The sequence below is a fragment of the Abramis brama genome, assembly GCF_963993115.1.
Source record: "Abramis brama genome assembly, chromosome: 2".
In the NCBI taxonomy this organism is placed as follows: domain Eukaryota; kingdom Metazoa; phylum Chordata; class Actinopteri; order Cypriniformes; family Leuciscidae; genus Abramis; species Abramis brama.
The window spans coordinates 54,151,213-54,291,453 of NC_139964.1; the positions used below are offsets into that span (position 1 = coordinate 54,151,213).

General features: G+C 36.9%; 4 protein-coding genes across 10 annotated transcripts; 3 read left to right on the forward strand and 1 right to left on the reverse strand.

Moving 5' to 3' along the window:
- The first annotated feature begins 1,833 nt into the window (after positions 1-1,833).
- pgm2 (phosphoglucomutase 2) lies at positions 1,834-23,361 on the forward strand. Its single transcript, XM_084107302.1, has 13 exons — positions 1,834-2,102; positions 6,465-6,632; positions 10,554-10,745; positions 14,550-14,633; positions 14,755-14,948; positions 15,694-15,883; positions 15,989-16,086; positions 16,163-16,346; positions 17,730-17,823; positions 18,687-18,816; positions 18,902-19,091; positions 19,194-19,327; positions 22,202-23,361. Exons 1-13 carry the CDS (start codon positions 2,028-2,030, stop codon positions 22,302-22,304), a joined length of 1,836 nt encoding a protein of 611 aa, XP_083963428.1. The 5' UTR covers positions 1,834-2,027; the 3' UTR covers positions 22,305-23,361.
- Positions 23,362-24,020: 659 nt separating this feature from the next.
- On the forward strand, positions 24,021-102,650 carry tbc1d1 (TBC1 (tre-2/USP6, BUB2, cdc16) domain family, member 1). 4 transcript variants are annotated; one of them, XM_084106707.1, is made up of 23 exons: positions 24,119-24,182; positions 24,655-24,945; positions 26,313-26,592; positions 27,445-27,681; positions 51,095-51,391; positions 51,936-52,130; positions 64,129-64,218; positions 64,881-64,985; positions 70,095-70,227; positions 71,330-71,421; positions 72,031-72,141; positions 72,302-72,412; positions 72,629-72,715; positions 74,625-74,905; positions 78,412-78,548; positions 87,200-87,376; positions 90,422-90,583; positions 91,530-91,691; positions 95,094-95,338; positions 96,458-96,617; positions 99,259-99,428; positions 100,617-100,793; positions 101,066-102,650. In XM_084106707.1, the coding sequence occupies exons 3-23, from the start codon at positions 26,317-26,319 to the stop codon at positions 101,276-101,278; spliced, it is 3,618 nt and encodes a 1,205-aa protein (XP_083962833.1). In that variant the 5' UTR covers positions 24,119-24,182; positions 24,655-24,945; positions 26,313-26,316; the 3' UTR covers positions 101,279-102,650. The 4 variants fall into 4 exon arrangements, with proteins under 4 accessions (XP_083962834.1, XP_083962833.1, XP_083962835.1 ...); XM_084106708.1 differs by lacking the exon at positions 24,655-24,945 and having other exon boundaries at positions 24,021-24,182; XM_084106709.1 differs by lacking the exons at positions 24,119-24,182; positions 24,655-24,945; positions 26,313-26,592; positions 27,445-27,681 and adding an exon at positions 37,359-37,510.
- A 15,369-nt stretch (positions 102,651-118,019) lies between these two features.
- Positions 118,020-127,645, forward strand: LOC311074150 (uncharacterized protein). Of its 4 annotated transcripts, XM_084100517.1 has the most exons (11): positions 118,020-118,226; positions 119,480-119,713; positions 120,181-120,197; positions 120,310-120,527; positions 120,645-120,813; positions 121,363-121,662; positions 124,293-124,352; positions 124,835-124,894; positions 125,274-125,347; positions 125,485-125,528; positions 125,723-127,645. In XM_084100517.1, the coding sequence occupies exons 4-11, from the start codon at positions 120,312-120,314 to the stop codon at positions 125,769-125,771; spliced, it is 972 nt and encodes a 323-aa protein (XP_083956643.1). In that variant the 5' UTR covers positions 118,020-118,226; positions 119,480-119,713; positions 120,181-120,197; positions 120,310-120,311; the 3' UTR covers positions 125,772-127,645. The 4 variants fall into 4 exon arrangements, with proteins under 4 accessions (XP_083956643.1, XP_083956642.1, XP_083956644.1 ...); XM_084100516.1 differs by lacking the exon at positions 118,020-118,226 and having other exon boundaries at positions 118,673-119,713; XM_084100515.1 differs by lacking the exons at positions 118,020-118,226; positions 119,480-119,713; positions 120,181-120,197 and having other exon boundaries at positions 120,227-120,527.
- A 2,170-nt stretch (positions 127,646-129,815) lies between these two features.
- On the reverse strand, positions 129,816-136,440 carry LOC311078342 (uncharacterized protein). The gene is made up of 17 exons (XM_084107109.1): positions 136,358-136,440; positions 136,122-136,211; positions 135,837-135,975; positions 135,185-135,280; positions 134,715-135,098; positions 134,488-134,589; positions 134,181-134,413; positions 133,909-134,087; positions 133,665-133,755; positions 132,787-133,134; positions 132,564-132,681; positions 132,222-132,313; positions 132,009-132,126; positions 131,661-131,765; positions 131,191-131,376; positions 130,370-130,546; positions 129,816-130,164 (listed from the first exon to the last, which is right to left on the reverse strand). The coding sequence occupies exons 2-17, from the start codon at positions 136,194-136,196 to the stop codon at positions 129,947-129,949; spliced, it is 2,661 nt and encodes an 886-aa protein (XP_083963235.1). The 5' UTR covers positions 136,197-136,211; positions 136,358-136,440; the 3' UTR covers positions 129,816-129,946.
- Between the last annotated feature and the right edge of the window lie 3,801 nt (positions 136,441-140,241).

Consider the following 140,241-nt stretch of genomic DNA (forward strand, 5'->3'; position numbering starts at 1 on the left):
TTTTCATTAAATCATTGTTTAGTATGTTTAAGAAGCCATTTTCCATCCTTTCCATTCTCAGGTCCATGCGCTCTATCTGATATGAAATGGTATTCCATTAAAAAAAGAGCAACTATAGCAGAGCTGAGCTTTCTGATGAACAAACAAACATCCCTTGCTAAGCTAAACTTGACATGAACAATGCATGACCTCACAATCAGTGGAAAGAATGCAATTTAGAATGCAGTTAGAATGCATTTATAGTTGTTGGTTTTCAGTTGAAAACGGTGTCGTGTAAGCAGCCCATAAGTCAGTAACTAGACTAATGATTTTTACAACAGAAATGAATCAATCAAAAACTTAAGCAATGACTTTCTTCTGCTGCACAGCCAAAACAATCTTTGTTGCATTAATTTCCTATTATCAATGTAAAGAATTCACTGCTTTGAAACAGTCTGTAGGCCTATTGTAAAAAGCGCTATATAAATGAAGGTGACTTGACTTGCATTTGATCCAATATTGACCTTAACCTGTGTATATATCTTCATTCTTTGCATTCTTCACAAAGTCTTAATATTCCACACTTTTTTACAGTTTCCAATGAAACTGGCACAGTAATACCACTAAACTATTCCTCATATAAAGCAGAGATTAATAAGAAGTTAGTGGCTACCAACTGAGTCTCTAAGTGTTAGCTGGTGTCCAGTAGTCTGGACATTAAATGTTTTATAATAGATATATATGTAGTTAACTACAAACATTCGTATTTCACACACTGAATGTTGCTTGTGAAATTATCAAATTTATTGTGAGAAAACTTCTTGTCATGATTTTGATACTTCGTATTCAGTCATACGTAATCTACCGTCTGAAATCTGAAATTCTATTCATGTTTCTAACAAATACCAATTTTATACAGATACATTTAGCTTTATTACTTGCAGCACATCACTTTGATGGTGTTTCTCATATTGAAACGACTTCAGTGTTAGTGTCACTAATAGCAGTAGTTTGGAGTTTTTAGAAATAATATCCAGGTAGGCTACAGCTTTGGATCCTCATGGATAATAACATGACAAGCTTTTAACATGAACGAACACTTTCATTATTTCACCATTAAATGTGACCCTGGATCACAAAACCTTCTTATGTTGCACGGGTATATTTGTGGCAATAGCCAACAAAACATTGTATGGGTCAAAATTATAGATTTTTCTTTTATGACAAAAATCATTAGGATATTAAATAAAGATCATGTTCCATGAAGAGATTTTGTAAATTTCCCACCTTAAATATATAAAACATTTATTTTTGTGAATGGATGCAGCACTATCGCCAATAGAAATGGACAACTTTAAAGGCGATTTTCTCAATATTTCGATTTTTCTGCACCCTCAGATTCCAGATTTTCAATAGTTGTATCTCGGCCAAATATTGTCCTATCCTAACAAACCACACATCAATGGAAAGATTATGTATTCAGCTTGCAGATGATGTATAAATCTCAATTTAAAAAAAATTACACATAAGTTTTGTGGTCCAGGGTCACAAATGTGGAACTGTCTTCGATAATAGGCTGCATTTATTGATATTTTTTTGCATACGCCTTGTTGATTTTTTGAAGGAAATGGTAAGCAGAGTAGTTGCAGGGATCTCCTTCAATAAGTAGCGTATCTAATAACACTATTTTTGTTCCTAAAAGTAATTACAACAACGGGTCACTGAAGGAGTTTCCTGAAACTGCCAAACTTGTGGGACAGGTTCATGTTAACCACGAGTGCTCCACCAATGAGCGGATAGGCTACGCAATGGCATGCGCGAATCACGTGTCCCGCCCCTTCGAAAACCCCGCCCACTTCGTTTCATTCACACAGCAATACGGATATAACGTTACTACACATTATTTATAATCCGACAGCAACAGTCACTGGTCACACTGTCGTTAAATTCACCCAGAGCGACCGACAGCATTCATATGCCAGTGTAATAGAGCAGAAGCTGAATCTCTTAATTGTTTGAATTACAATTTAGTTCCGAAGTAGATCAACATGGAGAACGACCTGGATAGCACAGGAGACAGTCGCCTGGACCAGGCTATCACGCAATGGTTACAGTATGACAAGGTAAGACCAAACACATGCTGTTATGTAGCTTTAAGTATGTGAGATCTGACATCTTTAGTGCTGAAACTGAAGTTCAGTATTGCCAAAACCCCTTTTGAGTGGCGCAATAACAGCTCAGCTAGGAAACAGCGAAGAGGAACATCCATAATGTGGCAGTTATTTACTAACTGAGTGTCACTTTTCAGTAGTAGCCTAGCCTAAAAATGCTCTTTACATCTGAATTGTTATTCGGCCAGTTTCTTATTGATATGACATGAATATGGATTCTATTAAAATACTTTGCTCAGAGGTTGTTCAGGAGACTTTGAGAGAGATTTTACCCCTACTGGACTTTGATCAGCTTTTGTCCAAGACGTTTATCCTAAAATTCCTTTGGAGAAATTAAAAGACAAATCAGAGTATAGAGCCAACTATAAAATTAATATACATTACACTACTGTTCAAAGGTTTGATACATTTTTTACTATTTTTGAAATAAGTCTCTTATGTTCACCAAGCCTAAATTTGACCAAAAATAACTTTAATAACGATTTGAATATTTGTTAAAATGTCATTTATTCCTGTGATGGCAATGCTGAATTTTCAGCATCATTACTCCAGTCTTCAGTGTCACATGATCAGAATTGATTCTAATATGCTAATTTGATGCTCAAGAAACTTTTCTTATTATTATCTATGCTGAAAACAGTTGTGCTGCTTAATATTTTTGTGAAAACCATGATATGTTTTGATAAATAGAAAGCCAGATGGAAATCTTTTGTAAAATTATAAATGTCTTTACTGTCACTTTTCATGCATCAATTTAATGCACCCTTGCTAAATAAAAATGTATATATATATATATTTAATTACCACCCCAAACCTTTGAATGGTGGTATAGATTTTAATTTTCATATTGAAATCATATTCATATTTTGATTGCAAACCTTGGTATCTTAGCAAATCTGAGCAGTTTACAGATTGCTCTGACAGTCTGAAGGAGACACAAGCGATCACTGGGGTCTAGCCTATTTCTCAGGAGAAAAATCAGAAAAAGAGAAACATTTTGAGATAATAAAGATCTAATCTGTAATTTCTCATCAGGAATGTTTTGGAATTGGGCAAATGTGTCTGATGCATTTAATACAAAAACACATGACCTGCCTGAACTGAAAGCATATGAGCACTATGCTTCAAAAACTGACAGACGCAAATTTTTTCTAGATTATTCGGTTACCCTGAAAAAGTCAGAGTATTCTCTAATATACTAATATTCTGTATGTAAACTAATATGAAAACAAGTGCACACATCATATTGTTAATGTGTTATTAAATAGAACGTAAATCATTGTCAATGGACAGTTCCATAAAATGCAGTTTAATGTCATTACAGTAATTGGAGTCGTGTGCTTAACTAGGTCACATGAAACGTAGTTAAAGGTTTTACTTAGAAGTTTATGGTCATGGATTAGGTCAAATTGGATGTTCAGATTTCATCCTCTTTTTCAGTGCAAAAAAAATGTAATGGAGCTTTTTGAATCTATATTAGGTATCACTATATGATTAATTTGAAGTATATTGGTAGTGTAGTCACCAAAATGATTCTAATGGCCTGTGTGCTGCTCAGAGAGGTCATCATAAGTGTAAGTGCATCATAAGAGCATCCTCACATGGTCTCACTTATCAGAGCATGATTGTCCCTCACACACACACACACACACACTAGGGATGGGACGATTAACGGTTTTACTATAAACCACGATAAAATGTACTGACGGTTAGTAATATCGTTTAAAATTTAATTATCATTAAAACCGTGTTTGATTATCGCGATTTTAGATCCTGTTCAGCCAGCAACAGTCTGATGCAGGCACAGCGCGCAAAGTTTTTTATTATTATTATTCAAGAAGGAATTGCGGAAGGCAGTGAGCGTGCTCGGGAGATTTTTCAGCCTTTTAAGAGAACCAGTTCTGAGGTGTGGTCATATTTTGGCTTTAACAAAAGTCCTGAGGGAAACTTAATCGAGGATGGTCAGCAGAACATGCACGAAACTTCAGATCTGCCGAGTCGTCTTGTGTGACCACCACTGTTGTATAGCGAACGCAAGGCAAGTTAACTTTGACCTCAATACCAAAAACGTCTGGGAAATAATTGGGCATAAAATGTTTTAAGTTTAACTATTTTATTATATCAATCACTTGAAATAAACGTGAAGCTCCCGTAAAGAAAAGTTCGCAGCAAGTGGCTTTGAGCCAAGAACGAACAAGTTCAAGTTCCATTTAATTGATACTAATTTATATTCATTATACACTTATTACACCGATTTTGTTTTACCACATAATTACGGGGACATTGAATTGAGATTAATGTTTTTATAAATCCATTATGTTCAGTGTACAAAACAATCGTTCAGACAAGATGATCACAACAATATTATCAAACTCTGTAAACAATAAATCAACTCTGATTTAATTTCCAATACAATTAAAAACGGAGACGCAAGACGGCAAGTTGTAGGCTATTTGAATGAAACGAGAGATCGCGTCCGTTGTGATACATGTTGTAACGTCTGTCAGAGAGTTTGAAGTCTGCCCAGATGAAGAACACAAGACAGTGCAAATGAACTGGTAGTTCCACAAGACTTTTATAGATGTTTTCTCTCAGTTAAGCACACTCTTCACATACTTGTCGAAGAGCGAATGTTAAAAGGGAAAAGAAAACACTCTAAAACACGCTACAAATCAAAGTGGAAGTAAACACATTATAATAAAACAACGGTCAGCAAGTAGAGCGGTCATCTTCCTCTTTGCGCGAGCATTCTCACTCTCAAGCCTCTGTTATACTCCAGTTTGGACGCGTACACGACAGCTGCGCACAGCTCGGACGCGGACTACTTGTATTTATACTTTCTGCTGAGGTCCGCTCGGTAAACGCGTTCAACGCATGCGCAGTAGATCGGTCTGGCCAGTATAATCGATAATATTTTAAATATTTATAGTTTATATTTGCATTTATGTCAAAACCTAGACACTTTCAAACATCAAAATGACATATGAATATGTATTCGTGTCAAAATGACATATAAACATCTTTTCCTGTTGTACTATTCTTTGAAACGACAGGGGGCGACTCGAGTAATTGTCCTCTAAACCATCAGGAATCAGCGGTGAGAAGAAGAAAGCTATACACACGTGACAATGTTTATTTTACACCACTACCAATACCACACTACAAAAAGAATCGTGTAAAACCCAGTAAACCCTGAGATTATTACTTGTGACAATAAAACAAAATATATGGATATGAGAACTAAATGAACAATCTCTTACATATTTTCTAATTTCACTAAACATTTCATTAAGTTTCGTGAACATTTTTATTAAACATGGACCTTTATGTTCATTAAAAATACTTTTTATGCTATTGTATGCTCATTTTTTAAATGTAATCAACTCATTTAGACGTGCAAACTGGGTGCCGGTGTGGTGAGAAGTTCGAGCTCGGCCAGATTCGGCTCGAAGTCGTTCATCTTCGGATGCGCGCCGCGCGCGTTGTTACAAAAAATATCGCGCACACCGCCAGGCGAAATTGGGTCTTGCGAACCCAACGCGCACGACCGCCCACACCGCAATGACGTCATTTTTGCCGCGCGCACCTTCGCGCTCGTGTGGACGCGTCGAGTATAAACCAGGCTTAACAGAGGCTTCACTGTGCGTGCGCGCTCACATAAAAACAGCATGCATACAATAACGTACGCCATAGAATAAGTTATCTTAAAGGCACATCAACATTCATGTCATGAACACTACTTAACACTAGGCGGCCGTTACAATGGATGTGCGCGGTGTTATAATGCGTTGCTATTGACGACCGTCATTATAAGGAAGAAAAAGCCACATGATAGAATCTTGCTTTAAAAAGTGCATAGAGCTGCTTAATTGTTTTATTTGTTGTTTGTTGATTTTCAAATATAAAACTTGTTGAAATGTCTTCAGTGTGATCATCAACTCTTTTTGAACACTTTCATCTCGTTTTAACAAAACCGTGATAATATTGATAATTGCGATAATTTTGGTCACTATAATTGTGATATAAAATTTTCATACCGTCCCATCCCTAACACACACACACACACACACACACACACACACACACACACACTAATCATCAGGACGAAGTGCCTAGAGACAAAGCCGCTCCTTTCTTCCCCCCATTCCTTTTTTTATTGTCACTCCTATACAATATGCAAAGTTGACATAAAACCCCAAATTGACCTTATTTACTTTCTCAATACACCATCCTGCTCTTACTAGAATGATTTCATGAGTGCACATTATTTGAACGAATTTTTAAAATGATTATATTTTTTGTGTGTGTTTACAGAATCCAAAGACGGCTGCTGCCGTGCAGTCTATGGTTAAAGATAAAGCCATGTCAGAGCTGCAGAGGTGTTTCGGGGCCCGAATGGAGTTCGGCACAGCGGGACTGAGAGCCGCCATGGGACCTGGAGTGTCCTGCATGAATGACCTCACCATCATACAGACCACTCAGGTGACGTAGCTTCTAATGTCATCTTTCCACCTATTATCTTATCACTCGGAATCATTAAAACTACACAGGAGATCCTAAGCCCGGGCTATTCAATTGGCGGCCCGCGGGCCAAATGCGGCCCGCCAATCATCTCCATCCGGCCCGACGGCACCAACCTCCCTCCTCCTCTTTTCCTGGCGGTGCGGCTAATTTAGTTTGATACTCGCGCCGATTGACCTGAGAAACGTTTTACGTGCGAATATTTCTGCAGTTATTATTATGTGTCCCGAATTTATGTCGACTGAACCAGCGATACCAATCATTCGTGAATGAATCATTCTTTTGGTTCGATTCTTTCTAAACGCACTTTCATAACGGTCTAAAAATATTAGGATTCATTCGGACCGCTCCGTCACTGAATCATCTGAAGCGGTTTCTCAGTCAGTACAGTAACAACAAATAGCGCTGTTTTCAGTTGTTTCACTAGTTGTTTCAACACGGCCCAGCACAGAGTTGCGTTCACTCCCGGTCCCGGACACTATTATTAAACAGCGTTGCGACAACCAGTGGGAAGCGGAACCAGTTCAGTTCGACAGAAACCTCTCTGTTAAAAACCACAAATCACTTGACGATTTAACTAGTATTAAATCGGATGAAACAGCCTCAACATTCCTAACAAGGCTGATGAGGAAAGCAGGAGAAACATTGTGGCATGAACGAAATTAGAAGACTTTAAATCCCCTAATCCCTTTAAATCACCCTTATAAACATTTATCATGAATGTACTGTAGTAATTTACCATGGGTTGGGCAGAAATGTGCAATGTTTATATTGAATACTATGTAGTAATAAATAAATATAGTAAATATAGTATATATATATATATATATATATATATGTACAGTGAGGAAAATAAGTATTTGAACACCCTGCTATTTTGCAAGTTCTCCCACTTGGAAATCATGGAGGGGTCTGAAATTGTCATCGTAGGTGCATGTCCACTGTGAGAGACATAATCTAAAAAAAAAAATCCAGAAATCACAATATATGATTTTTTAACTATTTATTTGTATGATACAGCTGCAAATAAGTATTTGAACACCTGTCTATCAGCTAGAATTCTGACCCTCAAAGACCTGTTAGTCTGCCTTTAAAATGTCTACCTCCACTCCATTTATTATCCTAAATTAGATGCACCTGTTTGAGGTCGTTAGCTGCATAAAGACACCTGTCCACCCCATACAATCAGTAAGAATCCAACTACTAACATGGCCAAGACCAAAGAGCTGTCCAAAGACACTAGAGACAAAATTGTACACCTCCACAAGGCTGGAAAGGGCTACGGGGAAATTGCCAAGCAGCTTGGTGAAAAAAGGTCCACTGTTGGAGCAATCATTAGAAAATGGAAGAAGCTAAACATGACTGTCAATCTCCCTCGGACTGGGGCTCCATGCAAGATCTCACCTCGTGGGGTCTCAATGATCCTAAGAAAGGTGAGAAATCAGCCCAGAACTACACGGGAGGAGCTGGTCAATGACCTGAAAAGAGCTGGGACCACCGTTTCCAAGGTTACTGTTGGTAATACACTAAGACGTCATGGTTTGAAATCATGCATGGCACGGAAGGTTCCCCTGCTTAAACCAGCACATGTCAAGGCCCGTCTTAAGTTTGCCAATGACCATTTGGATGATCCAGAGGAGTCATGGGAGAAAGTCATGTGGTCAGATGAGACCAAAATAGAACTTTTTGGTCATAATTCCACTAAACGTGTTTGGAGGAAGAAGAATGATGAGTACCATCCCAAGAACACCATCCCTACTGTGAAGCATGGGGGTGGTAGCATCATGCTTTGGGGGTGTTTTTCTGCACATGGGACAGGGCGACTGCACTGTATTAAGGAGAGGATGACCGGGGCCATGTATTGCGAGATTTTGGGGAACAACCTCCTTCCCTCAGTTAGAGCATTGAAGATGGGTCGAGGCTGGGTCTTCCAACATGACAATGACCCGAAGCACACAGCCAGGATAACCAAGGAGTGGCTCTGTAAGAAGCATATCAAGGTTCTGGCGTGGCCTAGCCAGTCTCCAGACCTAAACCCAATAGAGAATCTTTGGAGGGAGCTCAAACTCCGTGTTTCTCAGCGACAGCCCAGAAACCTGACTGATCTAGAGAAGATCTGTGTGGAGGAGTGGGCCAAAATCCCTCCTGCAGTGTGTGCAAACCTGATGAAAAACTACAGGAAACGTTTGACCTCTGTAATTGCAAACAAAGGCTACTGTACCAAATATTAACATTGATTTTCTCAGGTGTTCAAATACTTATTTGCAGCTGTATCACACAAATAAATAGTTAAAAAATCATACATTGTGATTTCTGGATTTTTTTATTTTTAGATTATGTCTCTCACAGTGGACATGCACCTACGATGACAATTTCAGACCCCTCCATGATTTCTAAGTGGGAGAACTTGCAAAATAGCAGGGTGTTCAAATTCTTATTTTCCTCACTGTATATAGTGATTTATATTGCATTAGATTTATTAGGTGGGTAGAGGAATATATAATTAATGTTTGTTATGAAATTATGTCAGTTTCTTTGTAAAGGTGCGTATAGTTTTTAACTTGTGTTTAGGCATTTTTTATACAGTGGGAGTGAGTAGCCTGTGGTTATCAAGTCTCACTGTCAGAATATTTTCATTTAAGCATAACAATTATAAATAAAATAATTATTATTTCTCACCAACAGCTACGAGTTTGTATAATTAATTTATTTGTTCCAAGGAAAAATAGTTGTACACAGCTGTAAATTATCAAGTTTTTATTTATTATGGTTTTATATATCTGCATACTGTTGGGTACCACATTTCCAAGTAAATACCATACTTTTTTAGGGGTTACTTTAACTTATTTATTGAAATTATGTTTCAATAAATAAGCTAAACCCCCAAACCAACCCACCGGCCCACCTCAACTTTTCGATTTGATAATCTGGCCCTACATTTCTTTTCAATAAACCGTAAAACTCTGATGTACGTCAAAATATGGAAGAAAAGATTGGTCATTACTTCAGTTTCATTATGACCTTAAGGTGTGAAATTATGTGAAATTTTGCATGAAGAACATCTGACACCGAAGTCACTTTCAAACCAAGTATCTTCCTGTTGGTCAATGTGGTGAATCCCCATGGCCCAATTTAACCCATTGCGAGATCTGTGCAGATTTGTTTTTCTTACAATTGCAAAATATAACCGAGAAATAATTCAGAATTGTGAGAAAAAAGTCGATAAAAGTCGCAATTACCTTTTTTATTTTTTATTCTTTGGCGGAAACCAGCTTCCATAAATAACAGTAATGTGCTTTATGAAAATGCAGATTCATTCTCTGACAGAGTGGCGCTAAAAAAAAAACAGAAGTACAGCAGTACACAAGGGCATCTGTGCCCACTTGTCACATAGAAGAAATTCATTCAGACATTTGTATTCACTTTGCTATTCTCTGTCGCATAACAAAACAGTCTGTTTGTGAGTGCAACCAAGTCATATTTTTATGTATTGGCTCTGTAGAATGTGACAAAGAGTGTGAATTTCATTGGTTGGCCAGTTTTCTTTGCAGTATGATGGAAAAGAGATTAGAGAACCTCTTCTGGCTTTCCATAAAAAATCTGTCGCATTGTCAGTATGCAAATGTTATTTCAGGCAAATTGAAAATGTTTATTGCACCAAATTTTTGCACCGATCACTCGTCTTGGTGTGAACAGGACTTAAACTTCTATTTTGATCAGTGGAACAAAGTACTTGTACAGTATACAGTCCAATTTATTAAGAAGTTTTTCTTATTTTCACATAAATTTAAACACTTTCAGAACGCTGGTAAATGTTCTGCAAAGCATAATCAAGGTAATGGACCAATATTAATATTAATTCCACTCTTTTGCTTCTGGTAGGGTTTCTGTGCGTACCTGGAGCAGTGTTTTACAGATCTGAAGCAGAGGGGGGTGGTGATTGGGTTCGATGCTCGCGCTCACCCCCCTAGTGGCGGCAGCAGTAAAAGATTCGCCTGCCTTGCTGCTTCTGTCTTCATCAGTCGAGGGGTCCCAGTCTACCTCTTCAGTGACATCACACCCACTCCATACGTGGTATGTATGAACCTGCTACTCTGACTTACACTGTGGTATAGCATGACACATTAGCACCCATGAGCCTTAGCACATACTCACTTTTAAAGAAATTAATACCTTTGATTAACATGGTGCTCTGCAGTGTGCCTTTTAGGGGTGCAACGGTTTGTCATTGGGGCAGTACCCTTAAAAGGACATCTTTGTACCCTTTTTTCCCCTTAAAAGTAGCATATTATTACCTTAGAGTAGCAATATTTACCTTAAAGCAACACTAAGTAGGATTTTTTACCTTCAAATAATGTTTCCAAAATCGTTTCAGTGGTTCATCAAGTCGTGACAGGGTGAAAGGCACTTATGCCACTGCTTTGCGGTCCTTTATCTGGTATATCCACGCTATGTAAGATTGCCAGATCGGGTCGCGTTTCTGTAGTTCTAATGAGACATAAGAAAAGTACAAATTTGACTTGCTTTACGGCAAGCGTTACAATTGCCGATAGGTGGAGCGTACTCGAAAGTAGATAAACAGCGAGCATGCGCGTGCGACAGTAGGATGCGGTAGGCTAAATTATTTACGACAGCGGTAATGGACAATTCCGCTTCCAACCTGTAGGGTGACCGTAGAGGAAAAGTTCCTTGGTGTTGCTTTAAGGTATTACTATGAACCTTTATAGAGGTTGATAAGGTATAAAGTTGTCCTTTTAAGGGTACTGCCCCAATGAAAAGCTGTTGTACCCTTAAAGATAAATTTTTTGCGCTTTTTTTCTGAGAGTGAGCAATACCCCTTAGGTGTTCTAAAATCACTGTAAACCACAGCTTCTTGGGGTTTATTGCTTTAATCAAGCAGCACAACTATTTTTAACATTGGTAATAAGAAGAAATGTTTCTTGAGGACCAAATCAGCATAATGGCATATTGACTGCAACATGTTCCACTACCATTTACCACAGTAAAAAAGGCATAAAAAAATAGAAAAATCTACTACTTTCCTTTACTTTCTGGTGCCATGGTACAGTAATGGTATCACCGTGGTACGTATGCCATGGTACTGAATGATTACCATACTAATTTGCATGCTACTCCAAGATGCTTCTATGGAACATATTCAAAAATATGAAGTAGTAACACTGTAACTTTGTTTTTTCCCCCCCATTATTTAGAAGTGTTGTCAATTGTAATTTGTGTTTATGTTCAAATATCTTTTTGAAAATTTTCTACATCCGGCTACAAACAACTAATTACAAATCAAAATCCAAATGCATGAGAAAGAAGACCGATACACACAATTGCACGTGAAAACACTGTGAGATTGTTGCACAAGAGACTGGAAGGGTTCATGAAGATTCTTCACCAATCATCAACTTTTCTGTTCCCATGAGCACACGGACACACTCTCACTCATTCTCTTATCACTCTCTCAACCTTTCACTTTGAGCACTCTGTGTCCTCTAGCCCAAAAACATTTCGGTCCCTGTTATGTAAAATGGAGTATTAGTCCACAAAACACTGATTTAAAAAAATCAAATATGTCATATTGCTTAAACTCAAGAGGGAAACGGTTATGTCATCCACTGTAATTTGACATATTCTTCATCTTTTGGTGGCCACGTGGGAATCTAAATGTCATATTCTCAATTATCATCCTAGCGTGGGTCTGTGTACAAATTTTGGCACAGTCAGAGATCTGCCACACCATGATCATGTGAGCCTTGCATGCTCAGAGCACATGTTTGTTCTAACTACTTGTTCATAACTACTTTTTAAGGTAGTGTTACTTTTAAAAGTTGCATGATACATAGTTGTGTTACTCTAGAAATTACAAATAAGAAATGAAGCCCCTCAAAGACCCCCTGTGGTGAAAATCAAGTTTTTAAATGTTATTTACACTCACCTAAAGGATTATTAGGAACACCTGTTCAATTTCTCATTAATGCAATTATCTAATCAACCAATCACATGGCAGTTGCTTCAATGCATTTAGGGGTGTGGTCCTGGTCAAGACAATCTCCTGAACTCCAAACTGAATGTCAGAATGGGAAAGAAAGGTGATTTAAGCAATTTTGAGCGTGGCATGGTTGTTGGTGCCAGACGGGCCGGTCTGAGTATTTCACAATTACTGGGATTTTCACGCACAACCATTTCTAGGGTTTACAAAGAATGGTGTGAAAAGGGAAAAACATCCAGTATGTGGCAGTCCTGTGGGCGAAAATGCCTTGTTGATGCTAGAGGTCAGAGGAGAATGGGCCGACTGATTCAAGCTGATAGAAGAGCAACTTTGACTGAAATAACCACTCGTTACAACTGAGGTATGCAGCAAAGCATTTGTGAAGCCACAACACACACACAACCTTGAGGCGGATGGGCTACAACAGCAGAAGACCCCACCGGGTACCACTCATCTCCACTACAAATAGGAAAAAGAGGATACATTTTGCACAAGCTCACCAAAATTGGACAGTTGAAGAAAAATGTTGCCTGGTCTGATGAGTCTCGATTTCAGTTGAGACATTCAGATGGTAGAGTCAGAATTTGGCGTAAACAGAATGAGAACATGGATCCATCATGCCTTGTTACCACTGTGCAGGCTGGTGGTGGTGGTGTAATGGTGTGGGGGATGTTTTCTTGGCACACTTTAGGCCCCTTAGTGCCAATTGGGCATCGTTTAAATGCCACGGCCTACCTGAGCATTGTTTCTGACCATGTCCATCCCTTTATGACCACCATGTACCCATCCTCTGATGGCTACTTCCAGCAGGATAATGCACCATGTCACAAAGCTCGAATCATTTCAAACTGGTTTCTTGAATATGACAATGAGTTCACTGTACTAAAATGGCCCCCACATTCACCAGATCTCAACCCAATAGAGCATCTTTGGGATTTGGTGGAACGGGAGCTTCGTGCCCTGGATGTGCATCCCACAAATCTCCATCAACTGCAAGATGCTATCCTATCAATATGGGCCAACATTTCTAAAGAATGCTTTCAGCACCTTGTTGAATCAATGCCACGTAGAATTAAGGCAGTTCTGAAGGCGAAAGGGGGTCAAACACAGTATTAGTATGGTGTTCCTAATAATCCTTTAGGTGAGTGTATATGTCTATGTGGTGTTTTTAATATACTATATACCTTTCTCGATTGACGTTCTGAGTTGTTCAAAGCGTTTCAAAGGATATTGATTTTTAGAAGGCAGATGTCTGACTCTCATTATTAGCTGTTTGATAACGTAGTCAAGCCAAACGTGAATCATATTAATTACCGTTATGTGTCCGACGCTGTAGAGAGCGATACATAAAACGCATTACCATTCTGATACATCGACTTGTAAACGAGTTGACCGAGTGGATCTCTGAGCTGCTGTGAGTGGATGCGGGGCTAATTTGCATATTCATGGATCCGTGTATTAAATGGAGAAAGGGTGTAGAGTTACATTTAAGCCATTTTAAGGCATTTTGGTGTTCAAAGATGAGTTTTAAGGGATAAAATTATTGACTACAGGGGGAATTTAACTGTTCTAAAATCATTGTAATCCACAGCTTCTTGGGGGCGTATTGCTTTAATCAAGCAGCACAACTGGTTTTAACTTTGATTATAAAAAGAAATTATGAATAAATTACATTTTATTCCAAAATATTAAAATAGAAAACAGCTATTTTAAATTGTATTAATATTTCACAACATTACTCATTTTACTGTATTTTTTAATCAAATAAATGCAGGCTTGGTGAGCATAAGAGACTTCTTTCAAAGACATTAATGAATCTTTTGAACGGTTGTGTAAAGTTAAAAAAAATTAACACCTCTTTTCTTCCTTTTACTTTTCAGCCTTTTACTGTGTCACATCTAAAACTGTGTGCTGGTGTCATGGTAACAGCCTCCCACAATCCCAAACAAGATAATGGATACAAGGTATCATATATCCCTTCAGCTAAATATGCCAGATGTTTGATTTAGAAGAATATATTTTGAGCATGTTTTGATTAGACTTCTAGGTATGATCCATTTTTCAATGTGTGTGTGTGTGTTTAAGGTGTACTGGGCAAATGGAGCTCAGATCATTCCTCCCCATGATAAGGGCATTGCTGCAGCTATAGAACAAAACCTTGAGCCGTGGCCTGAATCATGGGACACAGATGGAGCTCTTCAGAGTTCCCTTCTCAATGACCCATACCAGGACATACACAGAGAATACTGCCAAACCATACAGCAGCACTGCTATCACAGGTACACTCACAAAGACATGTCTGAAGAATTAGGACTGGGTCAAAAAGTTGATTTATTCAATTTCATTTGAACCATCTGATTTTATTTTTCATAAATTCCAAAATTAATGCTTTCATCAATGAATGGGTAAAGTAAACTGTATTTATGATTATGAAATGATGCCTTTAAACATTACCTATTAAACATATATATATATTTTTCTTTCTGAAAAATGAAAGTCATGTGCAAAGATCAAATATCAATCATTACAACTCTCTGAGTAGTTTTAGCATGTTATTGAATATGGCTATGTTAATGTATTTGGTCTTGGCGGACAAGATCTGCTGCGCTACTGCTTCTGCAGAGCAAGTATGGACTTGCTACTGCTAATAGATGCACAGACACGCTGCTGTGAGCATGTAAGATATCCTGCTGCTGCTGCATAAGTAGACATGCATAAATCCCATAGCAGATCTAGGCAGGTGGAGCTGGAGGAGGTGGAGGGTGTCAGATTAACTCTGATACGCTGCAGGACTAGCTTACAGCAAACAATGAACCAGGCTATTTAAATATTGAGCAAGCAATCTCATTGGCTGCAGGATCAGCAGAGGCCAATCAGCTTGTGCCATGCGGTAATGATGTGATTGCTTGCAAATTGCATGTAAAGGACTAATCAGCCTGCGCCCTCTACAGTATCATCAGTGCCAGTACCCAGCCCTAATAATTAATCAGTCTGATTTTTTTTACACCTCTCTTGTCCTCACAGGGAGCTGAATAAGAATACAGAAGTGAAGATTGTCCATACATCAGTTCATGGAGTGGGCCATTTTTTTGTCCAGGCTGCTTTTAAGGCCTTTGACCTTCAACCTCCATATGCTGTGGAAGAGCAGAAAGATCCTGACCCGGAGTTCCCCACTGTCAAATACCCCAACCCTGAGGAGGGAGAGGGAGTCCTGGTACAATACACACACATACACGCACAGCACACTTATGCTGTGGAAAATGTGCTCTTGACATGCAATGCCAGATGGACAGTAATCTGTATGTGTTTGTGTATGTAGACGCTGTCCTTCGCACTTGCAGATAAAGAGGGAGCAACTGTTATTCTGGCAAATGACCCTGATGCTGACCGACTAGCTATTGCAGAGAAACAGAAGAGGTCCGTGTTATTTGACATTTCGCGTTGATTTTCATTTTGTGTGTCATTTTATGAACCACAATCATTCTTTTTGTAGTGGGCAGTGGAGGGTATTCTCTGGTAATGAGTTGGGTGCTTTGCTCGGCTGGTGGATTTTCCAATGCTGGAAGCAGCAGAAAGGAGAGGGAAAAGCCTCCATTAAGGATGTATACATGCTATCCAGCACTGTCTCCTCAAAAATCCTCCGTGCCATTGCCGTGAAAGAGGGCTTCCACTTTGAGGTACCTCTGCTTTTTACCCATATAATGTGTAATATAATGAGTGATTCCTTAGTTCCGTGGTGCCTCAATCACAGTGGTTCTAAACCTTTTAAGACCAAGACAATTTTTTCCTAACTAAGCTGATGCATACCTCTGCTACTTCTATTGTGATAAAAATAAATATACTCAAAAATGTGATTGCAGTTTAATGTTTTTTACATTTTAATTAAGGTTATGTGTATATAACTAACTACGTTTAAAGAATTTGAAGACTTTTTGGGGCCCCCCTGGAAGTTTACAGCGGCCCCCTAGTGGGCCCCGGACCCTCGGTTGAGAACCACTACTCTATCCCATGAAAGATGTTCTTTTCTGATAGCAGCGAATATTAGTTATGTTGCTAAATTATAAACTGAATTTAGTTGCAAATTGACAAATTGATTGTTCTATGGGTCAATAAGAGTGTGTTGCCAACTTGCCACAGCCCTGGAAATCTTGGAAATATCAGGGAATTTCAAAAGTGTGATTTTCAGGCCTGGAAAAGTAACATAGTCAAGAACATTTCTATAATCAATATACATTTTCAGAGTGTGTATTTACACTAAGTGCAAATAGCCCGCCTTATTAGGAGAGGCTATTTACACTATCTCTGCCCACTGATGTCTGGTTGGGCCAAACAAAACTATGGAAGACGCTGACTTGTCAACAGTAGCAATAGTGTAGGGGTAAGGTAATATCACTCTACTCCCTTTTTCCATTACATATCAGACCGGAAAAGCATTTATTTTCAATAAAAATGAATAAAATATTCAAAAAGTGTAAATAAAGTGTCTAACGTGTGTTTAATAATAAAGTGTTTATCGGTTAGGGGTAGGGGTAGGTGTAGGAAGGGCTTTATTTTCCCAATAAGGTGGTATCCATTTAATAATATTAATAAATATAATAATTTACTCTGTTATTATTGCATATCATTTAATGTACAACAACACTGAGGTGCAAATAGTATCTGCCACTATTTATAAATAGCATCTAACTACTATTTACACTTATTGCAAAGAAAATACTGCTATTTTTATAGTGTAAATAGAATCTATCACTATTGTCACTTAGTGTAAATAGCATATCACTAAGAAAATACTGCTATTTTCACTTAGCGCAAATAGAATCTAGTAGTTATTTGCACCATAAATCTTTCTTGTAGCCTAATGCTCACTTCTAAAGTATTTCTTTGGCTCTTCTTTGTGAATGTGATCTCACATAAAATGTTTTTTAGAATAGCTAGAAAAGTTGTTAAAATCATGGAAATTATTTTCTCAGAAAATTCTGCATTGTACAATATGTTTGAAAAAATGTTTATCTTTTACGTTTTTTGTTTGTTTGCTGAATCTCTGCCTGTCTCTTACACAGGAGACTCTAACAGGCTTTAAATGGATGGGAAACAGAGCCAGAGATCTCATGGACCAGGGAAAAACTGTTCTGTTTGCCTTTGAAGAAGCTATTGGTACGCTCACATCCACACACCGCGAGTCACTAAAAACATGCAAATTTATGTGCATTTGTGAAGTTCTGGGAACATTCTGGCTTTAGTAACCCAGTGATCAAAAGTTCAAGACACTAGAGCTCTCTTAAAGCTGCAGTCCGTAACTTTTTTTTGTTCAAAATTTACAGAATTGATATAAGCTAGTACCATGAGTACTGAGTATCATGAATCCTTTTTCCAAACCATGTTTTTGTCTTATCCTGAATCACTACGGTACACCTATAATAAGTGTTTATATTTTGACTACTTTAGACTGGTTAGGGTCGTACCGCTGTGGAGTAGCCCAGTACCTTTGTGACTCGTCATAGACATAAACAGAGAGAAGTAGCTCCACCTACAATGTTCATCCACAAGACGCATGCAGTTCTGTTTATTAACCGCTAGAGCGCCAAAAGTTACGGATTGCAGTTTTAATAACAGAAATCATGGAGGCCCTTGCGTAAGACACCTAACCTTACATTGATCCTTTGTTCCTTTTTGTATGTGTACTGTTAAGTTGTACTGTTAATTTTGGATGAAAAATTTTCTGCTATATAACACTTAACCTAAATCTTTATCAGTTTCACCTTGTCCTAGCTAGTGCTGTGTATCATAATATAATACATATCACAATATGTATCGTTATGATTCAGTTAATTTTTATGCATCACAATATCATAATATTATTAAGAACCCCTTATGTTTTAAACAAGCATAAAACTAACTATCCTCTACATGAGATGGTTCTCCGTCAGTCTTAGTTGGAATATTTTTTTTAAATACACGGTGGTGCATTACCTCAAAAGCCTTTTAACATTTTTTCTTTGGTTGCATTGTTGTTGTAGGTTACATGTGTTCTACTGCAGTTTTGGACAAAGATGGTGTGAGTGCGGCTGCCATTGCTGGCGAGTTTGTCTCTTACCTGGCTTCTAAAAATATAACTCTGTCCCATCAACTCAGATCCATTTATGAGGAGTATGTAACAAAAACTTTAGCATTGACATCTCTAATACATTTTCTTGTATTATTTTGTTAATCCTTATCGTCTCACTGATTTCAGGTACGGTTACCACATTACCAATAATTCCTACTTTATCTGCCACAACCAAGACACCATAAAGCGGTTGTTTGAGCGTCTTCGGAACTACGACGGGGAGAATTCGTACCCTAAAGAGTGCGGGGGCTTTGCCATCACAGCAGTGAGAGACCTCACGACCGGCTATGACAGCCACCAGCCCGACGACAAGGCTGTGCGTAGCCCATAATGATTAGAATTATTTTGATAGCTGATCTTATTTAAATGTTTCTTATCTTATATCTTCTATTTGTGTGTCTCTTACTATTACTCACAGGTTCTGCCCACCAGTAAAAGCAGTCAGATGATTACCTTCACTTTTGCTAACGGGGGTGTGGCTACAATGAGGACCAGCGGCACGGAGCCGAAAATCAAATATTACACTGAGCTCTGTGCTGCACCAGGAAACAGGTTTAGTGTTACCATTTCACACTATATATAGGTCAAATTTTATTATTATTAATAAATAAATAAATAAATGTATGGTACAGTACAATATCATTATTGCAATAGTAATATTTTTCTTTGATTTAATTTTTAGAAAATTATGAATAATAATAAATTATATTACTTTAGTTATATATAATTACTATTATGTATTATTTATTTTAATATATTATTAGAATAATTATTATTCTGCCAGTATATAATACTACTATTATTATGCAATATGACTATACAATAATAATAATAATAATAATAATAACAACAGTAATATATTACATATAGTTACAGTGAGGAAAATAAGTATTTGGACACCCTGCTATTTTGCAAGTTCTCCCACTTAGAAATCATGGAGGGGTCTGAAATTGTCATCGTAGGTGCATGTCCACTGTGAGTGACATAATCTAAAAAAAAAAATCCATAAATCACAATATATGATTTATTAACTATTTATTTGTATGATACAGCTGCAAATAAGTATTTGAACACCTGTCTATCAGCTAGAATTCTGACCCTCAAAGACCTGTTAGTCTGCCTTTAAAATGTCCACCTCCACTCCATTTATTATCCTAAATTAGATGCACCTGTTTGAGGTCGTTAGCTGCATAAAGACACCTGTCCACCCCATACGATCAGTAAGAATCCAACTACTAACATGGCCAAGACCAAAGAGCTGTCCAAAGACACTAGAGACAAAATTGTACACCTCCACAAGGCTGGAAAGGGCTACGGGGAAATTGCCAAGCAGCTTGGTGAAAAAAGGTCCACTGTTGGAGCAATCATTAGAAAATGGAAGAAGCTAAACATGACTGTCAATCTCCCTCGGACTGGGGCTCCATGCAAGATCTCACCTCGTGGGGTCTCAATGATCCTAAGAAAGGTGAGAAATCAGCCCAGAACTACACGGGAGGAGCTGGTCAATGACCTGAAAAGAGCTGGGACCACCGTTTCCAAGGTTACTGTTGGTAATACACTAAGACGTCATGGTTTGAAATCATGCATGGCACGGAAGGTTCCCCTGCTTAAACCAGCACATGTCAAGGCCCGTCTTAAGTTTGCCAATGACCATTTGGATGATCCAGAGGAGTCATGGGAGAAAGTCATGTGGTCAGATGAGACCAAAATAGAACTTTTTGGTCATAATTCCACTAAACGTGTTTGGAGGAAGAAGAATGATGAGTACCATCCCAAGAACACCATCCCTACTGTGAAGCATGGGGGTGGTAGCATCATGCTTTGGGGGTGTTTTTCTGCACATGGGACAGGGCGACTGCACTGTATTAAGGAGAGGATGACCGGGGCCATGTATTGCGAGATTTTGGGGAACAACCTCCTTCCCTCAGTTAGAGCATTGAAGATGGGTCGAGGCTGGGTCTTCCAACATGACAATGACCCGAAGCACACAGCCAGGATAACCAAGGAGTGGCTCTGTAAGAAGCATATCAAGGTTCTGGCGTGGCCTAGCCAGTCTCCAGACCTAAACCCAATAGAGAATCTTTGGAGGGAGCTCAAACTCCGTGTTTCTCAGTGACAGCCCAGAAACCTGACTGATCTAGAGAAGATCTGTGTGGAGGAGTGGGCCAAAATCCCTCCTGCAGTGTGTGCAAACCTGGTGAAAAACTACAGGAAACGTTTGACCTCTGTAATTGCAAACAAAGGCTACTGTACCAAATATTAACATTGATTTTCTCAGGTGTTCAAATACTTATTTGCAGCTGTATCACACAAATAAATAGTTAAAAAATCATACATTGTGATTTCTGGATTTTTTTTTTTTAGATTATGTCTCTCACAGTGGACATGCACCTACGATGACAATTTCAGACCCCTCCATGATTTCTAAGTGGGAGAACTTGCAAAATAGCAGGGTGTTCAAATACTTATTTTCCTCACTGTATTACTTCAGTTATAAAAAATAAGTATTATTAAATAATCAAATCAAATCAAATCAAGTATATTTGTATAGCGCTTTTCACAATACAGATTGTATCAAAGCAGCTTCACAGTATTAAATTAAAATAAAATAATACAACAAGGTTTGTTTCTAGTGGAATTTATTGATTGATAGAATAAAATTAAATATCCCCAAAATATCCCCAACTGAGCAAGCCAAAGGCAACTATTTATTGTATATCATTTATTTTTATTAAATACAGTTTTAATTTTACAATACAGTATGGCAATAGTAATATTCTTTAATTTGTTTAATTTTTATACATTAATAAAAATATTTTATAAAAAATAAAACAATAATAATGTAATACATATAATTATCAATTAATTTAGTAATAGAATAGTATAATTATTATAATGTATTGTATAAAATTTATTGTTAGAATTATTATTATTACTCTATACAGTTGTTATTATTATTATTATTCCAAATGACTGCATAATAATAATAATAATAATAATAATAATAATAATAATAATAATAATTACATATTATTATGTATTAAAATATGCTAATATTTTTTAACATTACGATGTGATAAACATTTCCAACAGTAGTTTTCTATGTTGTAACATACAGCATATTTTATTAAGGTATGTTGTTAGGTAGTAGTTGGTCATCATTGTATTATATGAATCGAGAAAATATATGCATATATATATATATATATATATATATATATATATATATATATATATATATATATATATATATATATAATATGCATATTTGCACATTATATGCACTGTACTCTGCAAGAATAGTAAGCTCAGTATGGTAGACATAATCATAGTCTAGGCACTTGCTAAATAATTTAGTAGCGGCACGTGCCACTTGAATAACTCATAATCATGTATAAACAGGTTTTCTGTGTTTCTTTTCTCTAGTGATCTTAACCAGTTGAAAACTGAATTGGATAACTTGGTTGATGCCATTGTGGAACACTTCTACCAACCTGAGAAAAACAGCCTGACTCCTCGACCACAGTGAGAGATAGTCACACAGGATTACAAAGATATTCATATCTTATCGAATTCTGCTGTTAGTCTTAACCTACCACATATAAACACTATTATTAAAGCTTACATATTCTGAGTCTTAATCTAAGGAGGTTTTCTCATTATGTAGATCAAAGAAGGTGCCACATGAACATAACAATTGCCTTTTTCATTTACACTTTTTCCACCTCTCAGTTTTCTAATCTACAATGTTATGGGATAAAATAATATGATATTATTTTTAATTTGCCTTTTTTGACTTACAGTAGTGAACTATGAATGTACTAATGCAAATAAAGTGTGCTTGAATTAATATTTATCTCAGCAGATATAGGCTATTAGTTGAGTTGATTGACAGAAATGATTCCATATTGCTGGAGCAGTGGACAATATCTAGTTACTGTTAAATTCAGTCATTCAGCTGATGTCATTTAATACCAGCATTACTCAAATCTAGAATAGTTTTACCAAAAATCACTTAAAAGAAGAAAGAGGGACCTAAAAACCTTACTTTGAAAGAGAAGAGTTTACCACTTTTACATGATTCCATTACATTCTCATTCCATCATCTACATTATGTGGCCTGTAATAGTTTGATGTATTAAATGTAATTTTTTTTTTTTGTAAATGTTTATTACCATAACTCAACCAGTTTGATAGTACATTCAGAACTGTTAACTGTGAGGTTGAGAATGGGAACCTATTTGGAAAGTTTTACATTTGAACAGATGGACATTTTTTATGTGATATGATCAACCAGATTTCTTGTGATAAAGCAAATCTGATCTCATTTTTGCAATGGTTATGACTGAGATTTAACAGAAAATGCCTTAATACTAACTTAATTGTTGACTATCCATCCATGTCATCCAATGCCATCTAATGTAAGGCTGACTAGTCAAACCACCACATAAAAATACCTGTTGATTTCTTTTTCATGTACAGTGATTTCATACATTTCAGGTGCTTATCAGTTTGATACTTTTAAACTCAATATACTGTTTTTTCCCCCTCCATTTTGAATCAATAAACAGCAAGTGGTAACCACAGAGTGGTCTTTTATCTGTGTGTGAGTGTGTGTTAAAGATGTAGGAATAAATCAAATGGATCTATTATGTCAAATGACACAAATAATAAAAACTTAATGCTGTGGTTGAATGTGTTAATCCAACAATCATTGTCCTTATTTTGAAAGTCAGTCAAAATTTTACTTTTCCTGTCGAGGTGTGTGAAATAAACTGCAAAAAAGGGGAAATTGCATGTATTATCTGTTTAAGGCCAGCAGATGGTATTGTTTATCTCAAAACATTTATTTTATTTTTAACATTTGATAGATTTGTTTTTTGACACATCTTTATATTTATTCCTTATATTTGTATTCCTATATTTGTTGTTGTTTATTATTTGTATTGCCTTTTTACAGCCACTTTAGTTGTTTTCTTAATTTCTGATTTCTTGTATTAGAAATTATGGTTAGAAAATGTCAGCATTACTTTTATAGGCTATATTTGGCATAATATGATATTTCTTTTGTTCATGAAGTCTGTATTTGGCTAAGTTTATATTTTAGAATTGTGTCATTTTTTATTTTATTTTAAACTTTTCAGTCATAGGCAATCTTGGTCACTCTACACCTCTTTATTTATAGTCTTGCCCAGTTGACAGTAGTGTGTGTGCGCGTGTGTGTATGTAGCTCGTAGTGGTCTTTACTTTCGGTTTGTGTAAAACAAACCTGAAGAGAGTACTTGTGTCTTAAATGAAGAGCAAGAGCTGTCTGTGAGCACGCGCACAAACACAGAGCGCGCGCACCGGGATATCAATCCGGGCAGTGGACGCGGCAGGTGCGTCGCTGGATAAAGGCACATTTTTGGTAACTTTTTGCTTTACCGCCTACATGTATTACAAAAATCGCATGCTGATAATATTAGGTACAATAATACTTATCAAGAATAGACTATAACACAATTATGCCAACATTTTAGTTGTTCAGTACTTTGACAGTGCATACGTAAACAGAACGTGGACACTGACTTCTTTGGACATCAAAGGTCACCATTCACTTTTATCGTGGTATAAGTGAAAAACGTACGTAAATAGAATGGTGGCTGAGGCTGTCAGTCACAAAATCTAACGTCTCCTTTTGAGTTCCTCAGAAGAAACAAAGTCATACGGGAAACAGCACGAGGATGAGTAATAGGCTAATGACAGATTTTTTTTTTTTAACCTACGGAAAAGCAAAAACTATAAACAAAAACTCCGCAGCTTTATTAAAACCAACGTGGATTTCAAAGCACAACCGGATTGAAAAAGATTTGTTTTTATTTATTTATGTTTTATTTTAGTGCTGGCAGGACCTTCTCTCACCGTGATCTGCGCAGTCAGAAGTTCATTCAAACGTCAGAAGAGAAGACTTCCTCAATCACACTCACACTAGGGCTACTCACACTAGGCTACTCCGTGTCGCGTTATTGCTATGGCGAGAGAATGATACAGTGATTAATCGACTACTTTGGAGAAAGTTCAACCTGAAAATCAGTTGCCGATGGGACATTATAGTCTGTATTGTCAAAAACTAACGGGACCGTTATTTAAGAACTTCCTCAAACAGGCGGTGCATCGTGTGTAGCCTAAAGGTAAGCGAAAGTTAAAACTTTTGTAAAGCTCATTATTTGCATATAAAAGTATAGCAAAGTAACTTATAGTAAAATATTGCTCTGCGACAAACCTATGACCTTGCAAAATGTCCTCAAAACCTTTTTTTTTTTTTTTGAGGTGACTTGCCTCTCTCCTACGATTTTGAAGGCTACTTGTTCATGACCGGTCCTGTATTTTTTGTTGTGACATTTTGCTATTTCTTGTTTGTTATCATCAGAGTAACTTTCTGTTGACCTCTCTGTAAATAGCAGTTGTGTCTCATTAGACATGCTTGGCTATTTATACTCGCTGTTGGCTTCATTGCATGAGGACCCCGTCTCAGAACCGTGCAGGAGGACACTCTATTCCATTGCCTCATACACTTCTGTTCAGATGTACAATATGACCTTTACATAATCTTATTTTATAACACTTAATTCTATTTGTAGAGGATGAGGTTTCTTGTTGTTGTCATTATCACTACAAACTATTCTGAATGGCGCATCCCTTGACACACTGTACAGAATTTGCAGTGAATTTTGTTGGTGTAACATAATGCAAAAATTACTTTTGTCAGTGTAACATAATGCAGTCAGATGATTCTAGGGTATATTAAATAATATTCTAGACTTAATTAAACCAGTTAATTTAATTAAAGCACATTTTTAGGTTTTAGCCAGTGTAAAAAAAAAAAAACTGAAATAATGAAATAAAATAAAATTACATATTAGATGAAAAACTTCAAATAAAAAAAAAACTGAAAGGGAAATTATAAATGTTGCTTCGGTAACTATAAGAGAAATAAGTTAAATTTTTTAAAATAATCAAAAATAATATAAAAACTAATACAAATGACAAAAGCACAAAAAAATGACTAAAACTTTAATTAAAATGAAACCTGAAAATAAAAAAGACAAATTCAAAATATTAATAAATAATAATAGTATTTATAAAATACTAAAATAACAGTTTTTATCCTTCCTGACTTTTTTTCAGTGATAAACTTTGTTTATTTATTGTTTTAAATATGTTTGACTATCATTTCTAATGCAAATTTAAAGAGCAAAAAAATAAATAAAAATAAAAATAGTATTATTATGAAATTGTATTAATATTTTATCATTTTTAGACAACTTTGCTTAAAGCTGAAAGGGGGCAGGAATTCTTTGCCTGTATTCCTTTCCTAGGGCTTTCAGAGTAAGCTGTTTTATTCCCCTGCAAATGGCAGAGTTGAGGTTGTAAATGTTGTAGAAGTTGTATCAAACACCTTCACTGTATCTTATCACAGAACCACCTGCTTCATTTATATTGGTATTTTTTTTATGTTCTTGACAAGGTCATTCCTAGTTCCTCATTTTTTGATTAGGAGCATGGAGGGAATTTGTTTCGAGGTCAAACCCAGAGATGACCCAATCAAAGATCATCCTCTCTCTGCCCTTACACAAACACTTCCTGGATCAGTGGATAAGAGGAAGAAAGAGGAAGGGGAAGAGGAGATTAAATACAGGCTAACTCTGGTTGGATCTTTGGCCGTCCATCCACAGACCACCATGGCCATGCTCCCCTGGGTGGTGGCTGAGATACGGAGGCCCCGGCCAGGGAAGAAGAACGGAAACCATGAATTTAATGGCACTTACTCTCCAGAGGTCAGTTTATTTATACATGTTGGGAAAAAAATACATGTTACAGAAAAACACAGCAATGCAAAGCCTAATTGTAAATGTATTGTAAATATATATACACTACTGTTTAAACGTTGGTGTCAGTAGTTTCTTATGCTCACTATAAAAACACAGTAAAATAATTTCAAATATTAAAATGTCTTCAGTTTCACATGATCCTTCAGAAGTCATTTTAATATGCTGATTTGGTGCTAAAGAAACATTTCTTATTATCAGTGTTGAAAATAGTTGTAGGCTACTGCTTAATATTTTTATGTAAACCATAATATATGTTTTGTGATGAATGTCTTTCAAAAAAATCTTACTGACCCCAAACTTTTGAACAGTTGTGTATATGAAACATCTTGAACAGTAGAGTACAATTATTGAAGACGGTTTGTACAATCAGGGACACAAAAGTGTTTTTTTATTATTTAGATGAATACTATGGCACAGTATTCACTGTATATAACAGTATTCATGTACATATAGTGTCACAGTGGGTTGCAGGAAGAAGACGATCATTTCAAATACAAAGTTTTGATTACAATCTAGAAGACATGCAAACAGGTTGATCCACACACACTTAACATAATAGTGATCGGATAGAGAATGGATGTAGGGACCAACTTATATAGCAAACACAAATGAGGATGATTAATCAAACACAGCTGAACCAAATGAACCCATAATGGTGGTGACCATGGAAACAAAGGAGTGGCGGGAAAACTGATCAAAGGAAAACATGTGACTAATGAAAACAAACTGTGACACATAGAAGAATACCATGGTAGCACCATAGCACTATTTTTTTCTTTTTCTCTCTGATGGTCCAAGGTTGGAGATCAGCCTGTGGTACTGCAGATTTCAGCCAATTCAGTGAGCTGCATTCTGGACACGGCAGGACCGGGGAAGCCATGGGACCCATTGCAACATATGGTTCTGTTTGATCACAGGCCTCATCGTATCACCAAACTCATTCACAACAGCCAGGAGCCCAGCTATTTTGGCTGTCTGCTCAGAGAGGAGAAAAAAGCTGCCTGCTATGTATTCCGCTGCCAGGACCAGCTGAAGGTAAGGGGACATTTTTGGATTAGCTGCATTTGAACTCTGGATTGATTGATTAATATGGACTGATTAATATGAACTTCAAATTCAGTTAAGCTAAATTGAAATGTAATGGACTCCCAGTGTCACACAATTCTGTGTGGTCTATGACAATAAATTAGTGTTGGTAGTTTTGAGATTGTTGCGTTTGTGGCTCTTAGAACTGTTAGAGGGTTTGCCGTAGGTGTTTTTCTCACACATGACTTTGAAGTGAATCTCTTTTGATGAGGGAAAGCTCAGAGGTTTAAATGTCAATCCTCCCTCCTAATAGGTGTGTGCATTTGTGCAAGTTTGACTTTTGTGTAAATAAGATAATAAGATAGTACCATAACATCACAATGACAATCAGAGAGAACAACCAGTTTTTGTTTTTTTACCAGAGTGGTGCCCATGCATTGCTATTGATATGCGGTTGCTAAGGTGTTTTAGTGGTTGCTAGTTGACTTCTTATTGGCCCACCCCAATCTTAAAGGGATAATCCACCAAAAAATGAAAACTCTTCCATCATTTACTCACCCTTATGTGGTTTCGGACCTGAATGACTCTCTAACTTATGTGGAACACAAAATAAAGATATCTTGAAGAACGTTTTGATCTATTGAATTCCATTTTATGGATAAACAGAATTTTTTTTTTCAACAGACTTTTATGTCTTTTTAAGTCTTAAGCCCAATTCACACCGCACAGACAAACACCAACAAAAAAGTTGGTCGTTGCATTTAGAATTTTATGAAAAATAACTCTCATGTTCACACTGCCCCAGACAACAGACACTGACAAACGCTGATTGAACATCCTTTTAAGTCTTAAAAATGTAATGGCTCATATCTGAGGTTTAACATTAACTCAAAGTATAAGCAATAATAATTGTGATTCTTGCCTTAACAAGCAACCTTAATCATAAAGGTAAATGAAAAGGTACAAATTTCAGAAAAGGAAAATGGAAGACAGAGAAAGTACTGTATTCTTCACATAAAGTTTAGTACATGTGGCTAGCCACTGCCATAAAAAGCGTTTTATGTGCTTGTATGTGCGTTTACGAGAGAGACTGATTTGGCATCTTTTACTTTCATCTTTTGATGTCACACTGATGGCAGATTGACACAACTTGTTCCAAATGTGTTGGTTATCATTGGGTAACATGATGGCCAGTAGCACAGATTCATTCAGCTGTCTGTAATAAAGTTAAAACCCAGTACAAATCAAAACAGGTTTGTGAAATAAGAGTAGCATATAAGTAGTGATAAACAATGGTGGTTTATTACAATGGACTGATTGTTTTTGAATATTGACTCGTAATGATGGATTGTCTGAGATCTAGATTGTGAAGCTTCCTTCATAAACCTGCATTTAAGCAGGATGTAGATCTGAGTTGTCATAGTAACCATTTCCTGTGTCAGTGAGCAAACCGCAATGTGGCTACGGACTCCTGCGACTGTCTATTGACTTGATAAACAAGACAGCGAGATAGAAAGAGAGATAGACGGGTGTTCATGTCACTGTCTTCTGACCACCTGTCACTCATGGGCTTCCACTCCCCAAAATATGTGTGTGAGTGCATGTCTGAATGACTGAGATTCAGATCATAGTGATGTTCCCTCAACTTCACATGCTCCATGTTCTTTTTTTAAACTGAAAAACAACTACTAAATGACCTCTTCAACCATAACTTATTAAGACATGTTTTCTATCAGCTTTCATGTCACCAGACAATTTAAGATCACTTAATTCCATTTACTCTGTCTTTCATGTGAGACCCTACAGCTGTGCTTAAGCTCAACAGCTTAGCATATAGCAAATACCTTTGTATCGTTTCTTGTTGTTCATTATGTCTTTGTAATATGGTGACAGCTGTGAAAAGTCACATTTAAGCTGTGAAAGTTTGTGAAAGTCACATTGTAGTTATGGGTAACTTAAAGTCGTGATGAAACAGAAGAAGCGACAGATATATTTTTCTGTGTTGTGACGTACATCCGAGTGTAATGGATTACAGGGTGGGGACCAATTGGTTGTTAATGGTACACGACAACGATGTACTAAAAATTGAAACGTTTTTTCCTTTGCGTTTTTTTTGTGTACAGACGACAACGTTGTCAAAATGTTCCACGCTCACGCGGATCCACAAAAGTGACTAAAAACACTGTATTATTCATGCCTGGCCAGTAGTTGGTGATATCACTTTGTAAAGAAACACCATGCACCGACGAAACACATAATACGCATGTGTACGATGTCACCGCTTTCACTAATTTGCATTATTGTTGTTTATACAGAGACAATTGCAGTATCGTTTTCAAAAACTTGCCCTTTGAACAGTGGTGGAAAGTAACTAATTACAAATACTTTCGTTACAGTACTTGAGTAGATTTTTAGATTTTTTCTACTTTCTTGAGTATAATTAAATTGTGGTACTTTTACTTGAGTAGAATTAAAATAAAGTATTCAACTTCGCTACATTTATTTTTCACCAAAAGTACAGAGTACTTTGACAAAGGTGCCGACGGAGCAACAGAGCGAGCTTACATTTCACAAACACTTTTCAAACGACTGCGTGCGGTGGAGGCTGAGCCCTCAGCCCTGCGCTTCAGCCAATAACAGACAGTTCTGAAGCGCTGCCTTCAGCCAATAACAGACAGTTCTGAAGCGCTGCCTTCAGCCAATAACAGACAGTTCTGAAGCGCTGCCTTCAGCCAATAACAGACAGGTCTGACTCGGGTGCAAAACCAATCAAAACTTCCAGTTCAGCTGGGGGGCGGGTGTTCAAACCTGGCTTTGACATTCAATCACTGGCGCTCGTGTTTAGAATTCGTATTGCCAGGGCCGGAGTGGGGCCACTTTTCAGCCCGGGAGTTTCAGGCCCAAGACCGGCCCTCTTTTTCCATGGTGGAATTCCAAATTAGCACTTTTTCCAAATTGGATAAATGAAGCAACAGTTCAACTCTTACCATTGTGTAGTTTTTATTAATAACATGGTTCAACAAATAATGTAAAGGTTAAATAATAATTCACTTAAGCTGAGAAGTTAACAAAAATGTATTCCACAAGGATAGGTTGATAAATTAACAAAAGCAGAAAGAAAGAAAGCATTTGAAATGTATCCCACTCTTCCACAAAGAGGCATATTGAACTAATGTTTACAGATTTATTTGTATTCAAAAATATTCAAAAATAATGCTTTTTTAATCAAAAAACGTGATACCTAATGACATTTGAGGTTATTAAAACAGTAAGTCCCGCCCATCGACTGCCGAGGGGAGGGGAGGGGAGAACTCCCTCACATGATACAACCCATGCAGAGGCTGCACGCTGCGGTGTCAGAATGTGGAACGTGTGTAGCCTAATGTAACTAACGTGACAAATGTAAAAAAATAAAAAAACCTCGACCGGCCCAAAAGTGAAGCGGCCCACCGGGAATTCTCCCGATTCTCCCGATTACCCACCCCGGGCCTGCGTATTGCTAACGTTTCAATATTTTACTGAATATAAGTGAGCTATGCTCATATTCTGATTTTAATAACATATTCAAACTTTGTACAAAGCTGAAAAACCCTCAACAACAGTGAAATAAGATTGCATGATTTGTCTGTCAATCAGATGCATGTAAAAGCAATAGTAGGCTCCCAGCACATTTTCAGTAGAACGAAAAAGAAGAGCATTTAATTTAACGTTAACCATACTCCACTTAATTAGGGCCCTTAACATGCTCAAAAACTCTTGAAACTTTGCACACAGGTCAGAACCTGCGGCCATCAGGGCCGGACTTAAGCTGGTACCCGGGCGTGGCAGGGGGGCTCGACAGCGCCCCCTGGAATGGGGTCCGAAATCTTGGTCCATATATCAAACACGCTTGCATGTAATAATATGAAACTCAGTACACATATAGATCTCATCGGGCCGAACAACTTTCATGCTCTAAGTTTTACAAAAGCCCAACAAGAAGTCTGTTATTATACGTTGTTTGGAAAATGCATACAATGGAATGTGAAATACTCCTCCTAGGGAATTCATCCGATCGCCGCCAAACTCGGTGTGAATGAAGTCAAGACATTGAGGATGAATTCTTGCGAACAGATTTTTGATATCTCGAACGGTTTGGCCGTGGCGAGGAAACAAATTTATGGCGAATAATGGGACACAGGAAGTGTGTTATAACTTCTGCATGCATTATCTGATCTTGCTGAAACTTCAGCAGTGTGTTCGTTGTAAGAGGCCGATCACATGGATGTGACCTTTGTGAGTCAAAGTTATAGCGCCACCAACTGGCAACATGAAGTGTCACTTTCAAAATGCTTTGAAATCACTCTCTTATTTTTACCCGATTTGCTTAAAACTTTGTGTATAATGTAGACACACGGCAGATGTAGACCTGTGAAAGGATTATTGATATCTTAGATACTGTTGCCGTGGCAACGCATCAAACGTTAATATTCTTTTCGGATGCTTTTGAGACTCTTCACATGCTTGAAAATGCATGAAACTCGACAGACACATCACATTTATTATCCAGTAGACATGTGCAAAGTTTCAGAAACGGGCGTGGTGGAATGGCTCAGTAGCGCCACCTTTAGTCAAAAATGGGGGCTTAGTTTTTCCTAGAATCACAAAACTTGGTAGGTGTATTGTTCTCATCAAGCAGGACAACTTTCTAATTTACAGTCATTACCTCAGACCCACAGGAAGTCAGATATTTTGGTTTGAATGTGGATTTTCTGGAGAATTTTCTCTCTCTCTCTCTGTGTGTCTGTCTGTGTGTGGGGGGGGGGATTTGTCTATTCCATTTAATCTTTGTTTTTCAAGGTTTCAGGGGCTTTTGGGGCCCTTAACGTGCTCAAAAACTCTTGAAACTTTCCACACAGGTCAGAACCCACGGTCATCAGAGCCGGGCTGAAGCTGGTACCCGGGCGTGGCAGGGGGGCTCAACAGCGCCCCCTTGGACACGGTCTGAAAACTTGGTCCATATATCAAACACGCTTGCATGAATTAATATGAAACTCGGTACACATATAGATCTCATCGGGCCGAACAACTTCCGCACTCTAAGTTATTAGCTCTGCCCAACAGGAAGTCGGCTATTATGGGTTGTTTGAAAAACGCATGCTGTGGAATTTGATGTACTCATCCTAGAGAATTCATCCAATCGCCTCCAAACTCGGTCAGCATGAAGTCAAGACATTGAGGATGATAAATTCCGGACGGATTTTTGATATCTCGAACGGTTTGGCCGTGGCGAGGAAACAATGGCGAGAAAAGAGAAACACGAAGTTATATAACTTCTGCATACATTAACTGATCTTGATGAAACTTCAGCAGTGTGTTCGTGGTAAGAGGCCGATCAGATGGATGTAACTATTGTGAGTCAAAGTTATAGCGCCACCAACTGGCTATATATATAGCTGCGAGCAGCGATGGAGGGCCCAAGCCGGTGACACCGCCACCCTTTAGTGTAACTAAATTTTTATTTTATTTTTTTACTGCCACTTTTTTATTCATACTACATCTCTCTTTTTTATCGGACCTTTCACTTAACCTTCTTTGCTTTCAATTATGAAATTATTCAAATAAAAACATTCAAATGATCTTACCTGGACTTACTTTTAAAGATTAGTAATAAAACATTTTCTCTTGACAACAGGGAAAGCTAGTATGTTTGCTTAGCATACCGTCAAAAACTACAATTTATGAGTTTAATATCATGTTTTGCTTCAAAAATCAAAATGACTTGAAATTACTTCTGTGGTTTCATGTGTGAGAATATATTATTTTATCAAATTCTATAATACAGGCTATGTTGATTAGTATTGCATTAATGGGTTAGTTCAACCAAAAATGAAAATTAGCCCATGATTTACTCACACATAATTCATATAAATGTCCTGGCTCCAAGTTTTATGATGGCAGTGAATGGCTGGAAAAAATTTAAAACCCAAAAAAGTGCATCCATTCATGATATAAAAAAAATACTCCACATTGCTCCAGTGGGTTAATAAAGGCCTTCGGAAGCGAAGCCATGGGTTTTTGAAAAATACCCATATTTAAAACTTTATAATCTAAAATAACTAGCTTCCGCCAGACAATCGTACGCATACTAAGCAAATTGACTTGCGCCACAAGTAACCTGTGACACATGTATGATGTAGAATGTAGGAGTATCGTAAGTTTAGACGCCTCTCGTGGTTTAAACAAATAGGGCTGTGCAACAAACTGAAGCTCCTCTTCTATAATATATATACGTTGTGCGTCGAGTCAGGGGTTAGTCTTCCACCGTAAATCGATGCGTATGGTCGGTCGTCTGGCTGAAGCTAGTTATTTTAGATTATAAAGTTATAAATATGGGTATTTTCCTTACACAAACACATGGCTTCACTTCAGAAGGCCTTTATTAACCCCCTGGAGTAAAAGTGGAGCACTTTTATCATGGATGGGTGCACTTTTTTGGGCTTCAAATTTTCTCTAGCCATTCACTGCCATTATAAAGCTTGGAAGAGCCAGGACATTTTTTAATATAACTCTGATTGTATTCATCTGAAAGAAGAATGTCATATACACCTAGGATGGCTTGAGGGTGAATAAATCAGGGGCTAATTTTCCTTTTTTGGTGAACTATCCCTTTATAGACATGCATCATTCTTATGAAAATACCTAAGATATCGCTATCATGTGTTTGTCTTCATGTTTCTTCAGTCAAATGTCTCTATTTGCATGTTATTATATCCATATTGGCATTTCCTGAAACGTCATAAGTGAATCACTTCTATGAATCTCACTTGTGGACTTTCTGCGCGAGGTATGAATCAGTGTGTACTGGGCTTCCAGTATGAATGAAACAGAATTGACATGAGAGTGTTTAGCGCTCCATATCGCTATCATCTCCCCATTTTGGGTAAAAATAGAAAAATAATACTAAAGTGCTCTTGTAACATAGTTACTTGAGTAGTTTTTAAGCAAACTACTTATTTACTCTTACTTGAGTCATATTATTTTTCAGTACTTCTACTTGTACTCAAGTAAATTATTACTTAAGTAGCAATACTTTTACTTAAGTACAATTATTTAGTACTCTTTCCACCACTGCCTTTGAATCCCGTTTTGAAAAGTTTGCATTTTCAGGCCCCTAAAACACAGTTGTCATGTAAATGAACGACCAAAACGCTTAAAAAGTTTTTAGTTGAAAACGGTGTCGTTTAAACGGCCCCTAATTCGTATGAGTTCGTCTGATCTCATTGGCACGTTTTCATACGATCTGCTTACGCCACAGTCGCGGTAAGTTTTAGGGTTGGGGTTAGGGAAGGACCTCGGTGCTTTTTTCTAAAAATCTTACATATCCGTATGATTCACATTGTACGAATTTATGCGTATACTTAAAAAGCATCCTTTTTTCACCTCAGAAATATAGCAAGATTGCGCCCTATGCTAAATTTCTCTATGGCTGAAAAGCTGATAAACTCATTTGTTGTCTCTTGGATAGATTGCTGTAATGCCCTTTTAGCCAGAGTTTCTAAATCCACACTTAATAAGCTCCAATATGTACAAAACTCTGCCGCCAGGATCCCAACCGGGACCAGGACATGCATGCAATTATATTACTCCTGTTTTGGAGTCCTTGCACTGGCTGCCGGTCGGGTTCTGTGTTGATTTTAAAATTATGATGCTGAGCTGACATTCAAAGCATTACATGGCTTGGCTCCTCATTATTTGCATTGTAAATCCCTTACACCCCAAATCGCAGACTGCGCTCCTCACAGTCTAATTTGTTGACTGTTTCACAAACCTGCTTAAGATCTATGGGTGACAGGGCTTTTTCTGTCTATGCTCCTACCCTTCCTCTTGAACTCAGGAAGCTCAGACCTATGACATCTCAACTCAAGACATATTTTATTTAAACTAGCATTTGCTTGTTGATGTTTACTTCTTTTTTATTTTTTATTGTGCCATGTACTGTTTATTTTGTGCACAGCGATTTGAAGCTGCTTTTAAAGGCTCTCTATGAAATAAAATGTATTATTATTAGTAGTAATTGCCACCTTGATAAAAATTTGTTTGTCCATGAGATTACGTAGGAAATTACAAGGTTTTTAAAAATAGAATCATACTCATGGATGAATCGCCAATTCATATAAACTTTTACTATAGGAAATCTTTTTGATATACAAAACCAAAACCAAAAATACAGTTAGTAATGCACTTACATTTGAGAAATTTTGTAGCACTCAAGTAAGCTTGCATTTTTGTTAAAGCACTTAAATTAATGTCTCCATTATTTGAGCTGTAAAGTTGTCTTAATGGGTTATAATTGGAAAATTGGATGTAACTTTATACAAAAAAAAGTTAGTGATTTTGTCAAACTAGTTGCATGCCAACATGTATAATGTTTAAGTCTTGTGGCTATACTTTCAAAACTGTATTTTAACATTTCATTATTTAACATGATTCCAGATAATACTAACTATTTTGAGCAGCCTATATTGCTCATGTATCATATTTATAATACTTTACTTTAAGTATAAATAATGAGGGAGATGTGTTTGCTGTTTCTTGTAATGGAAAAAGATTAGATGGATATCCGTTACAGTGTCAAGGGACTGGATCAATTTAAGTAGGACAGAGGTGTGTGTGTGTGTGTGTGTGTGGGTGGGACAGAATGTTGAATAAAATGTGCTACAAAACAATTTGATCAGATTTAGATTAAACAAGAAGACATACTAATGACGTACAGTTGTAAAAAAAATCTAAATTTATATTTAATGTTATAAAAGAGTCCCTTCATTTGTTTAACTTGTGGGGTCCAAAAGCCTGATCCTTGCCTGAAACTTTTTTTTTTTTTTTCTTCATTTAAACCTGTAAATAATTTCATTTAAACCAAAGTTATGATGTAAAATGATGAAATATTTAGAATGGGTCACTATTTCTTGATAACTAAGCAAAAAATAAGCATGCGAAATCCTTTAAGTCTAAAGTATTGTTTTTATTTGTATTTTATTTAAGCACAAGATGCTCTTTGAACCATTCTCAAATTATGCTGGATAACATGTTAGCTTCTGCCATTAAAGCAAATTATATGTTAAATTCTAAGATATTCTAAAAATGTATATTTAATATTCAATTAAACTTATCACTTAAATTATTAAGCTTATAATATAATAGCTATGTGATGAAAAATATTTTACTAAATAGGAGAAAAATGCTAAATGTTTCTACAGTTTGTCAGATTATACGGTGTTATAATTTATGCTGAAATGTATTTTATTAGGCTATTTAGAGCTATATCTGTCAGTGTATGTTCATGTTGTGACTGTAAAATCCTATCTGCCACCAGGTGGTGGTCAAATCCTGAACATGGGAAATATACATGGAGAGTAAATTATTATTTCTGTCAACACCTTTTAATATTTAATATTTATAAATAATCTTAAACCCAGTCTAAACTAAACTAGCCTACATTGTTTTATTTATATTGCAACTAGTAATTTCATCTCCCTTCCCATAGGATCTAAACGAAAATTATTTTTCAAGCTTACAAATTAACATTTACCACTAAACACAAGATGGTCTACTTGACAAGCCGTTTGTATTCCCATGGATGTGATATGATCTGCTATCCCAGTGTAGTTTTCTCTCAACATCATGTGAATGTTACCGTCACATCCCACTGAACGCCGCTCAAACGGTCACACTCACACACACTACTAACTCCCTCTAGTTTCACTTTCTCCATGAGATCTGGATGGCCGAAGCGATGAAAGCGCGCTTTCACATCTTTCATTTACTGCGGAGGGATGTGAAAAGCGAGCAGGAGACAGTGAGTACCTTTATAAAGTTTCTTTGGAATTTGTTTAGTTGGAAAGTGTATGTGTGTGTTAGCATACTTAGCTAGTCGGTTAGCCACTAATGAGAGATTTTAGTGAACGTTAGCCCATTGCAGCATAATTTATTTCCTTTTTATTTAATTAAATTATATAGTTTTCTCTCTCGTGAAGAGGGAATAACGAGTTGTTTATGTAAAGCATTAAAGTACATCTAGATAATTAACTTTTTCTTTGTAAAGTTGTCTTAATGGCTGTGTTTCAAAACCTACCGAGCTGCCTATCAAGACAGCATTTGTGGGCATTGATTCAAATGTTCATGAAGATAGTGATTCCCACAATGCTGTCAAGGTAGCCCACAATGCTGCCAGTTTGTTAATAAAATACTATTCAAATATTAGGCTATATTCAAAAAGTTTATTTGTACGATTAAATGGTCTAAATGGGCTACTGGTCTAAATCTAGGTAAACAGACCGTATGGCGGTTATTTGATAGGTCAACTGTAACAGTAACGCTAGCTGTATATCATTTATCTCTATGTAGAAAGGGATTTGCTGAGATTGTTTAAAGTAGTTTTGCAATGTACTAAATTTAACATTGTATCAAACATGCTGAAAAATGACTCAAACTGAGATAGTTACTGTTGAGAATAAAAGGGTGGTGCAGTTTGTTCAGTTCAGTAAGTGTTCTCATTCAAGCAGCAGTCTGTTCCTATAGACTAATGACACTCAAGGCATTGTGGAGTAAGATTGATGGTGTGTGTGTCAGAACTCAGAAGGAACATCAAGAACAAAATGGGGAAGTGTGCATGAGAAATGTCAATCATTTACATAGACTTAAAGCTGTTTTTGTTCATGAATGATAGAGGGCAATGAATATAATTTGTCATTTTTCTCCCAGCCTGCCATAATGTATTGTGTGTTCACTTTTGTGGAGTTAATTTGATTGTCCGGCTCTTTTAACTTTTTAGATGTGTGTTGCTCAGTGTAGTTTCATTAGGTTTTCCTTTGTGTTTTTGTGCTGCCAATAATTCTTCAGTAGTAGCCTAAATGGAACCACCTCATTTTTAGGTGTGTGTGTCACAGTCACATGTCCCGCACTCTGTTCCACCTCATGTGACCGGTGCTCCTTCCTTCTTTCAAAGAGTTACTTTACCTATGTGTCTGTGTATGCATACTTTTTTATTTTAATTTTTAACACTGAACTTGAAACCCTATAGTGTTGTGCATGTGTGGTGTTCTTGCTGTGGAGAAGGGCTGGGTGATATAGAGGACAGTAGCAACAAATATTATAATTTTCAGCTTTGTGACAATAGATATACTTTTCAAAATGTGAGCAAATACAGCCGTTGTTGCCAAAAAATTAGTCATTTTCATGACTTAGTCAATTCATAAATGAATCAGTAGTCTAGTCCAGGTTTTACATCTACATTTATGCATTTGGCAGACGCTTTTATCCAAAGCGACTTGCATTGCATTTCAAGGTACACATTTACATTCTTATGAATTCTTGCTTTCCCTGGGAATCAAACCCATGATGACAGACATTGGCGTTGCAAGCACCAACGCTCTACTGTTTGAGCCACAGTCAAATCTTAATGGAAGATTCTCCATCCATCCATCCATCCATCCATCCATCCATCCATCCATCCATCCATCCATCCATCCATCCATCCATCCATCCATCCATCCATCCATCCATCCATCCATCCATCCATCCATCCATCCATCCATCCATCCATCCATCCATCCATCCATCCATCCATCCATCCATCCATCCATCCATCCATCCATCCATCCATCCATCCATCCATTTTCCTGCTTATCCTCTCTAGGGTTGTTGGTTTTAATGGAACTATTCTAATGGTTTTAATTTATTATTATTTTGTTTTATTAAAATATTTTATTAAATTATTCACATAAAAGAATCAAACTTTTGCACTAACTTTTAGTAGCCTATAGTTTTGATGTTAATGACACTATTCAAATGATTCTATTTAATTTTATTCTAACATTTGATTAGGCTAAATTATTCACATAAAATAATCAAACCTTTGAACTTTTAAACTATTAAAACTATTAGTCTGTCATTATTTTATTTACGTTGTTTATTATTTTGATAGCCTAAATGTTATTATTGACTTTTAAACAAAAAAAACTATTTGTAGGTCATAAAAGTGCACATATACTAGTAATTATACAGTAATGATGTTTAAAATTCTTCTATAAATAAATAAATATAGCATTTAGCACAACTATCCGGAAATTATCTCATTATCATATGACTAATTACGCTGTTTTAGTGGTGGTTGTGGAGATTAGATTTCCATCATCATTGTCTAGTATTTCCCTTCTTTTCCGGTGACTCGACCTCAAAAACCTGAACTTTGAGATTGTGGTCTTGTGAGTGGGTGTGCGCTGTGAGTGTGGAGTAATGGGCAGTGTATGCTGAAAATCATGTTCTCACACAGTTGTTTTAAGTCTATAACAAAGTAAATATGACAGATACATTCATTTAACTATTTGTAAAATGTCACAGATTTAAAGAATGTTAAAGTAAATTATCTTTGACGTTTGTTTGTCCCTCTTTTCCTAAAGTTTTCCACCATTGTGTGTGTATAGGTGTGTGTGTCTGGACAAAGTCAAAGCTGTTTTTTTCTCCGGGTTGGAGCTGTGTGGCATTTCCCAGACTCCCTTGTGTTCGGTCTATCTCTCTCCCCCTCACTTGTTTAGATGTTAATGGGTTTGGCGTGTCATCAAAGTGCTGAGACAAGCTATTTTTTATTTTAATGATCATGCCAACAGTAAAGACGTTTAAGCTGTTTGTGACTCACCCAAGTTTTTCATCAACTTGACTGTCTAGGTATATTTAGTTAAAAAGGTTGACTGTTAGTTGGCTGGTTTAAGTTGTTGTATGAGTCCAGATCTCTGTGCTTTCTGTGCTGATAATGACCTGAGCTTCACCAAAGCTGCTCGCCACTTTCACTCTTCCATCGCGGGACAGGAGCTGTTTGTTAGGGTGTTTTCTGCTCTTCGGTGTTCATGCCAAGCTGAAAGGGTACTGACTTCTCTTTATTTTTGGATTACTCACTGTTCCAGCCCTCCTGACTTCCTCTATGCGAGTGAGTGTGTGTGTTACTAAGTAAGAACAGACCATGTGTTTGTCTGTCTTAAGTGTTCTTGGGCACAGAAAACCATGGCTGGTTGTTCACGACAGAGAGGGACGCATAGCACAAGTCATACTACGTCAAACAGTGAAATATATTAAAGGTGGCTAACTTTGAAAAAGTGCATTTCATGTCATGAACATGTCTAGAGAAATGATATTTTGATTGAATTTGTCTAGACATGTTTATTACTGTAAGTGAGAATTGAATTAAGAATAATGGGAATTACAAAAAAAACTCAAGTATCCAGATGCATGCATTACAGTAATGAGAATTTTGAGGGAAAATGTGCTTAACTGTCTTGAAAATATCTTAGTATAATGTCACAATGCAAAAAATAATCATAATTATCATCCATTTTCTTTTGGTTTATATGACCTAGACATGTTTTCGTGAGATTCACCCATGGGACACATGCCAGTATTTCCAGTCTTTGGCAGGCTTGTATCTCTAAGCTGTAAGCAAACCTCCACACAATCAAACACTGTTACCCGAGATAAAGCCATCCCAGAGAGAGAAGAGAAAGGAGGAGGAGGGTATGAGAGATTGTAACTTTGCTGTGTTTCTGAAGGTGATATTCCTTGAAAGATGTCATGGTGTGGCGCTTTGACTGAACCACATTGTTCTGAATCAGCATGGGAGGCGGAGCCAGAGTCGGCTCTAGGTCCCAAAACAGAGGAGCAGTAAGAGAGGGAGTAACAGAAGAGAACAGAGAAAGCTTTGAGGGACTTACGCTTAGCATTTGAAGGTACAGAAAAGTGAAGGTGAGGACGCAGGAAAGTGAAGAAAAGAGAAATAGCTGAGATTGAGGGATGAGGGAGAACACAGGAAGGTGATGATCAGGTTTGGACATGCCTTCTCTGCGTAGATGGCTGAGTCAGGTGAGTTATGAGTGTGATTGTGAGTGTGTCAAGGTCATTTTGTCCATTGTTGTCATTTATGATCACAACATTTCCAAAGTAAAGTAAATATCCGTATCATTTTATTTGTTATTAAGAGTCTTTAAAGCTTTGCTGTTTGCTGGTCATATGCTTGACCGCATGGTTCCCATTGGTGTCGTCTTCAACGATTAGGCTGAGAGCAAAACTTTGACCCTTGACGCATCTGAAGTTCTGAACTGTGTTGTGTGGTTAGTTAGATGTTTTATTTTTGCCTTTTAAACAGACATTATAGTCTACTTATGCATAGTTTTAGCTAGCAGCCAATTATTTTCTGATATTCCTGTTTGCAACAGGCTGTTATGCAAGACAAGTCTTGTTGATACTTGAATATAGGCCTACAAGTTCATCTTTGGCACAAACGCTTGCAACCTCGATTTATGAGATTATTAACAAAAAGAAGTGTCGTCTTTGAAGCGGATTGAAAGTCTAGCCTTTTTCAGGTCCAGTAAATATCATTAGACCATTAATGATCTTCTGCTTTTTCCATTGCAGAACATCATTAACTAGAGTTCTGTCATTTTCACCGTTAATCCAGCATTGCAGCCAGACTGATCTGAGAGAATTAAGTTGTTGGTCACATTTATTCCCTTTCATTTGTTTTCTTCTTGTCATCCTCTTCTCATAAAAGATGGCCAATGAAATTACTCTCACACTGTGGTAGCCAATCAAATTATAACGCTGCACTAAATGGATTAAACCAATTTTTGGGTGAACTAACCCTTTAAGCAAGGTAAAAGCAGACCTTAAATTTAGATGAGACATTACTACTGTAGCTTTATGAAATGCAATTATACAGATAAAGGCTATTCGGGTTATTTTGACTGGTTACAATTGGTAAAAGCTTACGAATCCAAGTTCCGATTTACTCAATGGGCAATGACAGATATAAGTGTTAAACTGTAGGCCTGCTCTGGTTTCAGACTGGATCTGGATGGCGTTTGAAGTCAACATGAAGTAAAACTTGGGCTGCGTTCAGCCCCGACAAAACGTTGCACAACGTTTTTTAAACAGAAACGGTGATGCGTTGAACACACTGTTCTGATGACGCAAGAGTTGCAACTATGGCAGCTGAGAAGGCCATTCTTTGTGAAGAATTTTCGGAGCCTGATGAAGTTGGTATAAATATGCGTTTAATACTACAAAATATGCCAGATGTTACAGTTACTGCACTTGCCGCCCAGAACAAAAGAGAACATCCCAATCGAGTGAAGGGATTGCTGAAACTGAAATGGAAGCACACATCTTACCTAATTCAGACTAAAACACATCTATTTAGCCTCACATACTGACTTTATTTGTTGTTCATACTGTTTTAATACCCTGTATTTTCTTTCTCATTTTTAGGAAAAGCACTTAATTACCATTGTTTATTTCTATACCAAATGTCATACACTTGCAATGAAGCTAAAAATATAAACAACTACATCATTATATTGATATCCTATATTTTTACAATAAAACGTACGACAAACATGTCTTCTAATATCCTCAGTTGTTGTGTATACCGAGCTTCATCGAACACATTTGTAAATTACTTTCCTTGAACCCATTGTGCGAGTTCACTTTAATACCGCCTGCTTTTGCTGCTGATTGGACTGCAGTTCTGACACACCCACCAAACAAGAGAAAACGTATCTCAAACCCCGTTGCACACCGGTGCACGCCGTTTCCAGGAAACATGACGTTCAACCCGGAAACCGTAGCAAAACGTTGCGCACCGTTTTGAACTTGAACGTGCCCTTGGTAATTTTTTACCTACTTATAGTTCATCCAAAAATGAAAATTCTTTCATCAATGACTTGAGGGTCCCCCCCCCCCAAGTAAAAGGAAATGAAACGCCCACTTATCTAATTATCAAATTATTATCATGAATTGATGGATAAAATCATGATTTTTACCTTGCATTGAATGTTTTATTTAAATATGAAATTTGTGAAAGTTAAATTGGTAATAAGATCTTATATTTTGGATCTGAAAGCATTAGACAATGGTTGATTGTACTTTTGGATTCACAGTAAGACTTGAAATGTGTTGATCATGATGAGTCAGTATCCATCACAGTATCCTGTTCTCGTATCCTGAAATTCTGATGATCAGGCTTAACCGTCTTTACATAAACATGCACACACTTTGACTCACACATTAGAATCAGACCCAGGCACATAAAAAAGAAAATGCTTTGATATCTACACTTAAGGTACCACATACACTGGATTGGTTTCTGACCAGTGCTCTAATGAAAAGCACTCATTTAGAAACATTCAGCTGTGTGATTTGCTTTGATTAGCCAAAGGGTTTGTACTGGACTGCCCACATAGAGGCCTTTTGAAGAGTTCTTTAGCTGATCGCATGACTGGGCAACATCTCCACATCTACATCAGATAGCTGACCAACTTCTGTTCAAACCAGCACTTTCTTTTCTAATTGACTAGTCACCCTCTCTCCTTTGGTATATATAATATATAATATAGAGATGGATGGAGAGATGGATGGAGAGATGGATGGAGAGAGATATAGATGGATAGAGATATACACACATTAGTGTTGTCACGATACCAAAATTATTGTTTCGATACCGATACCAAGTCAAGTATTGCGATTTCGATACTTTTTCGATACTTTTCCTGAAAAGGGAGAAACACTCTCAAATATCATTGCTGTGCTTTATTTTAAAACCGGGACAACATTCTAATCATATAACACACTAATAAATGAACATGAACAGCAGATATATTAAACATTTGAACAAAATATGAAATATCAAAATATAAAAAATAAATTGGAGCAATGACATTCAAGGTAAAAAAATTATAAATTTAGCAGCATTATCTCATTTATCATAAGAAACATAAGAGCTTTATCTTGATTCTGAACTTTGAATAAAAATATGAACAGCGATTATATTAAACAATGTTTAATATTGGTAACATATGATAAGCCTCATTGGTGATATATTTGGCATGTGGGGAGAGAGTTGTGGAAGGCCTATACTTCATGTTAAACATAAATATATAGCAGCAAAGACAACGTCGGCAGTGTTGACGGCAAAATAGGCTACAGAATAATTCGTTCTGTATTGAGAGGTGCAATATTTGAAAATCGATAATATTTTTTTTAATTACATTTATATTGTATTTATGTCAAAACTTTCAAACATCAAAATGTCATTTATTAATATGTATTCGTGTCAAAATGACATAGAAACATCTTTTCCTATTCTATTTTGCCTGGAAACGCTTCCAACACGCTTGCGTGTCACGTGAAAAATAGGCGTCGGTTCTATTTCTAGCATGCACGCGTTTTCCGCGCGTCTCTCGAGCTGCACCTAGACGCGTGTGTCACGCAGGCAGTTAACATGGGAGCCGAAATAAAAACGGACACGACACGCAGCCAGTGTGTCACCGGCCTTACAAATCTGGAACGCGGTCATTCTTAGAAGTATCGATACTAATAAATTAAGGAATCGTGACGTTTTTAATTTCCGATTTACTTTTACTTAAGTATCGGTGCACCGTGCAACAGAGCAAGGTAGGCAACGTACTTCCATATGTCACTCCTCGCGTCATCTTTTTCTACGAGTCGTGGACCACTTGTGCTCGCACATGCAGCCATCTCGCTGTAGTGTTTTGTCACATGACACTGACAGCAGCAGGTTCTTTGCTGCGTGCGTCAGGAAAAAAAGACATGTCCATAGGGAGGCGTTGTTTTTTTTATTTTTATTTTTTTAAGTATCGATACTGATAAATTTAGGTATCGTGACGTTTTTAATTTCCGAGTATCGCGATACTTTTGAAGTATCGGTACACCGTGCAACACACACACACACACACACACACACACACACACACACACACACACACACACACACACACACACACACACACACACACACACACACACACACACACACACACACACACACACACACACACACACACACACACACACACACACACACACACACACTGCGGCCACAAAACTAAGTTGTCAAAATAAGTTGCATCTTCAAACAAATGTTGCAAGAGCTTTTCTCAGAACTTGTTTCACCCAAGGTCATTTGTTGTAACATTTGAGAAGCAGAAAGTATCCAATTTGTGTGTTAATTTTGAACGTAATAACTTGTTTTGTGATTCAAAATGTAACAAATGTTTTGCTTGAAAATGCAACTGGGTCATTCCGTGTCAACTCAAACAGAGGTCCAAGGCTCACATTTTTGATTTTGTTAATATATTTTTCTGTAGTAATCAGGAGTAATCCACTATTTTGTAGAGGTGGGTCAAAATGGCAATTTTCACCTGAGATTTGGAGCTAAATTAGAGGGGTGTAAAAATGACTTTAGAAAAATGGCAGGATCATTATTTTATTTTTACAAAGAGATTTGTAGGTCTATTACTAAAATCTGTTGACTAACTTTAGCAATCTTTGTTTCATTATATGCCAACGGTGAAAATAAGAAGTATCAAATCAAAAATTTTAGTCAGGGAAGTTTCTGAAATTTGGTTGATTTGACACGGAATGACCCAACTAGCTTTAGATGTTGTCTTCAGGCGTTCTTATTGCTTTGATAGCCGACTAGTTGTTCAGACCACCTATAGACTAGTCAGTTTTGAAAATATGTAATTTTGCTGATCCCATGCATCTTGCTTTGATATCTTTGTAATGCTGTGTCATTTGTGTGTTTTTAAAGGCACTGTTAACGACATGTCCACTAGGGGTGTAACGGTCCATCAAAATCATTATATTCACCAAATCCATGGTGAATGTTGCTGATCTGTGGACACTGGATAGTTCATTCATGGCACAATGTTTCTTCCTGGTTTCCACATCAGCGCTGTTTGATCCGTTAATAACGGAGAAATGTGAATGTTTCTCACTAGATCTCGCAGCGATGTTATTACTTCTGTGGCGATTTCAAATGCTTTCTTTACTGGATCTCTTATTAGCGCTGTGTAGTAACAGTGTCGCATGATCACGATCGGCTCCCGCTGCATTGGTCCAAACTGATAAACGGTCCTTCAACCACACAATAACGAGTAGCTCAGTTTCGTCCCGCTTACATTACATTTGCCATTTGAAGTTGGGCAATGTTGTGGTCGCGCCAGCGTCTCTTACATTATGAGCGCGCTTGCCACGCGCAACGCGCCTACATTTGAAATAACGAAATTTTGGTCGGCAGGAAAAATGGTCCAACGAACCGTTCGGTTTGAAAATGCGTACCGAAAACCGACCCGAAAGCCTCGTACCGAACGGTTCAATACGAATACGTGTATCGTTACACCCCTAATGTCCACCAACCCGATTCTTGCAAACCCGAGCATGCAAAATAATTCACAGGCAGAGAATGGCTGGTATGGGTTGCGTTTCCCATACAACGACAGTACAACTCACTGCTTAACTACCATTGTACAATTCATCGTTGAAGAAATTAACAAGCTAGTCACGACTGTTTCCTGAAACCGTATTGTCGCAAATTTGCTTGCTCAACCACGTTGGTTGATGTCACGCAGGTGTAAGAGTAATAACTTATTTTTTAGTAATCCGTTTGAGACCGAATTAATGCCAGATTTTTTGCTAACATTACAGACATGGCATCTGAGGGCTAATTCGTCTTTTTTCTCAGTTATTTTGCTTTATTTCCAGATTCAATCATAGTCTTTTTCTTACATAGGCCTACTAGAGCATGTACGCACATGCGCACTCTTCAAAAACAGCGCTTTAGATCTCTTGACAAACTAAAAGACGTAAATTAAATTTTTATATTTGGTCTATTCAAAATGAAAGATATAAATTGTACTGAATGTCAGCAAACAAGAAGCTATGCTTCCAACCACAGGTCGAGAGATGTCGTTCCCATCACTCAACTTTGCGATGCTGTTTGCAAATATTCGTTGAAACTATGGTTTCGGGAAACACTGACTTGTTGAACAATGTTGATAACGACAGAACTTGCGACCATAGATGACTGTCGATGCTTTTGGGAAATGCACCCCTGATTGTTTTCTGATATGCAAGAAAAGTGTGGGCCATTCCTCAGTTTTTTTTTGTTTTTTTGTTTTTTTTGTTTGTTTGTTTGTTTTGCTCTTTACAGAGAGCATGTGAAAAAATCAACTAAATCGGTTACAGCATCTTTATCTGGGACGTGTCCAAATTTAGGTGCCACTGCACATACAGTCAGCCTTCCAGAAGCCTACTACATAGTACACTGTTTCTGACCCCTTAGTAATGTTTATTGCCCATGAAAGACTATCCAAAGTGGTGGCAATATTATATTTTCATAGTTAAAGTTTCATAGACAATACAACAATCACTAGATTGTGTTGGAACTACATTGAATTTCTGGTCACATGCCTGTCCCATCAGTGCTTATGAAACAACTCCAAATTGAGCTTGTACTATAGCCTGAGGTATTTTCCCAATGTTCGCTGTTTTCTCCTGGGCCAGTCTGGTTGACTTTTTGTTTTTTCTGTGGATGTTGCTGAAATAGCCTTTAACTTAGTTCTGCATACCAGTGAATTAAGATTTGATTAGCAGAAAAATAAACTGTATCTAAATTCTGCAGCTGTCTGAGGCAGCAGACACACTCTTTTGCCCTTTACAGAGTGGTGAACATTTTTGCTGTAGTCATTCAGTGAATTAGATCTGAAATAGCATGTTTTTAATACCATGATTTGTCTTGATAAATATAAGTACATAGGCGTGATGGGATAAATGCAGTGTAAACATGTTATCAAATTAACATACATAAGTACACCTGACTTAAATTAACTCAACCTGTGTTTGCTGAGAATAACAGAATGCTCAGCCTTTGCAATTGAATAGATCCCTCTGTTTTTTCACCCTTTTAAAAAAGGATTTTTGGAAAATGCCCACTGTAGAGAATTATCTGGGTTAGTGGTAAATGCTCCAGTAGTTTCACACTAGTGCTGTAGCGGTGCGTCGATGACGTCATTTTTTGCGTCGACGCTTCTTTATTTATTTTTTTATTTTTATTTTTGTACCATTCCCGGAGGTACAGCTCGCCACACACCGCCCGCCGTGTTCTGTCATGTTTTCTCCCTTTCTTTCCAAACCGCGACAAACGCCAGTCTCCTTTCTCTGCAGAATGTGATAAATCCGCTCAACCAATCACAGCGCACCATTCCACGCATTGTAAACAGTAAAGCCTGTTTTGTACTTCTGCGTCGGACCTACGCCGAAGCCTCTACGCTGTAGGCAACGCGTTGGTTTTCATTTATACTTCTGCGTCGTTGTCCGCGTTGACGCTTAATTACACTTGCAGAGGGAGCATGTGAAACCCGAGGGAGGGGTCTAGGAGACCAATCACAGCGCTTGTGTCCGCGTAGAGTTGACGCGTTGTTACATTTTTGGAGAGGTGCACGTCAGGGTACGCTGAAGGGTACGCGCGCTACACACAGCCTACGGCGTAGCTACGGCGTGAGTTCGACGCAGAAGTATAAAACAGGCTTAACGGCGGCGCTTTGAATACACCCGGCATCCTAGTTTTCCTTATCTACTTTGCACTTTTTGATCAACAAACAAACAAACAAAATTATACATTTGACGGCATTGATGAACCTGTGGTGATTTCTGCCGTAGGGAAGAAACGTAAGCCATCGAAATCTAATCATTTACGTGAGGAGATTAAGAAGATGAGGCACGCGGGAGGAAGAGAAATGCCGACTGTTGCTTGTTCTCACACGACAGCGTCAAACTAGACATTCTCTGGTCAAACTTATGTCGAATGCTGACACGTGAACCCCAGGGGATCTTTTAAAAAACTTTCAATTCTTGTACTCAGTCAACGAAAACCGAGCAGGACCATTTTACAGCTGATCGCCGTCAAAAAATTTCAGAAGGTATTTCTTAGCGATGGCTGATTGAATGTAGCCTATGTTTAGTCCAGTACGTGTCTGTATATAAGATTAGTATTGACCGAGTTCAGAGGCTGTCATGTGGATCAACTTACTTTGTTGTGTATTTTCAACAGTTTCAATATGAAAAATAACTTTTATATTGATTCAATGGATTAATTGCATTTAAAAAAAAAACGTGTCATGAATTTATTGCATTTTTGGGGAAAAATAATGTTTTTATAATAGATCTTTGAAAATCAAAATCTGGATTTGAATTATTTATGTTATTATAACCTAAATATGCTATGTGAAAGTTTGAAACAGAAAATAGTGGTTTTCATCTTGCCACTTTCTTGGTAAAGAAAACACATTTTTTACTCAAATTAATCAAAATGGATTTATCACGTTTATACTATATTATTCATAAGTAAACATTGTAGCTGACAGTGTGTTTATGTCAGAATGTTTATTTTTTAAACCACAACCTTCTAAGTGCTTCTTTTACTGATATATTTAACAATATCTTTTGCATTTCTCATCCAAACAACGTCAAACTTGGCACTGCACTTACTCGTGCCCAGACAGCTGTCGAGTTTGAAATCCATCGGAGTAACGGTTCGAGAGATATGCGAATAACAGACAGGATAATTAATTCAAATTAGTCGTTAGATTAGTCGACTAATCGATAAAATAATCGCCCGACTAATCGTTTAATAAATAATCGTTTACCCCAGCCCTATTTCACACTTTTTAGTATCACAGGAAATAGTTCTAGAGTGGTATTGCTTTGTAAGTGTGGAATAGCATTTCCGCAAAGGAATTTAAATTTGTAGCTTTGTTACTTTTATAAATGCTTAAACAACTTGTCCCACCATTTGTCTTATGGACACAGGAACGATACATGGAATTGTGTGTATTTTTGTGGTGAAGATGTATTATATTCTATAATTTTCAATCTGATAAAGCAGAAAAAAACAACTGATGGATCATGGACCCAACCCAAGCCATATCATCATAATGTAGTTAATTCTTTTTGATCACCGTATTCTTTGACCCTTCAGATGAGCATTTTAATTATTCTCTAGATAATCTCATATTCATAACAGATAAAACTATAATAATTCACAATGCAAAAATACACCATGTAAGACTTCTAAGAGATAGCGCAGTTCTTGTAATATAACAAAGTATTATCTTTATAATAGTCCTAGCTACAATGAATATTGTGAGGAAATGAAGTGTGAGTCTGTCATGTTTTTTGGTAATGTGGTTTCGGGCAGGTGTGCTTAAGTGTCTGTCACATTATCACAGATGTTGAGGTTCATACAGTAGTTCTGAACCCTCTGCTTCTGGAGTGACATTTAGACTCAATTTTATTATGGTAATGTAACTGAAAGCTAATGAAATCATATTCTCTCCATGATTGTAATGATGTGCAATGGATAATTCATGGAACCATTGATGCCAATGCCAGCCTTTTTTTAGAGTATGGCTGACTGAGAATAGAGCATACAGTTGCACTGGTAACTGAAAACGTTTGTGATGCATATTGGTCAGAGTGACTAGTTTACACTGTTTACTTGACCTCATTCTTTTTCTCTTTCACCTCTGTCCTCCAGGTTCCAGAGATCATCAGCACTCTCAGGCAGGCCGGCAAAAGTTCTGCCCGACAAGAAGACACTACCTCTCCTCTACCCAGCAACGATCAGCCAGATGCCTCCTGCTCCACAGCAATGACGGTCGATGCAGCAACAGCCTTTGCTAAGAAGTTTGAGGTGTTGTTCTGTGGGCGAGTGGTGGTGGCCCACAAGAAAGCTCCTCCCGCACTGATAGATGAGTGTATTGAGAAGTTTGGACGTGTCAGCGTCACAGGCTCACTTGCAGCAGGCATCAGGCGGGCGTTCTCGCTCAATCAGGTTACACTCAAATTTCGTATTTCGAAATTGCTGAACACAATACTAGATTGTGGTTATAATACTAGATTCAACTTTCTGCAACAGGGTTTTTTACTGATGTAGAAAATCCTTTTGTTATGTGTATATGATTTAGCATAAGCTCATAAAATGTCTCATGTCTTTTTTCTTCTTTTTTGTTAATATTATGGCTTTCCATGTTAGAATCTTGTAATTTTTCAATCAAAACTCAATCAAAATCTGCAATAATTAAATAAAACATCCCTCCCCACACTTTATGGACTTACTTTTCTAGTCATTATATATTATATTATATTATATTATATTATATTATATTATATTATATTATATTATATTATATTATATTATATTATTGAATGCAATATAATATTTTATATTTATTATATAATATTAAATGTCTACTTTTAATATGTATAATATATAATATTCTATCTATTTTCATAGCACCATTCTCGTGACCATCTTTAAAATTTGTAATATTTTAAGTACGTTTTGTCCTTAACTGATAATTGTGTTTCACTTCCAGATGGTCAATGGAACAAACGAGGGAGCAGATGGAGGTGGAAAACGACCTCTATTTTTCAAAAGAGATCAGAGTTTACCGTTTCTGCAAGGATTGGATGAAAATGGCCTATCACCGGAGCTCCAGCGACGAGCAGCAGATGGAGCCACCGGGGTCCAACCCACCAGCCTACAGGAGAACAGAACCATGCTGTTCACAGTGAGTGCCACACACACACTCCCTCACACATGCAAATATAAACATCAGAACCAGAGGTAGGACTGTGTTGACGTTTGCTAATCGCCACAACAGGAAAAAGAGCAGCAGAAGAAGAGACAATCTATGCACTAACCCCAAACAAGGGCTTTTCTCAATACCAAGTACACAAAGTTTGGACTTGCATCCTTGGTAGTTTGGACTTAGGAGTACAAACTCACAAGGACGGGAGTATGCAATTTCTGTGATTCTGCAAATGGAAACAGCAGCGTTTTTGATAACGTCACTCACCTCGCCTCGCTACTCTGGTTATCTGTATGTATATTTACAATCAAATGAATATCCATTATAAAACTATAAGTATAAAGGATAAGAAGCTATACAAAAAAACAATAAAGACATACAAACAATTCAGTCAAACGTACAAAGTACAACTACTTCAGGGGGGACTAAATGCCGCTAGGTGGAACAAACCGCAATTTGCAATACTAAATAAATGTCTATATTTGAAAAAATATGATTTCCAGTGCGCACAAACGTACCTGTTGGTTACAGTGATTACTTCCTTTTTATTCATATTTTTCCAAACTATTTCTCTATTTGTAAAAAATACTGTAATGCGATTACAGAATCAAGAAGTTGCCATGTAAAGTAAGTCTGTTTAATTTAGAGATTTTATTTTTAAATTCATTTTCAAATGATTTATTTCTAATTTATTAAATGTTAGTAATAAAAAAAATAATATGCATACACACATACATACACACATACATATATATATGATGATTCTCCCAATAATTGCATGATATATGATGATTCTCCCAATAATTGCATTGACATGTTACATGAACATGTATAACAAATAAACACCACATTATCTCTGAAGCCATGCAGAAACCTGTTTGGACATCTGCTAAAGGCTTTCAAAGAAGCTCTCTTCGTCTTAGTATTTCTCTGTAGAGATACAGCACACAATGAAACATTTTGAAGTGTGTGTTCTGCGGTGTTTTCAACATGGGTTGTGGTAATTGTGACGCTTGTAAGTGTGTGAGAGGTCAGCATGCCTTACGCCTGTGTGCATGCATGCATGTGCATGCATGGACATTTGTGCAGGTGTGGCTCTTTATGTGGCTCTTTTATGGTCATTTTTGAGTCACACTATGAGGAAATTCCTCTGTCTCTTCCTCTCTTCCTCTCTTCCTCTCATTTTACCTCTCTGTCTGTCTCTGTCTCTAATTTAAATTCCACGTGCCTCTCCCCCAAGTGGAGTGTGAGATGGTATGTCAGTGTTGCCTGAAGCACATGTTGTAGCCTGAAGCACATATAGATTCTCATTAAACGAGTCTCTGCTAAATCATCACTGCTTCGATTCACACAAATCTTCACTCCTGCAGTGGCCTGAAAGTATTTGGACACATAAATCACACTTAAAAATGTATGGTTGTCATTGCATTACATCACAAAATATCAAACCAATTGGCATATGTTTTAATGAAATATAGTACACTTTTCAAATAAAAAACATTTCACAAAAAGAATTCTACAAGATAAACTACTGTTCCAAATTTAGTCTGTAAGATTTTTTGATGTTATTTGAAAGAAGTCTTATGCTCCACAAAGGCTGCATTTATTTATTCAAATATAAAAACAATAATATTGTTAAATATTATAACAAATTAAAATAACTGTTTATATATATATTTTAAAATATAATGTATTCCTGTGAAATAGAAATGTTTTGTAATATTATAAATGTCTTTACTGTCACTTTTGAACAATTTGATGCATCCTTACTGAATAAAAGTAAAAAAAATCATACTGACCCCAAACTATTGAACTGTAGTGTTTAAAATGGATATAAAATAGAGTGGAGGTTTGCACCGGCTTTAAACTGTAACCCGAATCCGGCCCGTACCCAAGATCATTTAACACCGAAGCAAAAGAGAAAAAGCACATACTTGCCCATTTTGAAACTTTTTTTGGGTGAACATTCATTCCTCTGGAACTCAAACTTCAAAACAAAGTTTTTTTTCTTTAAAACTATTTTACGCATATGCTCTTGTTCTCGCATAGTCTTCCGGTCACAACACGGCAGACGCCTCGCAAACCTATAGTTTTTGTTTACTTCTGAACCCGAAGCTATTTATAAAACAAACCACAAACCCGACCTGAAACCCGTGAGTTTTTCGGGACCCGTCGGGCTCATGTCGGGTAGCAGACCTCTAAAATAGATATGTTTAGCTGGCCGATGCTTTTATTAGGCAGAGCAACAATACACTGTTTAAAGTCCCCTGTAGTCAATAACTGTATCCCTTAAAACTCATCTTTGATCACCAAAATTACATATTTAAAAGTTTTTTTTCTGTGAAAAAAAGTCTTCGTGCCTTAAAATAGCTTGAATGTAACTCTACACCCTTGCTTCATTTAGTATAAGCAGATGCATGAATATGCAAATTATCCCCGCCTCCACTCATTCTCACCAGCTCAGAGATCCACTCACTCAACTTTACTCAAGTTACTGTAGTAAATGCTGCACAATGGTATTGCTCTTTACAACGGTGGACACATAACTGTAATTAATTTGATTCGATTTTGTTCCCATTTGCCATCTCAGTCTGCCTTCTAAAAAATCAGCATAGAAACACTTTGAACATCATAGAACGTCAGTGGAGAAAGGCATATAGTTCATCATAACATCGCGTAATTTACATCATATACATAATTCACCCGCTATACTTCATACCAGCAGAAAAATATACAGAGATAGCTGGCTTCTCTTGAGACTCCCCTGCTTCGCAGAATAGTTAATGATATGCTAATGCCCGTCTGCACGTTGACGTGATTGGTTCAAGGTAGTTTGTGACGTAAGAAACACCAGTGATTTCAAACCGCGGTTGAGACTGTCTTTGGTTCACTGCAGTTTTGATGAGAAAATACTCAGTTTGCACATGGTTTGTCTTAAAGCATATTAAAAACACTACATAGACATGTGTTGCTCCTCCCCAATGTGTTGCTACCTTGCCGTGGTGGGGAGGCTTGCGTGCCTCCGTGACCCTGAGGGCTATACCGGCGGGGGTAAGGCCCCTGGCAGGTTTAACCAAGCCGGGCAGGACTCATGGTAGAGGACAGACGAAGAGCAACACCTGGTCCTCCAGGTTGGGGGTTGGGCGTGGGGCCAACAACCCCACCCCGGAAAAAGAAATAACGTTACAGATTCGCGAACAAGTAATTCAAAAGTAACTAAGGCCCTGGGAGAGGATGGACCCACAGCTGGAGAAAGTATGACGCCTAGTAGGGAAAGCCCCTTGGAAGCTACTAGGCCGACAACCATCATCTCCACCAGGACCACCACTAATATCGGAACATGGAATGTTAGAACCATGTTTGAAACCGGCAAAACAGCTCAAGTGGCAGCTGAGATGAGGCGCTACAATCTAGATCTTCTGGGAATCAGTGAGTCTAGGTGGATAGGCGCTGGTCAGAAGAAGCTAGCCACAGGGGAGCTGCTGCTGTTCTCAGGCCACGAGGAAGCAAACGCATCCCACAGCCAGGGAGTGGCCCTGATGTTGACAAAGATGGCGCAGAGAGCTCTCATTGGATGGGAGGCACATGGCCCACGGATCCTCACAGCCTGCTTCCGCACAACGAACAGGAGGATCAACATGGATATCATCCAATGCTATGCCCCAACCAATGACAGCGAAGAAGACGTCAAAGAGGAGTTCTATAACAGGCTGCTGACCATCATCCAGGCATGCCCAAGACGAAACATCATCGTCACCATGGGTGACTTCAATGCCAAGATCGGCAGTAACAACCAGGGGTATGAGGAAATAATGGGAAAACAAGGCTTGGGGGAGATGAATGAGAATGGGGAGAGATTTGCCAACTTATGTGCCACTACCAACCTAGTCATAGGCGGGAGCTTCTTCCAACACAAACAAATACATAAGGCTACCTGGGTGTCACCAGACCTGATGACGGAAAACCAGATCGACCATGTATGCATCGGGAAAAAGTTCAGAAGATCTCTTGAAGATGTACGGGTCAGAAGGGGAGCGGATGTTGCATCCGACCACCATCTCCTGGGCGCTCGCATGAAGCTAAAGCTGAGGCGGAACTGGACAGGGCAATCCAGTCAACGCCAGAGGTACAACATCAGTGCTTTGAAAGAAACAGCCAGACTAGAAGTGTTTCGAAGCACACTCTCTAAAAAGGCCCAGATCCTACAGCAGCGGATCGACAGAAAGACCATGGATGAAAAATGGCAGAGCATTAAAGAGGCAATAACATCAACATGTAAGGAAGTGCTAGGTAACAGGAAGCAGGGGCAAAAAGAATGGATCTCAGTGGGAACCATAGAAAAGATCCAGGAGAGGAAAAGGAAGAAGGCAGAAATAAACAGCAGCCGCACACGTGCTAGAAAAGCCAAGGCCCAAGAGCAGTATACAGAAGCAAACAGAATAGTAAAGCGGAGTATAAGGGCAGATAAGAGAAATTACATGGAGGAACTGGCAGCAGAGGCAGAAGATGCAGCTCAAAATGGTAACATGAGAGAGCTGTATACAAACATCAAAAAGCTCTCAGGTAAATTCAGCCAACCAGAGAGGCCAGTTAGAGACAGAGAAGGAAAAGCTATTCCAGGGATAGAACAGCAAAAGCATAGATGGGCAGAGCATTTCGAGGATCTCTTGAACAGACCTTCTCCATTAAACCCAGTAAATATCCAGCCAGCCAGCTGTGACCTTCCTATCGTTTGTGGTGTTCCATCGAAGGAAGAAATGTATAAGGCCATCAAGCAATTGAGAAACGGGAAGTCAGCCGGGCCAGACACCATTCCTTCAGAAGTTTTAAAAGTGGACGAAGTGACCACTGTGGAAATGCTCTATCCTCTATTCCAAAACATCTGGGAGGAGGAAGACATTCCAACAGAGTGGAAGGAGGGCTATCTCATCAAGCTCCCCAAGAAGGGTGATCTTAGTTCCTGCTCCAACTACAGGGGGATAACACTGCTGTCAACCTCAGGCAAGATATTCAATAGAGTCCTCCTAAACAGGATAAAAGACGCGGTCGACCCACATCTCAGAGACCAACAAGCTGGCTTCAGGAAGAGTAGATCCTGCATTGACCAGATAACAACTCTGCGGATTATCCTGGAACAGTCTTTGGAGTGGAACTCACCTCTCTATGTCAATTTTATTGACTATGAGAAGGCATTTGACAGCGTGGATAGGCGAACCACCTGGAGTCTGTTGAGACACTATGGTGTACCAGCAAAGATCACTAACATCATCAGGAACTCATATGAGGGAATGACCTGCAGAGTGGTACATGGCCAGCAGCTTACAGATGCCTTCCAAGTGCGAACAGGGGTGAGACAAGGATGCCTATTGTCACCCTTCCTTTTCCTGTTGGCAATAGATTGGGTAATGAAGACATCAACTACCCAGAAGAGGAATGGCATCCAATGGACACCTTGGACACAAATGGATGACCTCGACTTTGCTGATGACCTGGCACTTCTTTCCCACACCCAGCAACAAATGCAGGAGAAGACCAATATCATCGCAACTCATTCAGCAAGCCTTGGACTCATTATACACAAAGGGAAGAGCAAGATCCTCAAAGTCAACAACAACAACACGGCCCCCATCAGGCTAGAAGGAGAAGCACTAGAGGAAGTGGAAAGCTTCACCTATCTTGGCAGCGTAGTCGACAAGTTGGGGGGGACAGAGGCGGATGTGAAGGTGCGGATTGGAAAGGCAATGGCAGCTTTCCACCAGCTGAAGAAAGTCTGGGGATCCTCTGAGCTGCCTAGGAACACCAAGATCAGGATCTTTAACGCCATGATAAAGCCTGTTCTACTGTACGGTGCAGAGACCTGGAGAACAACAGTCACTACCATGAAGAAAATCCAGATCTTTATTAACACCTGTCTCAGACGAATCCTAAGGGTACGCTGGCCAAACACCATCAGTAACCTGGAGCTGTGGCAGCGAACAGGACAGCAGCCTATTGAGGAAGAGATCCTCCTAAGACGCTGGAGATGGGTTGGCCATACCCTTCGCAAGCCTGCATCAAGCATAGCAAGACACGCCCTCTTTTGGAACCCACAAGGGAAAAGGAAGAGAGGCAGGCCAAGGAACAGCTGGCGCCGCGATCTGGATGCAGATGTGAAGAGGTCTGGCCACACATGGGGACAGTTAGAGAAGTTGGCCCAGGACCGGGATGACTGGAGAGCGCTTGTTCGTGGCCTATGCCCAAAGTTGGGCGGTAGGCGTAAGTAAGTAAGTACATAGACATGAACCGGATTAAAAACGTGATTTTTACCACAATTAAATCAAATGTGGTAGCTTCATTTTATTTATTTACCTTTATTTTACCAGAAAGTCTCATTGAGATTAAAATCTATTTTACGAGAGAGACCTGACCAAGGTATCAGCCAGACAGTAAGACAACATTTTTAAATACAAGTACACAATAGAACAGAAATATTAGAACATGTATCCTCTCAACAAAGACAATCACAAGCCTCCATTATCCCTCAATTCTTTTTATGATGCCTTTAAATTCACCAATAGACAAATTTGTCTAGTTTTCGATATTTTTGCAAATTATTCCATGCCCAGCCCAGGGTGCGTGGTAGGAAAATGCAGTTTTCCCCATTTGTGTTAACTCAAGGTACATTAAAAAGCAAACACTTGGAAGAGCGTAGCTGGTAACTGTCAGAACTAAGACAAAGAAGGGTACAGAGATAAGATGGGAGTTTACCTAGCATTGCTTTATAGATAAAAATGTACCAGTGCTGTTTTCTACGTATGGTGGTTAGTGATGGCCAACCCACCATCTCATAAAGAATGCAATGAAGAGGACGGGGTTTTGCATTTGTAATAAAACATAAAGAAGCATGGTACACTGAATAAAGGCTTGTTAAGATGGAGGAGGCTGCATGCATGTATAATATCTCACCATAGTCAATCACAGTTAGGAAAGTAGCTTCTACAAGTTTCTTGTTGGTATCAAAAGTAAAATTAGATTTATTTCTAAAAAGCCAATCTTCACTTTGAGTTTCCTGATTAGATTAGCAATATAGACAATTAGCAAAACGTTTATCGTCTATCCAAATGCCCAAGTACTTGTAAGATGGTTCCCTTTCAATAGTTTTACCATCATATGTAAAAATGCTAAGGTTATCAAGTACTTATGAATGTGAATTTTTTTTTTTTCTGTGAATATAAACCCAATTTTAAGCTCCAGAGCACTTTGCAATGGCTGAATTGCAGTCTGAAGCTCTTGCACCACCTGTGTTATGGATAGAGCAAGTGTCTGTAAATAGTAGTATCGCCAGCATAAGTTTTTTTTTTTTTTTTGCTTGAATGTCCTTACCCAAATCATTTATATAAATAGAAAAAAAAACAAAAATAGGTCCCAAAATGGAACCCATTTCATGGTGTTTCTAATTAGCTAGTTAGACCAATTAATTCATGATTTGTCTGATGTAGTTTGATTAGTGCACATGAACAGGTTTGTATTTATATGGCGATTCACAGGGGTTGCTCACTTTTATATTGTTGTCGATTGTTTCAAAGGCACACAGAGTTAAAATGAGGATGGTGCTGAGTAATATATTGTTAAAAGATGTACACTGCAAGATCCGATCAGCACTTCCTGTTTCTCTGACTGACAGGAAGCTGTCAGCTCCTCAGCAGGAAATGACATGGCAACAATGAGGAGCTTCAAAGTTAGCAATTTTTTTAAAAAAATGACTGAATTGCCTGCAGTAGCAGCCCAGGTATTATGAAATTACATTGTGGGCAGTCTGTTCCGGTTTTATTTGTTTGTTCTTTTCTTAATAAGGAAGTCACATCTAATGTGTGGTGATGTGTTTGCTATTGTGTAATTTTGTTTTTTAGAAAACAAAGGGGATCATCCACAGTGTGCACTTATGTTTTTAATGCTCTCTAAAGTTGTGAAGTCAGTGATCCTGTCTATGGTAACAGGATTGCATTTGCCCATAAATCAAAGCAGTGTTTCCTGTACATTCAGTGGCTGTGCTGCAAAATAAATTATATTTTAGCTGAGTTGTGAGTTTGAAGTCTGAATTGGATGTATTATTATAAAGGACCCAGTCTCTCGCGTCTCAAAAACAACACAAGTTTCCTGGCTGCGTGTAGAAAACAAACATACAGTGTAGGGCTGCACGTTTTCAAGTTTTTCATTAACCGTTAACCGAGGCCCTTAGCGGTTAATACTCGGTTAACCATATAGTGTGCGCGCCGCAACCCCGAGGCGTAATTTGCGGGTGGGACATGTCCCCACCATATTTTCTAAGGTCGATATTGTCCCCACCACTTTGAAACATCTCGCGGCACGAATACCAATACAAATAAACAAAACATCTCCAGTTAACTAGCAGAGCATTCATTTCGTTCGTTTTTTTTTTTATTATTTTTTTTTAGGCGATCTAGCGCTGAAATGTTTTGTTTTTTAAATCAAGTGATCAAAGTGCTCGTTGCCGCTGCGATCGAGAAGGGTCTTGTAAATCGTGCTGAGGTATTATTAATTCGTGGCCACAAAACAATTCACCTGAATATTCACCAATTCACAAAAAAAAAAAAGGAATAAAAAGCTGTACGAGATAGTCGGCCTTCACTGAAGAGCTATCTTCACAGGTAAGAAAAACAGTTTAATAATTATTATTAATTCGTGGCCACGAAATAATTCACCTGAATATTCACCAATTCACAAAAAATAGGTCTTTAGCATTCACTATAATTAATAGTATCAAACTGTTTTTGGCCACGTTGTAATTCGTTAAATCAAAATGAGGGAGGGAATTAGTTCAACGTGTCCACGATTTATTAAAACGAGGGAACAAATAAGTCGTCGTAACAACTAATTATAGATCAGTGGACAGGGCGCATAGAACAAACAGTGAGAGAGCCCCGGCCGCGCGCGCGCGCACTCTCACCGCCTTCAAACAACACGAGCGCTGCATTGCTCTCTCTCCCTCGCGCATATCAACACAATAGTAAAAGGTCTGAAGACCGATTGTGTTCTATAGATTAGTAGTTTGTTCATATAAAGTGTTTGATTAGCAAGTACATGTTTAGGAAATTCATAATACAAATTGTATGGGTTAATGTAACGGTAAACGGACTCTGCGGGTAAAACTGTTGTGATGAAACTGCGCATGCGCGGGGTAAAACTGCTGGGGTAAAGCTGTGGCTCTGCGGCTCTGCAGACAGATATTATTGTGCTGCGATCAGTGGCGCGGATACTATGTTTGTTTCTGGCTCGCGCACAGCCTTCACTCTCGGACGCGCGCTTTCTTTGCCCGCTTCATATTAGAAAACTGGTCTAGCGGTCTCTGCTGGTGCAAAAATGTATTACAACTAAATTCAATGCACGCCATTGACGCCACTTAACCGAGCAAAATGTTTCACTCGGTTACGCAATTTTTAACGGTTAATCGGTTAATCGGTTAACCATGGACACCCCTAATACAGTGTGACAAGTGTTTTATGAACAAATGATTTCAGTTCTAAATCAAAGTTGTTTCTGAATGAACATACGACACTTGCTGACTTGTTGTTCATATGGCAATGAATTTTGATTCAGTAAATGGTATTTTAATTAGAACAGTACCTAAAGTATTATTGTTTTTTAATGTGTAGCCAGCCATTTATTATAGCAAAATAAACTTAAAAGGGTGAATAGAGAAAATAAGCAACAACACAACGTTTTATTTTAAGTTCTCTCTCTCATCCAGCTCTTCAATGAATATCCTGGATGAATAAATGCTTGCTGTATGTAAAACTATTAAGTTATGATCTCATCTGTTATACTACAGAGGAAAACTGGAGGCGGGTCAAATAATATAGTGGTTGCACAGAGGTCTTGTCTCACAGAGCAAATATGTGCATGGTCATCTGGTGAAACCCAAAAAACACACACACACACACACACAGAGATGTTGTTTACACTGTAAAACTATGGAAGCGTATGGGTAGCAATATTCAATTTGAAATGTAATATGCAAAATGACAATGCAATATGTAAAATGGCAATGCATTTCTGTATTTAAATGTACATTTTCCATTATATTTGTGCAACGTTGGTGCAAATTGAGGATGAAAAATCAATTCTATAATTTACATTTGCCATTTCATACAATAGTTTTAATATGTAAATTGAATACATATTTTGAAGCTTTATAAGTTTCAAAATGAAAATGTATTACAGAAATGATTAGATATGTTTAACATGTTCAAGCAAAAACTGTAGCAAAATGATCATTGAAATGTTATTTTTCCTAATTGCATTTACACTCACATTTAAGACCCTTGCGATTGCATTTTCATTAAATGTCCCGGTGATGTAACCAGTACGATGTTGGAACGTCTGAGATCATTTTCTGCCTTATCAGGCGTCGACACCCGTTTGGTGTCAACATTATGCTGCGTTGCTGTTGTCTGATGCTGGACTGTGTTAATGATGGTTTCGTTTTGTATAAAATATTCTCATTGTCTGATACACATATTCTTATTACTATTAACTATAATTACTCAATAATGTTGGAGATCATACAGTTTTTCCTTACAAATGCATAGGCCTATTAATCTGAGATTACAGAATATGACGGGTCAAATTCATAGCTACCGAAAATTGTGACCCGCTCTTTATTTTTTCATAACTGACTGTAATGTTCAATAAAGTGACTCATGTGATGCATGACCATCTCCCATTTCTATTTTATGTAGCATATTGATCAGATATTGATAAATCTATAGGTACAGTAGAGTCATGGAATCTGATGGGTCAAATTCATAGAAGACTAGCCTTTTTTGGGTGAATGTGGAGCAGGTCGGGGGCTGGTGATGTCATCGTCTATAATTCAGTGTCTAATATTTTAAAAAACGAAGCAGCACAAACAAATTTTTTTAACGGCACAAAACGGCACAAACAAACGAGACTATTTTGTGTGAATTTGGAGCATGTGGTGGAGAAGTGTGGAGAAATGTGGTCAGAAGTGTGTGGAGTGTGGAGCAGGTCGGGGGACTGGTGACGTCATCACCTGTAATTAAAAGTCTAATATCTTAAAAACCAAAGCAGCACAAACAAAACTTTAACTAGCACAAACGAATGAGACTATTTTATTTGGAGCATGTGGGGGGCTGGGTGACCTCAGAATTGACCTATAAATATTCTTTTAATATCTAAAAAACCAAAGCAGCACAAACAAAAAAATGTACAGCACAAACGAATTAAAAACGATTGAGCCTATTTTGCCGACATTTTGCATTGGGTGGGGGGCGGGACCAACTTCATGCACTGATTGACAGGGTGGTAGGGGGCGGAGACGTGAGGCAGAGATCGGCTCGGAATGCATTCTCAATTTGCAAATTGAATTTTGCTACATTCATTGCGGGACATTTATTGAAAATGCAATCGCAAGTGTCTTAGCTGTGAGTGTAAACAATTAAGAAAAATAACATTTAAATGATCATTTTGCTACAGTTTTTGCTTGAACATATTAAACATAAGTAATAATTTCTGTAATACATTTTCATTTTAATTTAGCAGCTTATAAAGCGTTAAAATATATATTTAATTTACTTATTAAAACTAGTGTATGAAATGGCAAATGTAAATTATAGAATTGAATTTTTTTCATTTTGCACCAAACTTGGCACAAATGTAATGGAAAATTTAAATTAAAATACAGAAATGCATTGCCATTTTACATATTGCATTGTCCTTTTGCATATTACATTTCAAATTGAATATTGCTACCCATATGCTTCCATATAAAACAGCCTCAGCTGTGTAAAACAGCTCAAATTACATCATTTGGTCAGCATCCCAGGAAGAGCCATCATTAATGGCTTTATTGAGCGCACGTGCATATATTTACTCTTTGAAAGGAGATTTTCACTCTCTCCCTCTTTTTTATCTACACATGCACATTAATTTATTAATGTATGTCTGTCTGTTGCAGATTGGGCGCTCTCAGATCTTTCTTGTAAGTCCCGACACTAAGAAAGTGGCCATAGAGAAGAGCTTCAAAGAGATTTCCTTCTGTTCTCAGGTCTGTTTCATCATGTTGATGCTAAGATGTTGTTGTGGCCAGTTAATTATATTATGCCTACATAATGACTTCATAGTTAAATAGAGATCTGATCAACAATTGGGCCTGATTGAGCAAGACCTCAAGCTAGCTGAATTCCTAGTGTAATTAACATAGCTGTAAAGAAATCACCCCTTTGTCTTTGCACTTGTCTAAACCTGTTTTCTAAATATTATTATCCATATGCTGCATCGTTGTATCTAAACATTTTCCAAATCAGGTATTGTTGCCTGTTAGTGGGTGGTAAACAATATGAAAAGTTGTACAGTGTTAAAAGTATTTATATACTTATTCCAAAGTTTGTGGTCAGTAATTGATAATAAGAAATGTTTATTGAGCAGCAAATCAGCATATTAGAATGATTTCTAAAGGATCATGTGACACTGAAGACAAGTAATGGCTGAAAATTCATATTTGCCATCACAGGAATAGATTACATTTGAAAATATATTAGGAAACCGTATATTTAAATTGTAATATTTCACAGTATTATTTTTATTGTATTTTTGATCAAATAAATGCAGTTCTTTCAAAAACATAAAAAAAACTGTTTTTCTTACTGACCCCAAATTTTTTAACAGTAGTGTAGTTGTCTAGTCATGAATTTCTTTTTCTTTCTTTAGGGAATTCGTCACGTGGACCACTTTGGCTTCATATGCAGGGAGTCGGTGGAATGCGGAGGCTGCCAGTTTGTTTGCTATGTTTTCCAGTGTGCTAACGAAGCTCTGGTGAGAACCATGGATGAATAGATGGCGGGATGAAAACATTGTTTCCATCTGATGAGCGTATTCAGAATAGTTCCTTTAGAGAGGACAGAAAAATTAGGATAATTTGATAATGGTCTTTTTCAGTAAAGTGAGTTTGAAAATACAAAGTGCTATGAAACATCAGAAGCAAACTATAAGTATGTTGGAAATTATTTTGCACAGATTGTTTTTAAATTGAAGGCTGTCTACTCGCCTATCGCTATCTTTTCTAACATCTTCCATTGGACTTTACCCCGTCGTTCAGTGCTGGTACTGCGGGGCATATTCCTGGGGCAGACACTCAGCTGTCCTGATGCAGTTTGGCCTTGAGCCTACGACCGCTTCCTCTGTCAGCTGCTTCCATCTAGTCCCCCTTGACTCATGCACCTCACTGCTATGTTATGGACCATTTTTCATAGCTCCAGGCCAAACCTTTCGGCGACCGGCATGAAGCTCAAGTATTCCATCTCGCAGCTGCTGAATCTTAACAACTGCACCATTCCAACGTGCGTTGCAGCCATTAAAGAACGTGGACTTCTGAGCCGACCGTGATATATCCACAGAAGTTCCCGTGGAAAGTTTATTTACCATCAGCCTGGCCACTCTGCTTCAGCCATTCCATCCATCTGGACCACTGTCGCACGTCTGCTGCGTCATCAGGGCAGTGTCGCTCTCGGTGTTAGTAACACGGGAAACACTGCGAGATCTCTGCACGCTCTGCTGGACAGCACGGGAAACATTGCAAGATCTCTGCACACCAATCAGGACAGAAAACGTGGAGTGGAATCCAGTGTATTATGGCCTTTAAAGAGATTCACTATCTCATCAACGCTTAAAATATAACTTTTTTTATACACAATCCCTCACAAATAAATCATCTTTTATTCAAGATCACATCATAGACAAGGGATTAGACCTTATGTGCATAACAGAAACATGGCACCAGCCAGAGGTTTATTCAGCATTAAATGAAACCTGTCCCCCCGATTATAGCTATCTTGAGAAAGCCTGCGGTACTGGTCGTGGTGGCAGCTTAGCTGTAATACACTAGCAGAAATTGGAGCTGTCCCCCCTCTCTGCCTACACTGTCCTCATTTGAATGCCTTGCATTTAAATGTAAACCCCCCAAACCAAACTCAGTATTTATTTCAGAGATGCATGATCTTCTTACAACACTGTGCACCACTTCTGCCAACATTATAATACTTTGAGATTATAATATTCATGTAGACACCCCCTCTTGTCATTTTGCAGCCAAGTTTCTGCAACTATTGGGCTGTCTTAACCTCCAACAACATGTTGATGTCCCCACATACTCCAGGGGGCATACTCTTGACATTTCAAACTCCACCCCCATTTGCAACTTTCTGGTGTATGATCTGGGTGTGTCTGACCACAACGCCATCTCATGGAGCTGCCACTCCCCCTTTGCTCACACCAAAAACAATCGCTGAATCTGCTAAAGCAGTGGTTCTCAACCGGTGGGGCTCGCCCCCCCCGGGGGGGTGCCGACACTCTCCCGGGGGGGCGCGAGTAGGCTACAGGATGGGAGGGAAAAAAAACAGGAAAAAAAAAATTTCAATTTTTTTTTATCACTAAACTACTGTCATAAAAAGTTATAGTTTTGTACATACATAACTCCTGAATAAAAATTAAAATGTGTTTGGACTGATTTAAAAAAAAAAAGTTTTGAACAAATTTGATTGGTTTGTCGATACTGAGCGCAAATGCAGGTTAAAAGTGGTTTTATTAAGCGAGTCATTGAGTCATTCATTCAAACGATTCGTTCAAACGGCCGATTCATCAAGAATAAGAGATGTTTGTGAATGGGTCATTGAATCTTTGACTCAACCGATTCGTTCAAAACACTGAATCATTCAAAACACGATTGAGATGCGCTATGCTGTGATCTTTGTTTGGATTCATCGGATCTATTTTCGCTGCTAAAATAGACCAAAACAGTCATTATTTTCGTCTAAAATGTAAGTGACTTAATATTATTAACTTGTTTGTTGAACTGTCAAATGAAATCAGTGTCACATTTTCAATCGTGAGGTGATGGTAAATTAAGTGATGGTCAATTGTCAGCTCTCTTGGTCGTCAGGTCGTGTGATGTATGTTGCTGAACTGTATTCAAATGTTATAAACATAAAAACACCACATTTTGAAATTTAACTGCAGTAGCCTGTCAATTTAGTTTATTTGTGTGTGCTGCGCTCATAGACTTCAGAAAACGGCGCTCATTTGTTTGATTTCTCCTCGAGAAGCTGCGCAAGCCTCAAAAGTTTAAGGTCCTTGCACCCTGACTGAGTCCGAAACTGTCGTATTCGTTTTTTCATATTCGTCATTTGGTGGCTCTCAATTGTCAAAAACACCCCTCAAAATATTTGCTACGGATGCGAAAAATGCAGAAAATCAAACCATCCGAATTAATTTTTATGACGGACGGAAGTTTCAGAGGCTGCAAACATATAAAACATGAGGTCGTATTTAGTTTTATATATAAAAAACGAATAATCTAGTCAGAATATAATTTAGGCTACAGTTAAAGCTTTCCTTTAGTTTTTGTGAAATGCTCACACGCACGCACGCAGCCACGCACACACAAACATGTTTAAAGGGTTAGTTCACCCAAAAATTAAAATTCTGTCAGTAATTACTCACCCTCATGTTGTTCCAACCGCGTAAGACCTTCGTTCATCTTCGGAACACAAATTAAGATATTTTTGATGAAATCTGAGTGCTGGATCACTTCTCCATAGGCTGCTAGGTGACTGAAACTTGCTGGCCCAGAAAAGTTATTAAAGAGATCGTTAATATAGTCCAAGTGACTACAGTGGCTCAATCTTAAGTATATCAAGCGACGAAAATACTTTTTGTGCGCAAAAACAAACAAAAATAACGACTTTATTCCACTATTAATTTCCTTCTCTCAAGGCAAAGCAGGTTTAGGTCTCACATTAACATCACCTACCTGCAAGCTTCTGTAAAAAATGCAGATAATGCCTACTATTAGGCCTAGTAATAATAACAATAATAAAGCATATATTGGCGGGTGGGTCACTGGGGCCCCAACTGCAATGAACCAGCTTTTGGGGGGCCCAGCTTGCAAAAGGTTGAGAACCCCTGTGCTAAAGGGACCTGAAACATTAACTTTGACACCTTGACTATAGACCTCCAGCATCTCTCCTCTGCTGATTTCTCTTCAGTCACTGAGTCGGTTGACTTCTACAATCGATCTCTGAGCAGTCTCCTAGATCTCCACACCCCTGTCAGAACTAGAACTGTCACCTTCTCGCGCTCAGTCCTTACACCTGTGAACTGCGGAAGATGGGCGACAGCTGAGCGTGTCCTTGAGCGGCGTCTGAGAACAAGCATCAAGAGAACATCAGAAGGCCTATGCAAAGTCCTGGAGAGATGCACGATCACAGTTCTACTCTAAAATCATCAACAATAACCCTGGAAATTCCAAACAACTTTTCTCCACTATAAATCACATCCTTAAACCGCAAACCTTTTATTCAGAAGCCCACAGAAGAGAGGTGCAATAATTGGATCACTTTTTTCAGACAAAAATTAGACTCCCTCCACTCGCTCCTTTCTAGCTCCTCTGCTTTACCTGTCCCGACTGTTGATCCACATCCTGGGACCTTCCAACCGTTCTGTTGTTTTTCTGACATCTCACAACGAGAGGTTGAGGACATCATCAGCAAGATGAAACCTTTGCCCTGGACCCTTTTCCCACAGCCTTGGTAAAATCTAACGTCTGTGTCATAAATCCCATGATTATTAAGGTCATCAACCACTCCCTCCAGACTGGTCATGTTCCAGCTACACTGAAAACTCAAAAAACCCACCTTAGACCCAGACGTTTTTGCCAACTACAGGCCCATCTCCAACCTTCCTTTCATTTCCAAAGTGCTGGAAAAAGTAGTTGCTGCACAGCTTCAGGTCCATTTAAAACAAAACAATTTGTTTGAGAAATTCCAGTCTGGTTTCCGCTTTGGCCACTGCACGGAAACAGCTCTGGTCAGAGTCAGAAATTACCTGCTGATGACAGCAGATGCTGGCTCCCCATCTCTTCCCATCCTTCTGGACTTGACTGCAGCGTTTGACACTGTGGATCATAACATTCTCCTCCATCGTCTACACTCCACTATCGGTCTATCTGACTCTGTTTATAACTGGTTCTCATCCACCTCACTGGGAGAACTGAGCATGTTGCCTTGGGAGAGGCTAAATCCTTGACACACAACGTCACCTGTGGTGTCTCTCAGGGCTCGGTGTTCGGCCCCACCCTGTTCATCCTCTATATGCTCCCCCTTGGCAGTGTCATCAGCCGGCATTGAATTTTATTTCACTGCTATGCTGATGACACTCAACTCTATCTCAGGACAAATTCAACCCCCTCTGCTGCATCATCCACTATGACCACCTGCCTGGAGGAGATAAAGGCGTGGATGAAGCAAAATGTCCTGCTCAAAGACAGAAGCTATTGTAGTCGGTACCCCACATCAGGTCTGGACATCTGACATTACCAGCATTCATTTCTCTGGCCAGGATATTCCACTTGTAACATCAGTCACCAACCTGGGTGTTAAAATGGATTCTCATCTGAACTTTGATGTACATCTGAGTAAGACCTCCTTATTCCACCAAACTTCGTCCCACACTTACTCTTGCAGATGTGGAAAAGCTTGTCCATGCCTTTGTCTCCTCCAGACTGGACTACCGCAATGCACTCCTCATCGGGATCCCTGACAAAAGCCTTAAGAAGCTGCAGTACATTCAGAACAGCACTGCTAGGATCCTGATTAGGGTGCGCAAATACGACCATATCACCTCCATCCTCAAATCACTTCACTGGCTTCCTGTCTCACTCAGGATTGAGTACAAGCTCTACTTGTCTAGCCAAATGGAAATGACATGTTGCAAATGTCAATGAATTATTTCAATCCCTTCATGAGATTTATACCTATAAATAGTCAGAATATTTCCACAGGATGCAGTTATTGTTTTTTAAACTGTTTCCAAACTGTCAAGTTAGATGCTCAGAGCTGCTCTGTGTGAATGTCACTCTTTCATGTTCAGGTGGATGAGATCATGTTAACTTTGAAGCAGGCGTTCTCTGTGGCCGCCCTTCAGCAGAACAGTAGGACCCAGAGTCAGCAGTGTGACAGCTGTCCCCTGCAGCAGCTGCACAAACTGTGTGACAGAATAGAGGGTGAGATGTCTACTGTTTGTCATATCACTCAAGTCTATCATGTTTTATCTCCGTATCAGCCCATTTCTCTTACTTTTTGTATCTCTTCATGTTTTGCACCTGTCAAAGGCCCAGAGTAACAAATGTTCTAGTGCACATATTTTCTCATATTTATTTGGGGCGGATTTATTGGTTCCCTGTACTCTAAAGGGATAGTTCATCCAAACAGTAAAATTCTACCAGCACTTCTTTTTTTCCTTTGGATCATAAAAAGAGATATTTTCAAAGAATGTCCCCATTTACATTGAAAACACACTATTGTTCAAAGGTTTGGGGTCAATAAGTCTTTTATGCTCACCAAGGCTGCATTGATGTGATCAAAAATACAGTTAAAACAGTAATATTTTAAATTATGACTTAAAATTAACTGGTTTCTATTGAATATATTTTTAAATGTAATTTTTTCCTGTGATGAAAAGCTGAATTTTCAGCATTATTACTCCAGTCTTCAGTGTCACATGGTCCTGAATAAGTCATTTTAATATGCTGATTTGCTGCTCAATTATCTTATTATCAGTTTTCATAACAGTTGTGCTGCTTTTATATTTTGTGGAAATGGTGATTTCTTTTATGAATAGAAGAAAGTTATTTTTTTTGCAACAATGTGTTGGTCTTTACTGTTTTGATCAATTGATTGTGTCCTTGCTGAATTTCTTTCAATTAAAAAAAAAAATCATATAAATCTCTATATAGTATCTTTATAGTACTACTTATGAGGCTTTTTGGCGCTTGGTCACTACTATATGCTTTCATTTTATGGAAATAGCAGTTGGGTATTTTTTTTTAAATACAGTATTCCCTTTTGTGCTCCATTGAAGAAAGAAAATCATACCGGTTTGGAATTAAATTTGGGTTAATTATGACAGAATTTTTACGCTTTTGTGAATTATTCATTATAAAAACCCCAACTTAACCATAATGATGGCAGAATTGATAAATTGTTTATTCAGAACATGAATTAGGTGGTTACAACAGATTTTTAGTTCCCAGATTTCATTTCAGAGTTCTGCGGGCTGCAACAGTACATACTTTGTGCTTGGCATGACACTGTATTTATGTGCAGGTCTACATCCATCCAAAGCTAAGCTGGAACTGCAGAAGCATTTGGCAGGTCTAGATAATCAGGAGCAGGCAGCTGTGTTTGAGAGCACCATGGTGAGTTATTTCAATTTTAAAACCGCTATAACACGTTACACAAATACGCTTTAGCTCCCCGGTTCCCTGGATTACCAGTGTGTGCCAAATCCTTTAAGTGTGGCATTCAAGGAATGTGTGCTTTTCTGTTCAGAGGGTGTGACTGGTATAAATTAAACCAGTTTATCCACTAGTCTAGCATCCTGAAACCAGTCAACCTGAACGACTGAACATTTATCAACTTGATGAATGGACAGATATCCTCAGAGCGTCAACTGTTTTTCTTTTTTACTTGATGATTGTTTAAAATTTAATATCAGCTTAAAGCATGCAACAAACAGAAAGTTGTCTTTACAATATTGATTATAATATAATTGATGTAAATATGCCCCCGTTTTCACATAACTTTTATATATCTTTAAAAGTTTTGATCACCTTAAAATGCTCGTTGACTAGTTGAAATTTGAGCTTTTGTGTAAATGGTGTAATAGATGAGTAATTTTCGGAGTAAATTCCTTCTGCTCTCTGTTGTTCACGTTTCCCACTAACCGTGAGTGTGTTTTATAAGGTTGCTGATGCCATCTTGTGGAAGTTTGGAGAAATAAAATCTTTGTTTGTGTGTTTGAGCAGAAAGCCAGGCCTAAGTCAGATCAGGAAGAGAATGAGTTGGTTGTGTCATTTCTTAGACGACTGTATGAGGACAGACAAAAGACACACACACACAACGGACAAACAAAAAAGGTACACCACCATTTAATTAATTAAAAACCTTATGGACATGAACATTTCCATTTTATTAGTCTGTTACAAACGTGAATATTACAGCTGGGATTTTGGAGTATTGGGTGTGGATGCCTGTATACAGTATATACTGTATACATGAATGTGTTTGACTTCTCAGGAGGTTGCTGTGAATGCTGAAAGCAGCACGAGTTCCAGTCGTGTGCGTCTGGAGGAGTTCAAGACTAGAGCCAAAAGGTCTCTCACTGAATCACTGGAGGGGATCTGGAAGGTATGCAAACATTTTATGCATTTTGGCTTACTCTACATTTTTTGGGCATCTAACATGTGCTTCTAACATTCAAAGAATGCAGGCCTTGTATGTGTAGCACGATATGTGCTGCAGGGTCAATACTGTTAAGTCCAAATGAACAAAAATAACTTAACTATGATACTGTTTATCTATATAAACATAATTTATGGAATATTTTATGTCTCCATGTAATAGGGCAGCAGTAAGTCCAAATCCCCGAGGGAGAACAGTGAAGGAGAGAGCAACTCCTCCAGCTCCACCACACTGAACGGCACATATCAGGTCTGCACAACGCTCACATCATCAATATATTTTCTGTCACATTGTTATTTAGGACTGGACTATATTTTGAATATTCACAATAAATTTGGGATGATTTTGTTGAGGTAAAATATATTATATATTTGGCCATTTACTTTGCAAAAGAGCAGAAATGGATCAAATTTGCAATCCTTGTTTCATGAGTCATGACTTGCATCTATGATAAAACTCCAGTAAAACAGTAACATTGTGAAGTATTATTACAATTTTAAATAACTTTTCTATTTTAATTTTTAAAATGTGATGAAAAAGCTGAATTTTTAGCATCATAACTCCAATCTGGAGTGAGTTTACGTGCACGTTATAAACCCATTATGCTTAAAAAGCCGACAATACACGTGATCATGTAAACGTGTTAACCCGTTTTACTTTATTTGGGTTAGGTCATAAACGGTTTAATAAACCGTAAACCGATAGTCACAGCTAGATTTTTGCATTTAAACCCAGCATTTAAACACATTAACCTGCTTTCTGTCTGCTTATTGAAGTGCACATGTGTGATATGTGACAGGACAGGAATGCGTCCTTACTGTGGATTTAAGCACATCCAGGCAGAACAAGCGTTTTGCAGTAAGGGAGGAAGAAATGTATCGCAAACTCAGATTCTTTGTTGACCCAAAAAAAAATTCTAAAAGTGCTCTTATCTCATGCAGCAGAAGAAGTGGTTCAGTCAAAATGCTGCATCTGTAACTGCATGAGAGGATAATATATGAGTCGCTGACATGTTGTAGCTAATACTCTTCTTCGGTTTTTAATGCTTTATTTAACATCACAACCAACATAACAAATGAAATACTCAGGGTCAGATATGCATATTATGACGGTTTGACATCACTGCCGGGAAATTACCTGATTTATTGATAGTCTTGTAAAAGTGGTTTACTTGCGTTGTCATCTTATTGGTTTGCATGTAAACCCGGACTACAGGTTTTAAATAAGAATTTTAATTAGCTGATTTTTGTGAGCTATTAGCATGCTGGTGTGCATGTAAACGTGCTCAGTGTCACATGATCCTTCAGAAAGCATTCTGATATGCTGATTTAGTGCTCAAGAAACATTTCTTATTGTCAATGTTGTGCTGCTTAATATTTTTGTGGTAACTGTAAAAAAAAAAAAAAAAAAAAAATCAGAATCCTTTGCTGAATAGAAAGTTAAAAAGAACAGCATTAATTGAAGTAGAAAACCTTTGTAACATAATAAATGGCTTTACTTTCATTTTTGATCAATTTAATGAATCTTTTCTGAATAACATAATTTCTTAAAAAAATTACTGACCCCAAACTTGTGAATGGTAGTGAAAAATGTGTGGGATAAAATGACCTTTTAGTCTATTATTCAGATTATTTTATGATCAGCACCTTATTAGTCCATACTTTAAGGGATAGTTAGCCCAAAAACATAAATTCTGTCATCATTTACTCACCCTCGTGTCGTTCCATACCTGCATGACTTTAGTTCTTCTGTGGAATACAAGAGAAGATATTTTGAAGTATGTTGATAACTTAACAGTTTTGTTTCCCATTGACCTCCATTGCATAGACAAAAATATCATCTTTTGTGTACAGCAGAAAAAAAAATGCATACAGTTTTGAGGGTGAGTAAATTATGTCAGAATTTAATTTTTTAGGTGGACTATCCCTTTACGCTAATAAAAAACAATGCTTATTGCGATTATTAGCACTTATAAATCATATTGCTGTTAGCCATTTACTGTTTTACAACTTTGTATTTGTGAATTTAGAGCTAGAACTATCTGTCATATAAGATGTCTTTTCCTCTAACAGTTATAATCACTTACATACAGGCTTTTTTGTTTCAAGAATGACTTATTCCATCAGAGTTGTTGACATTTTCTATTTTGTTTTTTAAGGAAACATCACTGGAGGAGCCCCTCTGCTCTCTCCTAACCTCCAGTCCACTCCGCTCTCACAATTCCACAGGGGATCTGAAGCATCTAGAAGGCTCAGCGAGATGTCAGGAGGATCCTGAGAGCCCGCCGCAGGGTTTCAGGAGACGCGCAAGCACGATTAGTCACTCTCCCATGCTGTCGTCCTCTGAGCCAAGTCTCCCCCCTCTACAACCAACTGCCGCCACCAAGCCCAAACTGGTCCGACACTACTCCGTCAGCACAGACTCCCCACACCAGAGCAAGTGAGACAGTTGGGATTGCTTATTTTATGCTGGTGATATCTGACATTATTGCCTGTTGAACTTTAATGAGGGGAATAGGCAGTGATTTATGTGGAAGAACAGCTGCTAGTGTTAATGCAGAGCTGATTTTTTTCATTAAAAAGTTTGTATTATACCATTCTTTTTAACTTGCTATTATTTTACTCTCTTCCGAGCGCCTGGAAAAATCACTGGCGTCACGCACTTGATGCGTCATTCTGTACTCTTAGGTCAAGGCGGCAGCACAAACAGTAAATCTAATCACCATACAGACAAAAGTTACCTTCGGGAATGAATAAAGTGTCATCAATAGGCCTGTTTACACCTGGTCTCTTCATGCATCGGACAGCTATCAGATCGTAAAAAGACCAGGTGTAAATGCCCCCCAAAACGCATTAGAGACTGATTTAAATCTGATCTCTCAAACCATTTTAGGAGGTGGTTTTATACGCATTCCAGACGAAACTGGACAAGTGCATCTGGTTATTGAAGCCACATATGTCAATTTTACTCCTCCCAAAATTCTACAAAAAATAAACGTGTGAGAGCGTGTTATAGGCTACCGGCTCTTAGTAGTCACATATAGCGCTGCAGATGAGTAGCCTATCTCAGTCACACTTTAGTTTAGGGTCCAATTTTCACTATTAACTACGACTTGTGCCTCAATAAAATCCTAATTACTACTTATTAATAGTTAGAAAGGTAGTTGTTGAATTAGGTTGGTAGGATAAGGGATGTAGAATATGGTCATTCAGAATAAGGCATTAATATGTGCTTTATAAGTACTAATAAACAGCCAATATCCTAGTAATAGGCATGCTAATAAGCAACTAGTTAATAGTGAGAATTGGACTCTAAACTAAAGTGTTACCCTATCTCTTCAGTAAGCCGACACACAAACTGCCACAAATGAAAATGAAAGTTCAGCATTGTGTCCTGGAGCTCAACAAACAATCGTCTTCATTAAAAGTAATGAGACTAAATTATCTTACCAGTGCTGATGCAGCTTTCTCTCGTATTGCGGTCTTTGATCTTGAAATTAGCTGATGATAAATAAATTAAAACGCATATTTGTTGCTTTCGTTTGTGCGGAGACACATTTATGTGGTCACGTGTAAATGGAAGAGATTTAACAAGACGAATGGCGATTCGATCAGTAAAAATGCATTGTGACGAAGTGTGAACAGGCCCAATAAATAAAATAAAAAACATTGCAAACTGAAAGTGTGATCTATATTATGATATTTTTCTATATGAAGCATAGACTTTATCCCAGCTAACTTTAAGTTGTGTTTTCTAGTTGTGCATCCAATCTGTGACAATTCAAACAGAATTAAAAGTTGAATATTTGAATTTTTTAAATGTACAGGTATGTACAACATTTGTTAAATTCAAGGTCTGTTTGTTTGTTCATCACAGTGACAGACTTTTGTCAATCAATTACTGTGGGTGGTATTTTTGGAGGGGGGGGTGTGGAAGTTTCCTGTTTTTACATCATCACATTTCTTAGTCTGTAATGTGAATTCAGTTCAATGTGCTCCACTTTTTTCACTCTGTGCTTCTCTGCTTTTGTATTCCTTTACACCCTCCTTTATCTTTTCCATCCTTTCTGTATTTTCATCAGTCCTTCCTCCCCTCCGGCTTCTTCCTCTCCCGTGTGTCAACGGCCGTTGAGGCCTCATACTTTTGTTCATGATCTTTCCACCCGGCCCCTCAAGTGGAGGTGAGGTGTGTGTGTGTGTGCGTGTGTGTGTGTGTCATCTCAACTGTCATTCACAAACAGGTCAGGGTACTTTTTTCCCCATAAAATTGTTTTATTGTCTGTCTTTCTCTGAATTTTCTGTGCTTTTTGTGTAAAAGTTTGTGAAAGCACAATGGGGAATTTCACTCAAAATGAAATGCACTAACAGGCTGGTTTTGAGTACTGGGTTATTGAGGACACAGGAGACTACCATGATGTGGCCTGTTAGTCCTCTCTTCTACATCAGTACTGTGGCCTCGATCAATATAAATAAATAAAACAAAATAAAATACTGTCAGTTTTCTTTGGGCAATTATTGCGTCAGGCAAAAAAATGCTGTTGTTTCTGAATCTGGTGCATAGAGCAAGGTTTGGCCCAAAAAAACCCCATCAATTCAACATAATGAAAAAATGTCCCCTTATTTTAGCGTACTTTCAATATTTTATCAGTTTATGTTTGTCTTTATAAACTTTCTCCAAAAGATTAGGCTTGCATCGATATAAAAATTCTGACTGATAGTCATTTATTATTTTCATGTTATGGCCAATAACCAATAAATGGCCAAAATTAAAATGTGATTCTATTTTGTCTAAACATAAAATTAAAACACAAAAATTCCTGGTGAATGAAATCAAACCCCAGTACTGGGAATATAATTTTTAATTCAAAAACAGCATTACTACAGCCTTATTTTAGTATTATTTATATACTTTTATAGTATTTATTGCTGTTTTGTATTTTGCTTTTATATTTATTTTTCACTTTTTTTCTTCCTTTTTTGTAATTTTATGTGCATTTTTATTACTATTTGTTTTTTAGTTTTCTTTTTAGCTTTAATTTATTTAAACTCATTTCAGTTAGTTGCCATAGCAGAATTTCTCATTTTTAAGTTTCTCATATAATATTAATTTTATTTTATTTCAACTTTATTTAAATTATCGAACAGAGTTTTTAGTTGTAGTTAACATAACAATTTTCAGCATTATTACAGAAGTATATTATATTACAATAATTAATTAATTAATTATATGAATAAACCACAGGGTTTTGCCCACACATTAAGCACAAATGTGAAATCACCCCAGTGTGTTCTCAATTCTGCTCCAACAAGTGCAAGCTAGAGTTCGCTTTTGTCCTGGTTTCAGTGACTCTCTTGTGTCTCACTCCTTTACTCTGTGGCCTCTCTCTCTCTTTCTCACGCTCTATCTCTCAGTCCATCAGGGCTGAGTGGCTTTAGAGCGAGATTACACTCCTCCTCCTCTGTTCCAAATTTCCTCAAATTTCTGGCCCCTGTAGTGGAGAGTGATGATACCTGTGACTCTCAGAGGAAGAGGTATTCTGTTTCTTTTTCACATTCTGCCTATCCATCTTTCCATTTTTCTGTCTTCCATCTCTCTTCTTTTTCAGCACCTGCCACAGAGGCAGATGTGGATAAAGACTCATGGGAGTGAATACATTCTCTTATAATAAATCAGGATGTGCACAGGAAATCAACTAATCGAGTACTTGTTCTGCAACTAAGTTTTTGTTAATGTATATTTATTTTTATTTTTTTTAAAGACAAGAATTACAAAATTGCTCAAAATGCCTATGACTGGTCTTGTTAAGGGGGCTTTCGTATCAAATTAAATATGCTGTCTGTCTACTCTGACAGAAGTCTGTGACTCCCTTTTACTGCTGTCTTTCAGTGTTTGTGTATATTTGTGAACAAATGCCTATGCTTATGTATTTCTATGTGTGTGTGTAGTGACGTGGCAGCCCTGTCCAGTCCTGGTGCAGTGTGTGTTGTTGGGGATGACAGTCCGTTACGTAGCCGGAGACACTCCTGGAGACAACAGATTTTCTTAAGAGTCGCCACACCACAGAAGGGCTCAGACACCAAAGGTAATACCCTACTTATGTACATCATGTAGGTTACATCAATACAAAACATCACCTATATCAACTACACTTAACAGTGTACAGTGCATTAAAGGCAGGGTAGGCAGGTTTTTTCTAAAAAACTTTTTCCCAAATTTGTTTAAACTGTCTTTATATACCAATACATAATTAAAATGTAAGTACTCTGAAAAGGAGAGTATAAAAATGTGAGTGTCTGTAGTCCTCTCAGGGCTGCAATAAACACAGCTACTTATTTCCATTCGGAACGAATGAAATGATTGGCTGGGCGACTGTCACTCTCCCTCGCTACCATGGCTACCACCCCTGCTACTACAGGAGCTGCCCACATGCGCGCACCCGTTTGACTCAAGGAGGCGAAGAGGCACGGAAGCTAGGAAGAATCACAATTATGGCAGAGAAAGAGCAGTCAAAATTCCCAGTACCTGCATATACAGACAGCGAAGGCAAACAAGGCAAACAGCCAACAGTGCTTTCATCGTGGAAGCTCTTACATGCAAAACACCGTATATGTTATGAATCTTACACGAAATTCACCTTCATCACAGTGTAACTGATGGTAATGGGAAAACGTGTATCAATGCAACCTGTTTTTAGCTTTGCCTTATGTTACTAGCTCGTTACTGAAACAAACTCAATATATTTTAAACTTTACCAGTATCGATATGCTAGTTTGATAGTGAGTACTAACAGCCATGTTAGTTATTTATATTCATAATGATAAAGATATATTACATGTGATTTATATTACATGTGACGTTTTATTACATGTGATTCTGACATGATGTCACTACATGCACTGCGCTCCTCTCCGCTCGGCGCTGGCAAACGCGTCCTCCTCCAGCTGAGCGGTCGGCATCACGCGTTCATGTGTTTTGGGGGCGTGGCTTTGGAAGGAGCCCAGAAGGGAGGGGGTGGGAGCGAATGGAAATAAGTAGCTGTGTTTATTGCAGCCCTGAGAGGATTACAGACACTCGATTTTTATACTCTCTTTTTCAGAGTACTTACATTTTAATTATGTATTGGTATATAAAGACAGTTTAAACAAATTTGGGAAAAAGTTTTTTAGAAAAAACCTGCCTACCCTGCCTTTAAGTGCCTCTACATGCTGCGGTTACTGTCGGTGTCCTCCAGGTGGCGCTCTTGCTCTTAATGACTCGATAAAGAACTCATTGGGTGAGTTTGACAGCTGACAGCCTTCTTGGACTTGGTGTTTCTTTTGGCAGAGAAACAGAATTACATTGATTATGACTCTGATCATTTCCCTCCTACTCAGACATGACTCTGTCAGTGTCTCGCTTTTCTTCTTTTCTTGACCTATTTTGTCTTTCTTTAACTGCCAAAATAGCATATCGAGTCTGCTATTATAAAGTTGGTAGCTCGTTACACTTGGCAGTACTTCACAGTAAATGTTGATACGGATGTCAAAACACCCCTCAGGTCTGTGTGAGTGTGAATGAGAGAAACGATCATTGATTATAAACACCGTTGATGTACATCTTAGGCCCAAAACATTAAATGCCTACAAGTTATGGTGATGTAAACCACGGGTTTAACAGTTGTTATAACCCAGTGCTTTTGCTAAAAAAGGCCAAGTGTGTTATTTCTGTGTAAAATGACCCATCTGTTTGAATGGCCATCAGTGTAGAACTTAATTAGTGCGTTTTCTCCCTTGGTTCGGTTCATTTAGGCATGTGAACAAGGCAATCATGCTCAGATCCGCACCAAAACAATCGCTCCAAAAACATGGACGGATTGCAAATGAACACTGGGACGGTTCGCTTGAAGTGTGAAAGCAATCCGACCCAACGGACCAATGAACCAAATAGTATTATAATTCATAACGGGAAATGTGCTATATAAATAGCAGTAGTGTCTGATTCTGTGAGTGAGCACATTAGTTACCACAGTTGAAAACCAAAAGAGCACCTCTTCATCTTAAAATGTTTTGTAATTGCACTTCTCCGTACGAGAATGCTGTCCCAATGAGTCCTGCTCTAGCTGCATTATAACATTCGTGTAGTAGTAGTAGTAACAATTTTTTTCTTCAGGATAAACCCCTTGAGATGCATCATCTCGTTTTCAAGGAGGTCCTAATACACACCTTGCCTTGCCTTGCCTTGTTTGCCTGTGTCTTCTTGACACAGTTAACCTCTAGACAGTGCTGGGAGATCAAGAGAGAGTGCGTTTTAATTTTCTGCAGTATTAATACAAATGTATTATATAATTTAAAGGCGAGAATGACGGCTACATTCGTGTAGTGTTTGCGTGTGTCTTGAGAGTTCCAAATAAAGCCACAATAAGCTTGTAGAGCAAACTTGTCGTCAATCATCTTGCTGGATGACGCAGAGGAAACTCTGACCAATAAGAGGACACTTTTACTTGCATGTGACTTGTGTGGGCACATTTTGGTATGTTTTGAAAGGATGCCTTGTGAAATGAAACATTGTAACGAATTGTCTCTGTTTCGGAACGGAAAAAAAACAAACTATCTATAGGTGTGAAAACGCCCTTAAAGAAATAGCTTATCCAAATATAAAAATTCTGTCATCATTACTCCCCTTCATATTGTTCCAAAGCCATAAGACTTTTGTTCATCTTCGGAACAAAAATAAAGCTATTTTTAATATTCTCTCATCAATTTTGTCCAACTTTTAAAAGTGTATGTAATTAACAAGTAAAGTGGATATAAAAAATCTACACACCCCTGTGAAAACAGCTGATTTTTGTGATGTAAAAAAAAACAAAAAACATTTTTTTAATTTGTATTGCGCTTTTCACAATACATACTGTTTCAAAGCAGCTTTACAGAAAATGCACATGTCTACATTATAATTTAGAGTAATCTGTTATCAGAAGTGACTGTGACCAAGTAGTGTATTTCAGAAATGTACATATACAAATCACACAGTTAGCTAACTTCATGTATAAATTTTAGGCAGAAGAGTTCAAATTAATTATTACAAGTTAAATAATATCAGATAAGATAAATCATACCAGATAAATCATATCAGAACATTTGCATGTTTATTGTAACAATTATAATCTATGCAATACCATTTCAGAGTGACACATTAAAATAAAAAAATTAAAAAAACCTTGGAATAAGTAACTGCATAAGGATGCACACACCACTACTTAATTGAAGCACCCTTTGCTTTTATTACAGCACTCAGTTGGTTTGGATAGGAGCCTATCAGCTTGGGAATATTTTCCCAATCTTTTTTGCAAAATTTTTTTCCATATCTGTTAAATTGCGAGAGCATTTCTTGTGCACGGCCCGCTTCAGGTCCCCACACAGATTTTCTATAGGATTCAGGTCTGGGCTCTGGCTGAGCCATGCCAAAACATTATTCTTTCTTTCCGGAAGCCATTTGTTGATTTAGATGTGCGTTTTAGATCATTGTCATGCTGAAAGTGATTACCTTCACTAAAGCCCCATTTCCAGCTGAAGAAGAGCAGCCAAAAAATGAGACTGCTACCACTATGCTTCACCATGGAGGTGCTGTGTTGTTTTTACGGCTAACATACCTTTCAAAATTTTGTCCAAAAAGTTCAATCTTGGTCTCATGTTTCCAAATGGTTTGGGGAGACTGGATATGTTTTTGCAAAGTTTAGCCGGACTTGAAATGTTTGTTTTTTAGTCAGAAAAGGCTTCATCTAATGCAATCTAATGCCTTGGATTTTTTTTCCCCAATCTTTCAACAATGATATGCTTTACAAGCTCTTTGTGGCCCATGGCTAATCAGTGTCACTTCAGGTGAAGGCTGGTGTGTACTATTTCACATGAGCTTGATGATTTACTAATTCTGAACACAGACACATAACTATTTATAAAGGGTGTGAAAATTGAAGGTGGGTACACACTGTTCGATTTATAATAGCCCTTTAGGAATATTGCTTGTCAGACTGTACGAAAATGATCCCCGCTGTAAGCCATGTCACACTGTGCGATCTCGGTTATCATTAATGTCAGGCTGTACGGCAGTCAAGGCAAGGCCGTTAAACGCGCAAGAAGACTTTTCAATCCGTGACCCGTTCAGTTACATGAGCTGCATTTACATGTGGTTTAGAAATGGTGGCTAGAAGACTAGCATTAATTTTGATCATGGCTTCTCTTGAAAATAAATCTGAAAAAAATATATAAAAAACCCGAGTACTATGTGTGTTGAGCAAGTGGTGGCATCAGGTCCTGCACTCCTATTGGTTTTTTATTTAACGTTGTCATAGGAGAAGCTACACTGCAGGACTGTGCGTCAAATCTTCGGACACTTCCAGAATAAAATTTGATCGCAATGGTCATTAATTGGTTGTTGGTGAACATGTCAAACTAACCATCAAAGACTTCAGATTTTTTGCCTTGGATCCGAGCAATCTTTTAGGATTCACAAAAAAATTCTTAGACGGCCAAATCGTGGACAAAATCATACAGTGTGAACCTGGCTTTATGCAGTTATTTCAAGGTTTATTATTATTTTTTTTTATCTTTAAGGTTTAAGGGGCATTGCATAGGTTGTTATGTTTACATTAAAGTTTGTTAATTATCTTTGTTTAATTTTTTTTACATTACAAACACAGCTGTTTTAACAGGAGTGTGTAGACTTTTTATATCCACCCTACATTAAAACATTGTAAAAGGAATCCATATGAATTGATCAGTTTAATTCAGGTATTCAGGTCTGAGGAGACAAAATCACTTTACACAATGTAAAAATAGTATAAATATCCAGATTATAGATGGATGCATAGATAGATAGATATGTGAAAGATATTTTGAAGTTGTAAAAAGAAAATACTTTAGTCTTATACTCAGTCTTTCTACTTCAAGTTCATTTGTAAAATTTACTAGCAATTGTTATGGAAAATTGTTTCAAAGTAAATGCTACACCAATGTTTAGGTGAACCAATGTATGGTGAACAGATTTAGGCTTTTATTCACAACCGAGCTTACTTAATGTGCCAGAAAAGCCTAATTGGTTCTTGCTTTTGTAACAAACACATTTGTTTGTCCTCATGAGGTCCTCATGACACTTCAAGCTGCTTTTTTCCATACAATAAAAGTGAGTGAGGGTTCTTTGGATGCTGACAAGGTCCAAAAATGTCCTTCTTTTTCACCAAAGCTCTGAAATCTCATTTGCACTCCTGCATATTTAAACTTGGAACAATGGATTCATTATTGTGGTGGGTCCAAAATGGCAGTGGTTCCCAATCTGGGGTCCACCCCCATCTTACACGTCTACATCGGACGTACATTGACTTAATCCATAGTTATGGCGACTGTGTTTGTGTGCTCAATTAAAAGGTTTTTAGTATCTGATTCTGGGGAACTGGACAGATTTTAAATGCTGCCACACACAGAAAAGTGTGTGTTGATGTAAGTGCAGTAATATGAGTACACTTCCTTAAAGTAAAATGCGTGCCAAGAGGGCTGCTGTTGTATGTGTGTGTTTCTCTAGTATATTTGGGTGTGTCTTGACAAGTGTGTGTCTGTGCTGAATGAAGTAATGTTCGTGTTAATGAGGTAATATATATGTGTGTGTGTGTGTTGGGTGTGGTGTTTTGCAGGAGGTCATGTTGACAGACATCTACAGGAAAGTACCGGCCTTATTGACCCATTTACATATGTGTGTTTGCACACTCGCAAGGCGTTGGTCTGGGCAGAAACACCACTTATTTGCAGAGGGTGTGGCCAGTGTGCGTGTGTGCACGCGTGTGTGTTTGCAGAGGGAGTGACCGGCGCCCAAATGTCCGAGTGCGTCAGTGTCCCCTGTAGAAATCTCCACACATACACTCAAACACATGTGCTACTCCACCCCACTGGAACTGGGTCAGATGTGTGTGCGTATGATTCTTCACATAAGAAATTGCTGTTTTTGACAGAAGTTTTATGGCCCTTCTGCTAAAAGCTATGAATTATGTGATGTAGAGACATTGACTGACCAAGACCAAATGTGATTTTGTGTGTATGGAGGCACTTCAGTTCTCTCAGTGTCTTGAGAAGTTTGTTCATAGCGCACTTGACTTGTATACAGTATGTTAGCAGGAATAAAGGATTGGGTGGGAATTAAATTTTGTCCACCCGCTAATTTTACTATAATTTTTTTTATATATATACACAGTGTTCCAAATTATTATGCAAGTGACATATCAGTACATAAACATTCAGATTTAAATTTTTCAAACAAAGTGGGGTTTTTTGTTCGATTACTCGTATCTTTTTAGATAACTGGTATCTATCTCAGACAGGTTTGTTAAGTAGTTTGCCTGGTCTTTTTAGATAAATGGAAAACCTATTTACTATTAATAGGTTGTTCCACATTATTAAGCAATTTGCGGTTCTCATGCAATATGAGGAGGAAGAAAGATCTTTCTGAAGATGGAAAGCATTATATGGTGCAATGTCTTGCACGAAAACAACTAATATTTTGTGAAAATTGGATGTTTTTTTTCAGGAACAAGTGGATGGTTTATTTTTAATGGCACCCTGGATCGCGTCGGAGGATTATGTTTATTCAGTGAATTTGACCGCAGATTGTTTTGTAAATGAGGCAAAGTGTAATGGAGAGTTATTTATTCTAAGTGAATGTATCCAAAAAAGATTAAGCAGTATTTGGCTGGTCATGTGATCTCAAGATGGCTGCCCCCATGCAGCGACCTGCTCCATGTGAAATAAAACTGCTTTTATTCAACTAATACTGTTTGCCTGGAGTCTACAATCATATCAGTGTAACATATTTTTAAAGTATAAAGTTTTTTTACTTTGTTTTATTTATTTCTTTACGTGTGAACTTTTTAATGACAAAAAAGAACCTAGTTCTCTTTGCAAGTGGACTTTTTTTTTTTTTATTGATCCACTTAGCTAAACTGTAAACTTTCTCTTTACTCAGTTGTTGTTTGGCGAACAGTTACGATTTTTAGTTTCCAACGTTATGGTAGGTTTCCTGTCCAGTTTTGCAATGATAATGATGGGTGCACATGACATTTACAGTTACATTTGCTGTCTGCTGCTAATATATACAGCCATAAATATTTGGAATTACAAAATGTCACAGTAATTCAGTGAATCTTAAGTGTTTTGTGACCACTGGAATAAAGAAAGTGGTGGAAAAAACTCCCTTACATTTTAAAAATCGAACACAGGGGTTTGAAAATCCTGTAATCTTATGAGCCTTAAAAGCTGTTCACACTGCAATAGACCTTTCTGCAACATTTGTATTTATGCAAATGAGCCTTATTGCTGGTGCTGTCTGAATTGTACATTTAAATTCAGTCTATATTTATCTTTTTTTTTTTTTTTTTTTTTTTTTTAACTGGGTGGGAAGACCGCTAAACTACAGCAGGTTTAGACACGATCTAGTTGCATAATTACAGGAGTGAGATGAAAGAAACATGTGTACAGTGTGTTGCTGAATGTCGTTTTATTTCAACACTGATTTGATTTTTCTTCCCCCTGTAATATGCACCCCTATATAAGGTGATCTCACATTATGTTTATACCATGAATAACAGTACATTTTATTTTTGCACATTTTCTCACTTTGTAAACAAAAGAGGTATTTTGAGGTCTCGGATCCACCCTATAGTTTGGGTGGTGTTTTACACCTCTGCCTGTATGCATGGACACGTGTATATGAGTGTGATGCGAGTTTGTCTGTTTTGTGGTTTGTCTCTTTTGTTAAGTGTTAATTTTTACAAACATGAGGGGAAACTACAAAATCTTGTGGAGAACCTGTGTTATCAATACACCTGCCGTTTATTAATGTGGTGAAATTACAAACTCATTTCAGGTTCTTTTAGTATCACCTTTTGAGCTGCTTACTGTGCCTGTTAACTGTGCATGGTTTTAGTAGTTATAGACATGAATTTAAATATTTATTTTGTGTAGGCTTATTAACCTATCGGGAGTAATTTTGAAAATACATGAATGCTTTTCTGATTTTAGATTTTATATAGGTGATAAGTGATGGTGATGTTGGTAATTGATATAGGTGTTGTTGATTTAGAGAGATGACAGTTGCTGGGTTTTTTATTTTTTTATTTTAGAATTGGTAGCTACTCTAATGTCTTGCCAAGACAAGCAATTTCACCTAAAGTAAACACAATCATGTTTGTCTTAAATGATTGTAAACAGATTGTAAAAAGCGATATTTAAATTTAAGTAGTATTTTTTTTTACCTTTTATTACTTATGTTTTGAGTGTTTACTTGAATACTTGGTCCTTCTATATAGCTTTTCTCATATTATTTGTCTTATTTGTAATTTCTGCCTGTCTGTATTTTATTACAGTTTATTTAATACCTTGCAATAATATTTACTTGGAGACATGCACAGTAACAAAAAATACTGATAATTGATCATAAAATATGGCCAAAAGTCATATAGACTGCTTTTTACTGTAGCATTTTACAGTCTTTTACAGACTGCATACCAGAATGCAGAATCTTCATCTCGTTTTTGGTATTAACTGCTGAAATTATGATATAATGACAAACGTAGACATGATGATATTGGTAGTTTATGTAGATGTTATGTAGATGATGTTGGTAGCTAGTAATTTATCTAGGCAAACGTTGGTAGTTCATGCAGGCTGATTTTTGTCTTATGACAATCTGTTTACGTTTTTCTTTATTTTTCAGAATCCGCTTTAGAGGTTGGCAGCAGAATGGCATTGGGGGGCGGGGACTGCACCCTGGGGGCGGTGCCAGAGGAGAGGAGAAAGACGAGTGGGGCGGAGCTAAGAGAGTTATGGAGAAAAGCCATTCTTCAACAGATCCTCCTCCTGCGGATGGAGAAAGAGAATCAGAAACTACAAGGTAAAACACAAACACATATGCAGTGACTCGTATCATTGTGAACACTTTCATTCAGCATACAAATGGCCAAGTAATCCATCTAACATTAGGATGCCTTTTGCAGACTCAAATTAACAAAAATGAAATCAATTATGAAATCATTTATCAATTATTGATTTATTCAATTAATGGTATTCAGCATTAAAAGCATTTAGGCATTTAGGTTGCTGTTAGATGGATGATTTGTCTGGTTTACATTCAGCCGGCATACACAAAAGCATCTTCCATAAATAGTAGCACACACACACATCTGCAAAACTTGGCGCACCCATGCGCAGCCTTACCTGGAAGTCGCTGCTGCAGGTTATGAGATGATCATGAAAGGTAAAGAAGTTTTCTGGCACAGATGTGTTCTGATTTGGGCGTGTTCATGATTGGCAGATTGTCACGTCCTGCCATGCCATGCTCAGTCATGCTTCTTATTACCTGAAAGGAAAGAACAGAAGCTTGAAAAGAAAGCAGCCAGACCTATTGAATAGGGTGTGTGCATATAAAAGTGGGTCAGAAGGAGTGTATTGGGAAGACTGTCTGCCCTACTTCTTGCCTGTTTTTATTACCACGTTTCTCAATCACAAGACATTTGATGTGTGGCACTTTGGAGACTTCTATTTCTGTTTCTTTCTTTCTTTTTTTATGGTTTAATTTTTTCCCATGGGTAAGGATGGGTGGGGAGGGGAGGGTATTATTCTCCTGTTCCTGAAATTTCCCTTCTTGCCGTTATGTCTCTTCCTGTGTTTGTGTGCGTGTCTGAATGAGAATTCTCACTGGTGCAATAAGTGCGATTAGACTTACTAGGTTTACTACAGCTTGCTTTTATTAACATAACAACAAACGACGATAAAACAGATACAAATCAAAGACCACATTGCAAGGACAGCACAATCATGCAGGTTTGCACTGCACAACATCAGGAAGAACAGGCCCTTCCTAACAGAGCATCCTCCACAAATTCTTGTCCAGGCCCTTGTCATTTCTAGGCTGGACTATTGCAATGTTCTTCTGGCTGGACTTCCATCATGTGCAACCAAACCTCTAAAAATTGATCCTGAACACAGCAGCATGACTGGTCTTCAATTCACCCTCCTACCTCCACTCGCTCTTATGAGTCTACATCCCCTCCAGAAGCCTGAGATCAGTAAGCGAGCAACAACGCCTCGTGGTACCTTCATTGAGAGGCACAAAATCACTTTCCAGGATGTTTTTGTTCCTTGCTGGTGGAATGATCTTTGCAATGCTACCCGGAACGCAGAATCCCTGAATTCCAGCAGCACTTGACTGCATCCTGCTGAAAAAAAATCTTCAACTGTGCTTTAACTATTCTTTAATTTCTCCCTGTTTTAGCTTGTACTATTCTAAACGATGCCTGAAACTTTGCATTACCTGCACTTCTTGTGTTTATTGGCTCGATATGATGAATCGCTTGTTGTATTCCTTATTTTGTAAGTTGCTTTGGCTAAAAGCGTCTGGTAAATGAATAAATGTAAATGATAACAAATATGGACTTCACACTATATATACTTTTTCCCAATTCTATGTAGCACTAGGAGCAGGATTTCATGACAATGGGTTATACAACTAGTTCAAACTTTTTTAATATGGACGTTAATGTTCAAAAGTATGGAGTTAGTAAGATTTGTTTTTTTCATCAAGCATTCATTAAAGCAAAAGTGATAGTAAAAACATTTATAATGTTGCAAAAGATTTCTATTTCTTTTAAAGTATCAGTTTAAACAAAAAATATTAAGCACAAAAATACTGAGCATAAGAGACTTCAAAAATATTATAAAATCTTACAGACCCCAAACTTTTAAACAGTAGTATATATGTTTGTGTTCCAATTTTTAATTATAGTAATTTTTGATGGAGAAATAAACAGCTTGATTATGGCAATAAAAATGTAATGTATCTCATAAATAATAATTTCATAATGGCAACAAATCCTATTGTTTTTAGATATAAATGTTTCAAATTAATTTTCTTGTTAATTTTGGGCAATGTGACTTAAGCTTAGTTTATCACATCAGAGTCCATAAATGGTACCAGAGCCCATCTACGGAGGGCCTGGCCACTCCCTATTAAGCCCTATTGTACTGAATTTTGGTTGTAGTTCCACCAGAGTTCCACTAGGGGCGATCACCCATGAGTGCAAAATAAATGGGAGTCTATGGGGCTAGACGGCTAAATTTGTCTCTTTCACCCGATTGCCGTTGAGAAATCTCAGATTTGATTGTAGGTTTTGCAAGTTCAACATGGGTTATAGGTCGAAAGTTGAATGAATGAGTACTTATGTCCTTTCGGTTTCTTACAGGTTGAGTTGTTGTTGCCCATAACATGCTAGCATTCTGCTAATGAACGCTGATTGGTCAGTGAAGGACTGATTACGACCAGAGATACCGCTTGATGGCATTGTGTGTGTGTGTATTTTCGGCGTGGTCTTTTAAAACAACAAAACAAAAACTCTTCTAGCACATGTATTTACCCGTGTCAGCTGTGTTGTCGATGCCTCGAGAGAAAAGAAAGTGCAGAGCGCGAAAGCACCAAAGTGACTGAAGGATTGCCGTAAAGCAGTATCTCTGGTCGTGCGATGTGTATGACGTCATTGACATTTTAAAAGACTTTTTAAAGCAAATAAGTGACTCTAAAAAATCTAACACCCAGCAATGTGTAATTTCTTTGCATCTCCTTTCGAATACAACATTCAAATGACTAGACAAAAAATTATATCCTGAGAAAAGTGGATTTTGAGGGGTATAGCGCCATAGACCTCCATTCATTCTGCACTCGTCCTGTGAGCGCCCTCATATGGAACCAGAGTGGAACTGCAACCAGTTCAGAAGCCGGAAGTTTACTGCGAGTGGAAGTTCTCCCCTTATTAGACATTCTCTGATGGTACTGAAAAAGTAATTAAATTAAATGCTCTGTGGTGTCATGCGGTTGTTAATGTGCTATTCTTTAGCTCGACTATCTTTATTCTGTTTCTTAACCTTTTATTCGATGTGTGTACAGCATCAGAGAGTGATCTGCAGTGCAGACGACTGAAGCTGGACTATGAAGAGATCACTCCATGTCTGAAAGATGTCACTCTGGTCTGGGAGAGAATGCTCAGCACCACTGGGAGGTCAAAGGTCAGATTCGACACAGAGGAGATCCACACAGCTGTGGGACAAGGTAACTAAAATGCATACACACACACGGAGACATAAGAATGTTGAAGTTGATTTGAGGTTTGGCCTCACCCTATTCAGTGAATATTTTGACACCTGGATTAACTGAACTAAAACTGATCATTGAGTGAGGAGTATGTAATATGATGTTTTAGACAGTTTATGTATCAGTTTTCAGTTTAGAGAAGTGTACATTGTGATAACTGTGTATTTCTTATTTTGAAGCCTTTAATTGACTTTTCCTGAAAAAAAAAAAGAAAAGTTTATTATTGTTTTTCATATTTGATGGTGTATTCCAAATATGTGCGTGAGTGTTTGATTTGCATAGATAGAAGAGCTGTCTCGTTGATATTCAGCTTTTTATAGTGGTAGTTCTGCAGAACAGTATTGTGAATGGTGAGCTTGCATGCACTTACGCGCACACACACACACACACCCGTTCAAGTTCAGTGGAACTGTGGCATTTACATAATGTTCACGTACACCTACACATACAAAAAAATGTTACACGTAGTTTACCATGCTATCACGATAGATCTGGTGTAGTTCTTCACACAGTGATTAATCATACTGATTTATGTATGATATACTGCGGTGGAGACAAAATGACGAGTGTTTGCAATTCTTTTTGGTCACGCTAGTGGGACAGACATTTCACGAGGAACCATGTTTTAAGCTTGTAGTTGGTTTTTGGATTTGTGATGTTTGTAAATGTCATCTTCTGATGCGTGTGAATGGGGATGCGTGTTACCGTTTTACGTCAGTCCTTGTCAATGTTGACTTTGTCCTCTTAAAGTGATTGAATGGACTTCAATCTACATGTCAGATGAGATCACACATTACTAAAGAAAACGCTCACAAACTGTGGTGTTGTGCTCAAGGCATGTAAACATTCAAAGCTCCATCAATTAAACTCTTTCTCCTCTTCGCTCTGTTTTTCTCTCTCTCAGGCGTTCCTCGTCAGCATCGAGGAGAGATCTGGAAGTTGCTTTCAGAGCAGTATTTGCTGAGGAAGGAGGGGCCCAGCGCCAAACCTCCTAACAATAACGCTCCTTACAAAGAGCTTCTAAAGCAGCTCACATCTCAACAGCATGCCATCCTAATAGACTTGGGTTAGTATTACAAACACAATGGGTCTGTGCCAAAACCTAGTGAACTGCATTGCTGCCTAGTGCCTACAGCTTACAGCTTACATGGGCACCATCTAACTAAAATGGAACCTCATAAGTGACCAATTTGGGACATTCTTGATAGGCAACAACTGTGCTTGATGCACAAATAATGCTCCTCTCGTGAAGCACACAGGAGACTGGGCCCACAACTGATTCTGATAGAATTATACATTAGCATGTTGCTATGCTAACAATTCAGTATTTTTTTTTTTAAACCGTGGTTCTCAACCAGGGGGCCGGTATCCACTAGGGGCCTCTGCAAACTTACAGTGGGGCCACAATAAGACTTACAATTATTTAAATTATTTATATTTAGTTATATTAACATAATCTTTATTTAGATGCTAAAATAAAGATGTACATCATTAAACTGGTATTTTTTTGTGTTTTTGTTTGTTTTATTTTATTACAACAGCTTAAAAAGGAGGGCCTTCAAATATTGTCTTGGACATAGTGGGGACGTGAGGTCAAAAAGGTTGACTGTTCTAAAAAAATATAAATAATACTATCTCAAATGTCAGGTTAAATTGTAAATAAAATTAAATAAATTAAATGTAGTTATTTATAAAAGTTATTTAAAAATATTAAAATGTACTCTTTGGGACTGAATGAAAGTAAATTGTGTTATTTATTATATTAATATACACTACTGTGTTAACATTTTTGGGTCTGTAAATTGAATTCAAGGAGGCATTAAATTGATCAAGTGATAGTGAATACATTGATAATGTTACAAAAAATTATTTCAAATAAAGGCTTTCTATTCATCAAAGAATCCTCAAAAAAAAGTAGCATGGTTTCCACACAAATATTAAGCAGCACAACTGTTTCTAACTTTGAAATAATAAGAAATGTTTCATGAGCAACAAATCAGCAAATCAGAATGATTTCTGAAGGATCATGTGACACTGAAGACTGGAGTAATGATGCTAAAAATTAAGCTTTACCATCACAGGAATAAATTACATTTTAAATATATTAAAATAGAAAATAGTTATTTTAAGTCGCAATAATGTTGTACTGTACTTATAATATTTTACTGTATTTTCGATCAAATAAATGCAGCCTTGGTGAGCATAATAGACTTCAAAAGATCTTACCGACCCCAAACTTTTGCAATGATTTGATCAATTTAACCACTTAATGTCCCCATTCATTTTCACAATGTGTGATTATTATTGTTTTCAATAATGTCAAATGCCCTTAAAATGCTGTCTTGGTAGGCAGTTCACTAGGTTTTGGAACAGAGTTACTGTTAACCTTTTGTATAGTCTGTAGTTGTTTGTTGCCTTTGAAGGTCGTCACTTATCCAGGTCTTTGTTGAATATCTATCAGATTTATTCTAGTCAACTGGATGTGTCTCGCTGTTGCTCAAGATGTTTTGCCTCTCAGAAATGTCTTGAGAAAGATAGAAACTTGACCGTTCGATTAGATGGCTCAACAGTTAATTGTTGGGCTTGCTTACTGTTATGCTCTAGCATGCCGAAAAACAACCATTCTGCTGTTGTGTCTTAACACACTAGCTTGTTCATTCTTGCCCTGGAATGTTTTCAAAAATTGTCATTTGAGTTTACACAAAAGTCTCCATTCTTTGCAATATGATCAGTACTTCAGTTATTATAGAGAACAACTTCTGCAGAACCTCAGGCTGAATGAATGGTTGAGACACTAACAGAGATAGACAGATGTGAAGATGGAGAGATTAACGGGGAGGCTCAGACAATGAAAGGGAGGTGTCACTGGCTCTCAGCACAGTGACAGCGGGAAGAAAGAGAGATATACATCTTTACAACACAGGAAGACACCTAATCTTATAGGAATGTATATTGTTTCTAGGGAGACGGGATCATAAAAACTCTTATTCTATGCAGTACTGCAAATTCCTATATTGCAAGATGCTTGCATAATTCATGTTCTAAACATTTCCAACCATTCGAGGTAGTCCAAGTATTCGAAGATGTAGTAAGATTATTGTGTTATTAAAGTGAGTGACACCATTTGCCATGGCCATTTATATTTCATCTTACGCCATTATTTCCAAAAGCAAATTAGCAAACTTTTGGAACTTCAGTACTGTAAAAATCTACAGTTGTATACATTTAAACAGAAAGTGAGATTTTGTCATGAATTTGAGCCAGATTACTGCCATCTGGTAAAAAAAGAAAAATAACATAATGCCTGGTCAAAATCATGTTATGACAATAATGGCCTGTAAATGAGTGATTTATGCAAACGCTTGCTGAGTAAGAATTCTAGATTTGATGCTTGGTTATATATTTGGATATTTATTCAGACATTATCCAACTATTATTGGTTTACAGATTCCCATTTATTTTATTCTCACTCTCAAGTATGTGTTAGGTGTGAAAGTTCTGGATATTTTTATAGTCTCACCCATTTATTTCTGTGTATGATTGTCAACATTGTGGCTAATAGATTTCATTCAACACAGCTCAGTGATTAGGTCTTTCCCATTCATTCCTGTGGTCGTCAGTTTTGATTGCGAATAGCAGAGAGTAGTTTGACTTTAAGACTCATTGAATGAAGTCTAGGTTTTATTTTGATCAGATTGCATATATAAAAAAGTCACCGTTTTGAACCACTCAGATTGAGCAAACCATTTTTTATTAAATTAACAAAGTGAAATTGGTCAAAAAAAGACAGAACAGCTTAGGAGGGTAAATATCCCTACAGATTTCATGCATTTAATGAGTCATATCATTGTTTTAAATATTGTTTTCAATAATTTGAAACGTGTACATATCTGTTAACATTGCAAACAATTGTTTTAGTGTTTATTACTATTTAAAAGTAATTTCTTTTGGGGAAACAATTAAAAAAATAACATTTAGTATAAGAAAAAGTCTAGCATCAGAAGTTTGCAGATTTCACTTAGTTTGGTATTTACTTATGTAATGCAATGAAATCAAAACACTGAAATGTGACTTGAGTGTCTAAATACTGTACTTGCCCTCTGTATAAACCTACATGGGAGCAGCACTGTTGGAATATAAGCACATACAGTTCTGTATATATGCCTCAAATGTTTACTGAAAAACTAGCACCTGCCTTTTGGTTGATGATGCTACACGTCAAATATTTGAGTCCTGGTCTGTCCTTCTGTCAATTGGCTAAAGTGCCATACATCCATTGGAGTAACCTCTGAATGGGGCTGAACACTGTAAACGCAGACAGAAGAGAAGGAAGGAGGGAGGGAGGGGGAGGATATATAAAATTTTTGCATATGTCTCTGCCAACATCAATAACAGCAGCAGCATTGTTTCACTCGAACTGTACTGAAAAAAACTAATACTTGAATGATTATTCTTCTTCCTCTCCCAGGACGTACATTTCCCACTCATCCGTATTTCAGCGCTCAGCTGGGGGCTGGCCAGCTGTCCCTCTATAATCTACTGAAGGCATATTCTCTACTGGACCCAGAGGTGGGTTACTGCCAGGGCTTGAGTTTTGTGGCCGGCGTGTTGCTGCTCCATATGAGTGAGGAGGACGCATTCCACATGCTCAGATTCCTCATGTACGACATGGGGCTACGGAAACAGTACAGACCTGATATGATCATACTGCAGGTACAGTAACATTCACATGCTAACAAATATGTTATCAAATGGTATTTTTTCCCACTTATTTTTTACACCTAAATAGTGCTTTTGACATATGTTTAAAATGAACAGTGGCCTTTAATCCTACATATCAGTGGCCTCTATTTCCTTCACGGTGGCTGTCGTGTTTAATCACATGACCAGCCAAGTAGTAGCAAGCAGTACATTATTTTTCTGTCTCTTTTTATTTTCCATGGAAGAAAGTCAGACAGACGATGTGGAACAACATGTTGAATAAATGATGACAGGATAAAGTCTTTTTAAATCATATTTTCTTGTGAGTTGATCTGTGATTGGATAAATGGTGAATTCCTTAGACAATTAGATGTGTTACTCAAGTTTTTGTACACTACTGTTCAAAAGTTTGGGGTCAATAATTTATTTTTTTTTTTAAATTAAATGTATTAAATTGATCAAACATGACGGTTAAGACATTTATATTGATTGTCCAGCCAAATGGGTTTTCACACTCTGTTTTTCATATCTGAACACAGCTGAGACAAACCCATATATGAGAGGACAGGTCATTGTCCCATAGACCCAATTTCAGTCATAATAACTTTTCCTAAAAAAGTAGTTACTGTGTTTGGCTTTGTACAAAAGGATTCCTCTTGTTAAAGAGTTTATGGGATAGAAATTTATGATTTATGAAATCTTAACTTTAGCGTGATCTCATTATTGTAATAATTTAAATAGTTCTGTTCACTTCCTTTTAAGTAATGGGTTGCATTTATTTTTACTGCATACAAAATCTTAAATCAAATAAACATTTAACATAATCACATAATATGTCAACTTTGACAGCCCAGATACAAGTCCCCCCCCCCCCCCCCCCCCAAAAAAAACAACAAATTCCACAGCTAAGCATGCAAGAAGAATTTGATCAGATAACTGTAAGAGATGCTCAATAAAAACACCACAAGTAACCATCACCTTTTTTTTTTTTAGTGTTCATCAGATGAGAGATATGATTTATATCTTATATGTTTTATAACACAGTTTAATGTATTCCACAGTATACCAGAATTCTTTATCCATGATAATCGGACTTGCTGACTTCTGTCTTGTGTGTTCTCTCTTTCTCAGATTCAGATGTATCAGCTGTCTCGTCTGTTGCACGACTATCACAGAGAGCTGTACACTCATCTGGAGCAGTACGAGATCGGCCCCAGTCTGTACGCCGCTCCTTGGTTCCTCACTGCCTTTGCCTCACATTTCCCACTTGGATTCGTGGCGCGAGTGTTCGGTGAATGCACACACCCTCACTCGCACTTTCATACGCACACACGCTCGCAATGCACACTTTCCCAATCTAAATGAGTTCCTGAGATTACCCATTACCACAGTACTTTTTACAATTATACATTTAGCAGAAGTATTTATTTAAAACAGGGACAGTCCCTTTGGACAAGTTCCTTGCTCAAGGGCACTATGGTTGTAGTTCATGAATTGCATACAACCTACAATCCTTGGGTTTTGTTACCAGCTCAGATGTTTAACCACCAAGCCACATCAGCCAGAGATAAAAAAGCATCTTTTATTGAAGTAAAAACGAAAGCACGTTAGGAGATATGAGCAGGCAAGTCAGATAGTGATTCTCTCAATTTCCATAGAAGTGTTTATGAAGATGGCCTGCATGTTTGCCATACTTTTGTTGTCTCGTAGGATACTGTGGAACTTGTACTGTACACAACAGCGCATTCTCTCTTTTGTCGTTACCAAATACATTCAGGGGCACACGCATATCTGCATGTACACAAACACACCCTGACTACAGAGATATTAACGAAATGTTGCAAGCTGGCACCGGGTGCCGGGGTGGTTTTACTGGTTGGTGAAGAATTTTTGCATTTGGTTTTTTCGCTTTCTTTGTTATTTGTCTCTTAAGTGGTGCCTGTTATTGCACATACTTTCTCAAAACCCATAAATCTTAGTATTAAACTTTGCTGCATAACACGCTCTGCACTGTTTGTGCTACAGACATGGATGATATCTTAAATCTCGTGGCTTATTGTGCCGATTTTCACAATTTTATTGTTAACTAAAACTTAACAACTTTAACAAATTTCTTTGTTTATTTATTTATTTACTTATTTACATCATCACAGTTTTAACAATGTAATAATTTGTTTTTATGATGTATTTTTATATATTACATTTGAAAAGGCAACCGCAATCTGAACAGAAAAAAATGGTATATTTGTTTTTATTCCCTCTGTATAATTTGCTGGATGAAAAATGAGATTTAATCCAAAAGTTCCTAAAAATTGTCTACATCAGGGGTTCTCGCTTTCCTGCAGAGTTTAGGTTCAACCTTGATCAAACTATCCTGCCTGTAAATTTCTAGTAATCCTAAAGACCTTGATTAACTTGTTCAGGTGTGTTTGATTAGGGTTGGGGCAAAACTCATCAGAAAAGTGGATCTCAAAGGCCAGAGTTGAGAACGCCTGGTCTACAAATGGTATAGTGTTACTAGTAAGAGGTTTTTTATATATATGAATTTTTACATTTGTTGCTGAATTAAATTATTCTGAGGTTTCAACTGACAATCTGGCCTTCTCCATTTATCATTTTTAGAGAGCTGAAAATTCATTGCCTCTCTTTATCCTACTTTGCAATCTCTCTTATCTTCTATGGGAATGCTGAAGTTAATTATGCATGATAATCACAATCGCTGATGCATGGCGACTGGCGCTAACTTTGTTTTGCCTAACCATGGTTCCGTGACAGTGTGTGTGGTGTGATTATAAGGTTGAATGTCATTGACCTTGTGACACACAAACTCGTATGACTCTTTCCAAGGATAATCGGTTGAACCATCTTGGAACTTCTCATCTTATATTCATCTCACACTAACTTACACACACAAACATTTCTGTTTGCAATCTTTTGTCTTCACACACATACAATACAAACGCACAACTCTCAACAAATCTACTGGAGATTTTCAGTTGCAGATTTTTCCTTTAGTCTTAGGCAAAGCGTGTATTGAAGTAGATGTAATAAAGAAAAATGTAATATAAATATTAATATTATATATGAACCGTTATAGTAATAAGTTTGCATATATTTAGTTTTTAAACACACTGATCATTTTAACAAAATAAGAGGGTACAAAAAACTGCATGATGTTTTTTTTCTTAATAAGCTATTACACATAACAGATGTTTACATATAGTCCACATGACAAAATAATTATGGAATTTACACAAACGCCCTAATTCAAAACTTTACATACACATACACATTCTTAATACTGTCATTAACTGGATGATCAACGACTATATTGTATATTTTGTGTAGTTGTGTAGTCATGAGATGCAAACAAGGGACTAATAAACATAGCATATTCAGGGCAGTACTAAATCAAAAAATATATAGTAGTTAGTAAATTAAATATTCTATATGTAAGGAATAATCCACAGCAAGGTGTGCATTAAACAATTTTAATGAATGATGTTGAGGCAAAAATTGCCCTCTGCATATTGGATATTTAATTGTATTTGCTTATTTTCTGTTTTATTTTACCGTTGCCCTTTAACACTCACTTTAAGTTAGTTTATAAATGCAAATAATTTAATAAAACTGTTTAGCAATTCTCAACTTTTTCAAAATGGTAAAGTTTTTTTGGTATTGGTGCGTCCCTTATATATTTATTATCAGGCATGCTGCTAATAGACTATTAAACTTCACTTGTGAGCATATATTATATTATATTATATTATATTATATTATATTATATTATATTATATTAACTGTAATATATTATACTAACTGTAATATATTATATTGCAATGTAATTCTGCATATTGCAATCGAACATAGATGCCTTCAAATGGATTCCTTGATGTAAACTGAACAGTATTTATTGATTTTATATCTTCCAGACATGCTGTTCCTTCAGGGATCAGAGGTCATCTTCAAGGTGGCCTTGAGTCTACTTGGTAGCCACAAGCCTCTGATTCTCCAGCATGACAATTTAGAGTCAATTGTCGAGTTCATCAAAACAACCTTACCCAATCTGGGCCTTGTGCAAATGGAAAAAACAATCAATCAGGTAATATATGTGTCAGAGTTAACCTGCAATCCAAATAGACGTACGACTCACACCAACACATACGCACTTTCGCTAAGTGTCAAGGCGGTGGCACATTTGGGTGTGGATTCTTTTGGTGCTTTTGTGGTGACACCAATATATGTGTCTTTCCCTACACAATCAACGCATACTCGTGCTTGGGTGTGTCCCGTGTTCATCTTCAAATGTGGTTTCGTATAAGTACTAGTTTCATCATGAACTCGGCACAAATAATAGATGGAGTTAGTAAAGTATGGGTGTTGCTCAGTGTGTGTGTGTGTGTGTGTGTCTCAAATGATTCTTGCATGAAAAAGTGTTTCATGCAAGACTATTACCAAGAGCACTCTTCTTTCTCTTGAATATTTTAAATGATGCCCAACCACGCACAATGAATAGATATAGCAGCAAGAAAATTAAGCATGTTTTTTACATTTTTAGGAGTTCTTCTTGGGATTGGTAAATACATTTTAGAGTAGTAGACACATATAAATTAAACAATCTGTAAAAGTGGTTAATGTGACCTGTGTATTACGTCTTTCAAAGCCATATGATTGCTGTGTGAGGAACAGACTAAAATTTACACCTTTATCCAATGAATATCGTTTGATGTAGGATAATGATAAAATGATGATTTTGATGATGAATTTTAATTGTATCTAATCAAAATTTATTGGACAGTCTAGAATGAGAATCTTTTTAAACATCTTACAATTTTTCTATTTGCTTCATATTTAAAATGTCTACTCTTTTTAAATTATATAAATATAAAAAGTAGTATTTGTGCATGTAGTTCCACTGCCATAAACATGACTCCATTATAGGATCACCAGGATAACAATTTTATTGAAGATGTCTCTGTTTGATGTCAAGGAAGTGTGTATGAGCACCCTACACTTTTAGGAATTTATGAGACTCTAAAATGGCAGTTGTGAAGAGTGCGTATGCGTGTGCACGCGCACACACACACTCATACACAAAAACAGCTAAATGAAAACATACACAGGATGTGTTTTCATTTTGTTGTTTTTGGATGGAGTTATTTAGACCCCCCTCATCATATAACTGAAGTTTGACATGGTCACATACACACACACACACACAAAGAAACATGCTTTGACTTGCCCATCTTTGACATGCTCATCTTGTATATTTGTACATGTCTCCATGTAGGTGTCTGAGATGGATATCAGTAAGCAGCTGCAGGCCTATGAGGTGGAGTATCATGTTCTTCAGGACGAGCTCTTGGATGGTCCCTCCACTCTCAGCCAATCACAGCGAGTGGCCCAGTTGGAGAAGACCAATGGAAGCCTCCGACAGCAAAACTTAGACCTCCTAGAGGAGCTACAGGTGGCTCATTTTAACACAAGCAGAATCCTTTTTTAATATATGCATTTAGATAGATTACAGGCTTATTCACATGTTGTCTGAATTTTCAACATGAACGAATTCAAATTGGAATGGATCTTTTTTCATTAGTATTATTTATTCAGCTGTTTTAATTTAGCATCAGATGTTGTGTGAATAGTTTCCCTGCAAAAATTCTTCCTGAATATATATATATATATTTTTTTTTTTTTTTTTTTACATTGCATTTGATTGACGTTATCGTCTTCCATCAGGTTGCCCACGCTAAGATCAGGTGGCTGGAGACTCGTGTGGACGGCCTGATGAATCGAGAGTCAGAGCTACAGTCGGAGGTAAAGACTCTCCAGCAGGAACAGACAGAGCAGCAGCAGACTGTATCCAATCTCAGAGATCTTCTCAGGAGTCTGGGTATAAACAGCCCCTCTCCTGAGCAGGACAACCTCACCAACACAAGCAACAACCAATAACTATTGCCAGTGAGGATACAGAGTCAAGTCTTTATAAACACTCAACTGTCATCACCAGTTCTGCTATCAAGCTCCTCTTGTATATATCACACCTGTCATAATCCTATTGGCTCTGTCGTTCTTTAAACAAGCCATCTTAGTGGAGGGTTTTCAGGGCACTGATGTTCCTTCAACTGAGATGATCTTGGAGATCTTATCTTGGTCTTTCTCGCCAGAACTGATCAAACAACCTAAAAGATCAAAGCATTAAACAGCTCGAAATAGCTGAGATGCCTCTCTTTCTGGTTCTTACAGCTTTCATGACTGGCTTTTACTTTATGGACAGAGAGGGTTTGGATCACTATTTTTTTTAATAGACACTCCCTGCTGTTGTTTCTGTGTTTTTAACATGGCAGTGACCCCAACAAAGCCTCTCCTTGGCAGATTTGATTGGCATTCATACATTAGATTGACAGTTCCCAAGAAAGCACTGAACAGCCCTCTGAAAGGCTACAGATAAATGCACTCTTGCTGTGCAGTGTAATTTTGCACTGTTCTTATTTCGTGTGATTGTTTGTGTTTGTGTGTGAGAGCATGTATGGATGTGGCAATCAACCATTATATTCCAGTGCAATATAAACTAAAAAAAGAAAACCCTCTTGAACACTCTAAACCTGCACAATCTTCTGTTCTAACAGAAACCAAAGAGTGCACTTCCATAAACAGAGAAATGTTTCATCTATTTTTTATTTTATTTTATTTTTTCATCTGAGGCTCAGACCGAATGCTGCGGATTTACTCAGATTACCCAGAAATCACTTACACTCAACAGAAAATCCTGACTGACACATTTGCCAAAATAAGATTAAAACCATTTAAGCAACATACGGTTCCTTTCATTATTCCTCACAAACTTCACGTATAAACTCAGTATCCATCGTGTCTTTTGGATAATTTGGGTTTTGAGGTTTCCAGTTATGGCGTTTTTAGCTATTTGGCGGAAAGTATTTTAACACTTTCTCAACAAAAAAAAAACTTCAGGTGCTTTTATTTGTGATAGTGTGTTTGTCTGAGCACACTACGCAAGTGTCTGTTTTAAACGAGTTGTCACCTCTGTATTTTAGCGTGATATATTTTGGCAGTAGGAAATACATTGGAAAAAGGGTTGTGAGTGAATGAGGAAAGAAAACCGATAATCTTGATTCATTCGCGTGACAATATGCCCTTACCCTTTGACCTCTTGTGCTTTTCTGGAGAATTCCATTCGCTTTTCTCCGTGTTGGAAAGACAGGGACACTGTTAAAACATCATTCTTGATGAAGTGCTTTATTTTTATTGGTTTTTATTGAGAGTATTATTCTTATTATATGCATTAAATACATTTTAAATAGTTTGATGTGAGTTGCGTTGATTTACTTGATATACAGCTTTGGTTTCATTTCGGTTGTGTGTGTGTGTTTCTCGCTCCAAAGAGCAATTCCATGTAATACTTTGAATTGGATGTTCTGTTGAATCATTTCATTAAACAACATTGCACCTGGTTTTAACGATCTACAGTGAATACTGAGATGCATTTCTTCAGGAAAGCATCTGTAGAAGCTTTTCTGTAAATTAAATGCTCCACGTGCTTCGACTTGTTAAAGTGAGGTCAAGTTTACAGTTCGGCGAAGCTGGATTTCTTTCAATGCCTGTAAGACACTTGAAGAGGTGAGTTTGTGTATGTTTATGTTTATATATATATATATCTATATATATATATATTACATTTATATATTCAGAGTTATAACTATATATTCAGGATTTACATTTATATATTCAGAGTTATAACTATATATTCAGGATTTACATTTATATATTCAGAGTTATAACTATATATTCAGAGTTACATTTATATATTCAGAGTTATAACTATATATTCAGGATTTACAACTATATATTCAGAGTTTTAACTATTCAGGATTTTCATTTATATATTCAGAGTTATAACTATATATTCAGGATTTACATTTTATATATTCAGAGTTATAACTATATATTCAGGATTTACATTTATATATTCAGAGTTATAACTATATATTCAGGATTACATATAAATATTCAGAGTTACATTTATATATTCAGAATTATAACTATATATTCAGAATTTACAACTATATATTCAGAGTTATAACTATATATTCGGGATTTACATTTATATATTCAGATTTGCATTTATATATTCAGAGTTATAACTATATATTCAGGGTTGCATTTATATATTCAGGATTTACAACTATATATTCAGAGTTTTAACTATATATTCGGATTTACATAGAATTATTTCCTGTTTGGTCCCCCATAATATATATATACACACACTCATATATATATATATATATATATATATATATATATATATATATATATATATATATATATATATATATATATATATATATATATATATATATATATATATATACATATGTGCAAAATTATTCAACACCCAAAAAGTACATTTTGTGCAGAATCTTTTATTCTTTATAACCTCCAATAAATTCTTCCTGTAAGAGCTTGGAAGTTTTTGAAAAAACTTGAAAAAGCGTCCAGGTCACTGATAATCTTTGGTTTTAACATTAACCACTGCTTTCTTCAAATTCCACCAAATTTTTACAATGACATTTAAATCTGAAGGCCACTCAAGAACATTGTACGCCTAATCTCTGATCCAAGCTTCAGTAGATTTGGATGTATTCTTTGGGATGGCTGTCCGTCCATTGATCATCAAGCTTCAGTCTCTGCACCGAAGACATACCCATCTTTACCAAAATGCCTTGATACTTCAAATAATTCATGGTGAATAATTTTGATTGCAACTGTGTGTGTGTGTGTGTATGTATATGATCATATTGAATGGTATTAATATTTATTCAAATTATTAAGGATTTGTTTACATTTATGCATTTTGACAGATGCTTTTATCCAAATTGACTTTAAAATGCATTTTATTTTTTAATGTATTCTCTGCCGATTAAACCCAACCTTGTTGTTGCTTGTGCCACGCTCTACTGTTTGAATGAATATAAAATTCAAATTAATATATTTAGAACATTTTATTATTAATATGTTGACAAGTAATACATTGTATCAGAATTGTCAACAATAAACTGCTACATCACTATAGATTAGTGTTTCTAAAAGTATTTAATCATTCTTTAGTGAAATTTTCTGTATGAAAATAGTTAGGAATTGATGTAATATTAACATTGAGGATAAGCAGAAAACAAAGTGATATGATTTCACTTCAAACCCCTGGATATCCGTGTGTGCTTGTTTCTGATGTTCATGTGTTTAATTGTAATTAAAATTAAATCTGTGTAATATAAATGTAAACAGATTAATCATATAAATCTGTATAAATTGCAATGTCTGTAAACATAAGATAAAGTGGTAGATTTAACAAATTGGCTCTTATTTGAGTCCTGAGCCAAAAGAAGTTTCTGAATCCTGTTATAGGCCATTAATAACTTAAAACCTAAGAAAGTGCTTTCATCATGTGTTTGTTTTGGATGTGAATGCTGTCGCCATGTGTTGGTATTATTGATTGCCTAACTGCTACACAACATTCATCAGTGCATATCAAACATTTCTTAAACCACGAGCAAATACAGTGTGTTTTAATTTAAGCCCTGGAATCAGTGGAATCTGTGTGATGTGTAATAGCCCACAACTTTCAAAACCAATGATCAAAGTCAAACGACAGCAGACATACACATTACTTAATAACAGGAGGGTGTTTAGATAGGAGGAAGCTACTTATCTGAGCCGTTTTAGAAGTTGATTTATGACTAAACTAACCTTTTGTGTGTGATAATAAATGTAGCAATATAACTTTATTTTCCACAATCATGTTAACTAGAACAAAGACTTTCTCTGATCAACTACCGTAGAGCCTGTTCCTCAGCTGTCATGTTTCACAAACTGTGTGATCTGTGTTTGTGACTGCCCAAATATTCCAGGAAGGCTAAGTGCCAGTTAAGCTCAGTTTGAACCATACATTCAGAACAAAATGCACTAGCACACACACGTCCTCCCATCCTCCCACTCATTTTCTCACCCATCTTTAATTTCACTTAAATCTAGCTCTGTTGTTTTGTGTAATCAGAGCCGATCAGCTCTATACGCACACTACGCAAGTTGCGTAAGGCCCCGCAAATTACTCAAGGCCCCGACTCCCCCTCGTGTCAAAGCGCGTCAATCAAAGTTTAAAAAATCGATGAGAAAATTAAGCGGAACTATCCTTCTGGTCACGAAAAGAGAGAGAAAAAAACACCAGGGGAGTGAATTGCGGAAACAGATATCAGGTAGACTTGTGTTCTCTCCTCTCCAAGTTTGATGTCAGCAAATAATAGTAACGTTAAAGTTAAGTTGATATGCATCTCTCTCTAGTCTGGTATTTTGGTATTTCTGTGTCTTGCTTGCTAATGCCTACCACTTCCAGGGCTTCAGGTATGGGCCTGACAAAAAAAAGTGAGAGTGAAATTTTACGTTTGATAAACGACAAAGGGCAACGGTGTTTGTTTATAAACTGCAGCTCGGAAACCGCGTCGCGCGTTAACATGCGTTCATATGCGCGTGCACGAAATGAAACAAGCACTTTCCAGCAACACATCTGTGGGGACCAGTACAATATGGGCGTGATGGCACTCCTCATTATAGGCGCACATAGGCCTACTTTTAAAACAAGACAATGATTATCTAGTCTCCAAGTCAGTTTAGTTACAACTCTGCAATTAAGCAAAATGGAAAGCAATGTATTGACATTGACTATTGATTTATAGGCTATACTGCATTTAAAATGTCGATTGGCTGGACATAGGCCTACTGATCAATATGGATGCGCATCCCTCAGTAAATAATAACCATCAAGTATTGCTTTTATCATTTAAAACACAGTGACATGCTGTGGTACGCCATTTTAGCTTTTATTCATTCACAGGATGCATTTTTGATATCAATAATTAAATTTGTACTATTTAAAATGTGAACTCTTGATATTAAGAATGTACTTTTTCTAGTAACAATGTCTATTTCTGATATTAGGAATTACATTTTCATTAGTAGCCTACTAGTTAAAGGAGGGAGGATTGTAGTGGGAGCACTGGGTGTCAGGTGTGACTGTGTGGCAATGGCAAATGGTTGACATGGCTCACGGGTCAGGCAGGGCCCCTTAACAGAATTTTGTGTAGGGCCCCAGGAAGGTCAGGATCGGCTGTGTGTGTAATAGCTGAAATGTTTTTTTTAATCAACACATCTTTTTGCAAAAGAGGTGTCGAAATAGTTGCTTGTGAAACCACCGTTCCGTTGTTCTGCTTCCTCCACACCTTTAATTCACGTACACCTTTCTCACCTATTCTTCTACTTGGCAACACTGGAGTGATTTGTAGTTTTTGCCAACTTGTGGTTTTGCTACACCCGTCGTGCTTCAGCCACACCACACTGTCTGTAAGCAGTTTGGAACGGCACAGCATATCAACAGTTACTCTGGTTGCGTAAGATTTTGGTTACACTTTATTTGGTAACACTTTATCTTAAGGTGTCTTTGCACTGTAATTATATTAAGTAACTACTATAGGGTTTGGTTTAGGGTTGGTTGCATGTAATTATGCATACTTTGTAGTTATTACTAGTAACTACAAGTAACAATGACATTGTAAAATAAAGTGTTACCAAGACTTGGGCGATGGGCTGTGCTCGAAGTGGGCCGGTACACACTTCTATATTTTGAATTTAATTAACTTGTCTTTGCAATATTACATCACATTTTTACACAGAGTATAAATGGGTTTTTCTACATAATATATTACTGCTATACATTTAATATTTTATCATACTTGGTTGATTTGACGTATATATGATGCGTTATACAGCAACATTTAATCTTTATAATTTAGGGTGCGTTTAAAAAACAATGTAAAGGGCTTGTTTAAAGAGGATAGTAATAGAAAAAATGCCTCAGCAAGCACCACTAACTATCTAACGTCTTTATATTTTGTTTTCTGCTTAAAATAAACGCATTAAAAGTGTAAAAACTACTAGACAAGTTTATCTTGGAGCACATGCAGAGGGCAGAGGAACACGTACACTCATATGGGATGGTCAGGAAACAATCTGCCCTGCCTATAAGCTTCATGTGCACAGAGGAAATGTAGCCCAGGACAGCATCTGAAAACATACACAACACACACACACACACCAACTTTGCTCTTAGAGACACACCCAAACCTCCCTGGTCTTATTTCAGCCTATCCTGAGAAGGCCCTGTAGTGAAAAACACTGTATGGCGGTTCAGGACATTGAGGTCACATCAGAAAATGTGGCAAATGACCCATTTGGTGACCCATCCCTCCCTTTTCTTTCTCCCTTTCCTTCTTTTTTCTATTCTCCTGTGTCTGATGCAATGCAGTGTTCATTGGTTCCAACCCCAAATGTTCATGTTCATCTGTTGTTTCTACTGCAACACTGATACAAAAGGTTCCTGGCAAAAGATGGATGAAAGTCATACAAATGCAAATATTTCACCACTTTTATACATACTGCTTGAAACGCCTCATTAATCTTTTCCCTCAATATATAGATTGTTCATTCTTAAAAGCTTCTTTAAGTCATCTTTTTGTATAGAGCTTATATTGTCACAAAAACTGAAAGTGCAAGTATAAAACGAGCACAGGCAAATGTCTTTCGATTGTGGGAGTTGTATGGAATGTGTTCAGAACTAGTTAGTGTACATCGCTTCAGTTTGTTGGCCTAAATTAGTTGCTATATTCCTTTATCAAGTACCACACCTAGTTTATGCAAATATCTCAGGGTGTGGCGTCACAGCAGAGACTGTTAATCAAGTTTCATTTGATTCCTTTCTATTCAAAAGAAAATTGCTTTGCGTTTGGGTTTTGATCAAGATAAACGTTTCTAAACCTCATCTGACAAAACACTCAAAACACATTTCAAAGACAAAAGTTACATTTAGTAAATGCCTGTTTGCGCTTGGATAGACATTGGATAAATTTTATTAATTATTTAGAGTTTTATCTTCTATCTATCTATCTATCTGTCTGTATGTATGTATTATACATTATATATATATATACAGTATATATATACATACATACATATACATTCTCACACACACACACACACACACACACACACACACACACACACACACACACACACACGTATATATATATATATATATATATATATATATACACACATACATATATATACATACAGTACATTGTGCGTGTATATACATTGTGTGTTGGACAAAACAATGATTTAATATTTTTTGAATGTTATGTTTTACATTTTTGCTGCTTAAATACTGCATAAATAAATGTTTTTGCATTACCTAATTTTTTTACCAGCACATGGAATAAAGTTAAATAAAGTGGCAGGTTCCATTGCGACAAATTAGACCATAGACTGTTCTTTCTTTCTTTCTTTCTTTCTTTCTTTCTTTCTTTCTTTCTTTCTTTCTTTCTTTCTTTCTTTCTTTCTTTCTTTCTTGTTGAAAACATCATTTGCAACAATTACAGATTGACACCTTTGATAAAAAATGTTTTGAGGAAGTCTTTGTTCAGTACATTCCATTATGTTGGTTTTAATGAGTGCTTTGTGTCATTAGTGATTTATGATTTTCAGAGTGATGATTTGGTTAATAGAGACCTAATGAATGTTGAATGTGTTGATCTCGGTTGAGCCAGCTAAACTGAGTGACTATGATGTGACTCACTCGGCAAAGCAGAATCTGAAACCGTCTCTGAGAAGAACTCTACTGAATTCAAACTGAAAATAAATTCTACAATTTTCGTAGGAAATTGGCACGTTTTTATTTTTATTTTTATCTTTGTGTTACTGGAATGTAGAATATCTTGTCACAAGTTACAACCATGAAAATCCTGAAACTAGAACAGATCAACTGGCTGTGATTTATATTTTTATCTGGCTTGTTATGTATAAAAAAAACCCTTACATTGTGTTTTGATAATCTAGTTCTGAATAAGCCTTTAAGCACATAACACAGATAAGATAAATGACAGGCAAGTGCAAACGGAATAAATTACCTGTCTTAACTGGACAGATGCCATGCGTTTATATAACTGCTATTCTCAAGGTTTCTGCATGACACCATACATTTTCTTCTCTAATATGCAAGTTAGGCAGGTGGGTGGAGTTGCAGCTGGAAAGTAACAGGACCTGTGAAGACATGAGAGGCATGTTCTTCCTCCGAACACTTACTAAAACATGTACACCAAAACCATGTTATGATAAATTTAGAAATTTAAAACTGTTTTTTATATTTTAAAAAGTAATATATTCCCGTGATGACAAAACTGCATTTTCAGCATCATTACTCCAGTCTTCAGTGTGGCACGATCCTTCAGAAATCAAGAAACATTTATTATCATCAATGTTTTTTTTTTTTTTTTTTTATGAAGAAATAGCTCAAAAGAACAGCATTTATTTAAAAATCTGTAAAAATAAAAAAATTACTGTTGCTTTTTTATCATTAATTTAATGCATCATTGCTGAATGAAAGTATACATTTCTTTTTAAAAAAAAGAAAACACTTACGAACTGACCCCAAACTTTCCAATGGTAGTGTATTTTTTTATTTCTTATTTATTTATTTTAAATAGATAATGCAGCTGCTAGAGTTCTTACCAGGTCAAGAAAATAGCACCATATAACTCCAATTTTATCATCTCTAAACTGGTTAGCTATTAAGTAATTGATTACAAAGTATTGCTACTGGCCAGTAAAGCCCTTCAGCTCCTGTGTATTTGACTGATCTTCTATCATGCTACAATCCAGCACGCTCTTTAAAGGGATAGTTCACACAAAAATTAAAATTCTGTCATCATTTACTCAGCCTCAAGTTGTTCCATCTTGGGTTCCAACCCAACAAAGGTTGACTTACATAGTATTTTTTCCTATATAGTCAGTGACTACTGTCAACTGTCTGTTTGATTACCACCATTCTTTAAAATATCTTATTTTGCATTCAACAGAAGAAAGAAACTCATACAGGTTTGGAACAACATGAGGGTGAGTAAATGATTACAAAATGTTCATTTTTGGGTGAACTATCCCTTTAAGGTCTCCAAACTCTGGACTCTTGGTTGTACCTAGGACATCTAAGTCCACTAAAGGAGGGAGAGTGTTGGTTCCTAAACTCTGGAATAGCCTTCCTGATCATGTTTGAGGCTTAGACACTCTCTCCCAGTGTAAATCTAGACTAAAGACACATCTCTTTAGCCAAGCATCTCATAATGCATCTCATAACCTTTCACTCCAATTATATCTGATCAATTGCGAATGACGATCTATTGCTTGAATATTATGAACCGCAGCAACGCTAAATATTTTCTATTTTCTTTCTGTTTCTACCTCGGGATGGGCATCCAAGATTACGTCAGCTCCAGTTTGGATCCAGCCTCTTAGGAGGACTTTGACCCCAAGACCTGTGAAGAAATGACACCAACTCTGAATCAACAAACACAACTGCCAAATTTTACATTGCAATCATTACGATCACAACTTGTAATAATTGCTTTAATGAGATCATTGTTTCATTCCTTAATGAATAAATGATGTTCGCTTACTGCATTTGTATTAAATGTATTTCTGACACATGGACACAGTCACCTCTGATAACAGATTACTCTAAATAGTAATGTAATTTAAATGTAGTTTTCTGTAAAGCTGCTTTTAAACAATATTGTGAAAAGTGCTATACAAATGAATGTGAAATTTAATTTAATTGAATTCATTGTATGTTATTTAATTTTGGATGAGCCACCATTGTACGTTTATTAAGTAGATACGCACACACACACATACACACACAACAACAATTAGGAAACATACTCTGTTCAATGCATAATGTTTTGTTTTTCCTCATTGCTGGCTTTTTAAAATTGTTGAAGTGAAAGATCACCTTTTTTTCCATTAGCAATCAATGTAAGACCTCCCTGAATCAACTGATTCACTTTGTTTAGTACACATTTGTGCCCTAATAACCTTCATGCCTTGAGTGAACTGAAGGATTCACTCAACCAGAAATGAGTTGAATAATAAAACCATCAGTAGTGGATATTCCAAATGAGGCGCTTACATTACTCAAAATTCTCAAGAATGCAGGCATATGATATGCCCGTATTTATAGTAAAACTGGCACAATCTGCTTTTGGAAATCAGCATGCATGGTACATAATTGGAATCTTTAGCTTAATTTGCAGATTCGGACTGATCCAAGGTGACAAAATGAACACATTTTTACCACAGGAACCACATTTTGAATCTTTGGGTAACAGCCAAAGTCACCATTTCTGCCTGTTTCCCTTTCAAAAATTGTTTTTGCTCTGTTTTTGTGATTGGCAATGGCAACCAGATGATACAAGACTTTTTCTCGTCTGTCTTGCTAAAGTGTATACACAGCACATGTATAGCTTCATTATATGTTTGTGCTATAGCCTGCAGACTGTGATGAGTTCATTTTAACAGAATGAATACCGTTCATACAATGAAGATACAGTTCCCAATAATCACACCTCAGGAATGATTGCTTTACCACAAGATACTTTCTTTTCCCGCCAGGGACTGGGGCGTGTTCAAACAGAGGGTTAAAGGTAGGTGGGTATACGCTAAGTTGTAAGGGAAAGGTATTTATATATGTATTTACAGAAGTTAATAACAAATGTAATTACACGCAAGTATTTGTTTAAAAATATAAGAACGATATAAAAACATGTATGTACACAATAAGTGCATTGTATCAAATGATTAGTACATAGTTGCAGAATCTTAATATAACTTAGAACCGAAATTCATTCTTCACTAGACGATTTTTGTTTAAAAATGAGTGAATGATTTAATTATTCGGTCAGAACCTACAAATCTGTGTTTACCTTTATTTTCTTTACTAATCACAATTTGCTATTGTGACCCTATAATATTAATTACAATTTTGAGTTCCATAGTATAGCATGAAATAAATTCAATGAGGTAGCAGATTATTTCTGGTATCATTCAGTTTCAATATGCCTTGATTTAAATCATGTTAGAATGGATAAAAGCTCAATAATCCATATCTCTTTCAAAACATGTCTAATGCAACAACTTTTCAGCCCTGTTACATTCAAAATAGACTAAGTATAACCGATGATGTGCTTGATGAGGTAAAAATGAATGCAACTATAATGGCATACTAATAAAGACAATGTTTTAACCATACGGCCAAAAATCTTTGATAATGCACACCCTAAAACATATTAAAAATAAGTAAAATATTGAAGAGTTGAACTAAATGTGAGCTGATGTAAGGGGCAAAGTCCACACACACACACACACACACACACACACACACACACACACACACACACACACACACACACACACACACACACACACACACACACACACACACACACACACACACACACACACAACAGATAGGCCTACACAAACACACACACCTACACAAACACACACACACACAAACCTATTGATACTTTCTCTGGAAGTCACACCTTTTTTAGTGTCTGTTTATATCACATCAATCACCAAGGTTATTATAACTCATTACTTGCCAAAACATTCTTTCCTCACTGCAGGTCTAATTAATTCATTTTGTTTCTTTGTTTTGGCATGTCTTTATAGATATCACCAAATATGTTTTGTAAATTGAGCCGATCCTGACCTTCCTGGGGCCCTAAGCAAATTTCTGTTAAGGGGCCCTCCCTGACCCGTGAGCCATGTCAACCATTTGCCATTGCCACACAGTCACACCTGACACCCCAGTGCTCCCACTACAATCCTCCCTCCTTTAACTAGTACTAATGAAAATGTAATTCCTGATATCAGAAATAGACATTGTTACTAGAAAAAGTACATTCTTAATATCAAGAATTCACATTTTAAATAGTACAAATTTAATTATTGATCAAAAATGCATCCTGTGAATGAATAAAAGCTAAAATGGTGCACCACAGCATGTCACTGTGTTTTAAATGATAAAAGCAATACTTGATGGTTATTATTTACTGAAGTATGCGCATCCATATTGATCAGTAGGCCTATGTCCAGCCAATCGACATTTTAAATGCAGTATAGCCTATAAATCAATAGTCAATGTCAATATATTGCTTTCCATTTTGCTTTATTGCAGAGTTGTAACTAAACTGACTTGGAGACTAGATAATCATTGTCTTGTTTTAAAATATGTGCGCCTATAATGAGGAGTGCCATCACGCCTATATTGTACTGGTCCCCACAGATGTGTTGCTGGAAAGTGCGCGTTTCATTTCAACCGCGCGATGCGGTTTCCGAGCTGTAGTTTATAAACAAACACCGTTGCCCTTTGTCGTTTATCAAACGTAATATTTCACTCTCACTTTTTTTTTTGTCAGGCACAAAGTCACAGAAGCCCTGGAAGTGGTCGGCATTAGCAAGCAAGACACAGAAATACCAAAAGATGCACTGCCCCGCTGGGTGAGAGACAGACAGACTAGAGAAGATATGCACATCAACTTAACTTTACTGTTCTTTGCTGCCATCAAACTTGGAGAGGACAACACAAGTCTACCTGATAGCTGTTCTCGCAATTCACTCTCATGGTGTGTTTTTCTCTCTCTCTTTTCGTGGCATCGATTTTTTTTAGGGGCCCTACGCAACTTGCGTAGTGTGTGTATAGGCCCTAGGGCTGATCGGCTCTGTTTGTAAAGAATAGAAATTGTAAACTAAATTGTATAAAACTAAATTTACTGCAAAAGATAAAATGTTTTGGAGAAGATGAAGTAAAATATCACATTGGCTACTGTACACACATGATAATGACACATGGCATGTTATGACTGGTCCTTCAGGCTATCAATTAAGCTGACACACACAACTGGTTATGGAACTTCCCGTGTTCTTGTAAAATGACTTAAAATATGCCAAATAGTGTTTTTCATTTTATTCAAAATGCAAAAAGATTTCTGTGAGTTTATGTTTAGGAGATTTTGCTTAAAGTTCAATGGGCTATAAAAAATAGAATCCATGGAAAGTCCTTGTAAAACACATGCAAGTGTGTGTGTGTGTGGTCCTGGTGAACATTAGGGGGACAAAATGTCCCCACAAAGATGGCAATATCTGAAATCCTTGACCTTGTTTGGACATATTTTGGTCCCTGTGAGGAAAACAGCTTATAAATCATATTAAGTGTTTTTTTGTTGTTGTTTTTTTATGTAAACATTCTGAAAGTTTATTATGAAAGGTTAGAGGATAGAACATAGGCTACAGTTTGTATAAAAATCATTATGTCTATGGAAGTCCCCATAAAACACGGAAAACCTAAGTGGGTGTGTGTGGGTGTGTGTGTGTGCATGCCATGCAAATACACAATGCAATATCTACCTTAAATGTTAAGCTAAACCCAGGTTTGGAATTTACTTTATCATCCTCTTTGAAAGTAAGACACAAATCTATATGATATTTGCTCCGCACATGCGTATTCATGTTTTTTACTGATCAGATATGATTAATCAAAACGATTCCATTTACACATGGTCACTTGTGCGCTATATGCTGATTTAGGCTAGGCCTACTAAGTTCAAGAAGTGAGTTCACGTCACCGAAAGCAATAGATAGCCATAGTAGATAGCCTATGTGAGCTGCATTTTATTGATTAGCTAATTTCAAAATCTAAGTATATACTACAAGTATCTATACTTTAAATAAAGATGATGGTTGTGTGTTGAGCATCTGCGACTTACTTTCAGTTTAATTTCCCTCAGCCTAAAGTTTGCGCATTGACTTGATGAAGAGATTCAGCTGCTCATCTGGGTTGATGTACAGTAGCGCTGTCATATCTGTCTATAACATGTCTTATTGCCTACAACACGCTCTCACACGTTTTTTTTATTTTTTTAGCATTGTTGGGGGGAGTAAAATTTACATTTGCGGTTTCACCAACCACATGTTCAGTTTCGTCTGGAATGCGTCAGATCACCTCCTGAAGTGGTTTGAGTGATCGGATTTAAATCCGTTTCAGAGGGCAATTAGGCTACACATGGTCTTTTCACGGTCGGATTGCTATCCGATTACAGAAAACTCATGAAGTGGACAGGTGTAAACAGGCCCTTTGATAGTGAAAAAATTGGAAGACGTGAGTCTCGACGTTCCGAAGATATCGGCAAAAGTTTTTTTTCTTCTTTTTTTTCTTTTTCTTTTTTTCCCCTCAAGGTCAGGTGTTCACTTCATGTCCCTTCCACAATAAATAGCTTATTATCATTTTATGGGTGTTAAAACGGTTTGTTGTATTTGTATGACTGAAACAAAGGGAATGAATGAATTTGAATTAGGCTAAAACATTTTGCACAATTGCCATTTTTAAAAGCTAATTACATTTGCAATAAACGGTTAGCCAGCTTAATTCAGAGCATTAGTTACCATCATGGTGACAAGTGGTGCATGCAGCTTGATTTGAGAGCAAATAAAATCTTTATATTGTTGCACTCATGCAGCAAGTGCTGTATAACATATATTGTTAGCATGATAACATAGTATGTTAGCAAACTAGCTTGTTAAAACTATAAGTTAATACTAATGAAAGTGTTCACATTGAGATTACATGAAGGTTTTAAGTTAAATGTATGAAATAGTGTACTCTGATTTTAATTGTTCTTAACTTGAAATGTTTAAGTATAAACTTAAAATCTGCCAGTTCTGCTTACTTAAACTTTGAATTTCAAAACTTAAAAAAATTGAGGCAATCGATTGCCTTAAATTTTTTGAGTTCTGCTAACTTATTCGGGTTTACAGTGAATAGGTGTTGGGGTGTTGTGGAAAATGTAAACTACTTATGGATATTATTGATTTGTGATATTTAAGGACACAATCAAAGGAAATATGTGAAAAATCACTTCGTTTCAACATCTAGTTTTTGTGTAGTGATGAAAAAAGAATTGTGTACTGTACTCAGTCTACCCTATACTGAGGAGTCAATAATATGAAAAATAATAAATAAAGTTAGATAAACACGGAAAACCCCCCCAAAACAAATAGTAAGTGATAAATAGTGTGCCATGTTTAATATTCTTTCATAATATGCTTTTATTCATTTTTGTACCCCCTCTTGTATTTTTCTTCTTTTTTTCTTTCCTTTACATCTCCTGGCAAATAATTTTCAATAGATAAATTAGGCTTCTTTATATTCTTTTCTTGTTGACTATTGAACTATAACTTGTTTATTGTTTGAAAGGTTGTCTTTCTTTAATTTGCAATCCTAAAAAAAAGTGATAAATGGTAGAAGAAATTGATGTCAAATGATGTCACTTATTGATTATATAATTTAAAGTGAAAGTTCACTATTATTTTGAGACGAATAAGGAGTCGGATAGAGAGATGAATCATCCTTTTCTAATTAAAATGAATGTTTTTATAAATGCGATTAAACACAACAATTCTATCGAAGCATATTTTGGTTGATTTGGTTTCATGGAATGACTCATGCCTTTTCATCCCTGTATGTTGAGTGACGAATCAATTTCAATGTGTTTGTCAGGCAATCCTAAAATATGTTAAGCAGGAGCTCATGTTTACACAGGCAATTGACTTGAGATAGACAGAGACCTCCTCTTCTCTTCCCAGGAGGTTCTTATTCTTCAGAAACGGTTTTGGGTGTGGTCCAGGCTTTATCATAGCTGTCTTCAATAACCTTTTAAAGGGTAAGTATTGCTTAAGGGATGGGTTTTGGTCAGGTCTTGGCCACGCGTAGCAATATACATGAAATCACAGCTGTCTTTGTGAAATATTTCAACATAATACATTTCACCTGTCATTCCCAATGCTCACTTTGTCATAACGGCCTGTTTAACCTTTTGTGTATGTACTTGCATGTGACAGATATAACTTTTTCACCTGCATTTCGCCAAGAGCGACCCTCTGAAGTTGTACCAAGGAGAACCTGTGAACAGAAAGTTGAGAAGTTCAGCAGAATTTATAGAATACTTGCAGAACATGTTAAACCAGGAGGAGAGTTTGTAAAGCACTTGTTTGTTTGCTGGAACACGGAAACTGTCAGAAAATATAATATATATACTTATTTTTTTTACATATTTACAAAAAACAGCACACCCAACCAGAGTTAATTCCCTCACTCTGACCTGAATCTCTGAATCAAATGAGGACAGCTGAAAGCATTTTGTATCTAATTCCATTTGTATTACATAAATCGTTAATGATTTGCATTCTCACTGCAGGCAAACTAAAATGCAGAGGTAAGTTTCATGTCAGGGTTTATAAACAAACTCTAAACAATGTCGTTCTCTCCTGGAGGCATCACTTTGCCACCCAACCCTCTTATGTGACAGTAATGTGTGCAATTGATCATTTTAATAAACCATGTGTTGCTGTGGAATAACTATCAAGTCACTGTAAAGGGGTTGATGCTAGAGGTGCAGACTAATCCATTTCTTTCATTCAATTAGAACAGTTGATATCTGTTTTATCTACTGTAAATCAAATATATAATATGCTATTTGACAGTTTCCATTCAGAAACTAAAGTGTTTAAACACTGAAAAAAGTGTACGATTTACTTTGAAACAATTTGTACTCAAAAAATAAATATTAAATATGTTATTATCTGTAGGGGAGGACCACACACATGCATTTTGAGTTTCATGTTTTATGGGGACTTTCCATAGACATAATGTTTTGTATACCCGGTATCACGCTAAAGCGTGTAATACACACGCTGGTCCACAAGCGGATGCGTGTCAATGTCACGCTTTGCCTCCTCTAGGCGTGAAAATGACACGCATGAATGAAGGTTGAGTATCGGTTGAGTATCGGTAGGGGGCGATGATTTCCTCAATGCCAACAACTCCCCACGGAGCAAAGAGAGAAGCGATATATTGCATTCTCCAAAATTCCCGCGTCAGGTCGGTCAAAGCCATACATTTTTATTATGGTTCTGTAATTTAAGAAATACTAACGTTGCTGTAGCCTAACGTTATATTTGTGTGTGTGTGTGTGTGTGTACTGTGGGGCTTTTTAATCTATGGTGCTGTTAACGTTACCGTGGTCAATAACGTTAATGGAAATTGATATTAATTGGCTAACGTTAATTAATTAATCACAGAAAGCTGCAATGACTGCATATTATGTTATATTAACATTATAAAAAGTTGTTATGGTCGATGGGAAGTAACTTGATGATGATGATGATGATAATATGCGCGAATTTCGATAATGAAATATCGATAGGCCTAAACGTTACTGATGTTGTATCTATTCTAATCTAAAGGATCTATCCACACATACAAAATATCGATCCTAAGGTGTTTTTTTAAAAAACAGTAATTTTATTTATTTAGCACGAATTTATTTTATTTAGAAAGTATGCATTAAATTGATTAAACGTGACAGTAAAGGCTTTTACATTGTTACACAAATATATATATTTCATGTAAATGCTGTCCTAATAATTATGATGCTGAAAATTCAGCTTTGATCACAGGAATAAATTACATTTTAACATATTCAAATGGAAAACAGATCGCCTGTTTTAAATTGCAATAATATTTTACAATATTTGTTTTTACAAATATTTACTGTATTTTTTATCAAATAAATGCAGCCTTGGTAAGCAGATTAGACTTCTTTCAACATTAAACATCTTACCGACCCCAAACTTTTGAAAAGTAACATGTAACATTTTCTATAATTATGCTAGTTTGTGCAATTAAATTTATTTTGATTGATCGTTAAAGTTCAAATGGATTGTGTTATGTTCTGTAATTGTTGTTAATAAATCTGTCAGAAGAAAATGTGCAAAATTTTACCTATTGGGTACAACAGTGGCAGTCCTTTAAAAATTAACAATGGTTTTACTACGGTAACCATACACACACGACTAATTACAGGTGCATCAAGAGCACAAATCACAAATTATTTTAGAGGTCGTGAAAATGTATTCATAATTAGCATATTAATGATGCATTCACCATCTCATATATCACGACACACTGCTTCTGTTCATGAATGCAGTTTACATGCTAAATATGCATTGTGCAATAACAGAATCACAGTTATCTTCTTTATTTTGTTACAGTTCTGCGTCTATAATATGACAAATCCATGAAGCCTTGCTGCAAGAGAATTAACTATGTTTTTGTTCCCCTTTGTCCAACAGCTCCTGTTTTTACCCACCATCCTTCCCTGTTACCGCCACCTGTATCTCTTTATAAGAAAACCAACGGCTCTTTTAAGAGCCACTCCTAATACTCCTCTTACTACCTCTCTCTCTCACACACTCTCTCTATTTCTAATTCACTCACTCACTCACTCACTCTCTCTCTCTCTCTCTCTCTCTCTCTCTCTCTCTCTCTCTCTCAATTTCTTTCTCCTAAAGCTTCACTGTCTTCAAGTAAGTATTGTTACTCTATTCTTTATTTTTCTTTCACATTACTCTCTCTCTCACTGTCCAAAACATTTTTAAAAATGTAGTTTTTAATTTGCAAAAGTTTTACCTATTGGGGTACAACAACACTGGCAGCCCTTTAAAAAAATTAACAATGGTTTTACTACGGTAACCATACACACGACTAATTACAGGTGCAGTGAGTGCTCAAATCACAAATTATTTTAGAGGTCATGAAAATGTATTCACCTCATATATCAACCCAAAGTGCATGCTTTTAAAAGTAAAAAGTATTGGTATCAGCGTTATTGAACCCTTTATTTACTTGGTATCGGATCAATACCAAATTTTGCAGTATCCAGTGTACTTTCTGTTCTGTGGTGTGCAATCTCACTATCTCTTTCTCATATTTTATGCAGTCCTATAACAAGCTGTCATTAATAACATTGTCACATTGTCTTCCTCTCTTCCAGAAGCCTGGTGTCTTCAAGTAAGTATTGATTTTTTTATTATTTAAATCTCGTCCTGCTTTGTTTGTTTGAAAGAAGTACTTCTCAAAATCTTTTTGTGTCTTTGTCACTCTCTCTCTTTATCTATGATAGAAATGCCAGGCCAAGGGTCAACAAGGAGAAATTGTATGGTTTGCCATACAGAAATGAATGTGGCCTGCAAAACTTGCAACACATGCAAGGAAGAACAGCCACATAAGCTGAGGCTAAAAAAAAAACTAAAAAAATTTGATCAGAAGAGGGAGAGCTGGGTGGATATGCAGAAAAAAAATCGGACCACCTCTCATATCCAGGATGAAGCTGTGTTGTTGGTATGCGATTGCTTTCATTGTTTTTATACAGGTTACGCAGGTTATTTTCCAAATGTTGCTATATATATTTTCAAATAATACATGTTACTTTGTATGTATGTGTCTTTGTATTTTTAGCTTGAAAAATTGCAGGCACTGGGTTTAAGGGGGGTTTTACTTTTGTCTAAGCCTGGAAAAAAGCCGAATGCTTGGGTGTCTGAGGTTTTGGCACCCCGCTGTCAGCTGAATGTGACATCACATACATGCCTCGAAAGAATTAAGGGCCTGTATGATATTGTTATTCAAGGTAAGAATATTCTGTTATTTTATTTTTTTAAATGTCCTGTATTTGATGCTGTCACAGGTAAGGCTGTGGTTGCCTTCTCTTGACTAATAGATCATTCAGATTATCATTGATGGTTTTCGCTTACAATTAAAACTGGTCCTAGCAGAGTAACTTCACGATAGCCTATATTTTATTATTTGTTTGTTTATAAAGAACTATGACATTGAATTGGAAGACAAGGTAATTAGCCATGCTATAATTTTAATTACAAAATTCCAGTAGAAAAAAATGGCACAATTGGTCAACCACCAGACTAACTCAAACATCCATCACATGTCTTAAGAACATTCACCTATTAAATCAATACTGCTTGGTAGAAGTAGTTTGGTAGAACAGCACTTGTTAGGTCTATACACATCTCTTTTTGCTACTACGGCTGCAACCAACGATTATTTCTACTGTCGTTTTTTTTCCCTTAAATTAATCGATTAGATGTTTGTTCTATAAAATGACGTAAATTTGTGAAAAAGGTTGATCAATGTTTAATAATTCTGTACTTCTACAATGTAGGCTGGACCACACAAGTTGCTGCAGAACAACTTAATGAACCTTCATCAGCAGCCCCAGTTGAACCCCCAGCAGGACCACCAATGGTCACACCAGATCAACAGGAAACAGTGGCCCTGCTTAATCCCCCAACAGCTCTAATGGGACCCCCAGCAGCACTTATTGAACCACCGAAGTCCCCAATTGGACAGTCAGTGTCCCTTTTAGCACCCTCAGTACAACCACAGCTATCCCAGAACCTGGGGAAAAGACCCCACTCCCCAGAAGAACCTTCAGAAGCCTCCCCAGTTTCTCTTGAAAAAGGTAAGCAAAATTGAAATTGTATTGAAAATAAGTTGTAAGCCCCACAAAACCATTCTCTTACTTTGTGTAATGTGAAACTAAACAAATTCAGAGTCCAGAAACATTTATTATTATTATAATCCTAAAAAAAAATTACACAACTGTTTTCAACATTGATAATAATAATAAATTACACAGTGTGTCCGTGAGCAAGGCAGTGAAGGCACTTTACTCCAGGGGCTCCAGAGGGATTGTCCCTGTAAGTGCACTGTAAGTTGCTTTGGATAAATCGGAAAAAAAAAAAAATATATATATATGAGTGTTTATTGAGCATCAAATCATCATATTAGAATGATTTCTGAAGGATCATGTGACACTGAAGACTGGAGTAATGATGCTGAAAATGCAGCTTTGATCACAGGAATAAATTACGTTTAAAAATGTAATCAAATAGAGAACAGTTCTTTTAAATTGTAAAAATATTTCACAATATTACTGTATTTGCTGTATTTTGAATCAAATAAATCCTTGGAGCCTTGGAGACCGGAAGTCTTCTTTTAAAACATTAAAAAATCTAACCGTTCTAATGATTTTGGCCACCACTGTACAGTATATACATTTTAAAACGATTATATGATTAGAACCTCTCAAATTCCATGAACTGCTGCTGTTGTCATTACTTCATTACTTCAATAATGCCTGTGTTTGCCCATATTTAGGACATTGTTTGGGTGTTTTGGTGTTTTCCTATTCATGGTCCACAATATATTGAATCACTATCGTTATTGCAATATCTCCTTGTGCAATATCATAGGAAAATGTTGCAGAAAGTATGCAATATTTTGTTTATTTTGTGGAGAGAGGCGTCCATGGATTCGATTTAAAGCCCAATTGGTCCACACAGGTCCACTACACGAACATCCCAGCTAGAAATGTTTTGTTCTAAAAACGTTCTGAGAACATTACCATGAAGTTCTAATAATGTTTTCAGCGGGTAGTTTTATTTTGGTTCCCAGAATGTTCTCCTAAAACGTACAAAGCAAAAACTCCAGTGATAAAAAGTTAATGAGATAATTAAGTGATGAATTGAGTGATGATTGAGCATTATTGAAGACACCTGATGTTAACAAGCAGAATCACTGAAGGAGAAAATCACTATTTTTAAGTCACCATTATGGAGAATAGTGTTTGTTTTAGTTGAGCTCTTGACCCTTACATTTTTCACTTAAAATTTTGTTTGGCTGGTGTAAGGACACTCTTACACGTTATAACTGGCAGATGAACAAAGAGAAAAAGTGATCAGATGTTGTTGGTTATGTTTTGACATAATCATCACTTGACCTGAATCACAAAACTCATTTAGAGTCTAATCTCTGACATAGATTTATATTGTTGATTACAGCATCACTGTGATTCTAAAAAATGAGATCCAGAATGTTCAATATAATCCGAAGTATTTCTTAAAAGTTGTTTTGATTTAAAAAAAAAATATATATATATATATTTTTTTAGGCACAAACATACATCAAGATTGAGTGTATGAATCTCAACAATGGTGGCAAACAAAATAAATAAGACAATCCAGATCATAATTTATTCATACTGCAATGCATGGTGGGAGCCATGAATGGGTTTTGATTGGTGGCACCAAGAATGTAAATGAAATGTAAATGAAATGAAATGTAAATGAGTTTAGTGATTCAGGTCAATTGATGATTATGTCAAAACATAACCAACACCACCTGATCACCTTTTCTCTTTGTTCATCTGACTGATATAACTTGGTTACAACAGCCAGACAAAATTTAAAGTCAATAGTTTAAGGGTCAAGAGCCCAACTAAAGCTAACACGGACCACCATAATGGTGACTTAAAATTAGATTTTCTCCTTTGGTGATTCTGCTTGTTAACATTAGGTGTCTTCAATAATACTTAGGCTAATCATCACACAATTAATAACTTAATTATCTCATTAATTTTAACACTCTTCAGTGTTCATTTAACACTCATATTTTAACACTTTAACCCTTTGAGTGTGGATCAGATAAACTCTTCTGAGAACGTTCCCTGCTAGCTGGGATACCCTATAGAACACCACATGATGAGTGTGGCTCTGGGAGACAATGAAAAAATGGAAATTGGAGGCGAAAAATATCAGCAATGGGGCCAATCAACTTTTGTGTTTTTACATATGTTGAAGAATGTCTAAATTAATATCGTTATCACAATATTCATGATCAATATTCCAATATCACATTTTGTCAATTTCGTGCAACCCTAATTCCCATAGACACTTTGATGGAAATTGATTTGCAAGATCAACTTGTCTATTCAAGGTTATAAAGTTGTGGAATGATAGGCTATTTTCAGCTGTGATTACTTCACTGTGATGACATTATTCCAAACTGATTGTACAAGTCCTTCAGCGGCTTTAGCCTGCTAATGGCAGAACCTGGTTATCCTTAAAGGAATAATTCACCCATAATGCATAATTTATGTATCAAGTGCTCACTGTGTGCTGCCTTCAATTCCTGAAACAAAGTTTTAGTTGTTCATGGAAAGACATTTTGACAAATAAAGCCAAGTCTTCATTATAAACTGTGCTTAAATATTTTTTTTACATATTTTAAATGTTTCCCTGTGTTTAACAGATGAAGTTGTGGAAGGAGGCTGCCCTGCTCCCACTACTGTGCGGCCAAATAAAAGGAAAGGTGTGTTGATGTACTGCTTGTCCAGCTTTCTGTATAGGAGTGTGGACTGAATGCCACAAAATTGATGAGTATGAGCTGCAGTATCTAGCTACAGTCTTATTGCAATTATCTGGCAACATAATAGCATACATAGTCAGAAAGTAAAATACATGTTAATATTTGGATTTTAAAACCATTCATGTACATAATAAACATCTAGATATTTGTACTCAGATCTCTAATATGTTCTGAAAAACCTACAATAAAGTCTGGAATTTTGAAATGTGTAGGAAACCTGGTTGTATTATTCGAAATGGGTCTGTCTAAAGAGCACTTTTTAAAGCACTTTCTAAAGGTCTCTCTCTCACCTTAGAAAAACATTTTGACAAATAAAGCCCAGTCTTCATTATAAACTGGTTGACATGGATGCAACATTTTGCACATTTAAAAAAAATTATTTTTATTTTTTTTACATATTTTAAATGTTTCTCTGTATTTAACAGATGAAGGTGTGGAAGGAGGCTGCCCTGCTCCCGCTACTGTGCGGCCAAATAAAAGGAAAGGTGTGTTGATGTACAGTACTGTGTGTAAATCCATACATTGGGATTGATATTAATTGTTGTGAGTCTTCATGAAGGCTGTATTTGCATTTGTAAGTGGCTGTGGCCTATTAGGTTTGGCCAATGTCCAAATGCATATGTTCATTTGTTTATTTAACAGTAGGGCTTGAACAACTAATCAAAATCTTACTGAAATCGCAATATGGCCTACTGCAATTTTCAAATCATAGGAGGTGCAATATTTGTTAAAGGCAAAATTTGTGTTAAAATACCGTTTTGAATTAAATATTGTGCTGCTGCAGAGATGTCCTGGCCTTCACATCATATTCTACAGCTCTTTGTTAGATTCAAATCCTTGCAAAAATATTTTTTTTCCTTTCAGAATGCCCACATACAGTGACAGGGAGCCAGGATTATTACCCTGTGAAGAGGGTTGCCAGATACAGAGTTATCAAGGTTAAATACCACTAAAACACTATACAGGTTACATAATGTTCTTTTATTGGTGTAATGGTCTTGAAAAATTATTGGTGATTGGTATAACTGCTAAACATAGCAAATATTTGAAACTGAAAAAGTCTCACTATTTTTAGGGCCAAAAATGGAAGCAAGTGGAGTGGGAGCCATGCAAACTCTGGTAAGTACGACTTCTCATGGGTAACACATAGCCAATTAATTTTAACATGCACAAACTATTGACATATGTTAGGTAACCCCACTAAAACACAGCTATTGGAAAACGGCTACAGGGGTCTTAATGTGTGTCTTTGTGTCTACAGTTCATCTGCAGAACCAAAACATCTAATTGCATATTTCCTTATTGTGTTACAGTGGAAAGAAGTGGCCATTGGAGTGGGTGGTGGATATGGACACTTGTTAGTGCTCCCATCAGGTGCCCAAGAAGGTGCTGGAGCACTGTTAGGTTTTTTTTGTTTGTTTTGTTTTTTGCAATAGTTTGTCTTTCTTTCTTTCTTTCTTTCTTTCTTTCTTTCTTTCTTTCTTTCTTTCTTTCTTTCTTTCTTTCTTTTTTACTGTTGTGAATATAAACGCTTCTTGCGACTGGACCCTTTCATTGCCTCTTTCAGGTGTATTTCATTTTGCACTTTGTATTGGGTATTAATACTTTCATGTTTTGCACTCCAATTATTTTCAGTTTTGAGTGGCTTTAGTTATGATTTGTCGTTGTTTACTGTGCTTTCATCAATAAAACATTGAGGAATTAATTGGTTCTTTATTTTCAGATACACTATTTATTGAATTGTACACTTCATTATATGAGCATCCAAGACAACATAAAATATATATGGGAATTTATTCAGAGAATAGTTTTATAAAAAAAAAATAAAAAAAATAAACATTCGTAGCTTTTGGTCCTTAACTTTTCTCTATATAGAAACCATACTGTCTCTCCTATGAATAATACATGATGTCCTGTCAGTGTTGGGCTATTGAAACATATCAATCATCCACACTAATTATTTGATCACATATTTTGCCTACACATTTCATCTGTCAAACAATGGAAATGCCTTTGCATACAGCACCATGATTCTAAATGGCAACCTGTTATACAACTATACAAAGCTTTTTTGCATAAAGATTGACAAATTTGGGAAATAACAAAAAAATGTTTTAAATATATGTAAAACTACATTACATAATGTGTTGATTAATCGTACCATAATTAAAAATAATGTGAACTGTTGTCCTACCAAACACATTGTGAAGTTTTGTTCAATAAAAATGGTTTTAAAAGTGTGCCGGTGACCTCATAAAGCATTGTACATATGTGTTGTGTCATTATGACATACAGTTTGTGATTTTACTTTGTCCTGGATGGAGCTGTCCCTGGATTCCCCTTCCTCTTCAGATGGCACTGTTATTACCAACAGTGTATAGATTACTGCAAACAGATGTCTTTCATTAACAAGGTAATGTACAGGAATATATTTATAATCTTCTTAGCAATTACATTACAATTACTATTGTAATCAAATTATCTTTACTTCAGTTACTTGAGCACTGGACTTTTGAAAGATATCATGAGAGCTGAGGTGTCTTTTGGTCAAGGACCAGGTTTAATTTTTTTTTTTTTTTTTTTTTGTAAAACTGACCCTGAATCAGACCTCATGATTTGGTATCTTGCTCTGCTTGTGGTATAGGCTGGAGTGAGATTTCAAAGTAACACAAAAGTAATTAGTAAATCTAATTACTGTATTGCTCTTGGAGATATGGGAAGTGTAATAATGACATATGTACGGTAAATTAGATGACGATTGTCTATGTAGCCACTTAGCCATATGACCACAGCATAAAAACACTTAATTATGAACTATAAAAGTATGGAATGGGAGGATGGACACTGGATATCTATAATGATTTTTAATGTAACTCACCTCTGTATTTTAATTCATATTGAATCAGATCACTCTGAAACACTTTTTTATCAGGTTAGGGTTTGTGAAAAAGAAACGTTCCAAGAGGCCCACAGTGACATCTGTGATTCAAATAAGTCAAAATAAACATTTCATTAATGAATTTGCCTACTGTGTCCAACAAATATATTTTAATTAACATTTATACATTAGACCACTTCATGTGCCTTTGAAATGCATGCATGACACAAGGGCTGAGTGGGCAGAGTGAAATTTTTTATTTTGTCATATGATTAAACCAAACACATCACTGGAAAGGTCTTGATCAGCCGAGTAACAGCATTGCAATCTGAAGGCTGTAGCTGGCTCCTGCTTTGAAATATTGACCTCTGAACTTTGCCATTGATGCATGTTGTGAGTCTTATAATTCAGCAACTGAATGTGCTACAATGATGAAACCAACTGTTATATAAAGCTCTTGAACTCTTCCATCATGAGGGCTACCGTTTGGTGCGATCACCAATAGTGGACATCACCAAAAATTGTAAAAATTGAATCTCACCTAGTTATTATTTATAATTTAAAATTTTGACCAAACTACTGTGTTTCACATCAACCCATACCCATGAGTGCACTCTCAGTTTTATACTCCAGACATCCATTTACATGTTTTAGTAATTTACAAAACAGAACTACAATTCCCTGTTGCAGCAGAGTACAACGTGATAGACCACCCGTTAAATATGTAGTTCTTCTGGTTGGCAAACTAGGGTTGTAAGTAAGTAGGGTTTCAAAAAGAACTATAGTATAAAGTAAATTCCTAACAGACATGCTACTGCAAAAGCATAATACGTGTTGTATTAATTCAGACAAAAAAACATCTTCTTAAGGTTATTATTATTGGCTAAAATTGCTTGTTTGGGAGATTCATACTAGTTGCTAAGGTAACCGTGATTGCGCAGGCGCGTAGCCTGACCACAGAAACGGAAGTAAAAAAAAAAGTGTTAGGGAAAGAAATATGAACTGATATTGCCAACAAATAATTTAAAAATATGTCATCCTTTATTAAAATTTGTGTTTTCATGTTGAAATCCAGGCACTAGATGCTAGGGGCGTTTTCGTTGACATTTTGGAGAGGCAGGGTAGGCTACACTCTGGACTGGTCGCCAGTCCATCACACAACCACTCACACTCCCATTCACACCTAGAGCAATTGTAGAGTCTCCAATGAACCTATTCTATTCGTTTTCTTAAGGTTAAATATTTTAAACTAATGTTTTTATACAGAAAATAATGATAAAAAATAACACTATTTACATAGCACTTTTTTTTTTCTCCCATGTAAAGAACAAAGTGATATGTGATACAAAGACCACAAGGACATTCATACATAAATATATGCGAGTAAAAAATGGTAGACATGAATTAAAGCAAATAGCCTATAATTGTAAGCTGATATTTACATGTTGTCTAGTGTTAATTCTTGTATCCAGAGTGAAGTTATGCAGCAGGATAATGAATAACTTATCTTATTTATGGCTATAATTTACTAATTAATTAATACAACACATAACTGTATGCCTACTTGACAATTAGCATGTGAAAATTTTATTTTGTGCGATTACACACCCTGTGTAATATACCCTGTGTACAACTGGCATACAATGTTAAGATAAAAATGAAAAATCAGTAATTTAACATCTTATTTTTAAAAAATCAAAACAACAGCTCAGCATGAACTAGTTTGCATCCATGTACAACATCGTTTTATAGTTACCTGAAGTAATGCCATGGCAAATTAGTTTCTTTTGTTGGCAAGATCAGCAGCAATAACAACAGGAAATACTACTATGGGTATTGATCAGTCATTTCTGGAAAGTATTTAATGTAGTGACATGTACAGTAAATGGTTCATTCCAAAAGTATTATTATTATTTTTTTTTTATCACTGTGAATAAAACAATCAAACTATTACATCAATTTAAGTGTAACATTTTTGTACAGTAAAGGTCATTATGTTGACAAGATGAGATGGGCAAAGCTTGGGGAAGTCACCATTGTAAGAGGCTGGAGTCATTCGCAAGCTCTAGCACCACAGTTGACAGTAGAAATAGTCCATGTAACATCGGAGGTGAAATTTAAAAACCGACCTGCTGTTTGTGAACTGAGGTAACAATAGCCCAAAATAAAAGCACTGTATTAGACATTCATTACACTTCAAAAAGTTTTTTGTTTTTCTTGAAACACACCTGCAGTCCAGTCATAATTGACATGCAGTCTAAATGCATCCGACCAGTTAAAGGGATACTCCACTTTTTTTGGAAATAGGCTCATTTTACAACTCCCCCAGAGTTAAACAGTTGAGTTTTACCGTTTTCGAATCCATTCAGCCGAACTCCGGGTCTGGCGGTACCACTTTTAGCATAGCTTAGCATAGATCATTGAATCAGACAGGACCATTAGCATCTCTCTCAAAAAAATGACCAAAGAGTTTCGATATTTTTCCTATTTAAAACTTGACCCTTCTGTAGTTACATCGTGTACTAAGAGATGCTAATGGTCTTGTCCGATTCAATGATCTATGTTTAGCTTAGCATAGATTAATTTTTAACAAAAATTAATTTTTGTAAAATGAGCCTATTTCCAAAAAAAGTGGAGTATCCCTTTAAGAAGCACTCATTTACACTGCTTCAAAATCACTGTCATCTGAACTCTCAAAATCAACTTCTTCATGGTCCTCTGGTATCTCCTCGGGCCCATCCTCCAGCAGAGAAGCAGCATTTGGTCCTAAAGCCAGGCTGTAACTTGAGCATACGACTTGGAACTTCTCCTCTACATCTGCAAGCCTTTTCTGAAGAAGACACAAGAGCCCGCGATGACCCTCTTCACTTAAACTGCCTAGAAGGAAAAATTAAAAGCGAGGTATGACAATACTTCCATTGTTGTTGAGCTATTCATTAACTGACTTTACTAAAGAACTACAAACCATTTAGATCCAGCCACAAGGAATCCATAATGTAACACTTGAGGATCTCAAAATGAGTGAGGTTATAGGATCCACAAAAGCATTACAGCAAGAATGTAATAAAAGTTAGCTTCTTACCACTGTTTCTGCAAGAAGACATTTCTGATATCATTGTCCTAATGTTTCTAGCCAGCTCTCTGAGATAGGTGCAGTGCTGTCTCATCTCCCTCATCACAATGATCTTTTCCTCTTGAAGCCGCACTTTTGACATGAACACATCAAAAATCTTCTTCTTGGTGAGGATGTTGCTGGATTCTGAAGTCACACAAATAACATCCCTTCAATACAAATTTGACCTGTACAGTCTAAACAGCAGGCAAAACCCAAGTAGTGTATGAACATCCCATATACTGGTGCAGAGTGCAAAAATGAAATAGAAATTTAATCAGATAAAACATGGCATATGTTTACAGTAGCATATTCAACATATCATTAGTTTGCTTAATCACACAGACAGACACACACAGACAGACACACACACACACACACACACACACACAGACACACACACAGACACACACACAGACACACACACAGACACACACACACAGCCATGTTTATGTGATTTGTGAGGACATTCCATAGGCGTAATGGTTTTTATACTGTACAAACTGTATATTCTATCCCCTTACACTGCCCCTATCCCTAAACCTACCCATCACAGGAAACATTCTGCATTTTTACATTAAAAAAAAACACTGCTTAGTATGTTTTTAAAGCCATTTGAAAAATGAGGACACCCAAAATGTCCTCATATATCACCTATTTTCCCGAGTGTCCTCATTTGCAGGTGTGTTATCATAAAAATGTCCTCAGTTGTCATGAAAACAAACTCACAGACACACACACACACACACACACACACACACACACACACTTAGAGAGAAATTGCTACTTACCACTGCTGTGCACTTCCCACGGCCATATTAGACTGTCTCCCCCCACGGAGAAACCGCTCTCCACCTTCTCCTCAACGATGCGTTCCTCATCTGGCACCTGCTCATTGTAGAGCTTGATTGTTTGCAGGAGTTTTCTCTTCTCTTCCCACAATTTTCTTCGACGCAAGTGTCGAATTTTGTTGCTGTCTAAATTTTTTTAAAAACACAGAAAACATGATGCACAAGCATATGTATACAGATATCAGAAAGTTACATGAAATACTTATAACTGACTTAAGAATTAATACATCAAAATGAAAAAAAAAAATCAAATGACTTAAAAGGCATAATAATAGGCCTAATATCTGTAAAATTAAAAAGAAGACATTTTAAAATTAAGGACCTAAAAACACTATAATACAAAAACAATCCACATAAGACATCTGCAAGTAATAAAAAAGACACAAATATTAGATGAGTTTTCAACATACCAGTGTGATTATAAAGGCTGGCTTTTTTTTGATGAACACCAAGAAACATTTGTTCAATTGATTTCTGAAGGTTATGTTGGTCATCACATCTGGTACCTACAGAATCTTAAAGCAACAACAATAATACAAGTTTATTATGATGTCTTTCAAGTTCAAGTTCAAGTTCATTTAGAGCCCCAAATCACATCACTGTTAACAGTGTCAAAGGAGTTTACAAGCCCACAAGTTTATAGCAAACAAAAACAGGACAACGCCCCCTTACTTAATCCTTATGCATGGCAAAGATTCTCACTTATACAATTGCAGTATTAGTAAACTACTTAGAAGAATGTCCATAAAATACTGTACCATCAGTAGCCCATTGTCTGACATCATGTACCCACTGATGCACGATGTTCTCAGGACACCCCAGTTCACTGCTCAAATCCTCCAGTTTCTGAGACTCAGCCTCAGCCTTTTTCAAAGTCTGGTGTAAAAAAAAAGATTTTTGACTTTCCAATCTTAAAAAGTGAGGAAAGTCATGAAAGGCTTAGTATACATAACTCAGACATAACATAATACCTTGATGTATCTGCTGGATAGGGCAAGATGAAGGCCTTCCCACTTCCGTCGGTTCCACCCAATAGCATGGACAGTTAGCATGTCATTCCTGGCTTTAAACAACAGAATGATGTGATGGAGGAAAGTACCATTAATGCTCATGGTATTGCAGTTCATCCACGCATTGACAATTGATTTTTAATTTAAGAGAGATGTAATGCAGTTTTATTAATGTACTATATTAGAATATTTACAGCTGTATATTTGCTATGTTATATAATATTTGTAATCTCAGTACGAAGTATTAGACAGTTAGAATAAAAAGACAGGTTTCCTAAAATAATATAAATCAGCAATAATTACCAGATTTTGTCATGTACTTGGTTGTGAGGGCACAACGAGACAGGTAGCTGTTGACCATTTCGACCTCCTCCCCTGCAGTTGTGCCAGCACCTTCCTGATTTTTGCCACTCCAGATTATCTTACAAATCAGCATGGCACTTAAATTATAGTCATATACAGTGTATTATATAAGTAATTATTATTATTTTATTTTTTTAATGGTAAGATAAAGAATATGCAGTACCTCACACTTGGTTGAATGAGCCTTGGCATGCATGACAGAAAGGAATGGTCTCATCTGCAGTAAAGGTCTGAGTTCCAACATGGAGACTGCCAACTTCTCAAGGTAAGGCCAATACTTGCAAGCAATATCTGTGCAATAGAACTGTCCGTTTGTGGCTGCTTGGAGCTCCTTCTGCAGGTACAGCGGATAAGCAAATATTTCCCCCCTGTACATGTTAAGAGCCTTGAGTAGCACTCCATGTCTGCAAACAACCACCTCAAGGCCCTCTTCATCCAGTTTACTTGCTCTTCTGGCCGTTTCACGTGCAGCAGACCACTGACTGGCTCCACAGATCCCTTTGCCGGCAGTCTGCATGACACAATAATTCTGGTTAAAACTGAAAGTTGCTATTTTTTCTAACTAGTTACTTCATCCATCAGGATGAGTCAGGTTACATCACACCAACTGGCATCTTTATAATGATCGGTGACAATAAAGGTTTACTTTCAAACTACTACTAAAGAGGAGCTTCAGAAAATGCATCTTCTACTTTCTCTACTCTACAAACTGCAGAGATAGTCACTAGTATAGTCGCATGACAGAGATAGTCGCATGACAAACTGCATGCATAGTCACTATCTCTTGCAGAGATCTGCTATTACATAATTAATGACTAAACTAGCCACTTTGGATGCCACCACACCTACCATATCTAATTTAAACCTCAACACAAGATTGCTTGAAAGAGTGCATCATGCTCAAAGTGCTAGTAACAAACTAAGTGTATTATATAAGCTTACACCAACTAGGGATACATTATCTATTTAATAAAACAACAATCATACATTGCAAATTTTGGATATAAATCAAAGGTGCAAAAAACTACATATTTTACTAACACTTTTCATTTTACTCCTGATCTCGTCAACAAAATGGTGTACATCAGTGTCCTTGGCAATGAAGGTGCCATCAAAATAGGGTTCCTCTGACCTTGATAGAATAAGAAAAAAATATATGTTCAGTGTCAGACATTATATGTTCTGATAATTTTTAGGGCTGTGAAAAGATTAATCGCGATTCATCTTTTCACAGCCCTAATAATTTTACATGAAGTAAAACAACTACAAGTGTAAAACAACTAACCCTTTTGACTGCCGAAATCGGTACACTTTTCTGTTGCCATCTGCACAAAGAGCAAGCATGTTGGGTGTACATGCCGGGCAGGTGAAGTGCTCTACACTGGCCATTTTTTCACACTCGTACTGGCAGAATGTGTATTCCATGAAGCTTCTTTGGAATACGTCTCCATGTATTTTCCCAGCCTGTACATTTGATTAGTAAAGAGTAAAATGAAATAGCTACACTAATATTCTCTCATCTCTACTTGAGGCAACTTTGATCTACACTGATCTTACCCTTCCAAAGAGACAGGTCCTCCTCTCCAACATCCGCAAAAAACCTTGTCTCGATAATCCTGGTGCAACAGTTTTCATTTCTTCAAATGAACTGAAGACATCTACCGAAAACAGCGTGTCAGCATTCACAGATGCCGGCCAATACCCACTGCTTATTAGGTCGCTCATGTCAGGTGTCCAATGTGCCAGACATAATCTGCACAGCAAGTTTGGCAAGTGCAAATCATACCGACCTAAAATCAAAAAGTAGAACATTGTAACACACAAAGGGACAAGAATAAATAAAAATATAAACCATAATTCATACCATTTATGCAAACCAAAATGATTGCTCTGCCAGCTGATTCTGTGACGTTTGAAGGGTCGCAAGTACATAACTGGACAGGTCTCACTGTAGGCAATAAACATACTGAAAAGAGAAGTGAAATAATTAGTGAGAAAGCATTAAAAATATGTCCAATTAAGATAATAAAAGTAAAAAAATTAAATAGAATAAAACTTTAATCACTTTACCAAAAAGGTTCAGAACACTACCTTGATTGACCAGTGTATATTTGCCATCTTTTTGTACACAGCACACTGTTGGCTCAATGGGCTTGTAAATTCCCTCAATGCAGGACTCCCTGTTATGGAGGGTGAGTTTTTTGTGTACGTATATGTCACAATCCATACACAGCCACTCTTGGGGCATGCAGTCTCTGCAGCGAATGACGGCAGGAGATGTGCAGTGGCTGCAGTTATTTTCTGGAGCCACATTGCAGGACAGCAAGCAGTTGATGTGATGGGACCTTGCTTTCCGCCACTCATCTTGGGCTACAGATTGGCGCAAGCACCATGATGTGGATGTTGAAGGACACTTGCTGGTGCCTTGAACATCTCCTGAGGTCAGAATGTCCTGCAGTTTCTGCATCTCACTGTCTAAAAGACAGAAATAAGAAAATAATCATTCCTTTCATGCTTATTGCTAACTTGCTTAATTACAGTAAGGTCAGGTGTCATCTTACCAAATGAGTGTTGAGAGCAGTTTGATTGGGTAACTGTGGGAACCTCCTCAGATGACTCAAAAGGAGTAGTGCCCTCACTGCCAACAACGGAATCAACTGAAAAGATTGGTAGAAAGGAACGAGATAACAATTTTCATGTCTTACAAGCATATAATACAGTGTTCATTAGTGACTTAAGGCTATAATAGGCTAATTGACATGTCTGACAATTCCATTAATCTCTAAAAGTTTTTTTCCCTCATTATCTGGACATAATCTTGAACTGTTAGCAGCATGAACCTGACACTGATTGCTTCACTTCCACTTAATTTCTTTGGAATTGCTTAGCATTACAGTGAAGTCAATAACATAAGTAACACATCCATCACCATGTTGTGTTTCTGATGGCACAGTTTAACATACAGTATTCAAAGGAAAATTATTAAAAACCGGAAACAGAAATCCTAAGTTTTACCATGGAAAAAAATAAAGGAAAAAGCTGTGCACTGGAAGCCCCACAGTTTGGTGGTCTATGTTTCAAAAGTGACACAAAACCATATTTATGTTACCTAACAAATAGCAAGCTAAATTCTGTATACAATGGGCACAAGTTATATTTAGTTAAGAAAGATTGGGTGGGTAATCACAAAAAATCCTGGAAGACATGGATTACCTGTAGCTGAAGCACGTTTTCGTGTCTCTCCACTTCTGCTTCTTTTTAGCAGTGGACGTCCTTCAGCATCTCTCTCCACCCATCGGACATTAAATTTACTGCCTTTAGCAGATGTTGCTTTGCCCGTTGCTTCCTTTGCCTTGCATGACAGAAAGTGAGCATAGTATGATAACACTGAAATACAGCCAACTCTTGAGCAGTTCATTCAAATTTTGCACTCCAATTCCCACTCTTTAGTATTATTACCAATACTGGAAGATCACTGTCTCAAAAAAAAAAACTTACTTTGGTTTGAGCAAGAAGCATGTCTGCAATGAAAATAGCATCATCTGCTCTCCCTCGGTCTTGCTGAGCAGCCATTTCAAAGATACTATACTGGAAAGGAAGATAAAAACACGGTCAGACAAAAAGAATTGAGGACAGAGTATAGACTATATAAAACTACATTTCTAAAAATGTTTTGGACAGTGAGAGAGAGAGTAATGTGAAAGAAAAATAAAGAATAGAGTAACAATACTTACTTCAAGACAGTGAAGCTTTAGAAGAAAGAAATTGAGAGAGAGAGAGAGAGAGAGAGAGAGAGAGAGAGAGAGAGAGAGAGAGAGAGAGAGTGAGTGAGTGAATTAGAAATAGAGAAAGTGTGTGAGAGAGAGAGGTAGTAAGAGGAGTATAGGAGTGGCTCTTAAAAGAGCCGTTGGTTTTCTTATAAAGAGATACAGGTGGCGGTAACAGGGAAGGATGGTGGGTAAAAACAGGAGCTGTTGGACAAAGGGGAACAAAAACATAGTTAATTCTCTTGCAGCAAGGCTTCATGGATTTGTCATATTATAAAGTAGTATAAAGTAGTAAAACCATTGTTAATTTTTAAAGGACTGCCACTGTTGTACCCAATAGGTAAAACTTTTGCACATTTTCTTCTGACAGATTTATTAACAACAATTACAGAACATAACACAATCCATTTGAACTTTAACGATCAATCAAAATAAAAGGCTGCATTTATTTGATAAAAAATACAGTAAATATTTGTAAAAACAAATATTGTAAAATATTATTGCAATTTAAAACAGGCGATCTGTTTTCCATTTGAATATGTTAAAATGTAATTTATTCCTGTGATCAAAGCTGAATTTTCAGCATCATAATTATTAGGACAGCATTTACATGAAATATATATATTTGTGTAACAATGTAAAAGCCTTTACTGTCACGTTTAATCAATTTAATGCATACTTTCTAAATAAAATAAATTCGTGCTAAATAAATAAAATTACTGGTTTTTAAAAAAACACCTTAGGATCGATATTTTGTATGTGTGGATAGATCCTTTAGATTAGAATAGATACAACATCAGTAACGTTTAGGCCTATCGATATTTCATTATCGAAATTCGCGCATATTATCATCATCATCATCATCAAGTTACTTCCCATCGACCATAACAACTTTTTATAATGTTAATATAACATAATATGCAGTCATTGCAGCTTTCTGTGATTAATTAATTAACGTTAGCCAATTAATATCAATTTCCATTAACGTTATTGACCACGGTAACGTTAACAGCACCATAGATTAAAAAGCCCCACAGTACACACACACACACACACACACACACAAATATAACGTTAGGCTACAGCAACGTTAGTATTTCTTAAATTACAGAACCATAATAAAAATGTATGGCTTTGACCGACCTGACGCGGGAATTTTGGAGAATGCAATATATCGCTTCTCTCTTTGCTCCGTGGGGAGTTGTTGGCATTGAGGAAATCATCGCCCCCTACCGATACTCAACCGATACTCAACCTTCATTCATGCGTGTCATTTTCACGCCTAGAGGAGGCAAAGCGTGACATTGACACGCATCCGCTTGTGGACCAGCGTGTGTATTACACGCTTTAGCGTGATACCGGGTTGTACAAACTGTATTCTATCCTCTAACCCTAACCCTACCATCACAGAAAACTTTCTGCATCTTTACATTTTCAAAAATCATCACTTAGTATTATTTATAAGCTGTTTTCCTCATGGGAAACACTATTTGACATCTTATATGATATTTCAAATGATGCATTCATATTCATAGATATTATTCTTCAAACTTTTTTGCTCTGTGAAAGTAAGTGATAGTTGTTGCCGGAATGTGCAGAAGAATACAGCAACTTGTTAAGCATAAAGTGAATCTTGCATTGTCTCACAGCAGAGAACCAAAAGAAGAAAAACATTTCCCTTAAGCACTGCCAAATACTTTTTGCCCATTGTTTTGTAAGACAGAACTAGCTTTTGTTTGACACATTGTGATTGAACTGGTATTTTCTCCAATCACTTGTGGTCTTCGTAAATTACAGAATCCATGAAAACATTCATTGGCTGTACATTGTGAATTTTCCATTGATTGTCAATGTGTTGTTTTGAATCTATTCGTTTTATTGTCAACAATTCATCCATTTCTATGTTTGCTTTTCTAATTAAAAATCTATAATGTTTAAACAAATCCAGTCAAGTACTTCCTGTAAAGCTCTTTGAAACATTTATAAATTAATCAAATAAATATGACTTAACAATCAAACAAAAAACAGCAATCATAACAATACAAAGTAAAAACTGCACTGTTTACTGGCTTGGTCACGTTTCAAATATTTGCATTTTTTGTCACCATCTCATTTTCTTCTTTTTTTTTTTTCCAACATCATCTCAGCCGTGGGGGTTTTGTAAGTTTCAACAGAACATTCCATTGTGTGTGTGTGTGTTTTACAGAGAAAATAATGTGGGTGTTTAGGTTTCACACTGTATATATATGCTAAACGTGTATGTGCTTGTGGATTCACGTGTGTTCGGATATGTCTATATGTTCAAATAGTTTCAAAATAATTGGTTATTTTTTTAACAAAATATTCACTTATTTATTAATGGATTTCATTTACAATCTGAGCTTCCTCCGATTCCTCAGAAAACAGCTCTGTATATTGACACTACGGAAAAATTACTTATTATTGAAATTCATTGGAATCTTTCTTGTTGAAGGCATTTTATTGTATTGTTATTGGCTATTGAGAAGGCCAGTTTTATTGTTCACAAAGCCCTGAATGAGATAAGATAAGTGTAAATGTTCCATCCTCCATGACACCATGAGATAAATTATCATTGGCTGGAAGAAATGAGTCTATGACGTCATGTCCTTTATGAGATCATACTTAAAATAACAGTCTAAAAATATTTTAGAATTCTATTTTAGGCTCACGGAAGTTGTAAAATTATTAGCTAACTCATTTCAAGAGTGTTTAACCTCTTACTTTATAACATTTATTTGATGGTGTAAAGCAGATGAAAGCACAGAGTTTCCGGAGCATCTTTTCTATTACAGATTTTTGCCCAACTCGACTAACCGGAAAATATTTTGGGCGAGGTGTTTACAAAGAAAAATGACGCCATTTGCCATTGTTTCACTAATTAATAATTGAAAAACAGGCTGTCACACAAATATCAGTTAAAATCCTGCCTATAGCTGTAGCTTCTCCATAGACGTAATGGTTTTTATACTGCCCCCCCCCCCCCCCCCCCCCATAAACCTACCTATCACAGATTCTGCATTTTTACATTATCAAAAAAAACTCATTCATGATTTATAAGCTTCCTCATGACACGAGTACACACACACACACACACACACACACACACACACACACACACACACACACACACACACACACACACACACACACACACACACACACACACACACACACACACACACACACACATATTTCATAATCATTTCACACCCTCTTGAATTAGATGAAAGTAGGCAAAAGCACAGACTTTTGTACAATAATGAATAGCTACATGCATACAAACAAACTTGTTTGCTTGGAGTTTTGCCAGTTCCACTTCCACACCCCTAACTGTCAAAAGAAAAAATAAAATAAATTCATAGTTGTGCAGTATTGGTATGGCAAGTGTTTGCGAACAACACATAGAGAGAGATGTGGGTGGGTGAGAAGGTAAGAGTGTTGGGGACGAGAGTAATTCTGGCAAAGGTCTGGTAATCTGAAATGTTTGCTTTATTATTACGGGTAATAGACACAGGTTGGGTTTATGTGCACTGGCGTCATCAGGTATGCAGTTGTTGCTGATGACTTGGCATAACTCCAGTCCATTATATCTTTAATAACTATACACACCTTTGATTGACTGACAGGTTCAATAATCTGTGTGTGTTAATATACTTTCACTATATCATGGTATTATATATACAGTATTTGTGTGTGTGTGTGTGTGTGTGTGTGTGTCTGTCTGTCTGTGTGCGGCCTGGTGAACCACATTATGGGGACAAAATGTCCCCAGCTCCCCACAAAGATCACACTATCCAAGTCCTGGTCCTTGTGTGGATTTTTTTTGGTCC

What these genes read in the sequence shown, in the direction of transcription:
- pgm2 (XM_084107302.1), top strand. Translation starts at nt 2,028, where the DNA reads ATGGAGAACGACCTGGATAGCACAGGAGACAGTCGCCTGGACCAGGCT. An exon ending in ACCAGCCCGACGACAAGGCT is followed by an intron (nt 19,092 to 19,193) that starts GTGCGTAGCCCA and finishes TATTACTCACAG; the next exon opens with GTTCTGCCCACCAGTAAAAG. An exon ending in TGTGCTGCACCAGGAAACAG is followed by an intron (nt 19,328 to 22,201) that starts GTTTAGTGTTAC and finishes TCTTTTCTCTAG; the next exon opens with TGATCTTAACCAGTTGAAAA.
- tbc1d1 (XM_084106708.1), top strand. Translation starts at nt 26,317, where the DNA reads ATGGAGGGAATTTGTTTCGAGGTCAAACCCAGAGATGACCCAATCAAA. An exon ending in ACAGAACCATGCTGTTCACA is followed by an intron (nt 52,131 to 64,128) that starts GTGAGTGCCACA and finishes TGTCTGTTGCAG; the next exon opens with ATTGGGCGCTCTCAGATCTT. An exon ending in TGCCATCCTAATAGACTTGG is followed by an intron (nt 91,692 to 95,093) that starts GTTAGTATTACA and finishes TTCCTCTCCCAG; the next exon opens with GACGTACATTTCCCACTCAT.
- LOC311078342 (XM_084107109.1), bottom strand. Translation starts at nt 136,196, where the DNA reads ATGGCTGCTCAGCAAGACCGAGGGAGAGCAGATGATGCTATTTTCATT. An exon ending in CTCATTCAACCAAGTGTGAG is followed by an intron (nt 132,682 to 132,786) that starts GTACTGCATATT and finishes CTGATTTGTAAG; the next exon opens with ATAATCTGGAGTGGCAAAAA. An exon ending in CAGACAATGGGCTACTGATG is followed by an intron (nt 131,766 to 132,008) that starts GTACAGTATTTT and finishes TGTTGCTTTAAG; the next exon opens with ATTCTGTAGGTACCAGATGT.
- LOC311074150 (XM_084100515.1), top strand. Translation starts at nt 120,303, where the DNA reads ATGATAGAAATGCCAGGCCAAGGGTCAACAAGGAGAAATTGTATGGTT. An exon ending in CCCAGTTTCTCTTGAAAAAG is followed by an intron (nt 121,663 to 124,292) that starts GTAAGCAAAATT and finishes TGTGTTTAACAG; the next exon opens with ATGAAGTTGTGGAAGGAGGC. An exon ending in TGGGAGCCATGCAAACTCTG is followed by an intron (nt 125,529 to 125,722) that starts GTAAGTACGACT and finishes ATTGTGTTACAG; the next exon opens with TGGAAAGAAGTGGCCATTGG.